General features: G+C 56.8%; 3 protein-coding genes across 5 annotated transcripts; all 3 read right to left on the bottom strand.

Annotated features, from left to right (window-relative positions):
* Window positions 1-12,072: 12,072 nt before the first annotated feature.
* TAS1R2 (taste 1 receptor member 2) lies at window positions 12,073-24,647 on the bottom strand. The gene is made up of 6 exons (XM_044926251.2): window positions 24,170-24,647; window positions 22,477-22,777; window positions 20,242-21,009; window positions 18,839-19,048; window positions 14,259-14,382; window positions 12,073-13,504 (listed from the first exon to the last, which is right to left on the bottom strand). The coding sequence occupies exons 1-6, from the start codon at window positions 24,349-24,351 to the stop codon at window positions 12,576-12,578; spliced, it is 2,514 nt and encodes an 837-aa protein (XP_044782186.2). The 5' UTR covers window positions 24,352-24,647; the 3' UTR covers window positions 12,073-12,575.
* A 10,557-nt stretch (window positions 24,648-35,204) lies between these two features.
* Window positions 35,205-69,473, bottom strand: ALDH4A1 (aldehyde dehydrogenase 4 family member A1). Of its 2 annotated transcripts, XM_025278847.3 has the most exons (16): window positions 69,203-69,473; window positions 55,147-55,240; window positions 54,403-54,495; window positions 50,182-50,229; window positions 49,294-49,449; window positions 46,878-47,027; window positions 46,716-46,790; window positions 45,443-45,630; window positions 44,436-44,483; window positions 42,713-42,786; window positions 40,246-40,442; window positions 40,063-40,110; window positions 39,017-39,169; window positions 38,223-38,344; window positions 37,581-37,699; window positions 35,205-36,669 (listed from the first exon to the last, which is right to left on the bottom strand). In XM_025278847.3, the coding sequence occupies exons 1-16, from the start codon at window positions 69,262-69,264 to the stop codon at window positions 36,557-36,559; spliced, it is 1,740 nt and encodes a 579-aa protein (XP_025134632.2). In that variant the 5' UTR covers window positions 69,265-69,473; the 3' UTR covers window positions 35,205-36,556. The 2 variants fall into 2 exon arrangements, with proteins under 2 accessions (XP_025134632.2, XP_006068179.3); XM_006068117.4 differs by lacking the exon at window positions 44,436-44,483 and having other exon boundaries at window positions 69,203-69,463.
* Window positions 69,474-70,922: 1,449 nt separating this feature from the next.
* On the bottom strand, window positions 70,923-121,541 carry IFFO2 (intermediate filament family orphan 2). Of its 2 annotated transcripts, XM_025278848.3 has the most exons (9): window positions 120,534-121,538; window positions 85,836-85,896; window positions 84,462-84,557; window positions 83,143-83,283; window positions 81,768-81,907; window positions 77,479-77,599; window positions 77,273-77,365; window positions 76,320-76,450; window positions 70,923-75,040 (listed from the first exon to the last, which is right to left on the bottom strand). In XM_025278848.3, the coding sequence occupies exons 1-9, from the start codon at window positions 121,202-121,204 to the stop codon at window positions 74,935-74,937; spliced, it is 1,560 nt and encodes a 519-aa protein (XP_025134633.2). In that variant the 5' UTR covers window positions 121,205-121,538; the 3' UTR covers window positions 70,923-74,934. The 2 variants fall into 2 exon arrangements, with proteins under 2 accessions (XP_025134633.2, XP_044794132.2); XM_044938197.2 differs by lacking the exon at window positions 83,143-83,283 and having other exon boundaries at window positions 120,534-121,541.
* Window positions 121,542-122,334: the final 793 nt, after the last annotated feature.

The raw sequence follows: 122,334 nt of genomic DNA, 5'->3' as shown, positions 1-122,334 counted from the left end.
TGACCCCACAAGGGCCTCTGAAGAGGGGATGGTTCTCTACACTTGTCCTGCACCATACCTGAAGAGGCCTGCCTTGACATTCCTCGAGATTCCCACAGCTTCCAGTCATTGCCTGCAAGCTCCCCACTGGAAGTGGGTGTGACCTTAGGCAAGACAGCTCTCTTTAGCTAGGAGCCATGTCTAGGGAGGACTGAGGACTATTGGCAAGACTGAAGGGGGATCTGGGTGATGCCTTACATGTCCACCACAGATGCCACTAAATTCCACATTCCCACCCTCCCTTGTAGCAAGGTGTGGCCAGATGGCTAAATTCTGGCCAACATCATGTAAGAGAAAATTACGTTTGCCCCCTTCAGGTTGTTCCTGAAAAGGAGTGAGCATATAATTGTCTTCCCACTTACCTTTTCACTGCTGGGTTGCAGATGTGATGATGGGAGCTGGAGCAGCCACATTGGGCCCTGCGTTGGAGCCGCATGTCGAGTGTGGCAGAGTAGCCCACTACTTCTCAACTGCACGCCCCCAGATTGTTACGTGGCAGAGGAACAGCTTCTGCCGTGTGTAAGCATCTGGGTGTCTCTGTTGTTGCCTGCTCTCGTTGACTGTAGCTGAGGAGCCATCACTTACGTCACTATCCTGACGACAGTGTGACCACTGTGTTCATCACCAGCAACACCAAGTGCGGCTCCAGCTTCAGCCCCGGCGCCGCTGCCCACTGTGTTCAGCTTCACTGTGTTCAGTGCGGCTCCAGCTTCGGCCCCGGCGCTGCTGCCCACTGGCTCTAAGACCCTGGACAAGTCACTACCCCTTCCTGAAAATACGTAGTTTCCTCTTCAGAAAATACGTAGTTTGTAATAGATAATCTTGTGTACGTTGCAAGGGTGTCATAAGGATGAAACGTATGCTGTATGTGGCAGGAGCCACGTGTGTTAATACGGAAGGCTTGCCCGCGTCCACATCTCCCCACCAGCTCTGAATCTAGAGCTGACTCCTCGGGGGCAACTATTGTTTGTACTGCACAGCATCAGTACCAAGGTCACCACAATGTTATCCCTACCCTAGGCGCCCCACTCCAGTGCTCTTGCCTGGAAAATCCCATGGACGGGGGAGCCTGGTGGGCTGCAGTCCATGGGGTCACGAAGAGTCGGGCACGACTGAGCGACTTCACGTTCACTTTTCACTTTCATGCATTGGAGAAGGAAATGGCAATGCACTCCAGTGTTCTTGCCTGGAGAATCCCAGGGACGGGGGAGCCTGGTGGGCTGCCATTTGTGGGGTTGAACAGAGTCGGACACGACTGAAGTGACTTAGCAGCAGTAGCAGCAACCACCAGAAGCACCACTTCCGCTTTTATTTTACAGTCAGAAGACCAGGATTCGAATACCAACTCCATCTATTACCAGATGAATGACTCAAGACTCCCCTGAGCCTCAATCCTCCCATCTGTAAAACGGGAATAATAACAACCCCCGTGTAGAGACTATGAGAGTGAAACAGGAAGATGAGTGTAAACGCTACACACAGCACCTGGGTCACAGGTGACACTCGGAAACAGCGCCTGTTGTCACTGTCCTGGCTGCTGCTTCCTCCATCAAACACCTCCAGCTCACCAACACAAGAAAGCCACGAAGCAGATCCTCCCTGGGTCTGGAAATGTGCTGGGTGGGATGGGCGACCCCTCCCCTTGTGGGGGTTCATGATTCGTGTTCAAGGAAACGGCCCTGGCACTACAGCGGGCAACAGCTCCAGGGCTGGCGGCAGGGACCAGGCAGAACTCGCACAGTCCAGAGTCCACAGGTGCGCAAGGCTGCCCGCCCTGAGACTGCAGGTCACAGGCAGAGGAGCTCCTGAGTGCACAGGCGCATTTCAGAGATCCCCTCCCAAAGGGAGGTCTTGCAGGTCTCTGGTCAAGACAGTCCGGGTAATGGTTCAAAGCAAAATCGTGGGCGTGAACCTTCCACCAGGCCTCACCCTCGCTGACGGCTCAGCTCTGCACTAAGGCATCACGTGTGACCAGGCCCCACTGATCCTCTGCAGACCTGGGGGCTTCCCTGGCAGTCAAGTGGCTGAGACTCCGAGCTCCCAATGCAGAGGACCTGAGTTCGATCCCTGATCCGGGAACTAGATCCTGTGTGTTCCAACTAGGGTTCACATGCTGCAACTAAAATCCCGCACACCACAACTTCAAAAAATCAAAAATCCCATGAGCCACAGGGAAGACCCCATGTGCCACAACTGAGACCCAGTGTAGTCAAATAAATAAATATTTTTAAAAAAATCAATCCTCTTCAGGAAGTACAGGTCTATACTTCCACCCAGGTGCTAGGAAGCCTCCTGGGCAAAACTACCTTCTCAGTTCACTTCACTCGCTCAGTTGTGTCCGACTCTTTGTGACCCCATGAATCGCAGCACGCAAGGCCTCCCTGTCCATCACCAACTCCCGGAGTTCACTCAAACTCACGTCCATCGAGTCGGTGATGCCATCCAGCCATCTCATCCTCTGTCGTCCCCTTCTCCTCCTGCCCCCAGTCCCTACCAGCATCAGAATCTTTTCCAATGAGTCAACTCTTCGCATGAGGTGGCCAAAGTACTGGAGTTTCAGCTGTAGCACCATTCCTTCCAAAGAAATCCCAGGGCTGATTTTCAGAATGGACTGGTTGGATCTCCTTGCAGTCCAAGGGACTCTCAAGAGTCTTCTCCAACACCACAGTTCAAAAGCATCAATTCTTCATCGCTCAGCTTTCTTCATAGTCCAACTCTCCCATCCATACATGACCACTGGAAAAACCATAGCCTTGACTAGACGGACCTTTGCTGGCAAAGTAATGTCTTTGCTTTTCAATATGCTATCTAGGTTGGTCATAATTTTTCTTCGAAGGAGTAAGCGTTTTTTAATTTCATGGCTACAGTCACCATCTTGAGTGATTTTGGAGCCCCAAAAAATAAAGTCTGACACTGTTTCCACTGTTTCTCCATCTATTTCCCATGAAGTGATGGAACCAGATGCCACGATCTTCGTTTTCTGAATGTTGAGCTTTAAGCCAACTTTTTCACTCTCCTCTTTCACTTTCATCAAGAGATGCTTTAGTTCCTCCTCACTTTCTGCCATAAGGGTGGTGTCATCTGCATATCTGAGGCTATTGATATTTCTCCTGGCAATCTTGATTCCAGCTTGTGCTTCTTCCAGCCCAGCGTTTCCCATGATGTACTCTGCATGTAAGTTAAATAAGCAGGGTGACAATATACAGCCTTGACATACTCCTTTCCCGATTTGGAACCAGTCTGTTGTTCCATGTCCAGTTCTAACTGTTGCCTCCTGACCTGCATATAGGTTTTTCAAGAGGCAGGTCAGGTGGTCTGGCATTCCCATCTCTTGAAGAATTTTCCACAGTTTGTTGTGATCCACACAGTCAAAGGCTTTGGCATAGTCAATAAAGCAGAAATAGATGTTTTTCTGGAACTCTCTTGCTTTTTCCATGATCCAGCGGATGTTGGCAATTTGATCTCTGGTTCCTCTGTCTTTTCTAAAACCAGCTTGGACATCTGGAAGTTCATGGTTCACGTATTGCTGAAGCCTGGCTTGGAGAATTTTGAGCATTACTTTACTAGCATGTGAGATGAGTGCAATTGTGCAGTAGTTTGAGCATTCTTTGGCATTGACTTTCTTTGGGATTGGAATGAAAACTGACCTTTTCCAGTCCTGTGGCCACTGCTGAGTTTTCCAAATTTGCTGGCATATTGAGTGCAGCACTTTCACAGCATCATCTTTCACGATTTGGAATAGCTCCACTGGAATTCCATCCCCTCCACTAGCTTTGTTTGTAGTGATGCTTTCTAAGGCCCACTTGACTTCACATTCCAGGATGCCTGGCTGTAGGTGAGTGATCACATCATTGTGATTATCTGGGTCATGAAGATCTTTTTTGTACAGTTCTTCTGTGTATTCTTGCCATCTCTTCTTAATATCTTCTGCTTCTGTTAGGTCCATACCATTTCTGTCCTTTATCGAGCCCATCTTTGCATGAAATGTTCCCTTAGTATCTCTAATTTTCTTGAAGAGATCTCTAGTCTTTCCCATTCTGTTGTTTTCCTCTATTTCTTTGCACTGATCGCTGAGGAAGGCTTTCTTATCTCTTCTTGCTATTCTTTGGAACTCTGCATTCAGATGCCTATATCTTTCCTTTTCTCCTTTGCTTTTCGCTTCTCTTCTTTTCACAGCTATTTGTAAGGCCTCCCCAGACAGCCATTTTGCTTTTTTACATTTCTTTTCCACGGGGATGGTCTTGATCCCTGTCTCCTGTACAATGTCACAAACCTCCGTCCATAGTTCATCAGGCACTCTGTCTATCAGATCTAGTCCCTTAAATCTATTTCTCACTTCCACTGTATAATCATAAGGGATTTGATTTAGGTCATACCTGAATGGTCTAGTGGTTTTCCCTACTTTCTTCAATTTAAGTCTGAATTTGGCAATAAGGAGTTCATGATCTGAGCCACAGCCAGCTCCCGGTCTTGTTTTGGCTGACCGTATAGAGCTTCTCCATCTTTGGCTGCAAAGAATATAATCAATCTGATTTCTGGCACCTAATTCTACCAGGTGTGGTGTGCCACCCATCACCCTCAGCGCTCCTTTCAGACAAACAGTGACTTTCGCCTCTTATGAATTTATTCTGTGAGGTTTTCCCTACAGCAGGGTGGGTCAGGAGGGATCTGACAGATGATGAGGGTACTGAAAGGGGAAGGGAGCACGCTAATGACAGTTTGAAAAGCTCACCATTTTGCCACAATCTGAAAACAAACTGAGACAAGACATCTGGGTAATGACCAACCTAGACAGCATATTAAAAAGCAGAGACATTACTTTGCCAACAAAGGTCCGTCTAGTCAAGGCTATGGTTTTTCCAGTAGTAATGTATGGATGTGAGAGTTGGACTACAAAGAAAGCTAAATGCCGAAGAATTATGCTTATGAACTGTGGTGTTGGAGAAGACTCTTGAGAGCCCCTTGGACTGCAAGGAGATCCAACCAGTCCATCGTAAAAGAAATCAGTCCTGAATATTCATTGGAAGGACTGATGCTGAAGCTCCAAAGCTTTGGCAACCTGATGCGAAGAGCTGACTCATTTGAAAAGACCCTGAGGCTGGGAAAGATTGAAGGCAGGAGGAGAAGGGGACAACAGAGGATGAGATGGTTGGACAGCATCACCGACTCAATGGACATGAGTTTGAGCAAACTCTGGGAGTTGGTGATGGACAGGGAGGCCTGGCATGCTGCAGTCCCTGGGGTCGCAAAGAGTCAGACACGACTGAGCGACTGATCTGAACTCAGTGACAGTCTCCACCTCCACATCTCCTTGGCCCGTCCATTGACCATAACCATGACCATTATGTGGTCCATCAGTGTCAGGCCGGGTCATGTGACTTCCTCTGGCCAATGAAATGTGGCCACTGAAAACAGAGGCAGACTGTGCTTTCTGCCTCAGCTGCTCCCTCTGCCATGAGAGTTGCCTTTTTCAAAGCAGGCTTGCTCCTTCAGCCTGGATCCCGAAAATAAGATACCTGGAGAAGAGCTGAGACCAGCCTGCAGCTCCCTCATAATGCAAGAAGGAAAGAAATATTTGCTTTTGTAAATCATTTTGTAAATCTTTACAAAGCACTTTGTAAATGATTTGCAAATCATTTTGTAAATCTTGGCTTTTGTAAATCCAGGGAATGCTTGTCACGTAGCATAATCCAGCAAACGCTGACCGATACAACAGCTAGCCTTTCTACAGCAATTACCACGGGCCAGGCACCATCTGCGTACATAACCTGTGTTATCTCATTTGATGCCCACAGCAACCTCGATAAGATGGTTCCTATTATTGTGTTGGCCAAAAAGTTCATTCATGTGGCTTTTTCCATCATGTCTTACAGAAAACCCAAATGCATGTTTTGGCCAACCCAATGTATTAACCCTGTCTCACAGATGAGGGTGGTAAAGCTCTGACACATTGTCACATCCAGGTTCATAATGGGCAAAGCTGGGATCCAAATGGAATCCATCCACCTTGAATGACACAGGATGGTTTTTCTCCCATTTTACAGATGGTGAAGCTGAGGCTCTGAGGGGAGACCACACCTGCCCCAAGTCACACGACTGGAGCCAGTCCCTTTACATCATGGGGCCCACTGCAGCTCAGGCAGGGGGTGAGAACCGAGGTCTCCCCTCTTTGAGTCCGTAGCCTCCCACCGGGTGCCTTGCCAGGGCAGGACCACTGGCTCTCGGATACCCCCAGCCACAGTGGTGTGGGATGCCACCCTCCGCGAGCCCTTCCCTCCCTGTAAAGCCCACGCTTACGTTTCAGGAGCCCAGGCGCCTCTCCTGCGCACAGCGGCTGCAAATGGCGCATCTGCCCAGGCTCTTCAAAGCCTTTTGACACTTGCTAATATCCTGCCGCTTCTGTGCACTGCAGGTCTGGTTTGCATTAGCACCTCGGGCCCCGCGGTGGTCAACACAGGCCCTGGGCTCCATCCAAAAAGTGTCAGACTCTGCTGGGGCTCTTCTGACTACTTATCTGACGTGGAACATCGAATGGTTTGATCTGCCAATTAGGCACCCCCGGAGCTGCTAACTGGAAGCAGATGGGCCCATGTATTACCGTGTGGAAAACTCCGCACGCCTGTCTTCCTGGCAGAAGGGGCGTGTGGGGCCTGGCCCTCCTCTCCGGCCCACCCCACAGCCCTCGACAGCGGCAGGTTGTGTGGCCTCCTGGGGGAGTCCCGGGGTGTGTGTTGGGGGTGTGAGCTTCAGGGAGAGTCAGTCTCATCCCCCGCTCCCAGAGAACCGGAGAGAATCCGTTTCTGGTTACGTGTGGAGCCAAGGGGTGGCCCACCCCGGTGCTCTCAACCCCAGAACGTCACAAGCCTCTGCCAGTCCCCTCCAGTGCCCAGGAGAGCCGGGCACTGGGCTGGGCCCCGGGCCTGCCCAGAGCAAGCAGGGATATGAATGCCTTCTGGGGCCCCTTCTGACCCTTAGGTGGCCTGGACCCACCCACCCACAGCTTCCCCAGCCTGTGGCCTCCTGAACCAGAAGCCCCTCATTCCTCCAGGGCCAGGCTGGCCCCCCAAACCAGGAGCCCCTCATCCCCCCGGGCCAGGCCGGCCCCCAGGAACCCTGGATGGCCCCACGTCCCCGGCTGCCTCGGGCTCAGCCGCATCTACGCTCACCAGGACACACTCCTCGAGGGGCCTCCCCGACTCCTCTCTCAGAGCATGGGGCCCGCCCCCTCCCTGCAGAAGCCCTGCAAGCCCCTCTCTTCGGTCCAAGCTCAGGCGCCCTACACCCACTGGGCTCCGCCAGGCGTCTCGCTGGGAGCTCCACAGCACAGCGCGCGTCACCCTCCTGTGGCCCCAGGACCGGCCTCCCAGTCACAGGAGAGGACTGACCCGGGGGGCTCACTCGCCCAGAGCCACGCAGGGCAGGCTGCCTGCTCTGCCTCTCTCGGCCTGGTTCTCTGTCTGTCTCTGTCTCTCTACCCCCCGTCTCCCCTTCCTCCCTCCTGTCTTCTGTCTTCTCAGTCTCTCTCCTCTCTCCCTGCCCTCACCCCCTTCCCCCCTCACCCCACAGCTCACCTCCCACTCTCAAGCCCGGCTCATCTCCCCATCCCCATTTCAGGCCTGCCCACCCTCCAAGCCTGCCTCGCCTGGCCGGCTGCAGAGGAAACTTGGCCCCTGGAGATGAAATTGGACAGGTGAGCAGGGTCTGGACTTTGAGGGGTCTGATTGGCACACAAAGCGGGTGGAGCGTGAGTGTATAGGCACTGGGGAGTCACAGAAGGTTTCTCAGCTGGGAAAGCCCGTGACTGTGATTGGCTTAAGGAGACGTCACTCAGTTGGCCAGAGTGTGGATTTAAGGAAGGATTACCGGGGCCTCGGGCTTCCCTTGTAGCTCAATCAGTAAAGGATCTGCCTGCAGTGCAGGAGACCTGGCTTTGATCGCTGGGTTGGGAAGATCCCTGGAGAAGGAAATGGCAACCCACTCCAGTATCCTCGCCTGGAAAATCTCCTCCTGGGACAGAGGAGCCTGGTGGGCGGCAGTCCATGGGGTCACAAAGAGCTGGACACGACTGAGTGACTAACACTACAGGGGCCTTGGAGAGGGAAGTTGAAGAGGCCCTCACGGAGAGCGGCTCATGGGTCAGAAGGTCCTCACGGAGAGAGGCTCATGGGTCAGAAGGTCCTCACGGAGAGCAGCTCATGGGTCAGAAGGTCCTCACGGAGGGAGGGTCATGGGTCAGAAGGTCCTCACGGAGAGCGGCTCATGGGTCAGAAGGTCCTCACGGAGAGCGGCTCATGGGTCAGGAGGTCCTCACGGAGAGCGGCTCATGGGTCAGAAGGTCCTCACGGAGGGAGGGTCATGGGTCAGAAGGTCCTCACGGAGAGCGGCTCATGGGTCAGAAGGTCCTCACGGAGAGAGGCTCATGGGTCAGAAGGTCCTCACGGAGAGCGGCTCATGGGTCAGAAGGTCCTCACGGAGAGCGGCTCATGGGTCAGAAGGTCCTCACGGAGGGAGGGTCATGGGTCAGAAGGTCCTCACGGAGAGCGGCTCATGGGTCAGAAGGTCCTCACGGAGAGCGGCTCATGGGTCAGAAGGTCCTCACGGAGAGCGGCTCATGGGTCAGAAGGTCCTCACGGAGAGAGGCTCATGGGTCAGAAGGTCCTCACGGAGAGCGGCTCATGGGTCAGAAGGTCCTCACGGAGGGAGGGTCATGGGTCAGAAGGTCCTCACGGAGAGCGGCTCATGGGTCAGAAGGTCCTCACGGAGAGCGGCTCATGGGTCAGATGGTCCTCACGGAGAGCGGCTCATGGGTCAGAAGGTCCTCACGGAGAGCGGCTCATGGGTCAGAAGGTCCTCACGGAGAGCGGCTCATGGGTCAGAAGGTCCTCACGGAGAGCGGCTCATGGGTCAGAAGGTCCTCACGGAGAGAGGCTCATGGGTCAGAAGGTCCTCACGGAGGGAGGGTCATGGGTCAGAAGGTCCTCACGGAGGGAGGCTCATGGGTCAGAAGGTCCTCACGGAGGGAGGGTCATGGGTCAGAAGGTCCTCACGGAGAGCGGCTCATGGGTCAGAAGGTCCTCACGGAGGGAGGCTCATGGGTCAGAGAGTAAGGAGGGGACCCAAGGAGAGGTCTGCTCAGGGGTCACAAGCAGGTCCTACGAGCAATCGGGAACCTTTGTCTATTTATCTGTTTCTCTTCATTCATTCATTCATTCTTGGCTGTGACGGGTCTTCGCTGCCGCGTGCGGGCTCTCTCTGGTTGCAGCAAGCAGGGACTCCTCTCCTTTGAGGTGTGTGTGCTTCTCACAGTGGGGGCTTCTCTAGTTGGCGAGCACAGGCTCTAGGGTACTTGGGCTTCAGCGGTCACAGTGCATGGACTTAGCTACCCTGTGGCATGTGAGATCTTCCCGGACCAGGGATTGAACCCATGTTCACAGCATCGGCAGGCAGATTCTTAACCACTGGACCACCAGGGAAGTTCCAGTTAAGAAATTTTAGACCAAAAAAAGAAAAAGAGACAATCCAGGGAGGACACAAGAGCTGTACCCCCTCAATTACTCCTTGAACCCAAACCCTAGCTCCCACACTTACGAGTTGGTGACCCTGAGCAATTTAAAACTCAACATCTCTGAGCTTCAGTTTCCTCTTCAGGAGGGTAAGGATGCTTTGGGTTACAAGGGGCAGAAACCCAACTCAGACCATCTTGAACGATAATGGACTTAAATGGACGCGTGAAATGGGAGATCTCAGATGCAGGGCTGCCTGTAGGCAAGATCCACCATCTCAACAGATTTCAAGGACCCAGTTTTTGCCTCCTTCCACTTGGCCTCTAAGGCTGACTTGCCTTGCAGTCCTGCAATTCCCCCGGCTCCTGGGTCGACAGCCTTGCTCGCTCCTAAAGAAAGACTCTGTCCCAGCAAATGTCCTGAGGGTCATTCTCATTGGACCAACCCAGGTCATGCATCCACCCCAGAGCCAATCCCTGCAGCCAAGGGAAGGGTGTGTGTGGATCAGTTGGCCTGAGTCACCCGCTCCGTCCTTCCTCCAGAGCCAGGACACAGAGTCAGCTTCCCTAGAACCACACAGAGCTCCCTTGGGAGTCCAGGGGCTGCCAGGGAGGGAGGGGGGGAGGGATGCTGGGAGGTATCCGAGGTGGCCAGCAAGGGTCACTGGTACCCATCAGGCAGGGTCATCATGGGGATTAGAGATAACACGTATGAAGCACATAATGCCCAGCAGGTGCTCCTTCAGAGGCCATTCTTTTTGCTATTATATATGAAAGACCTTCATGAGAAAAAGGAATGAGTCTAATGTGTGGTCCCAAAGGATAAAACTAGCAACCATTGATGTTTTGAAATCCCAGAGAGCTGGGTTTTCATTCACTCTAAGAAGAATTTTCTAACAACTAGCATTGTCCTCAATGGGCCTCCCATCACTGGAGGGGAACAAGCAGGGATTAAGATCTCAGCTTGGGGTAGCTACAGAAGGAGGTGAGCAGCAGATGCCTCTGAGGTTGGGGTGATTCCAGGATTCTCTCTCTAATGGTGGTCTAGAAGGCAGAACCAGGAAAAATGAGGTCATTATCTCTTAGAAGAAGTGTTTAAACCAAAGCGTCAGAAGCTTGCGAGAAAAGAGAATTAAGAGCTTAAAACTCCCTGAGCCCCTGACAAGCTGGTCCCCAGGGCAAGGAGGCCAAGACTTAGACACATCCAGGAACAGACCGTGCAGAGCCGCTCCCTGGAAGCTCAGGGCCCTAAGTGGGCTCAACCGAGATGCTGGGCTCCCACTGGAGGCGAATGGAGGGGACAGAGAAGGGATGGTCGCGCTGATGGTCCGTCCCTGGGCCTTCTCCCCACAGTCTCCAGCCCTCAAGCTGAGCCCCAGGAATGTGGGGAGAGAAGGCCAGTCACAGAGGTGAGGTGCAGCCCCAGGCAGCCTGAGGACAGGGGAAGCCAGCCCATGCAGGGGACACAGCAGTGGCCAGCGGGGAAGACGAGGTCAGGGTCCCCCACACCTAGCCCCTTCTGTGCCTGGTCCTGACAACCATCCACCTGTTCCCTTCACCCATCCTTCACTCTGCAGCCAGCCCGCCTCCCCCCCGATTCCTCCCCACCCCAACTCAAACTTTCTGCCTTCCCAAGCTTCTCTGTCCTTCAAGGCTCTTTTCAAATGTCAGCTTCCCCCAAGGTCTTCCCCGGTCACTACATTCACAAGCCATCTCCCTAAACTCTGAAGCCCCCACCCTCCAGCACACCAATGTGCCCCCCGACCCCAGCCTACATGATAAGGTTCCCCTCCACCAGCGTTCCAGGCAGGGCACCCTGGGTCTCACTGCACAGAAGGTCACGTTCCAGGGGTGAGCTGTGTGGGGTTGGGGACATTTCATAGTCTCTTTGAGTCTCCTTTTTTCCCATCTGGGACCCATCCCAACCCACGGATCAAACTCCAGTCTCTACATCCCCGCACTGGTAGTTGGGTTCTTTACCACTCGTGCCCCCTGGGAAGCCCGTACACCATGGGCACCAGGGTATAAAAAGGGAACACAACTTTATTTTGTCCCTGACGGTTCTGGCGATGTGGATTTGTAATGGTTGGCATTTACTGTGTACCTAATATATGCATTAGGGCTTCCCAGGTGGCTTAGTGGTTAAGAATCTGCCTGCCAATGCAGAAGCTGCAGGAGATGCAGGTTCAATCTCTGGGTCGGGAAGATCCCCTGGAGGAGGGCATGGCAACCTACTCCAGTATTCTTGCCTGGAGAACCCCCATGGACAGAGGGGCCTGGTGGGCTAGCGACCATGGGGTCGCAAAGAGTCAAACGAGACTGAAGCGACTTGGCACACACGCACACACCCACAGTAGCAACGCTAGGACTGAAACCAAGATCTCTGATTCCACGTCTCTGTTCTCAGGGGACCTCTGGAAAACAAGGAGGAAACTCGTTTGTTTCACCCAAGTAAGGTTTATTCACAAGCATTTATGTGCTCAGCTGTACTCAGAGATAACAGAAAGGCTGGGCACTCAAGCTCCGGGAGAATCTGGGGGATGAGACTCAGACACACGGACAGTGAGTGAGCGAGGCCGGGTGGCACTTTCTGAGCTCCCATCCGCCCCTCGCTAACCCCAGCCCAGCCCACCAGCAGGCATCCCTTCCCCAGGGGTCAGCAGCCGGAACCTGCAGGAGCCCACCGTGACCACCAGATGGCGCTGCAGGCTGCCAAGCTGGACTCCGTCCTTGGAAGCCAGTAGGTCACCTTGGGTGGTTTTCTAGAAGGGAGTACAGCACCTGGCAGGCTAAACAGCTCGAGGGAAAGCAACAAAGGGCAAATGTACCTAGGCATCCATCACTGGGTGGGCAAAGATGGCCAGGACGCACAGAAGCCTGGAGGGACAGCCCATCAGAGACCAGGCCCGGGCGGTAACAGGCGAGGGTGGCTCCCCTGCCACCACCTGGCTCCATCTGGAGTTGAGCGAGCAAGCCCCCTGGCCTCCGCTTCCCGACGCTGAGCCCCACGTCCCAGAGAGCAGATAGTGGAGCCCTAGTCCTTCCGCATGGTGTAGCCCTGAATCACACTGTTGAAGTAAGCCGGCGTGTTGCGCTCCGGGTAGAAGAGAATCATGTAACACTTGGGGCCGAAGTAGCCCAGGCTAATGCCCAGGAGGTTCAGCACGGTGACCAGGAGGTCTAGGATGGTGACCAGCACACCGTTGTAGACGGCCATGAAGGTGCAGAGGAAGACGGAGGAGGAGAAGTAGAAGGTCATGCAGAAGGTGATGAACTTGGCCTCGTTGTAGTTGGTGGGCAGTTCCTTGCCCGTGTAGGCGAAGCCGAAGCCCAGCACGGACAGGAGCAGGTCCAGGCTGGTGTTGACCAGCAGCCCCCGGCGGTAGTTGGGGTTGCAGGACAAGATCATGATCCTGGGGTCATCGGGGTCCACGCGAGTGGTGGGCATGGTGGTCGTGGCCAGGATGCTGCTGGCCACGATGACCAACTTGAGCATCACGACGCATGCCACGAAGACATAGGGCCCGTGGTAGCGGCCCCAGAAGCTGTAGGCGCGCGGGAGGCGCCGGGCCATCTTGAAGACGCAGACGATCTGGAAGGAGCGCACAGTGATGCAGGAGATGCAGATGGTGAAGCACAGCGTGAAGAAGGCCTGGCGGAAGATGCAGGACGACACCGTGGGCGGCCCCACGTACACGGGCACCGCCATGTACGCCATCAGCAGCGGCGCCAGCATCAGGAAGCACATGGGCCCGCCTGCCGAGCGGACCACGGGCGTCCGAACGTGCCTCCAGAAGATGATCACGATGGCCAGGGTGCTGAGGAAGCCCAGGGCGGCCAGCATAACCACGACGATGGTGGGGGACTCGTCCCATTCGAGGAAGGCCAGCTGCCGCTTGAAGCAGGAGGTGTCTCCCCTGTGGGACCACTCGGAGCTTGGGCAGGGCTGGCAGTCAAATTCATCTGCAAGAGCCCAGGGCAGCTCCTGTCAGCTAAACACGCCTTCTCAGCGTCCACCTTCTCCAGGGCTGCACCAGGCCTGGTCCCCATCGGAGGGAGACAGAGCTATGGGCCACCAATGCTCACTGAGTCCCTGACACCCCCTGGCTCATCAACCCCTCACAGCAACCCCATTTCACAGATGAGGAAACTGAAGGTCAGCCAGTTAAAGTCACAAAGCCAAGAGAGTTACAGAGGCAAGATTTGAACCAAGGTCTCCTTGACTCACTCAGTTAGTAAAGAATCTGCCTGCAGTGCAGGAGACCCCAGTTCAATTTCTGGGTCAGGAAGATCTGCTGAAGAAGCGATAGGCTACCCACTCCAGTATTCTTGGGCTTCCCTGTTGGCTCAGCTGGTAAAGAATCCGCCTGCAATGCAGGAGACCCGGGTTCAATCCCTGGGTTGGGAAGATCCCCTGGAGAAGGGACAGGCTACCCACTCCAGTATTCTGGCCTGGAGAGTTCCATGGACTGTACAGTCCATGAGGTCGCAAGGAGTCGGACACGACTGAGCGACTCTCACTGACTCCTTGACTCAGCCTAACAACTGTAATTCTTTCTTTCCAAGATCTCATCCTCTGGTGGGAAATACACAGTCCTCAGTCTTGGACACCTGTGTCCCCGGGGAGACTGCCAAGACTGCAAAGGGGAAAGGCCTGAGGGAGACCCCCTCAGGGCAGGACAGGTGCAGGGCCCGTTTGTGGGCCCTGGAGTCATACCTACGGTTTGGTTGAGGAAGGTGCCCGGGAGGCAGTCAATACACTCGAAGCAGCAAGGGTGCAGGCCCACCGGCTTTTTCTTCTGCCCAGGTTGGCAGCTTCTGGAGCACATAGACACAGGGATCTGGGGGGAGGAGGGCAGAAGACCCTGAGTCCTCCTTCCCGCTCTCTGGGGGACCCTCCTCTCCCATCTCATCCCCAGAAGGATGCTCCCAGGAGGGAAACTGGCCCTGTTGGGGAGGGGCAGGTGTCAGGACTGCCGCTGGAACTGGACCGTTATAGAGACGCTCTTAGCTTTGCCCAGCAAAGACCTAATCTACCTTCTTCAGGACACAGCACTCAGCTGCTGAGATGGAGACCTTCTGAGGTTGCTGAGTGAACAGTGTGTGACTCTGGAGCTCCTAGAAGTCCTCTTATTTCTGGGGGGGTCGGGGGGAGGTGGAGAACTTGCCTGAGGAAGGATCTGGGAGATGGAGAGAATGAGACCCTGGATCCAGCCTTGCCTGAAGCCTCACGGTCAACCCTGGAGTCTTCCATGATGCAAGGCAATAAGTTAACTTTTTATTTATATCACTTTCTGTCACTTGCCACCAGGAGTCCTACTTAATGCAGCTTTATGGAGGGGCAGGGTTGTCTGGAGAACAAGAGCCAGCAGGCAGTGGCCACATCTATAGGTTTTACTGCTGTATTCCTTAGAACAGAGGAGGCTGCCAATGACTGTTCGTTAAGTGAATGAATTACAAGTAGAGGAAACAGTAAGAGCAAGGGGGTGGACAAGGGGCAGGGGTTGGCATTTTCGGAAAGAGGGCGTGTCTAAGCCTGGCTGAAGCCAGGATGCTCTGGGAGAGGGTGGGGAGAGTGGGAGGTTGGACTAAGACACTAAAAAGGTAGGGTCAAGGGGCCTCAGCCATGCACGCTTCTTGAGTGGGGAGTGGCCTAATTAGATTCGGGTTGTATAAAAATTATCCTGGCTGCACGGCGCTGGAGCGGCAAGCAGCCAAGAGGAGCTACCCCATGTCCAAGGTCAGTTGCATTGGCTGCGCTTTGCTGGAGCAGCCGTGAAGAGATACCCCACGCCCAAGGTAAGAGAAACTCCAGTAAGTAGGCGCTGAGAGAGGGCATCAGAGCGGCAGACAGACTGAAACCACAATCACAGAAAACTAGCCAATCTGATCACATGGACCACAGCCTTGTCTAACTCAATGAAACTCAGCCAGGCCATGTGGGGCCACCCAAGATGGACAGGTCATGGTGGAGAGGTCAGACAGAATGTGGTCCACTGGAGAAGGGAATGGCAAACCACTTCAGTATTCTTGCCTTGAGAACCGCATGAACAGTATGAAAAGGCAAAATGATAGGATACTGAAAGAGGAACTCCCCAGGTCAGTAGGTGCCCAATATGCTACTGCAGATCAGTGGAGAAATAACTCCAGAAAGAATTAAGGGATGGAGCCAAAGCAAAAAGAATACCCAGTTGTGGATGTGACTGGTGATAGAAGCAAGGTCTGATGCTGTAAAGAGCAATATTGCATAGGAACCTGGAATGTTAGGTCCATGAATCAAGGCAAATTGGAAGTGGTCAAACAGGAGATAACAAGAGTAAATGTCAACACGCTAGGAATCAGTGAACTAAAATGGACTGGAATGGGTGAATTTAACTCAGATGACCATTATATCTACTACTGTGGGCAGGAGCCCTTAGAAGAAATGGAGTACCCATCTTAGACTACAAAAGAGTCCAAAATGCAGTACTTGGATGCAACCTCAAAAATGACAGAATGATCTCTGTTCGTTTCCAAGGCAAACCATTCAATATCACAGTAATCCAAGTCTATGCCCCAACCAGTAACACTGAAGAAGTTGAAGCTGAATGGTTCTATGAAGACCTACAAGACCTTTTAGAACTAACACCCAAAAAAGATGTCTTTTTCATTATAGGGGACTGGAATGCAAAAGTAGGAAGTCAAGAAATACCTGGAGTAACAGGCAATGGCCTTGGAGTACAGAATGAAGCAGGACAAAGGCTAATAGAGTTTTGCCAAGAGAATGCACTGGTCATAGCAAACACCCTCGTCCAACATCACAAGAGAAGACTCTGCACATGGACATCACCAGATGGCCAACACTGAAATCAGATTGATTATATTCTTTGCAGCCAAAGATGGAGAAGCTCTATACAGTCAGCAAAAACAAGACCAGGAGCTGACTGTGGCTCAGATCATGAACTCCTTATTGCCAAATTCAGACTTAAATTGAAGAAAGTAGGGAAAACCACTAGACCATTCAGGTATGACCTAAATCAGGTCCCTTATGATTATACAGTGGAAGTGAGAAATAGATTTAAGGGACTAGATCTGATAGACAGAGTGCCTGATGAACTATGGACGGAGGTTTGTGACATTGTACAGGAGACAGGGAGCAAGACCATCCCCAAGAAAAAGAAATGCATAAAAGCAAAATGGCTGTCTGAGGAGGCCTTACAAATAGCTGTGAAAAGAAGTGAAGCAAAAAGCAAAGGAGAAAAGGAAAGATATAGGCATCTGAATGCAGAGTTCCAAAGAATAGCAAGAAGAGATAAGAAACAGTTTTCAGTGCAAAGAAATAGAGGAAAATAATAGAATAGGAAAGACTGGAGATCTCTTCAGGAAAATTAGAGATACCAAGGGAACATTTCATGCAAAGATGGGCAGAAGAAAAGACAGAAATTGTATGGACCTGACAGAAGCAGAAGATATTAAGAAGAGGTGGCAAGAATACACAGAAGAACTGTACAGAAAAGATCATGATCCAGATAATCATGATGGTGTGATCACTGACCTAGAGCCAGACATCCTGGAATGTGAAGTCAAGTGGGCCTTAGGAAGCATCACTACAAACAAAGCTAGTGGAGGTGATTGAATTCCAACTGAGCTATTTCAAATCCTAAACGATGATGCTGTGAAAGTGCTGCACTCAATATGTTAGCAAATTTGGAAAACTCAGCAGTGGCCACAGGACTGGAAAAGGTCAGTTTTCATTCCAATCCCGAAGAAAGGCAATGCCAAAGAATGCGGAAACTACCGCACAATTGCAGTCATCTAACATGCTAGCAAAGTAATGCTCAAAATTCTCCAAGCTAGGCTTCAACAGTACGTGAACCGTGAACTTCCAGATGTTCAAGCTGGTTTTAGAAAAGGCAGAGGAACCAGAGATCAAATTGCCAACATCCACTGGATCATTGAAAAAGCAAGAAAGTTCCAGAAAAACATCTATTTCTACTTTGTTGACTATGCCAAAGCCTTTGACTGTGTGGATCACAATAAACTGTGGAAAATTCTTCAACAGATGGGAATACTAGACAACCTGACCTGCCTCTTGAGAAATCTGTATGCAGGTCTGGAAGCAACAGTTAGAACTGGACATGGAACAACAGACTGGTTCCAAATAGGAAAAGGAGTACGTCAAGGCTGTACACTGTCACCCTGCTTATTTAACTTCTATGCAGAGTACATCATGAGAAACGCTGGACTGGAAGAAGCACAAGCTGGAATCAAGATTGCCAGGAGAAATATCGATCACCTCAGATATGCAGATGACATCACTCTTATGGCAGAAAGTGAAGAAGAACTAAAGCATCTCTTGATGAAAGTGAAAGAGGAGAGTGAAAAAGTTGGCTTAAAGCTCAACATTCAGAAACCTAAGGTCATGGCATCTGGTCCCATCACCTCATGGCAAATAGATGGGGAAACAGTGGCTGACTTTATTTTGGGGGGCTCCAAAATCACTGCAGATAGTGATTGCAGCCATGAAATTAAAAGACGCTTACTCATTGGAAGGAAATTTATGACCAACCTAGACAGTATATTAAAAAGCAGAGACATTACTTTGCCAACAAAGGTCCATCTAGTCAAAGCAATGGTTTTTCCAGTAGTTGTGGATGTGAGAGTTGGACTATAAAAAAAGCTGAGTGCCGAAGAACTGATGTTTTTGAACTGTGGTGTCGGAGAAGACTCTTGAGAGTCCCTTGGACTGCAAGGAGATCCAACCAGTCCATCCTAAAGGAGATCAGTCCTGGGTGTTCATTGGAAGGACTGATGTTGAAGCTGAAACTCCAATACTTTGGCCACCTGATGCGAAGAGCTGACTCATTTGAAAAGACCCTGATGCTGGGAAAGACTGAGGGCAGGAGGAGAAGGGGACGGCAGAGGATGAGATGTTTGGATGGCATCACTGACGCAATTGACGTGAGTTTGAGTGAACTCCGGGAGTTGGTGATGGACAAGGAGGCCTGGCGTGCTGCAGTCCATGGGGTCACAAAGAGTCGGGCACGACTGAGCGACTAAGCAACAACAGCATCTATTTTCCGGGATTAGCATGAGAGTTGAAGTCTTCAATCCACGCATGTCCTGAGCCCCTTGGCCCTGAGGAGCCAGAAAGCCCTGAACGTGGGCAGTTCTCTCTCAGGGGAAGAAGGCCAGGACCCCAGACGATACACCCACTCATAGAGACGCCCCCACTTATCAATAATGAACCCAGGTCAAAGGGCCCTCCCACCCCAGCTCCAGCCCTGGGGCCCCGCCCCCAGGCCCCCTGAGGCTGACCGTGTTGTTGGGGGTGTTCCAGGAGATGTCATGGATGTGCTTCAGCTGCCGCTTGGATGGCTGGTAGGAGGCGACGCTCCGAAAAGGGTTCTGGCTCAGGTCCCATTGCCACTGGATGATCTCCAGGTGCAGGGACAGGTCCCCTTGCTCGTTGAAGAAGATCTGGTGGCCCAGGAGGGTGAAGTTGACCTTCCTGATCTCCAGAAGCAGCTAGAGGGGCCCGAGGGAAGGCAAGTGGAGCTGGCATCAGAGGTCAGGCCAGACCCCGGAAAAAGTCTACCAGCCCGTGGGCCTTGAATTCTATATCTATAAAACGGGGCTGATAAAACTGCAAAAATGTGGCAGTCTGGAGGCAGTGGCTGAGAGATCTGACTTTAGAGCCAGATACACCTGGGTTTTCGCAGCCCATCTACCTCCTGCTGTGAGGCCTTGGACCTGTCAGTTAACCTCTATAAACCCCCAGATTCCTCTTCAGCAAAGCGGGAGTCAAAAAAAGCCTAATCTTCTGGGCTCTGAAGCAATCAGTGAGTGAATCTCCACTAGAGGCTCAGAACAGTGCCTAGAAAATAGTCGGCACTCACCTCCTAGGAGACGCCAATATGATTCCTTTTCCCTGGAAGTCATTTTGGCCATCCCTCTGTGACCCAATACCTGGGGTTCAGAGTCCATTGCCTCTTCCACCTGCCTGGATCTTCCCTGCCCCCCTGGGTCCTGCCTGCGACCCCACACTTTGGAGCTAACTCTCGTTAGGAGAGGATAAAGATGGGGGTGGGAGGTGGCTGAGCAACAGAATGGGCAGAGCTTCCAAACTGTGAGAAAGCCAGTGAACTGTTTAAGCAGAGATGTCTGACAGTGGGCAGAAAGTGTACATCTCTGGTCTGTATCTCCTCTAGGTCCTCAGTGAACCCTTCTCTGCTTTCCGAAGGCGCATGGCAGAATGTGCCTATGCACATGCGTAAACCAGGAACGCACAGCTTTCAATTTCAGGTCTGAATCAAGGCGAGGTAGAACTGGAACAAGAAGATCAATAAACCTGAGAGCTAATCGGACGCTACAAGCCCAGCCTCAGCGCCTTCACCCTGGCGAGGCTGTGTGGGGAACTGGGGCTCCCGCTGCCTGCGGAGATTCCTGCTAGAGAATGTCACCCAACTCTTGGTCCCAGGACAGATTCTCGTGGATGGGGATGATTAATTTTTAACAAAGGTATTCTGTTTTGTCACCACGAAGGACTCCTATGTGCCCGGAGGCAGGGCGTGCGCCCTGGTCTCTTCCACTCACTTGCCCAGAACCTCACCAGAAGGTGAGGCCGGAGCTGAGCGCTGAGCGCTGGGCGGTCTCCATGACAACCACGGACTCTGCGCCTGCTCCTTGAGGCCCTTGGTACCCCGCGGGCCGGACCTCACCTGCCAAGGGTAGACCACATCCCTGCGGCAGCCGCTCTGGTTGCAGCCCAGGAGACTGTGCAGCGCATGCGCCACGGCATAGACGGAGGAGTACACGCTGTAGACCACGCGCTCGCCGGAGAGCGTGAGGATGCTGTTGAAGGACTCGGTGGTGTTCAGACAGGTGTCGCACTCCTGGTTGCAGTTGGCACTGCTCCTGTTGAGCGCGGGCCGGCCCACCTGGGAGCGGCGCACGCGGAACTCGCTGAAGCCCGGGATGGGCACGCTTTGGGTGGTGATGCCCAGGAAGGTGCCGGCGCGCTGCAGCTCGGTGAGGTTGTGCAGCACCGGGTCGATGGCCCAGGACTCGGAGGCGATCCACACGGCGCCCGTTAAGTTCTGGCGCAGCACCTCGCGGAAGAAGTTGTGCAGGGCCAGCTCTGGCGAAAACACCACCACGACGCGCGCCGTGCTCTGCTGCAGCTTGCCCACAATGGCCTCCAGACGCTCCTGGTCCTGCGGCGTCATGGTCTGGTTGGGCTGCGGCGTGGGCAGCGTCTCCTGGAAGGCGATGCAGATGTCACCGTGCGCCAGGCGCTGGCTGAGCAGGTGGCTGTTCTCGCGGCCGTAGTCGTCACCGCTGGCCAGCACGACGATCCAATTCCAGCGGAAGTGCAGCAGCATCTGCACCATGGCCTCCGTCTGGTGATCCGCGCCCGGCACGGTGCGTAGCACCGCGGGGAACCTGCCCTTGTTGCCCAGCTCGTCGTTGATGGCGCTGTACGTGATCTGCAGAGCGGAGGGTCCTCGGGCATTAGCAGAGGGTGGGGCTGGGGGTCGGGGATGGGGGAGGATGGGGATGCGGGGTGGCGGGAAGCTCACCGGCATGGTTCCCTTCCTCCTTCACCTCCCTTAAGCCTCCATCCAGGTTCCCCCTCCCCCGCTTCACCTGCCCCCCCCACCCCCGCCCCTGCAACGTGGCCCACCTCCCTTAACTTTGACTTGACTTTCCCTGACGTCGCTGGTGGCTCAGATAGTAAAGCGTCTGCCTACAGTGCGGGAGACCCGGGTATCCCTGGGTCGGGAAGATCCCCTGGAGAAGGAAATGCAACCCACTCCAGTACTGTTGCCCGGAGAATCCCATGGGATGGAGGAGCCTGGTAGGCTACATACAGTCCATGGTTTGCAAAGAGCCGGACTCGACTGAGCGACTTCACTTTCCTTTTCCTTTTTCCCTTTGCTCCACTGCTCACTTCCTATCACCCTGTATCACATCCTGATTTGCACGGGTCCCTCCGTCTGTCCCCCCAGAAGGTCAGCTCTATGAGGACAGACTTCTGTGCCTCCACAGCTCATCACCAACACCTGCAATGGTGCCTGGCTCGGCACATGCTCAGTACACACTCATTACATGAATGAAAGAGTGAGTTCAGCCCTGACTGGATGCTTCAGGTAAGACTGTCAGCATTTATTGAGCACCTACAATGAGTCAGAACCTTGGTGCTTGATGTCATAAAAACAACAGTAACAATTACAGTATTTGTAACTGCCCACTGTCGGCCGAGTCCTGTGCTAGCGGCTCTTTAACGAGCAGATATTTTATGCCATTTACGCCTTTCTGATCATGATGAGGAAACTAGAATAGCAGCAGTAGTTGTGGCCACCAACTCCGCTCCTCTTGCTTGGAAAAGCTCATGGACAGAGGAGCCTGGCAAGCTACAGTCCATGGGATCACAAAGAGTCGGACACGACTGAGCGACTAACACACACACACACAGTAATTCTACAGCACTTTTGTGAGGACCTGCCATGAGCAGACTCCATGCTAGGAAGCTATGCAGAGTGGTACAGGACGCTTTCTGAGCTTTCATTCTCATGCAAGATGCTTTACATAACAAGGGCAACATTACTGACTACCTACTGTGTGCTAGAAATTCTTAGCTAGGGTGAATGCTTTAATCTGCAGACAGTCCAAAGATAGGACTCTTATCTCTCCACTTTAGAGATGCAGAAACTGAGGCTTGGGAGAGTTGAGAGATTGGCTCGAGGTCTCACAACGGCCAAGATTCAGAGGCAAGGTGCACACCAGGTCTGTCTGCCTCCAGAGCCTGAACTCTCAACCAACAGGCTGGCTGCCTGCCAGGGCTGGGGTGGATGTCCTGACCTTGCTTCCGCTCCCCCAGGCATCCCCTGTAGGTACTGGTCAGGGTGGTAAGCCCTCTGGACAAGCCCTCCTCTGCAGCCCCAGGGCCTCACCTGTGGAAGGAGGAAGAGGGAGAGGAAGTTGGCCACAGTCTTGGTGGACTCGGAGTTGTCGGGACCTATGATGGCCACCACGCGGGGCACATAGTGGCTGTAGTCCTCCTGGATGGGCAGGAAGTAGTCATCCTGTGACAGGAAGTAGAGCACGGGCTGGACGTTGTTGGACATGTAGCAGGAGTCCACCATCTCATAGCCCAGCAGCACGTCGGGCAGCAGGCTGCTGTCGTTGTTGATCTCCTCTACCGCGAAGCGCATGGCCTGCATGAGGTTGTAGCCCAGCACCTTCATCTCGTACCTGGAGGGGCCGCCGTGGGCAGGGTGGGCAACAGGTCCAGGGTGGGAAGGGGGGGGGGGTGGGTGAGCCAGCCTGTCCCTCCTGCCTGCAGTAGGAAAACCAAGGCATCGCCCAAGAGGGAACCACTCCAAAGGGTGCTGGCGTCGTTATATCATTTTCACCACCCCACAGCTCTGGGATCACCATCGTCCCTGTGACCACCTCTGACACCAGGACCTCTGTGGCCTCAGTCACTTACCACTTCTACCAGCACCAACATCCCTATGGCCTATACCATCACTCGATCAACGTCCATCGATGTGACCATCATCCTACCATGGCCTCCACCATCACCATCACCACCATGACCATCATCACCTGCTATTTCTATCGTGGATATCATCACCATTGCCATCATGGGCACCCCATGTCCGAAACCATCATTATCAATACCACTATCATCAGCACCACCACCACCATCACCACCATCACCATCACCACCACCTCCATCATCACCATCATGATCACCACCAGGACCACCACCACCACCATGACAACCATCACCATCGTCACTACCACAACCACCTCTACAATCACCATCACCACCACCACCACCACCATCACCACCACCACCATGACCACCATCACCACCATGACAACCATCACCATCGTCACTACCACAACCACCTCTACAATCACCATCACCACCACCACCACCATCACCACCACCACCATCACCACCACCACCACCACCACCACCACCATCACCACCACCACCACCACCATCACCACCACCACCAACACCATCATCACCATCATGATCACCACCAGGACCACCACCACCACCATCACCACCACCACCACCATCACCACCACCACCATCACCACCACCACCACCATCACCACCACCACCACCATCACCACCACCACCAACACCATCACCACCACCACCATCACCACCATCACCATCGTCACTACCACCACCACCTCTACAATCACCATCACCACCACCATCACCACCACCATCACCATCATCACCATCACCATGATCACCATCACCACCACCATCACCATCACCATCATCACCATCACCACCACCATCACCACCATCATGATCACCACCAGGACCACCACCACCACCATCACCACCACCACCATCACCACCACCACCATCACCAACACCATCATCACCATCATCATCACCACCAGGACCACCACCAACACCATCATCACCATCAGGACCACCACCACCACCATCACCACCACCAACAACACCATGACTACCACCATCACCACGTCTACAATCACCATCAGCACCTCCTCCTCCATTACCACCACCACCACCACCACATCACCACCGCCCACCATCACCACCCTGCCACCACCACTTCCAGCCTTATGCTAGAGACTCACTCCTTGCACTTGGGCACCTTCAGGTAGTTGAGGTGGACAATGCCCTTCACATTGGCATGGAGGGTGAAGAGGCCACCTAGGAGGTAATCACCAGGCAGGAAGAACTCTGAATTCTCCGCTGGCTCAGCCAGGGCTTGCAGCAGGAAGAGCAGGGAGCAGGCTGCCCTGCCCTGGGGTCCCATGGCTGGGAAATGGAGGTCTCAGAGGTGGCTCTGCCTCCTGGAGAGCTGACAGCCTGACCCAGGGGATTTGCACAGACATTTACATACTGCTCCTGTTGCTGTCCACGGGGCAGGAAAGCACCTGGGACAGGTAGAGAGGTTAGTGGGCTCAGGGGAAAGAGGAGGCTGGGATTAGGATGAGCCTTCTGTCACTTGGATGAGATCACATCTTCCTAATGTTTCAAACATTTGGGAGTGAAGGACATTCAGTTCAGTTCAGTCTCTCAGTCATGTCTGACTCTCTGCGACCCCATGGACTGCAGCACGCCAGGCCTCCCTGTCCATCACCAACTCCCAGAGTCTACCCAAACTCATGTCCATTGAGTCGGTGATGCCATCCAACCATCTCATCCTCTGTCATCCCCTTCCCCTCCCCGCTTCAATCTTTCCCAGCATCAGGGTCTTTTCTAATGAGTCAGCCCTTCGCATTGGGTGGCCAAAGTATTGGAGTTTCAGCTTGAGCATCAGTCCTTCCAATGAATATTCAAGACTGATTTCCTTTAGGATTGACTGGTCTGATCTTGCAGTGCAAGGGACTCTGAAGAGTCTTCTCCAACACCACAGTTCCAAAGCTGTGAAGGACATAGATGCTCCCATTAGGAGACAGAGTAGGGGGACAAATGGAGCCCACACTTGAGCCTGACCCAGCTGGGGCTGGCACGTGGTCCTGTATCCCACACCTGACCCATAGTAGTTGTTCTAAAACAGCAGCCCCAGTGCTAAGAGTCAGGCATCACCCTGAGAGCTTGTCATCCACCATCTCATTCACTGCTCACAATAACTGGAACTGTTGCCAACCCCATTTCACAGATGAGGAGACTGAGGCAGAGAAGCTAAGAAACTCACTGTCAATTGTACAACCAAGAGAGCTGGGGCTCACAGCCTCAAGGCCTGGCTCTTAACCTCCATGCCATGTTACATTGAAAGGGCCTTGCTTTAAATATATATATATATTCATTTATTTGGTTGCGTTGGGTCTTGGTTGCAGCAGGCGGGACCGTCACTGAGCCATGTGGGAGCTTTGGATCTTTCCTTGCAGGGCCAGACTCTCTGGTTGCGGTGCGGGGGCCCAGTTGTGGCACTCCAGCTTAGGGGCTCTGTGGCATGTGGGATCTGAGATCCGCAACTAGGAATCAAACCCACGTCCCCTGCACTGCAAGGTGGATTCTTAACCACTGACCACCAGGGAAGTCCTAAGGGCCTGGCTTTTGATAAAAGCAGCACAACAGCAGGCAAGAGATTGGGAGGTTGGGGGCAGGGGCCGAGGGGCGGGCCTCTGTCAGCCCGATAGTCCATCAGTCAGCTCTGCAGAGGGACCCTGCCGGGTGTCCCGTCGATCCAGCACCCAGGGGCAGGCGTTGTGGCAGAAAGGAAAGTTAAAAATTCCTAACGTTGATGGTGACTCCCCCCAAGGAATAAGATGGAGGGAGATGGCTCCAGCAAACCAGGAACCTGCTTGGATCAGCGATCCTTGTCCACAGAGTGCTGTTTTGGTCCTTTCTGGTCCCAACAATGCACACGTTCCTTAAGGGCCTGCTCTATAATGGCCAGATGGGACGGGTCTGTCACAGGCCCGAGCCCTGCTCCTGGGCCCCAGGGTCGTGGGGGGAGGAGGCTCTAAGGGACACAGAGGGGACCGGAGACCCAGCACTGTCCCCCTGCGCACCCTGCCGAGTCCTGCCGCTCCTTCCACAGTCCGCTGGAGCCTCGCCTCCTCCTAGAGGCCTTGCGTGGCCCCAGTTCACAGACACTGCTTCCGCTCTGCCCTGCAGTGCCCCTCCCGTCTGGACCAGCGCTGGGCCCCCGGGAGCAGACCTATGTCCTTGACCGGCTCCTGCTGAAGCATGCGTCTGCACTCCGGGAACCTCGAGGTAACCTGACTCCAGCCGGCCTGGACGGGACATCTGCTCTGTGTGCTGTGCGACTGTGGGCAGGTTACTCAACCTCTCTGAGTCTCTTTTTGCTACCGAAACAGGCCTGATAACTCCAGCCTCATGAGATCAGTGTGGGAATCAGGTAAAACGGCGTATGTGACCTGCAGGGCGCACAGCAAACCCTGGGGAAAGGTGAACTGGCCAGAAGTGCGAGATTGTCCTTTCTTGTGATGCAGTGAGCGGCCACTGAGCCCAGCTGAAAGAGCCCGAAGCGTCCCGAAGTTACCCTGAAGGAAGCTGGCTGTGCCTGTAGCGATTCCAGAGGGACCACCCCCTCCTGCGCCTCCGAACACCCCTGGGCTAGAGTCAACCACAGACACTGGAAGCAAAAGGAACAGGCCCCCTGGTGCTGTGGAAAGACGCGGGATTTGCTGTGTGACTCAGGGGGCTGTCCGTCACCCTCTCCGGTAAACCAGTGGGCGGAGGGGGAGACCTGACCCACAGGATGAAAGGAAGAGTCTGGAGGCGTGGGCTCTGGGCCTGGCGCTGCCCTCCTTCTGGCCTCAGTGTCCTCGTCTGTACAATGGGGAGGCCCTCTGTGGAGAGCCCACACCCACCCTGCGTGTCAGCAGTCAAAGCCCAGCACTCACGCACCTGTGTCCTGCTGGCTCTCTCCAGGCCCCTCCCCTTTTGCCTCATCCCAAACTCACACCCTCACCACCTCCTGTCCGGACCTCTCCGTCTGCCTCACCCTGACACTTTCAGCCCCTGCAGGACAGCTCTGAGTCTCTCCTTCCTCGGCTCCAGCACCCCCGGGACTCCGTCCTGCTGCAGGACCACGGCTGAGCCCCTGGCCTTGGCGTCCAGGGCCTCCCCAGCCTGGCCCCACCTCAGCTGCTCTTCTCCCTGCTCGACTCTGTTCCACGCACCTCAAACCACACTGGCCTCCTTGGAATAGGGTCCGTGGTGGCCTTCTAGGAGCCGCCGAGACCATGGCCCCTTGCCCTGCCAGACTCTTGGGAGATCAGGAGGATTATGACTAAATAGCACCCTTCCCGGGGTGTGTATGCCAGGCATGGTGCCAAGCACTTTATAGGTTCGGTATCATTTAGTTTGTGCAACTACCCAGCCAAGCAGTCATTTTACTCCCATTTTTTAAATGAGGAAACTGAGGCTGAACAGTTAAGCACTTGCCAAAAATCACACATCTAATAAGTGGTGATGCTAGAATGTATTTGCTGTGCTGCACAACTTGTGGGAGCTTAGTTCCCCGACCGGGGACTCAGCCCAGATCCACAGCAGCGAAAGCGCAGCGTCCTAACCACCGGCCACTAGAAACCAGTCCCAGGCTGCCAAGCCTCCAGCTCTCTTGCTCTCTGGTTTTTGTGTGCTCTGCCCACAGGAGCTGTCACCGCCATGCCCCCCATGAGGCTGGGGGGAGCCGGTGCCAACCTCCCCCAGTGCAGGTCCCACCTCAAGGCCAAGGTGTTGGGAAGGACCACTTCCAGGCACATCAAGTGTGTGCATCAGTTTGAAGAGGGGAAGTAAGCGTGCTGGTTGCTGGGTGGCCCTGGAATGTTCTGGAGTCTCCCAACCACGTCAGGGTATTTAGCAAAGCTTGGGGGTAAGGGGATGGTAGGGTGCGAGAGTATCAAGTCAGCTGGAGCCCTCCAGACGTGGGGTCGTGGCGGACAAGAGTGGCTGAGAAAGCCGTTCGTCCAGAGGTCGCTAGCTGAGCCCCCATGTGGCAGGGCCGGGTAGGGTACAAGGGCCATCGTTGGGACACACAGAGGACATGACTCGTGTCTGCAGGCAGAAGTCAGGCCCCTTGCGAGGGCAGCACTCATTGGTAGGTGCCAGGGGTACCAGGGCCACCCACAGCATGGCATATGGTGTCAGAGCTAAGAGGGCCTGCAGAGCTCCAAAACCTACCCATTATACAGATGCAGAAACTGAGGCCTGGAGCGGGCCAGTTGCCAAAGGGCCAGAAAAGCAAGTTGATTTCCCCTGGACTCCAATCAAGTCAAAACCATGTCAGAACAGCTCTGCAATGCCTTACACTGTGCCGGCCACCAAGATGGGGTCAGGAGAAGGGGCGGTGCGGGCCGGCCAAGCACTCCGTGAGGGCAGCAGCCAGGGAGCCTGGGAGGAGGATGGCAAAAATGAACCCAGGTTATTTCTGTGGTGAACACGTTTGGAGGGCTCACCCCACTCCGGGGACAGTGTGGGCACCCACCACGCTGCCATTCTGTTTCATTCTCACCACTGTTCGAGGTGCTGCTATGAGCTCTCCAGTTTTCAGAGGAGGAATTTGAGGTTTGGAGAGGGACAGTGACTGATTCAAAGCCACATGGCAACCATGCGGATTGGAGGAATCCAGGACCCTGACAGGGGCTCCCGGGAGGAAAGAGCAATGGGGTCCCCTTGCTTAGTGCGGGCTGTCAGTCTGCACGGACGATCCTCTCTGAAGAGTGAAACCTGCAGAAGGAGCTCCGGACGGAGAGTCAGAAGTCCTGGCTTCCAGGTTAGCTCTGCCCCCATCGGAAGGCTACCCTTGGACCAGTGGCTTCCACTCTCTGGACCTCAGCCTCCCCATCTGTAAAATGGACTCAGTGTTTCTTACAATTTCAGAGGCAAGGATCCTTTTGAGATCCTGACAGAGTCCTGGACACTAATGCATATACCCACAAATGCAGCTGTGCACCCAGCTCCAGAATGTCACGTGGCTCAGGCCGTGATTCATGAGATGCCCTGGGCTAGATGATCTCCAAGGTCCCCTCTGATCTTGATGTCACCTAAGAGGGGCGAGTGGGTGACGCTTGGGCACTGGCTGTCCCAAGGACAAATGCCAGGGGAACCCTGAGGCTGTGGCTCTCCTTCAGGACTGCACACACCGCCCATGCACACCGCATGGTGACCCAGGCGACCCTCATGGGCCAGTCCAGGGCCTGAGTTCCCCATGCTCACACCTGTGTGGGCGCTGGTTGCCAAAGTGATGGAGAACCGTGACCGACTTATGCAAAGTCCATGGGGCAGGGGCCGGCCGTGGAAATGGGGGCCCAGAGAGGATGCCCATTTGCCTTGCATCTGCTTCCCAGGATGCTTGCGGAAAGGAACAGTCCGTGCTCGCTCTGGGCTGGAGGGGGCTTCCCTGAACCTCCCTCCTCCCCCATGATGGGGGTTGGAGAGGGGCTAGAGCATGGGGGACCCATGAGGGGCCTGACCCCAGGGGCCTGGGGGCCGCACCAGCTGCTCTCCCCGACCCCACCCTTGCGTACCCTCTGCTGGCTTCCCTGCCCACCTCCCCTCCCTTTCCCTCTGTCTCTCTCCTATCAGTTCTACCTCCTCCAGGACCCAGTGGGGCAGCTGGAAGCCTGGCTCCAGTTCAGCTGCCCAGGCAGGGGTTGGCAGGCAGGGATTCCCCAAGGAGCCCCTGAGCATCTGCTTGGTTCAGAGACACTCTGGAACAGGGCACAGGGGGGCCTCAGAGCTGGTTCTCAAAGCAGCCAGCCTCACCAGTCAACCTCCGAGAGTTCAGATGTCGAAGGTGGAGTGGGCAGGATGACCCCTAGAAGCTGGGCACCAAGGAGTCAGCGAAGGCCTGAGGAGGAACTCTGCTTGGTGAGGACACCTTCTCGAGTACAGAGATCCACTCAAGCCCCCTTTCCGAACTTTGCTGGGTGACCTCAAGCAGGCTCAGGCTCATCCAGAAAACGATCTGAAGATCCCAAATGACCACAAGCCCAATGACAGCCAGAAAGGTGATCATCACTAAAGGGAGTGTGAAGGGCTGGGGTGGGGAAGAGAGCTGGTCTTGCTCCGTGGGGCTCCGGAGCGCCCAGCCTGTGGCAGCGGACAGTAACCACCCAGCAGGCTCTGACTCCACTCAGCTTCCTGTGAAATGGGCACAGCCGCCCTCCACGGAGGGTGATTAAGTGAGATGAATACGTGAAGGCCCTGCTTGATAAATGATAGTGCATATTACACCGCAGTGTCCATGGCCGTGGTCCTAGCATGGAGCCGGCGCTCTAGACATTCTCGATTCTAGGCCCGAGGGGGCCTGGCATGGCCGTGGTCCTAGCATGGAGCCGGCGTTCTAGACATTCTCGATTCTAGGCCCGAGGGGGCCTGGGGTCTGTGACTCTGTAGGACTCTCCGTGCTGAGACTCAGATCTGACCGACCTGGGCTCCAGTCCTGGCTCTGCCACGTACTGGCAGTGTAACCTCTTCCGGGCATTAATCTCCTCACGACTCTCCTTCTGACGACGTCTGCCCGGGTGCACGTGAACCCCAGCAGAACATCAGCTCCCTCGCTTCACCCCAGCCTCTGTGCCCCAACGCTTGTGAGGCTGAGGGGCGCCTGCCGGCCACCTGGGGCCTGGAGAGAGGGCGTGGCAGAGCTCCGGGAGAGAATGCTGAGGTGCCCCGGGCACCTGAGGGTCATGTGGCATCTGCTCCACCACCCAGGGCGGCCGTCATCAACCTCGGAGAAGGGGCACAAGGCTGGCTGCCTGTCTCTGGAGCCACTGTCTGCCATGCCTCCTCCCACCCGCTGGCTGGATGGCTCCTGCCCAGAAGCCACTGGATTCCTGTGAGAGGCCAGGACAAGCAGGTGCTGGTATAGCCAGTGGGAACAAGTTCTGCTCTAGCCTCTGCCCCTGACCCTTACTGAGCAGGTCTCCCTGAGCCTCAGTTTCCTCATCTGTGAAATGGGGCCAAAATAACACCTCCTCCCTCCCAGGCTGGTGTGGTCCAAGGTAATTAGCAGGAGAACCGGCCCATGGGATAAGGAAGCCCAGCTTCAACTCCTTTCTGACTGCAGGCACCCAGGCCGATGGTGTTGAAAGAGTGAGTAAGGGTACGTTCTCCTTCACTGAGCATCTCACCCTGGGCAGGTCATGGGGCCTGGTGTGCACACACGATCAGTCACTTCAGGCTTGTCTGACTCTGCAACCCCATGGACTGTAGCCCCCCAGGCTCCTCTGTCCATGGAATTCTCCAGGCAAGAACACTGGAGCAGGTTGCCATGCCCGCCTCCAGGGGATCTTCCTGACCCAGGGGTTGAACACTCATCTCCTGTGTTTTCTGCATTGCAGGCAGATTCTTTACCTGCTGAGCCATCGGGGAAGGCCATGGGACCTGGCAGTTGGTTCTAAAACTTGTCATTTGATCCTCAGCTCCTGGAGAAGCATCAGATCTGCGGTTGGAGGGGCCACGGCACAGGCAGGGGGGCTGAGGTGGGTGTTCGCACTGTGCTCGGTGGCCAGGCAGGCAGAGGTGGGGACAGAAATGCAGACGGCCGCCTCCTCCGGGTGTGTTAGCTAACTCACCCATCCGTTCCTCAGTCCCCCCATCTGCAAAACAGGCCCAATGGAGCACACCTTCGGGGTCCCAGTGAGGATCTGAGGGTCTGACATCCAGAGCACAACGCCTGCGTTCACTGATGGCAGCTCTCACTATTTCCTGTGCTGCCTCTAGACAGAGACCATACAGGAACCGTGATGATGGGTGCGAGGGCGGCTGAACTGATAAAAATGAAGACGTGGCTCTGTGGAGAGGGTGGGTCTGCAGCCTGCTGCTTCCCCCAGAGCCCCCCTCCCCGCAGGAGCTTCAGGTCTGCCCGTCAACTGGGGCACAGGTGGCCCCTAATTTCCTTAGCGTGCACGCCCCACTGGCAGCCCGTGGGCAGTGGTGTTGGGGACATCCGGCCTCAGTCAAATGGTTCACGCTCCAGCCCAGACCTGCGGCTGGGCTCCGGCCGCAGCAGGGAAATGAAGAGGCTCCTTGGGCCACTGTGGACACGGGGACTTAACTGTGGTGAGCATGCAAAGAGGCCTCGGGCACGTGGGTGGGCACGGGGCCCCAAGCCTGGGAGACAAGGAGGGTAGAGAAAATGGAGTGAGCAACGAGCCACCTCCTGCCCTCATCCGGTGGAGTCAGAGGCACTGGGCTGGGAGGAGACAGGACAAAACATCCTTACAGGCACAGCTGGGAGTCAGGGAGGGTGATGGGGGATGGGTGTGGCGTCCATAGCCGGGTTCACACTCAGCCCTTGACCAACCCGCTGTGTGACCTCATTCAACGCGAGTGCCACGGGCCTTCCATAAAATGTCGTTAACAGTTCCCTGGTGAGGTCAACGTCAACGTCAAGGCTCTACTGAGGCTAGAGGGGGAAGCACGTGGCCAGCGGTCAGCCAGCTGTCTCAGTGCGCCTGTGAATAAGTCACTCCATTCATTCAGAAACGATAACAGGGTCACAGTATCCCTTTCTACAAAATACAGTTGCCTCCTTTCCCTGAGCTCCCACTATGTCCCTGACTGAAGTCTCCCCACTCTCTCCTGACCCATCCCCCACTCTCCTGACCCATCCCCCACTCTCCTGACCCCATCCCCCACTCTCCTGAATCCATCCCCCACTCTCTCCTGACCCATCCCCCACTCTCCTGACCCCATCCCCCACTCTCCTGAATCCATCCCCCACTCTATCCCTGACTGCATCCCCCACTCTATCCCTGACTCCATCCCTACTCTCCCTGAACCGATCCCCCCCTCTCTCCTGACCCCATCCCCCACTCTCTCCTGACCCATCCCCCACTCTCCTGACCCCATCCCCCCACTCCTGACCCCATCCCCCACTCTCTCCTGACCCATCCCCCACTCTCTCCTGACCCCATCCCCCACTCTCTCCTGACCCCATCCCCCACTCTCTCCTGACCCCATCCTCCACTCTCTCCTGACTCCATCCCCCAACTCTCTCCCTGACCCCATCCCCCACTCTCCTGACTCCATCCCCCACTCTCCTGACTCCATCCCCCACTCTATCCCTGACTGCATCCCCCACTCTATCCCTGACTCCATCCCCCCTCTCCCAGACCCTATCCCCCCACTCTATCCCTGACTCCATCCCTACTCTCCCTGACCCGATCCACCCCCACCCCCTCCCCCCGTCTCTCCCTGACTCCATCCCCCACGCTGTCCTGACTCCACTCCCTGCCACCTCTCTCTCTGAGCCCAGTCCCCCCACTCTCTCCCTGACTCCATCCCCCCATTCTCTCTCTGATCCAGCTCCCCTGGCACACATCAGTAGCAGCCCTGAGTGAGCCAGGGTGGGGGCTTTGCCCAGGATAGAGTCCCTTCCCCTCCCTCCAGGTCTAAGATCCTCACCTTGGACAGGGGTGGGAGACGTCTATGAGGTTCAGGAACACCTCCTTTTACACTATCTAGGGGTGAAGACAGGCCAGGATGCACGTGTCCTCCCCTACAAGTCAGCTGGCTCAGGTGGAGTTTGGACCTGTGGATTCTGGGCTTAACCTAACTGGCCATGGTCGCACCGTCACATCACCTGGCCAGCAGGCAGATTCTTTCTCTACATGCTGAGCCATCCGGGAAGCCCATGGGACCTGGCAGTTGGTTCTAAAACTTGTCATTTGATCCTCAGCTCCTGCAGAAGCGTCAGACCTGAGGTTGGAGAGGCCATGGCACAGGTAGGGGGGTCGAGGTGGGACGTTAGCACTGTGCTCGGGGCGTCTGCAGCCTTGTGTGGACATCTGGGTGGAGGAGAGAGGGTGGGTTTTGGAATCAGACAGAGCTGGGTTTCCAGCCTGGCAATGCCACATCTTGCCAAGTCCCTTCACTTTTCTGCACCTGTGTCCTCATCTGCAAAATGGGGGCAAGGCAACACTTCTTTATAAGATGGCTGTGCATGAAAGAAAATAGATGCAAAGTCTCCGGCACGTGTATGAGTCAGGGTTCTGAAGAAAAGCAGAACCTCTAGGAAGGCGCTAGAGACAGACACGGAGAAAGCTTTATCATAAGGAACGAGCCCATACGATCATGGAGGCGGGAGGCCAGAAATGCAGGGAGTAGCAGCTGAGTCCAAGGCAGCCACTGGCAGAGTTCCTTCCTGCTCAGGGGAACATATGCACGGGGGGGTCAGTCTTTGTTCTCTTCAGGCCTTCAACTAATTGGATACGGCCCACTCACGTTACGGACAGTAATCTGCTTTCCTCAAAGCCCACAGATTTAAATGTTGTATGTGCATGCTAAGTCGCTTCAGTCATGTCTGACTGTGTGACCCCATGGACTGTAGCCTGCCAGGCTCTTCTGTCCATGGGATTCTCCAGGCAAGAATACTGGAGTGGGTTACCATGCTCTCCTCCAGGGGATCTTCCTGACCCAGGGATAGAACCCATGCCTCTTATGTCTCCTGCTGCTGCTAAGTCACTTCAGTCATGTCTGACTCTGTGCGACCCCATAGACGGCAGCCCACCAGGCTCCCCCGTCCCTGGGATTCTCCAGGCAAGAACACTGGAGTGGGTTGCCATTTCCTTCTCCAATGCAGGAAAGTGAAAAGTGAAAGTGAAGTTGCTCAGTCGTGCCCGACTCTTCGTGACCCCATGGACTGCAGCCCACCAGGCTCCTCCGTCCGTGGGGTTTTCCAGGCACGAGCACTGGAGTGGGGTGCCATCGCCTTCTCTGATGTCTCCTGCTAATCTCATCCAAAAAACACCTCCATGGAAACATCCAGAATAATGTTTCTGGATAATAATGTTCCTGGGCATCATAACCCGGCCAAGCTGACGCACGAACTTAACTATCACAGCACTTAATGGCGGTTGTTACCACAATGGGTAAACAGGTTAACATTGCTGAATCATTAATTCCATATCTGGCATTGCTCTGAGCACTTACGTGAATTAACTCATTGAATTCTCAAGACTGTGTGTGTGTGTGTGTGTGTGTGTGTGTGTGTGTGTGTGTGTGTGTGTATACCCAGGCCCTCGGGCTCCAGAGTTCCCGCCACCCTGCCATCAGGGTCACCCTTCCTTCCATCACATCACGGGCACTGTGCCCCTGACACCCGGTGACATGTTGGCAATCTCACCGGACTTAGAAGGTGACCAGCCCCCACCACTCCCACCAGAAAAACCACCAGTTTGGTTAAGTAACAGGCATTTTATTAGGTGGCGTCAGGGCAAATCCCGCGGCCGCCTCACAGTGCAGAACTAGCAGAACCAGGACTGCCTCCGGCCTGCCCGCCGCCCATCCTGGCCCCCGTGAGAAACAAGCCTGTTGGCAACAGGCCCAGCCCTGACCACGGGCCACGGCGTGACCGCGCACTGGGGGAACGGCCACTCCAGCCCCACGGGGGCCCCACGCCAGCCGTGCCTGGAGGGCCCCCTAAAAACTCTCCCCGGAGTCACCTCTTACCTGACCACCCAGAACCCACCCAGGATGCATCTGAGTGTCCCCTGATCAGCTGCATTGAGGAACAGGCCTCCGAGGGGCCAGTCCACACACAGAGGCACGAACATGCCAAGGGGGAACGATTCTACAGGTGAGCCTCAGCCAGGCCAGATGGGGACCCAAGGTGAGGTCTTGGGGCGCTGGGGAAGGTAGGGGCAACACCTACCTGGGCCAGTGGGCACTGAGCTCTTGCAGGAAGCCCCAGGCCAAAGGAGGCTCTCGAGGCAGAACCCAAGAGCTAAGGAAGCGGTAGGAAGGGCCCCCAAGGTCTGCCAACCTCACAGGCCCGACAGGAAGGACCAGCACCTTGGCAGGTGGACTGCAGAAGCCCCCTAGCCCCACCGCCTGGAGACCGCCAGGAATCTGAGGGCCTCCGGGGAGCTCAGGCACTTGGGAGCAAGGCACATGGGTCTAAGGCGTTTGGTTGGGCACAGGTACCTGCTGGCACAGGTGGGTACCTGCTGGCACAGGTGCGTCTGGGCAAAGAGCTAGTGAGCAGCACGAACCAAGCAGGGCAAGGCTAGCTGGTGCCCCCACGACCTGTGACCACAGTGTGGCAGCCTGCAGGCCACTCTGGTCACCCCTAACTCCGGAGACCCAGAGAAGCCAGGGGCCTCGGTGGGTGCGGCGTGCCAGGGCGCCCAGAGCTGCCTCCTCCTCCTGCAGATCCACAAGCTTCTCCACTGCCATGCCCCAGGCCCCTGAGACCCTGGACACAGCAGAGAGGAGCAAGAAGGGGACTGATGGAGAACCAGTTAGGCGCCAAGGTCACACTCACCAGGCGGAATTTCTAGGACACTCTTTGGGGGCAGGGGTGGCAGCCCTACACCTCCCCACAGCATGATCTCAACCCAGAGCCCACACCTGACTCTAAGGGGTGGTAGAGGCCAGGACGCAGGCCGATGCGGGCCAGGGGGCAGGACTCGGGCCTAGAAAGAGGTCGCCCCGTGGGGGCAGGGTGGAAGCACGGGGCGTGGTCAGTGCACTGAGGTCAGTCGTCTGGACGGACGGACGGACGGACGGACAGCGGAGCCGCCGAGCGGGGCTCACTGCATGTACGGGTAGCGCCAGTCCCCCAGAGGCCCGTGCGTCTCCTTGATGACCTGGGGCGACGTCCACCGCAGGACATAGTGGGGGCCGCCTGGCTTGTCGTTGGTCCCTGTGGAAAGACAGCTCTGTTTGTCCCCCAAAAGGTACAGCAGCTCTGGGGAGAAGGGAGAAGGGGCGGGGAGGAGCAGACGGAATGAACGGGCAGCAGACAGCTAAGCCAACCCTGACATGGTGGCCAGGGCTCCACGAGCGCCTCTGGGCAGCCGGCGGTCGGGGGGCGGGGGGCAGGCGCCAGCGAGCGGACAGGACGCCCAGGCTCCCTGTGTCCCTGCGCCCCACCTGCACGGCGTGTCCGAGAGGCAGGAAAGCACAGTGGAGGGCTCTGGACAGGGAGCGGGGAGGCCCAGGTTCTGGCCCCGGCTCTGCCACTGGGCACCGCGACCTCTGGCAAGTCCCTGCCCCTCACCAAGCCTCAGTTTCCCCATTTGTAGACAGGAGGGGGTTGGACTGCAATGGCCTGGAAGACGGTAAGTCGTGTTTGGTTGCTAAGTCATGTCCGACTCTTTCTGACCCCATGGACTAGGAGCCAGGCTCCTCTGTCTATGGGATTTCCCAGGCAAGAACACTGGAACGAGTTGCTGTTTCCGCCTCCAGGGGATCTTCCTGGCCCAGGGATCAAACCCACGTCTCCTGCACTGGCAGGTGGATTCTTTACCACTGAGCCACCTGGGAAACCAAGATGTGGATGCTGGGACCCAAATCCTGACTCCACCACTTCTTAGCCATGTGCCCTTGGGCCACTCACCTCACCTCCCTGGGCCTCAGTTTTCCCCTCTGTGAAATGGGAAGAGCACAGGCAGCACAACAGGGGGCTGTTGGGAGGACTCTGAGTTCACACAGGGCCTGGCCCTCCATGCTCAGCCACCGGTGCTCCTCCTGTGCCTCTTAACATCCTCGAGATGAAGCAGCAAGGGTCTCCCCCAGGACCTCACCCCCTGCTAGAAAGGAGGACCCGCTCACCCGAGGCTCGGGCGCCCCCAAAGGGCTGCTGGCCCACCACCGAGCCGGTGGACTTGTCGTTGATGTAGAAGTTGCCCGCAGCGTTCCTCAGCAGCTCTGTGGCCTCCCGCAGAACGTCCCTACAAGGCAGGGCGGCGCTAAGAGGGTAGTTGCCAGCGCTGGGCCCCTGCCCTCGGCAGCTCAGGAACCCCCCAAGCCCCAGCCTGCCCCCTCAGGTTCCAACCCCGCCTTCCCCTCTTAGAGGCAGACGCAGGGAGGCGACCAGTGCCACGGAGAAAAGACGGGGCGAAGCCTCAGGCCCAGCGTCACGGCGCCCAGGGGGGTCCTGCCTCCACCAGACGAGGGCAGCACCTGGGCCCAAGCCCTGCCTTCTGCCCTGAGCCCCGCCAGACCGGGCGGCGGGCCACAGGCGCTGACTGCCCGGCCGCAGCCCTAGAGGCCTGGCTTCAGCAGCCAACAGGGCGGCCCCAGCACCAACGCTTTACCAAGGAGCCTGCGGCCTCTGTCTACCTGCCGGCCTGGGCGGAGTGAGGGGCATGGAGAGCAGCAAGGGCACGTTACTGCTGGGATCCGCGTCCGGGGTGGGCTGTCTCCGGGACGGGAGAACGTCAGGACTGGCGCCGAGGGGCCGCGGCCACTCACTTATCCTGGGCGAACACTGCCCCCGTGAGGCCGTAGCTGGTGGTGCTGTCGACCAGCCGCAGCGTCTCCTTGTATTCCTCGTCCGGGTAGACGTACACGGCCAGCACGGGACCGAAGATCTCCTGGAGAGAAGCCCCAGGGTCAGGCCCCGCCTGGACCTGTGCCCGAGGCCTCCGCCGCCTCCCCCCACCCACCCCGCCCCTGATCCCCTTCTCAGCCCAGCAGCCTGGGCCAGGCCTTGCCTCCTGCAGGGTTCTCTCCAGGACGGCTCCTACCCTGCCCACCCCACCCAGCCTGGCAGAAGATCCAGAGACCCTAACCCTCTGTCCTCCCTGCCAGCCAGACCCACCCCCAGAGCCAAGAGTCCAGGCCCTTGGGAGGGGGACACTTCTGGCAACAGGCGGCCAGGGGACTGCCCCGTGACGTCACCCGGGGGCTGGGGACACTGTCATCCTGAGCAACTGCCTAACTTCTCAGAAGCTCAGTTTCTCATCTGTAAAACGGGAACGATACACCAAACTTCATCCCCATCAATTTCTTGGCCCACACTGGCGACTCTCCAGATGCTAGAGGCTGAGGGAGCTGTAGGGGCCTCCGGGGCAGCAGGCAGTCGGTGCTGTGACCTCAGCCCGGCCAGCAGCGTCAGGGATCTGGGGTCAGGAGGCCTGAGCCCAGGGCCTGGCTCTGCTCTCCCCGGGGGTGAGGCAGGCCCCTGGCAGGGCCGCGCTGCGCTCAGCTGTGAGACGGGACGACGCCCGGAGACGCTGCCCTCCCAGCCCCTCCTGCCCCGTCACCTCCTTCATGATGGGGTCCTGGGGGTCCTTGGTCTCGACGATGCACGGCTCCACAAAGTAGCCCACAGAGTCGTCACACTGGCCCCCCGCCAGGATGGTGAGGCTGGGCGAGGAGCGGGCGTGCTCCAGCCACTTCCGGATGCGGCCGAAGGACTGCGGGATCGGGGCGGGGGGTGTCAAGGGCCGGCTGGAGGCCGCTCCCAGCAGGAGCCCCCAACACATCGGCCCCAGATTCTGAAGGGGGTGAAGGTGGGGTGCGGGGGTGGCTGCGAGCAAACAGGGCCTGGCTAAGCAGGGCAGAAACAGGACTTGACGTGCAGACTCGTGTGTATGTGTGTGTTAGAACACGTACAGAAAGAAAAAGAAAGAGTCTGACTCTCTACGACCCCATGGACTGCAGTCCACCCAGCTCCTCCATCCATGGGATTTTCCAGGCAAGAGTATGGGAGTGGGTTGCCATTTCCTTCTCCAGGGGCTCTTCCCGACCCAGGGATTGAACTCTGGTCTCCCACATTGTAGGCAGATGCTTTACCGTCTGAGCCACCAGGGAAGTCCAAGAACATGTATACTTACATATAAACATCATGCAAACATACATATATATCAATGTGTCTTTAGGTTTAGGTATGTAGGCACACATACGCCTGCATTATATGTTTCTGCAATGCAGACCCACACATGTGCCTATTGCCAGATTTGTCTATGTATGGAGACGTGTGTGTGTGTAGCTGTGTGTGTGTTTACACGGGTGGACCTACGTGCATGACCCCACACAGAGGTCTACATGAATGTGTTCACGGCTGTGTGTGTACCTGTGTTCAAGGGTGTGCGTGCAGGTGTGCGGGCGAACACGGGCACTTTAAGGGGGTCTGGAGGCAGGGTGTGCAGGAGGCGAGCTCCTCTCTGGGTAGGGATGCTTCTATTCCTTCCAGGGCTGGCGGGGGCGGCAGGGGCTGTGTGCAAGGCTCTCAGGCTACCCTGCTCGAAGCAGATCTGGGTCACTCTTCCCACCCCCCACCCAGCACAGGCCTGGCACCCCCCTGTACCTTGGCATCAATCACGGCAGAGAAGAAGGTCCCAAAATCCTCTGCAGGCTGGAGGCAAGGGAGACACGGATGGAGAGGAGGTGGCCGCCGGCGTGAGACAAGAGGAGTGCCCCGCCTCGCACACCGCGCCGGCCAATCCCATCAGCCCCCCACTGGGCCGCGGCAGGAGGCTGAGCCACTCACGTTGCCCACTTTGATCCCACCGAGCTCCTCCAGCAGCCGCCCTTTGATCTGCGGCCACAGCGAGCGGGGCGCATAGAGGCGGGAGCATGCCGAGCACTTCTGGCCGCCGTACTCGAAGGCCGAGCGCAGGGTCCCACTCACCACGCTGTCCACGTCGGCCGAGCGGTGCACGAAGTGGAAGTTCTTGCCCCCGCACTCTAGGGGGCGGGAAGGGAGGGGGCGTGCGTGGGGCAGTGGGCCCTGGGGCCGGCCCCGGGGCCCAACACGCTGCCTGCTCCTGCGCACAGGGGCCGGCGAGCAGCCCCCGGGACGGGCGGAGGAGGCCGTGAGAAGCCATACGCCCTGGACACTGACCAGCCAGGCCTGTCCTCCCACCCTACAGACGGGAAGACAGAGGCCCAGGCACGGGTGAAGGGCACCAGGGGGCGTCAGGACCAGCTTTCCCATTTCACAGACGAGAAAGCTGAGCCTGGGGATGGGAATGCTGCCCAACACAGATAAGGCAGAGGAAGGGCCAGAACCCAGGGCTCCCGGCAGTGGGCACAGCTTCCTTTGAGCCTTCCCTGACCCCCAGCCGGGTCCACGGCCAGGGCTGGCTCCTCTCCCCTCCCCGTGGCGGGGACACCCCTCCCTGGTCCCCTTGGTGTGAGACAGCCCAGGGAATCACGCCACCATCCGGGCCTTACTACTTTCTTCATTCAGTTAAACATCAGCCAACAGCAGCTGGTGTTGCAAAGCACGCACTACCCACCAGACTCAGTTCAAAGCACTCTGCGCCCCTTTCACTGAAGCCTCGCGGCAACCTCCCGTCATCATCCCATTTTAAAGATAAGAAAACTGAGGCACGGAGAGACTAAGTCGCGTACTCAAGGTTGGGAAGTGGTGGAGTAAACAGCTGTCTTTCTCCCTCAGGGAGATGGTGGGATGGAGACTGAACTGAAAACCACGCACAGCTGACCCAAGGGACTCACTGTTTCCTGGCTTACGAAGGTTGGACGGGGGTGTGCTGAGAGGAGAGATGCTACAGCTGGTCCTGAGCAGAGTCACCTGCCCTGACACCCCTAACAAAGCCCCACCAGCTTAAGAGGCAAACGATTACATACAGGATGGATAAGCAGCAAGGTCCCTAGCACAGGGAAGTATACTCAATATCCTGTAACAAGTTATGATGGAAAAGAACACGACAAAGAATATACAGATGCATAACTGAATCATTCTGCTGTATAGCTGAAATTAACCCAATACTGTAAATCAGCCCAATTTGTAAATACCGCAGCCTAAAACTGTAAATCAACCATACTTCACTAAAAATTCTTTTAAAAGCTCCCACCAGCTCAGGAGTGGGTCCCACTTCACTTCCAGGAGCAAGAAAGCTAGACCGGCAGCCCCAGCTCTGCCCTTACTGCACTGTGACCCACTGGGGCCCCTGTCAAAACAGGGTTCTGTGCCCCAAAGAGCTTCAGAGACACTACACACCAACCCTGGCTCTTGCACATTAGCGAGTTAAAGGCTCTGAGAAGTCCTGCAGGTAAGGAATCCGTTTTGCTTTAAACACAGTGCACGTCAAATGTCCTTGGCCACAAAACTGTGGGAAAATTATTACTTCAACAAGACCCATCCCTGCCGAGCTCTCAGCCCCTTCTCCTGCCCCACCCCACTCCCTTTCCCAGCTACACTGGCCGCGTTTCTTCACACACAAGCTCATTCCCACCTCGTGGTCTCTCCACTAACCGTTTCCTTGGCCTAGATCTGGGTGATGCAACCTGATGCAACATGGGAGTCATGAGCCCCGTGCGGCCATTTAAATTCAAACTGATTAAAACTGAATGTAACTTTCACTTCCTCAGTCACACAAGTCCCGTTTCCAGAGCGCTGCGGCCACACGCGGTGAGCGGCTACCCTACAGGACCGCACGGTGAAGCCCATGTCCATTGTTGCAGGAAGGTCCACTGGACGGCGGTCCAGCGTCCGCACCCGTGACGGTCTGCTCTCCGGACCTCGGCGAGGCTCGTTTGTCTTCACTGTTCAGGTTTCCGCTCAAATGCTCCCTCCTTGAAGAGGCTCCCCACCATGGAGTCACAGTCGCCTGCCACACCCGGCCTCCGGGCGGCCCTGCCTGTCACCTCTTTGCTCTCCTTTAATGAGCCACTGCCCTTCTCACCCCACGACGACGTCATTTATCCAGCTGTTTACTGCCGCCTCCCACGGCTGGAACAGAAGCTGGTGACGGCTGGGTCTCTGTCTCTCATCACCCTTGCATCCCCACCTCCAAAAAGCACCTCTGCACAAACAGCAATTTCCTTGCTGCATGAGGAATGGATGAGAAATGCACACTCTGAGCCAGAAGTTCTCTGAACAACCCCCGGGCCTGCCAGGGCAGGGGCTCCAGGCTGGAGTGCTCCGCCCCTGCAGAGCCCCCCAGCTCCTCCTCTCCCACGACGGCCGCGGCTGGGGAGGGGGCCCTTACCTCCGGCCAGGCGGGGGAAGGTTCGGAACCGGTCCAGGTTCTGGGCCACCTGCTTCCACAGGTGTTTGAAGGTGCTGAAATCAGAGGACAGAGTGGGGATCAGGGCACCGGGCTCAGGCACCTGAGCAGGTGAGGGGCCTGCTCCCCGCCCGCCCGACCAGAGGGCGGGGTACAGGGTCAGCAGCCCGCTGGAGGCTGGCAGGGGTGGCGGCGGCAGTGGCGGAGGTAACAGCTGGCCATGGGCTGCGTGCAGGGCCTGCGAGGAGGCAGCAAGGGGAAGCTTGGCAGCAAGGCCGTGCAGAGAGGGGCCACGCCCCCAGGCCAGGGGGCTCCTGTCCCGACCCGGGCGCACACAGCCGTGTGATCTTATGCCCAACTCTTCACCTCTCTGGGCCTCAAGCTCATGCCACATCTGGATCAGGCAAGAACAATCTCACTTGGCGGGGCCGTTCGGGGACAGCTCTGATGTGAGTCAAGTGCTGAGGACGGTGCCGGGCATACCGCGGGTGCCTGATGGGGCACACACACCACCGGGGTCTGCGAGGAGCACCTCGAGCTCACACCCGGGCCCGGGGACCGGGGAGCGTCCTGGGAGAGGCGGCTCAGGCCCCCGCCTCCTCCCGGGGCTCCGAGTGTGACCAACCTCAGCACCACAAAACAATAAAAATGCTAATCACCAGGGAGCTGGCGACACAGTAGCTGATACTAATTTATGACTTTCCCACCTTGGAGCCCGCTGCTCACCAGAGCATGGCAAATGGGGGCCAGGCCCGCTCCGCCCGCTAATAGGCAGGGACCCGTGGGGCCCGTGGCTGGCGGAGAGGGCCTTTTGGAAAACCGCCCTCCTCAGCAATTCTAACGCGGCCGTCGCCACCTGGCAAACCTTGGACCGGGCGGGTGGGACCCTGAGGTCAGCAGAGAGGGCGAGAAGCCACCGCGGCGAACCCAGGACACCTGGGAGGCCCAGAGCAGAGGCCCCGACCTCTCCGCCCGCACGACCCGCGGGGACCTCAAACTCAAGGTGACCAGCTTCTGGTCCATCCCCTTCCTGAGGCTCCCGGGTGCCCAGCCGTCTGGGGAGCCCACCTTGGTGAACAGTGCCCCCTCCAGCCTCGAGCCTGGATGTTCCCACTGACCCCCCGACCCCACAGACAGGCGATCGAGTCTCCCTGCCACCTCCTCAGCCCATCTCTTCCGGCTCCCACCTCTCTACCCGGGTTCAGGCGTCCGCTCTCCCTCTCCAGATCCTCCTAACCTGTCTCCAGCTCCCAGCCGTGAGAGACGTGTGCTCAGGGCAGCCAGAGCCATCATCTAGGTCAGAGGCTGCACATGCAGGCCCCAGAGGGGCTGAGGTTGTCCAGGCATGCGGAGACGCAGGGCCTGTCGGGATGGCGGGGAACCAGAGACCACCCACCCGTCTCCAGCCAGTGGTGCCACAAGGAAATGCAGGCCCCGGGGGACCGGGTTCGTAAGTGAAGCCCCATTTGGATTTTCACATGAAAGTGTCCCGGTGGTACACGGCTGTCCATCGCTATTAGGAGTCAAAGAACACAGGGCCACTGGCCAGGTCCAACTGGAGAGCGACCACTATACTTGCTTAAGTCTGATTGATTAAGCCACTCCCTCTAAAGAATCTGCTTGCAATGTGGGAGACCTGGGTTCCATCCCTGGGTCAGGAAGATCCCCTGGAGAGGGAAATGGCAACCCACCCCAGCATTCTTGCCTGGAGAGTTCCATGGACAAGGAGCCTGGTGGGCCACAGTCCAAGGGGCTGCAAAGAGGCAGACACGACTGAGCGACTGACACTGCCGCTCTCACTGTCCTGCAGGTAACCTTCCATGGCTGCTACCATCTTCAGGATCAAGTCCAAACACCTTCACGGGTCCCACAGTCAGAAGTCTAATCCCTCAAGAGGCATTTCCCTGACGGTCCGTGGTCGAAACTCCACACTCCCAACGCAGGGGGCCCGGGCTCGATCCCTGGCCGGGAGACTAGATCCCACCTGCCTCAACTAAGACCCATTGCAGTCACAACAAACAAAAACAAGCCCCAGAGGCAGGACCTGACCCTCCCATGTTCACTGCCCAGCTTTGGCATCAGCAGAGCCCAGCAAGCACAGGGGTCAGTGAACATCAGCTGAGTGCACGAAAACACGGCTGTGACCAAGCCACGTGCCCCCACTCTCTGACCCTCAGCCCCAAGCTGCCCACTCCAGCCTCATGGGACTGCATCCACCTCCCAGAGCACAAGAGCATCAGCCTTGCGCCTCTGCACATGCGTTCTCCCGCCTAGACTGCTCTCCTCCACCTCTGCCTGGCCCACTCCTCTGCTTAGACGCCACCTTCTCCAAGAAGCCTTCCTGATTTCTCCTCCAATTCATTCCAAGCTCCCCTTTGTCCTTTCTAGGGACAGAGGTGGCATCAAAATCCGTATTGCCAAATGCCTGTAGGCTGCTTCTGGCCTGTTGGCCTGTAACCCTCTTTCCTGTCCACTAACTAGTCTGACCCTCACAAGGACTCTGCAGGGTAGGAATCAGCACATATGGAGGCTCAGAGAAGTGAGGGGCTCACCCACGGGCCGCTGAGCGAGGAAGCGGGAGGCTCAGAGAGGTGAGGGGCTCACCCAAGGGCCGCTGAGCGAGGAAGCGGGACACAGTCAGCGCCTGCCCCTGAGTTCCCAGCCCCGGTTCTCAGAGGTTGGGCGGCGTGGGGAGCCGTCCTCGGGACTTACGGCACACTGCCTGTGAAGTTGATGCCGCACAGGTGCTCTGAGCTGGTGACAGTGTCCCCGAAGGTGGGCCCATCGGCTGGCACAAACTGGATGATGTTGGGGGGCAGCCCGGCCTCCCTGAGGATGCGGTAGACGGCATAGCTGGCCAGCATGGCAGTGTCGCTGGGCTTCCACAGGACCACGTTGCCCTGCCCGGGAGGCACAGTGATAACTCACAAGGCCGAGGGCGGCCAGCAGCCCCGACCCCCACCCTACCCCAAGGTACAGCCACCCCTCAGCTGCAGCCACCAGGTAGGTCCCAGTGCAGGCCAGGATGTCCCCAACCCAGCCCCAATCCCCCAGGTGCCGGGCACTGGGCCCTCAAAGTCCTTGCGAATGAGCTGATGCCCTGCCCTGTCTGCTCCCACACTCTGGCCGAGGCTCCCTTCCTCTAGACGTTTGTGCCAACTGGTTCTGCCAGCACCCTTCGGGCAGGTCTGTTCTGGGTGTTTCCAAGTTGCCGGGCGCCCACGGGGTAAGGTTGGGACAGCACGCACAGGCCTCTGTCTGCACGTGTTCTGGAGGAGGGCACGTGGACGCTAGGTGTGTGCACGTCTGTCTGAGCACAGACGCACGAAGACAGGCCCGTGCACGAGCACCTCCCAGATCACCCGGCCACCCCAACCACTCAGCCCTCCTCCTGCTGCTCCCTGGGTGACCCAGGCCCCTCAAGGTGGTGAGAGAGCTCCCCCACCAACTCACGGGGCTCACAGCCCATCCTGAGCACGGCAGTGGAGCCCTCTGGCTTCAAGACCACTGAGACAAACCAAGCCCAAACCTGCACCAGTTTCATCGTCTATTAGCCATGCAACCCTGACGAGTAAGTCACCAGGCACAGAGCGAGCATTCAGAGGTAATTATCGTTAGCAGCCCCTGCGTAACACTAACCCTGCACTGGGCCAGACCTGCCTGCTGTTAAGACGAGTCATAACACAGTCTCGCTTGCTCTTCCCAACCCTGTAACGTAAGCTTTTCTGTTATTTCTATCTTGCAGATGACGAAACGGCCTCAGAGGAGAGCAGGGGCTGGCCTGGGGCCACCCAGGGAGAGTGGGGCAATGGGGACCCAGATCAGCCTCTGACCCTAGAAGCCTCTCCACACGGCCAGCTGCCTCCACATTTTGTGCCTCTCCCCACAAGAGTGGGGCCCCAGGGCTTCGATGTGGCCTCCTGACTGTTGAGGGGGAAGCGATGACTTGGTCCTGCCACCTCCCAGTCCGCTGTCCACATCTCACCATCAAGGCCGGAGCCCCTGCCAGGTTGCCACCGATCGCAGTGAAGTTGAAGGGGGAGATGGCCGCCACAAAGCCCTGGGGAAGAAGAGGCGGTGAGGCCAGGCCCAGGGCTTCCGGCGGCTCCCCGCCCACGCCACCGGAGGTACCGCCCGGGGGTGGTACCTCCAGCCCCCGGTACAGCATGCTGTTGGTGCTGGGCGGCACGCTGAGGGGCTGCTCGCCTTCCAGCTCCACGGCGAACTTGGCATTGAAGCGGAAGAAGTCGATGAGTTCAGCCGCAGCATCGATCTCCGCCTGGATCACCGTCTTCCCCTGCCAGGCGGGAGGGCCTCAGGGTCAGCAGTGGAGGACCTGCCTCCCGAGAGCCCCCTCCCGACCCTGGACCCTGTGCCCGCAGTCACATGATGCGCACGAGTGTTTGGGAGAAAGAACCAGGGGACCTGAGGACTGCAAACAGCCGTGGGGAAAGGCCTCTGGGCGGCCGGAGTCGGGCTCTCCGGGATCTGGCAGCCCCTCGCTGCACATGCGGTCGCTGGTGGCTGCTTGTCCTGCCCGGGACGCCCCGCCGGGGAAGGGAAACTGCTCCTGTCCGCCTCTCTGCGCCTGCCCACTTCCCGCGCGGCCACCGTACTTCCTACGAGCTGCCGAGTCTTAGGTCAAATAAAGAGGCCTCTTCCTTTGGTCCTGGAGTGTGTGTGCCTCCTCCTGCCCAGGCATGGCTCACCTGGGACCCTCTGGAGACCCAACGTCCACCCCGGGGGCTCGGCTCTATCGGGAGACACTGGGCTGGTGGTGGGGGTGTCGTAGCAGCTCTGTGCAGCAGAGGGCGCTCTCGCTACAGGCTGGCGACCGGGCAGGGCTGTGGGCGCAGCCTGAGCCGTGGGCGGAGCCAAGATCCTTACTGTGAAATGAACCCTCTCCCTCGGCTCCTTCCCCGCACTCTGTGCTGAGTGCTACCTGCCAGCCCAATAAGCACTCACTCCAAAAGGGCTTATCAGGAGCTTCCGTGACTCCACACAGACACAGAGCAAGATCCAAAAAGAAAGACAGAAAACACTAACATATGATTGCTAAGCCCAAAAAGCTTGTAAAGGCGCAGCAAACACATACGAGGTCACCCCAGTGCGGCCTGAGCTGTAACCAAGGAAGGAGCAGCGTGTCGGGAGGGGCACAAAGGTGGGACCAGTCCTTGTGGACTGGGGAGCTCCTAGAAGTCTCACAGAGGAGGTAAAGAGTTCACAAAGTAGGGGATTATTCCTTGGTGGCTCAGTGGTAAAGAATCCGCCTGCCAATGCAGGAGACACGGGTTCGCGCCCTGGTCCCGGAAGATCCCACATGCCTCGGAGCAACTAAGCCCATGAGCCACGATGACTGAGCCTGTGCTCTGGAGCCCGGGCGCCCCAACTACTGAGCCCATGGCCCCGAGCCTGTGCAGAACAAGAGAAGCCACTGCAATGGAAGCCTGCGTCCCACAACTACAGAGTAGCCCCTGATTGCTGCAACTGGAGAAAAAGCCCCCGCAGCAATAAAGACCCAGCACAGCCAACTTAAAAAAAAAGTTCACAGGGCAGAGAAGACAGGGAGCATTCTAGCCAAGGCACCTGGGCCAGAGACTGGGGTCGGGATGTCTGTGGTGTCCAGGAGCCTGGCTAGGTCCAGACTGGTGATGTCGTGGGCGGGATGGTCTGGCAGGAAAGGGCACAGCAGCTAGCCAGCTGGACACAGGTGGGGATGGAAGGGCCGTGGGGGCCGGGCTCAGGACTTGGGACATGACTCGCAGCCAGACAGCGAGAGCTCGGTGGTTCATATGCCTGGAGTGACCTGTGGGGGGTGTCACAGACACCGCTATGAGGCCTGCAGGGGCCTGACAGAGCCTGGAGGGCCATGTGGGGCCACTGTCAGTCCAGGCAAAGCACGAGGGCCTGGCCCAGGGCAGGGACAGATGGACGCGAGGGGCTGTTTACAGAGGAGGGCATGCAAGCGTAGTCCAGGTCACCTGGCCTATAATATATATGGGTCTGTCAAGGCTATGGTTTTACCAGTGGTCATGTATGGATGTGAGAGCTGGACCATAAAGAAAGCTGAGCGCCGAAGAATTGATGCCTTTGAACTGTGGTGTTGGAGAAGACTCTTGAGAGTCCCTTGGACTGCAAGGAGATTCCAACCAGTCCATCCTAAAGGAGATCAGTCCTGGGTGTTCATTGGAAGGACTGATGCTGAAGCTGAAACTCCAATACTCTGAACACCTGATGTGAAGAACTGACTCACTGGAAAAGACCCTGATGCTGGGAAAGATTGAAGGCAGGAGAAGGGGACGACAGAGGATGAGATGGTTGGATGGCATCACTGACTCAATGGACATGAGTTCTGAGCAAGCTCCAGGAGTTGGTGATGGACAGGGAGGCCTGGCGTGCTGCAGTCCATGGGGTCGCAAAGAGTTGGACACAACTGAGCAACTGAACTAAACTGAACTGTCCTCTCTCCTAGGCCTGGTGGGCCCTGGTGACCCATGCAGCGATGTCTGCCGAACTGGACGAGGTGCGACCCCCACACCCCCACAGCCCCGCGGGTGCCTCACCTGCCCCACCATGGTCTTGGCCAGGACCTCGGCCCTGCGCGGCCCGCTCAGCAGGTCGGCTGCCTTCAGGAAGACTTGCGCCCGGTCCGCCACAGGCTTCAGGTCCCACTCCTTCCTGGCAGCCAAGGCGGCCCCAATGGCTCTGTGGAGCAGGGCCTGATGAAGAGGGAGAGGTTGGGGGCTACCTCCCACAGCAGCAAGGGAGCAAGAGGAGCGATCCGGAGAGATCACTATCCAGCCAGGGAGGACCCCCGCCTCCCTCCCCCCGACAGTGGCAGACGCTGGGTCCCACAGCCAGCCGGGCCACCCCAGGCTCGGAGCCTGCCCCCCTCCAGTCAGGAGGAGCCCGAGGCGCCTACCAGTGGGTCCCCATGCCACGGACTCGCTCCATTTCCCCTCGTGGCCTCCCCCAGCTCCTGGAGCCCGGTACTTCCAAACCCGCTGTTCGGGGCCTGCAGCCCATGAGGTCAGGACCTGACCTTGTCCTTGTCGGGCCAGAACTGCAGCCAGAGACAGACCCCTGCTGGCACCCCAGCTGCCAGCTGCCCTCGTTGGCACGTGACGCCAGTGCCTAGACCCCGTGCCCTCTCGCTGGCCTTCCCTGATGCCAGGTCTCTGCCCCTTTCTCTCCGCGATGCCTCCCGTTTCCCGGGCTCAGCCTTCCACAATCCCCTCCCCCAATCAGGGCATGCCCCAGCCCTGGCCCAGGCAGCTCTCATTAAGCCCACGTGAGCCCTGGCACACCTGGCCTGGCCAAAGACACCTGCCCAGGGACACCCTCAGTGCCAGCACGCCCACCCCGACCATGGCCCAAGAGGGAAGCCGTAACTGACCTCCACCCCCATGGCAGCAGAGGCCGACTCACCAGGCAGGCCGCCAGGGACTCACCTGGTCTGCATAGCAAAACTTGGCCACCTTGTGTCCATGGTTGAAGGGCTGCAAGAATAGAGCAGGGTGAGACTGCTGTTCACGAAGGAGGAGCCCTCCCTGGGCGGGTGGGGACGGAGCCGGGCTCAGAGCTTGCTGCCAGGCCAGAGTCCTCCACACACTCGCTCTCCCCGCTCCAATCCCCAGGAGGTCTTCTCCAGTTGCGTGGGGGCAAATGAGGAGCTCATCGATTTGGGCAGATCACCCCCTACACACACACCCCTCGGATGCCCACTGAGCCTTGTGTGGAATCCTCAGGGCTTTGTTCCAAGTGTTCCCGTGGCATCCTACACAAGACCTTCCCTGGCCTCCCTGGACACCCAGCTGCTGCAGACTCCTCATCATAGCCCCCTACTCACCTTCCCATCCCAGCTCCCTGGCTGCCCATGGGCACCTGGCCCTCCAAACATCTCTGTCTGAACTCACTTCTGCCAAGCCCACACTCTTAACCCCTCCGCCAGCCTAAAATCAGGAAGCATTCTAATGAGCCATAGGCTTTTTCTCACCCTCCTTCACCCTCTCCAATGGTTCGTTCCCCAGGCCCTTGGAAGAGGCTCTGAACCACAGCCAACAAGAATCGCACCGAATGCTCCGGCCCCACCAGCTTCCTCCCTGCTCTGCAGCGCCCCCAGCCTCCTCCCTGCTCTGCAGCGCCCCCAGCCTCCTCCCTGCTCTGCAGCGCCCCCAGCCTCCTCCCTGCTCTGCAGCGCCCCCGCCTCCTCCTGACTCTGCAGCGCCCCCAGCCTCCTCCTGACTCTGCAGCGCCCCCAGCCTCCTCCTGACTCTGCAGCGCCCCCAGCCTCCTCCCTGCTCTGCAGCGCCCCCAGCCTCCTCCCTGCTCTGCAGCGCCCCCAGCCTCCTCCCTGCTCTGCAGCGCCCCCAGCCTCCTCCCTGCTCTGCAGCGCCCAGAGCCTCCTCCTGACTCTGCACCTGTGACCCCTCGGCTGGCAGTGAGTGCCCAGCCCATCTCATCCCCGCGGTTCAACTCAGATGCCACCTCAGAGGCCCGTGGACCACCCCACCGTAAGTGGCCTTCACATCCCCAGCCCTCACCTGCTCTTTTCACAGCTCCTCTCACATCTGGAATCTCTCGTTTGTCTCTCTGCTGACACGTACCCAACCTCACTCTGCCCAAGGTCGGCTCCGTGAGGGCAGAGCCATCTACTGTGTTCATCTGTGTCCCGGCACCCAGCCCCCCTGGGTGTGGGGCCGAGGGCGCTTGGATGGATGAATGGGTTTTATTATCATGATTTATAAGTACCTCCTGACTCTTTGTGACCCCATGGACTGTAGCCCACCAGGCTCCTCTGTCCATGCAGTTCTCCACACAAGAATCCTGGAGTGGACAGCCGTTCTCTTCCCCAGGGGATCTTCCTGACCTAGGGATCGAATCTGGGTCTCTTGCCCTGCAGGCAGATTCTTTACCTAATCTGAGCCATCAGGGAAGCCCCATAAGTACCCCCCCTAGAAAGAGCTAAACTCACCCTTTTAGAAATTGTCTTCCAACTTTAAACAGGTTTCTCGCTAATAATGCCAAGGAATAAATCGCTTCATTTACATGCCGTGGCACTTACTTTGCAAATGGTCGCACCGCACAAAGCTGGAAACCCCATGTACATCCCTAACATCAGAACGCAGACACACGTGCACGCATACAAACACATTCCACTTTTGTGCGTAGCCAAGCTGCCTGTTTGCTTTAAGCCTTTCTGGGCTAAAACTGTCCCTGCCGTGACAAGGGATAAAAAAGAATGGAATGGAGCCTCTGCCTGCAGTTGAAGTCGACCTAGGGGTTCACCCTTAGGTGAATGCAAACCTCCATTCAGCCGTGAATCCTGGGCAAGATCCCAGCTGCCACCAGGGAATGTCACTCTCGCCCTTGAACAGACGGACAGCTGGGGGCACAAGTGTGGATGCTATTTCTTAACCATCAAGCCCAGGGAGTCATCAGGGAGAGCAGGCTGTCTATCGCGGCCCCATTTCTAGCAAAATCCCCGCTGAGAGGAAGGCTGAAGGAAGGTGCCAGAGGGATATGCAGACGCGCTCCGGCTCTGGCCGGGGCTCCGAGAGGCCTGCACGGCCCAGAGAGGAGAGAGGGCTGAGCGGAAAGGGCTGGGGGCGGTGGGGACCGGGGCACTGGCGGCCGGACCCGCACAGGGGCTCACAGCGGGGCTGCTTGTGTGGCCACACCTTCCTTCTCCCAGCAGAAGCTGGATGTTTGGATTTATACATGAAATGGCCCCGTCTTTAGGTTTCGGAAATGAAGCTCCCAGTGGCCGACTTGCAGCCGGAGCTCCAGATGGACAGCCCAGCCCAGCAGTGGACGTGGGGCCTGCAGGGTGACCTGTGGGCATCCTCGGGCAATGGGCTTTGATATCGTGTCCAGACGCCAGTGGGCGAGAAGCAGCCCCACGGGACATCTGTGTGAGATGAGGATGCTCGTGGGGATGCTGCTCGTCACATCACTGCGTCCTTCTGACTCTCCGGGCCCAGCCCCAGGAACGGCTGCGTTCCTCCAACTACACAGGTGGGATGTATCTCAGGAACATTCTGGCTAGGGTCAGTGATGCGGTCTCCTCTCCCCTGTGAACCAGGAGGCCTAAAAGTAAGTTTGTGGCCATCTCCAGCAGGGCCCAAGGCCTCAGAATTTTGTGGCCAGCAGGTCAGAGCAAGAAGACTATCTTGCTGCCGTATGTTAATTAGCACTCTGCTTCTAAAGCCCCTTTAGAAACAGTCAGGGTGTGAATGAATTCACACGAATCAAAACCAAGGGGTTCCGATGGCAGCCCACTGGAGCAGACTCGGTGCCCCACTGCAGGGGCACGGGCTCGCTCCCTGGTCGGGGAGTAAGATCTCCCACTGTAGGGGCACGGGCTCGCTCCCTGGTCGGGAGTAAGATCTCCCACTGCAGGGGCACGGGCTCGGTCCCTGGTCGGGAGTAAGATCTCCCACTGCAGGGGCACGGGCTCGGTCCCTGGTCGGGAGTAAGATCTCCCACTGCAGGGGCACGGGCTCGGTCCCTGGTCGGGGAGTAAGACCCCGCATGCTGTACAGGCACGGCCAAAAGCTCTAATAAAAAGTGAGTCAAATCAAGAGAATATGCTTCTGGGGAACCTGGATCCCTCATCCCTGTTCCATGTCTAACTGTGCCACCCCAGGGGGGTCACTGATGCCTCTGAGCCTTTCCCGACCTGTAAAATGGGCGGCTAACCTCCTGCTCTTCCAGCCTCCACGGGGAGTGGCAGGGACTGCAGGAGAAGTTTGCGCACAGGGGAGAGGACCTCACAGCTGTGTCTGTGGATGGAGCCTGGACTCCACCAGGAGGGCTTCTAGGAGGACGCGACACTTGCCACGCCGAGGGAGCTCACCTCTGCTGAGCTCATGGTCAGCTAGACCACTGGTTCCGAAAACAGAGCAGGGCTTTGGTGACTGCCTTTCTTTGGAAGAATATCTTCTTTTTTATTCAAGTTTACTGTTTCAGGTGTATAGCAAAGTGATTCAGTTAAACACACATATATATATAACTGAATATATATATACATTTTCAGATGATTTTCCATTACAGTTTATTACAAGATGCTGAATACTGTTCCGTGTGATACAGTGAATCCTTGTTGCTTACCTGTTGTATATAGAGTAGCGTGTGCCTGTTGTGCAAAGAGCAGCGTGTCTGTTGTGTACAGACAAGCGTGTGCCTGTTGTGTATAGAGTGTGTTGTGTAGAGAGCAGCGTGTCTGTTGTGTGTAGAGCAGTGTGTCTGTCATGTAGAGGTGGCGTGTGGCTGTTGTCTATACGTGTTGTGTGTAGAGCAGTGTGTGTCTGTTGTGTGTAGAGCAGTGTGTGTGCTGTGTATAGAGCAGCACGTGTCTGTGAGGGGCAGGATCTGCTTTGATTCTGATTGTGTCCTTGCTTCCTGCTCTCTAGGTGGTTAGGGGGTCAGCTTTGTAAAGCGAAGGTGAAGCTGGGGGCACTTGCTTTTTCTAACCTCCCCGTGGCAGGTGTGATGCCGGCACCTTTTATGAGCGTCCCCCAAGGTTGCCTTTGGAAGTTTTCCACTGGTCCTTGGAATTCAAAAGCCCGCGGTGGCCTCGAAGCCCCTTTGGAGGCAGAGCCCCCGAGGACCGTGTTTACGTGCCCTGGGATTCCGGGGAGCGGCCGACCCCGCAGGCCCGCTGGACTTACCGACGCCTGGTACCGCACGTCCGAGGTCCAGACCTCCTCGTCCCCCACCACGCATGGGATGGCCTCCGTCCGGCCCTTCAGCTCCTTCAGGGCCTGGGGAGAGGACAAGAGGCCATGCGAGCCCTTCCTTCCCTCCTGCTGCCCACCAAAACCCCGAGGCAAGGTCTGTAAAGTGGCCCCGGAGAGAAGGGAGGGGGGTCCGGGGGCAGAGACACATCCTCCCGATCGTCCCCGCCCCGTTATCTCCTGGCCTGCAACAAGCCAAGGCCGGTGTTGCCAGCTTGTCCCATTAGAGAGGAGATTTTAAAAACTGGGTCTGAAATTTACGTGAAATCTCACAATTTTAAAACCCTGGCAGTTAATGGGAGAAACTCTTTTGGCTGCGCCGTGTGGCTGGTGGGATCCTACCTAACCAGGGACGGAACCCACACCTTCAGCAGTGAAAGCACATCCTAACCACAGTCCAGGGGATTCCCCGGAGGATGTTTTCAAGCACAAACTATCTGCAGACTCATGACCCCTGACCTGGGACCCCCAAAGAGGCCCAGGTGGCCACCCTGCCGCTCCCAGGTACCCCCGTCCCCAGCGCACCGCTCTGCCGATTCCCGGGTGCTCCCAGGGCTGGGGGCAGGGGCACGAGGGCGTGGGTGGCTGCGGGCGCAGACAGGTCTCGTGGGAGCTGCTGAAGGCTGTCTCCACCAGGCCCTCCAGGCACTACTGGGAGCCCCTCACTGTCCCCATTACCTTCCGCAGCGCATCTCGCTCAGGACTGCCCTGCGTGAACGCCAGCACGGGCTCATTGGCCACCTGGAGGGAGGAGACGTACTTCCGACACAGCCTGTAGGGGAACAGAGGCATGCAGGTCAGCAGCACCAGCCCCGGCACCCCATCACCTTCAGGGGGACCTGGGCTGCCCAGAACCTTGAAATGCAAACCCATTATAGAACTGGGGGATGAGAACCGGCCTTGGAGTCCAAAACCAAAGTTCAAGCCCAGGTCCTGCTACTGTGAGTCCTCAGACACCTGACCTGCCTCCTCCGAGCCTATGTCTCCATCTCCTAAATGAGAACAGCCACAGAGACTCATATGGTTGCTTGAAGTTGGAATTCACAGGTGCAGAACCATGCCTCGGTGTTTTTCACATAGAGCAGGCTTAGTCTCCACTTCCCCACAAGGTGGACTTTCTCCCCAACAGACCCAAGTTACTCCTTTCTCTAAGTAGCAAAGTCAGCACATCCCATGCTCAGTCTCATCCGGATGGGAACCAGCTGAGAGCTCCTTGGCACAAAGACATGAGCTCCAGGTAGGCAAGAACGCCCAAGGGGAGGGCCATGAACTCGGAGGGGTGCCCTGAGCTCGGCTCGCAGCCACAGGGGGGGCTGCTGCGGGCGTTCAGGGTCTGATTCCTGGGGGCTGAATGCCAAGGACCCCTTGTTCTGGGGACCCTATTCACTCTTGACCCCATGACCTCACTGACCAGTGACCACCAGTGGTACCGTACCTAACGTGTTTGGGGGCCCCAGGGTGGGTCGGCCACCCCCTTCATGGACTGGGACGGGGGCTAGGGGAGGGCTGAAGAGGGAGCCGGGTTAGCAGACGGAAGCTGCCGCATGTGCGTGCTCAGTCATCCAGTCGTGTCCGACTCTCTGTGACCCCGTGGACCGCAGCACACCAGCCTTCTCTAGCCATGGAGTTTTCCAGACAAGAATACTGGAGTGGGGTGCCATTTCCTCCTCCAGGGGATCTTCCCCACCCAGGGGTCGACCTAGCATCTCCTGCAGAGGCAGGTGGATTCTCTACCACTGAGCCACCAGGTAAGTCCAAGCTATTACCTATAGAATGGATAAACAAGGTCTTAATATGCAGCACGGGAAACTATATTTAGTAATCTCTGGTAAATCATAATGGAAGAGAATATTTAAAAATGTGTATATATAATCTTATATTGGTGAAAATGGTATATAAAAATACCATTTTATATAACATACTTAGATGAAAAAAAATATATAAAATACATATACAAAACATTATACAAAATAACACACACTTAAATGAAAAAACTTGTTAATAAATGCAGCCTTAAAATTTTCCAAAAAGAGTCCGTCATTCCAGCGCTGGAGGAACCTCAGCAGTAGGCCTTCCCCTCCAGGCCTCAGTTTCCCCAGCTGTAAACGAGGACAAGAGTGATGACAAAGGCCCTCGAGGACACACAGGGAGCATCAGCTTTGATAAAACCATGGTGGCACCGGAAGGGCCTCACCGGCAGCCTGTGACAGAAATACGGTGATTTAGGTCCTAAATGGAAAAGGACTTGTTCAAGGCCAAGATCAAGAGAAACCTAGATCCAAGTCCAGAAAAACCCAGCTCTGTCTCCCTCTGGTCAACACCCCATGGGCAGAGCCTGGGAGGAACACGCCTGCAGGTGGACCAGTCGGTTCCCGGTCACGCACACCGCAGGGACCGCAGGCCTCTGGGGGTGGGGTGTGAGGGGGAGCCCGTTTCAGGACTGGGGTGACGGCAGCTGATTTGGGGAGGGATAAGGACGCGGGGGCTGGCTCTGGTCAGCAAGTGCGGCAATTCCATGGTGGGGTAAGAGGTAGCAGCTCCTCCCTGGGCAAGCAGGCGCTGCCTGGTATAGGGGGTGGGGGGCACAGAGACCTCTGCTGGGCAGTCTGAAGCAGCCTGGCCCGCCCACCTCATCACAGCTCCTGGGGAGGGCGTCTGAGGCTGAGGGCTTACGCACGAGAGAACCAAACAGTCTGGCCGTGAATGTCAGGCACTTTTTTTCCTTTCTCACTGCGAAGGGCTCTGGGCTCAGACACCCAGCCTGGAGGCCTAAAGGAAGGACATCACACGCAGGTTGTGCTGACCCCACCAGGCTGCGAGGCAGCTTGCTCATCTGGAGGGACAGCAGTGACCGAGACAGCGACCCTCTGACTGCACGCAGCCGGCCTCCAGTGTGGGACCCGGGCAAGAAGGGAACACTTGGGCTTCCCTGGTGGTCCAGTGGCTAAGACTCTAAGCTCCCATGGCAGAGGGCGCGGCTTCAGTCCGGGGTTGGGGAACCAAGACTCCACGTGCCGCCTCGGGGTGCAGCCAAAGTAATAATAAAAATTAAAAAAAAAGAAGAAACACAACTGAAAAAGTGAAAGCGTCAGTCGCTCAGTCGTGTCTGACTCTTTGTGACCCCGTGGACTGTAGCCCGCCAGGCTCCTCTGTCCATGGGATTCTCCAGGCAGGAACACTGGAGGGGGTCGCCATGCCCTTCTCCAGGGGATCTTCTAGATCCGGGGATTAAACCCAGGTCTCCTGTGTTGTGGGCAGATTCTTTACAGTCTGAGCCACCAGGGAAGCCCGAGACTGAAAGGACTAAGGAGGGAGGAGGGCCGGGCTACTTCAGCTGGGGTGGTCAGGGAGGGCCTCACGGAGGAGGTGACCTCTGCCGGCGACCTGGAGGAGGTCTGAGAAGAGCTGGGAAGAGTGTTCCAGGCAGGGGGAAGAGCAAAGGCCCAGAGCAGGAAGGACAAGTCAGGAAGAGCAGGAGGGGGCCTGTGCAGTGGAGGTTGGGGGGGGGGGGAGGGGGGGCAAGTCTCCTAGGACCCCCCCCACCCCACCCATGAGCCCTGGGGCTTTCTCCTCCCTCTCCTCCCCGTGAGCCCCAGCTGCACCCACCACACCCAAGGAAGCCTGCATTCCTCAGGCCCCACCCTGCCCCAACACAGGAAGAAACGCAACCCGGGGCCAGCTGGGCCTGTGGTGAGCTGTGCAGCCTGGTGCCCACGTCCTCGGTGTCACAGGGGGACCTCCATCTCCTGGGGTCGCCCTACAGATCTGAAGAGAGACCGGCGCAGAGCTTCAGGTCTGCTCAACGAAGGAAAATCCACTGCTGTGGTGGGGAAGACTGCAGAGGCCGGAAAATTCCAGCAGCCACAGGCCTCAACATCCTGGCAGGAAAGAGGAGGGCAGTGTCTTCCCCCTTCCCCACCCTCCACCATCTGGAAGGTTCCAGATGCCTCTCTCTGGGCCTTAGTAGCAGCACGTGTGTGTTAGTCGCTCAGCTGTGTCTGACTCTTTGTGACCCCGTGGACTGTAGCCCGCCAGGCTCCTCTGTCCATGGGATTTTCCAGGCAAGAATACTGGAGTGGGTAGCCGTTCCCTTCTCCAGGGGATCGTCCTGACCCAGGGATTGAACCCAGGTCTTCTGAATTGCAGGCAGATTCTTTACTGCCACCGGGCACTCAGTAGTAGCAGTGAAAGTGAAAGTCACTCAGCCAGCTCTTTGAGACCCCACAGAATATACAGTCCATGGGATTCTCCAGGCCAGAATACTGGAGTGGGCAGCCTTTCCCTTCTCCAGGGAATCTTCCCGACCCAGGAATGGAACTGGGGTCTCCTGCACTGCAGGCGGATTCTTTACCAGCTGAGCCACCGGGCATTCAGCAGTAGCCATGAACCACTGCAAAGCAGTGACTCAGCCACCACCTTGTCCCCCTCAAGCCAGGAGAGCGCCGCCGCACGCTGGACCGGGCGCCAGGAGGTGGGCCGCCCGAGCCCTCTCTGGAGCCCAGGGCCTGGCGGGTGCGAAAAGCACAGGCTCCACCGGAAGCAGACGTCCTGGACGAACCCCCACATCTGCTGGAGACCTCACTACGTCCCCACACTACACTGTAAAAACGCCACAGGCCTCTGTTTCCTCATCCGAAGAATGGGGGACCCATGTTCCCTGCAGGGTCACTGTGAGGATGACAAGCCTTGCTCACTCGTCTTGCTCTTAGGTTTTCCTAAGAGACTGCAAAGGTCTTCCAGAATGCTTACTCCACCAGGCCAGGCTTTCTAAGGCAAACTGGTTCCCAGACACTCCCAAGGAGTCCAGGGGCTCAGCACACACTGCTGGAATAAATGTAGCCCTGGGTCCCACCGGGGGCTACCAGCGTGGGTCCCTCCCCGCTCTCCCACCCCAGGCCACATCAGAAGCGGGGCAAGTCTTCCCCAGGGCAGAGGGCCACTGTGACCTCAGGATCACATGCCCACGTGGCTGGCTGTCTGTTTGCAAAGTGTCCAGGCCCTGGCCCCACTGTCCACTGGACTGTCCATCCGTCTGAATGTAACGGAGGGACCAGACACTAGTTCAAAGATCAGCCTCAGAGCCTGAGTCAACTAAGAGCCAAAAATAATCTAGGAATGCCTGACAAGCCTTTTTTTTTTCCCCTTGGCTCACGGGCCCTTAGGGATAACACGAGCACCCTTCCACTGGCTCAGGGGAAGGCAGAATGAAGCACTTGTAGGAGCTGGGGCTTTCATGAGGATCTGCAAGGCCCTTCCAGGCAAGACTGTGTTCCTCACTTACTCACTCATTCATGCAGTCAGCATACACCTTTCCCACAAGACAAGAATGCAGAGATAGCTCAGATGAGGTCAAAGGTCTCACCCACCCACGTGTTCATCACCCCTGGCAGGTGCCTGGCTCTGGGATGCAAAGGCGAGTCCATCTCGACCTTCTTAGAGCAGCTCTCAGCCCTCCTGCTTCAGGAAAGAAACATAAGGCAGAGTCGGGATTTGACTCAGTTTCCCCTAACCACCTGGGGTGCCGCTTCTCACCTGGTGACTTCACCGCCTGAGTCTGAGACCCCAGCTACCCTGACCCACCCTCTGCATGGGATGACTCACCCATCCTTTTAGGAGCTGAGCTAAAAAGGCTGCAAGACCAAAACATCTCCTGCAGCGGGGAATGCTGAGCTCTGAAGTGTACAAAGGGGAAAACTGACGGGAAGCGGAGGCGCCTGGGCTCCCAGGCCACCCCCAGGCCTTCACCCAGGCCCCCCGAGGCCTCCACCCTGGTCACCCCAGGCCTCCACCCTGGTCCAAGGCACCATGGGCTTCCGCCTGCACGGCTGCAATAGCCACTCCGGCTCCACTGACTCCAAGCTCCTCTCGAAACCACTGGAACAAACAGCCTGTGGCCCGCCCAGGGCAGGCGCTCACAAGGTGAAAACGGCTGTGGAGGCCAAGGTCGCTCCGTGTGCCCGACTCTCTCCGACCCCAGGGACTACACAGCCCGGAGCATTCTCCAGGAAAGGATACTGGACTGGGTAGCCTTTCCCTTGTCCAAGGGATCTTCCCAACCCAGGGATCAAACCCAGGTCTCCTGCACTGCAGGCGGATTCTTTACCAGCTGAGCCACCACAGAAGCCCAACCAGCCCCTGTCCCACCCAGGGCAGGAGCTGAAAAGGTAGCAGCTACCAGTTTCCATAGTTTTAACATGAAAATCAGAGAAGGCAATGGCACCCCACTACTGGAAAATCCCATGGGTGGAGAAGCCTGGAAGGCTGCAGTCCATGGGGTCGCTGAGGGTCGGACACGACTGAGCGACTTCACTTTCACTCTCCACTTTCATGCATTGGAGAAGGAAATGGCAACCCACTCCAGTGTTCTTGCCTGGAGAATCCTAGGGATGGGGGAGCCTGGTGGGCTGCCGTCTATGGGGTCACACAGAGTCGGACACGACTGAAGCGACTTAGCAGCAGCAGCAACAGGAAAACGTTATCAACACAGAGAGATAAAGGGTAAGTAAGTGCTCAGCTCAAAACTACCCAGTGGCTTCTTGTTTCTTCTGCAATAAAGAATCAGAATCCCCACTGAGGCCTCCAGGCTCGTTTCCCACCCCCCCCCCCCCTCCACCTCCCACCCTGTCAGCAGCAATCCTGACATTCTGGCCTTTCCGCCCCTTCCCTCACCCCCTCTGCAGGGGATGCTAGCCTTGCCCAACCTGGATGGGGCCCCTATCAGATCACCTCACAGACGACACCCCTCATCACACAGCTCGGACTGTCTGTGTTCCCACACTGCAGAGAGCATCCAAGGAACACCCTGAAAACAACACACAGCTGGACACCAGGCCCCCAGGACCGGACTCCTGGAGGCAGGTCCCCAGGAGCTGGAGTGGGGGCAGCCAAGGCCAAGCAGAGGACTAGAAAGGAATTCGCCCTTCCTTCCTTCAGCTTCTGGGCTTTTCAGCTGTTATCTGAGACCTGATAAGACCAATCCTCCTAATCACTGAGATAAGGGGCTGGGGGTGGAGGAAAGCTGAGAGAAAGTGCAGAGCCGCACCTGAAGCTCAGGATAAGCTGCCCTGGAAAACTTCAAGGAACTTTTCTGAAGCATTTATGGCATGCCTCGTGTGGTGCTAAGTGATTACCCTACAGATATGTTACCCTGCAAACTACTACTACATCCATTTGATGGACAGGGTTGGGGGAGGAAGCTGAGGTTCGGAGAGTAACGGCTCGTGGTCACAGCTCACGGAGTGACAGCGTGAAGCCTGAGCCCAGGTCTCCTCACTCGGGAGACGCGCTCTGGCAAAAGCGCCTGGAGGGCTTCCCTGGTGGCTCAGTGGTAAAGAACCCTCCGCCTGCAATGCAGGTTTGATTCCTGGGTTGGGAAGATCACCCACTCCAGTATTCTTGGGTTTCTCTGGTGGTTCAGATGGTAAAGAATCTGCCTGCAATGCGGGAGACCTGGGTTTGATCCCTGGGTTGGGAAGATCCCCTGGAGGAGGGCATGGCAACCCACTTCATTATTCTGGCCTGGAGAATCCCATGGACTGAGGAGCCTGGCGGGCTGCAGTCCACGGTGTCACAAAAGAGTCGGACAGGACTGAGCGAGTAAACGACGACAACAAGATGGTGTAATTCAGAGACCCTCAGCCAGCTGATGGGACGGGTTCCTCCTCTCTTCTCCCTTCAGCAAAGAGGCCGCCCCGAGGTGGGGAGTGACCTAAGGTGCCTACCAGCCCTGCCATCTCAGCCCAGGACTTTCAGCCATAGCGATGCCCGCTGGTAGGTGAGGAGATCGAAATAATGCTTGAAGAAGCAACACAAGTTTTCTCGGTGCCGGCCACTCTGGTTTTTCGGCTGTGCCATGCAGCATGTAGGATCTTAGTTCCCCTACCAGGAAAGTCCCAGTGCTGGCCACTCTTCAAAGTGGGTTTAGCACACAAATTCATTTACTCTCTAGGACAATTTTCAAGGTAGCTACTATTAATCTTTCTTTTCTACATGAGGACAAGAGGCAGCACAGAGAGGTCAAGGAACCCGCCAAGGGCCACACAGCAGCTAACAGGTGGAGCCAGGACCCACCCCGGGCTGTCGCTGGGCCATTCCAACAGCAACTGTTGAGCACCGGCTGTGTGCCGAGCCAGCTGCAGGGCACCAGAAGCCGGGGCCCCCCAGGTCTGAGTGCCGGTGCTGACTGCGGCCTGAGTGGGGATCTTCACGAGTTTAGAAGCGAGTGTTCCGATCACTGGAGGTTCTACTTATTCCTTTACACAATTTATTCACAGAAAACACACTGGGTCCCAGGCCCCCCGCAAGCCATCTGTCACTTCATCTCTAATCCTCGGGCTTTGCTTGGCTGTTCAGTTGCTAAGTCACATCCAACTCTTTGCGACCCCACGGGCTGCAGCACGCCAGACTTCCCTGTCCTTCACTGTCTTCCGGAGTTTGCTCAAACTCATGTCCTTTGAGCCTGGTGCAACATGGCTGTGAACAGGATCACTCCCGTTTCACAGGCAGAGCACTGGGCCAAAGGACAGCAGGGCCACAAAGCGCTGAGTGAGCGCAGGTTCACCGGAGGAGGACGCTCAGGCAGGAGGCACCGACCTGGGCACTGCTTGAGAAACGAAAGGGCAGAGTGTGGCCAGGGAACGGTGGGACGTACCAGGCTCCTGGCCAGCACAGCATCAGGCGGCTGGGACAAGCTGTAGGTGGTTTTGAAGTTAGGAAGACTAGGCAGGCAGAGAGGCTGATTGGCAGCCAAAGGCACCAGGATTCCTGCAGGCGAACTCCAGCCCACGAGCCCCCTAACGTCGGAGGGCCAGGCTGGAGTCACCCCTGGACCCCGGCACCCAGTGAGGTCTGATACGAGAGTATATAAGGGACAAGTATTGCCAGGAGCCACCGTGAGGAACTCCGCCTATGGCAAAGGTCATGAGGAAGGAGGCTCGGCATTCGCAAAGGCGGGATCGAGCCTCAGGAGTCCCCCTGGAAATTCTCAAGCATCTACCCCCAAAACCAGAGTCTGCCTACATTCTGCTTTGTGCTCTCACCTACACCTCTGACTTTACGGGGGGCTGTCCCCCACCACCTCTCTCTGAAAAAGAGTTAAATTACAGCTCCAGTTAATACAGTTCCTGGGCGTGACAAGAGTGTTTTAGTTCACAACCGAGAGGCATGAGATGTTCTAAACTGTCTGAATACAGATTCCTTTGAGCAGTTAAAAGATTCATTAGAAATTGTATTGGTGAAGGGTTTTTCACTTGTTGGCCCAATGTTTGCTGCTAAGTCTCCATATCCCTTACCTGCTGTGTCCCTGGCAGTGTATTGATTAATATAATTGGTGTATAGGAATGTAAGTAGTACCTTTAATGTTTGTAACCTTGGACCCTTGAGTTAATTCTTTTTCTTTTTATAGCCCACCACACCTTTGCCCTATAGGAATGCAACTTTATCTAATGCTTTTGGAGGGTGGCACCTGACTAATCACCTTTAGAGAAAAATAAGTTTCTGAAGAAAGGGTCTTAAAATGTCAACAGGCCTCCGGGCCAGAAGATGATGTAAATCACCTAAATTTTTGCATATGATAAGTTTGCAGGAAGAAAGCCTGGCTTACTGCATGACTCTACCCCTTCTCCCATTATCCTCTATGCATAACATAAGGTATAAAAACTACTTTGGAAAATAAAGTGTGGGCCTTGTTCACCAAAACTTGGTCTCCCCATGTCGTTCTTTCTCTCACCTTCTGGCTGAATTATTCAGCCTCTTTTCTCCACTGAATTTCCTCACTGAGCTATCTTTATTTAACCACTCTTTATATCCTTAATTAACATTTAATTAAGCAATTGTTTCCTGATCCTCGCTGACGCCGTCCCTGCTTCGAATTCCCTGGATCCACCTTATTCTAAGTTTCCTAGGTGCCCAGTTTAATTCTTTTATTTATCAAATGTATATACAAGTATAAATATGTATCTTGGCTCTTTCCAAAGAGAATTTGCAAAGACTTCCCTAGTGGTCCAGTGGTTAAGAACTTGCCTTCTAATTCAGCAGACGTGGGTTCCATCCCTGGTCAGGGAACTAAGATCCCACATGGCAGAGGGCAACCAAGCCTGAGTCCCACAACTAGAAAAAGCCAGAGTCCCACAACGAAGACCCAGCACAGCCAAAACCAGAAACAAAAGATTTAGAAAAAAAAAAAACAAACAAAGATTTTGCAGAGGACGCCCAAGACAAAGTTAATGAAAGAGAGAAAGGCAGAGAGAAAGGCAGTCAGTTGGGAGCGCTGGTGTTCACTAGCTTAAGACCTTGGACAAGTTTTCCTTAACTGCCACAGGCCTCAGCTGTTTAGTCTGTGAGATGGGGACAGTAACATGTACATCATGGGGCTTCCCTGGTGGCTCAGTCAGTAAAGAACCTGCCTGCCAATTCGGGAGACCTGGGTTCAATCCCTGGGTTGGGAAAATCCCCTGGTGGGGGGCATTGCAACCCACTCCAGTATTCTTGCCTGGAGCATCCCCACAGGCAGAGGAGCCTGGCGGGCTACAGTCCATGGGGCCACAAAGAGTTGGACACGACTGAGTGACAACGCCTAACACCTACATCACAGGTTGCTGAGGAGCTAAATGAAACCATCCGCATAAAAGGTAAATGGTAGCCCTGAGTGACCATCGCTGGCCCATCCGTAAAGGCCAGCTGTTCATTGTGATCGTCTCCCAGACTGGTTGTGATAAGTTTCTGTTGACAAGGAAGGAATCACATGATCATTCTTTCATTCACCAAATGTTTGCTGAGGGCTGACCAGGTGCCAGTCACAGTTCTAGGGCCTGGGGACATATAATAAGAGAGGCAAGCTACAAAAAAGCATCTGCAGAGGAGCCCATTTTTATGTTGTTTTTCTAAAGCGTATGTATTCCTGGGCCACGAAAGGCTAGTCGTCCAAGTAACAGCGTGGTCGCCTCTGTGTGGCGAGCTGCCAGATTACCTTCATCACCTTTTCTTGCTTTGTCTGTACTTTGTACAGTGGACTCATACTAATTAAATACAAAGAAAATCCACAGTCAAGAGTGTGTTTAGGGACTTCCCTGGTGGTCCAGTGGTTAAGAATCTGCCTTGCAATCTAGGGGTCAAAGGTTCAATGCCTGGTCAGGGAACTAAGACCCCACATGCCACAGAGCAACTAAGCCAGCACACGGCACCTAGAGAGCCCATGAGCTGCGGTGGAAGACCCCGCGCAACACAACTGAGACCCGACACAGCCCAATAAATAAATATTGTAAAATAATGAGAATAACTGACCAACACTTCAAAAGTCCCTTGGACAGCAAGGAGATCAAACCAGTCCATCCTAAAGGAAATCAGTCCTGAATATTCATTGGAAGGACTGATGCTGAAGCTGAAGCTCCAGTACTTTGGCTGCCTGATCCGATGAGCTGACACATTGGTAAAGACCCTGACACCAGGAAAGATTGAAGGCAGGAGGAGAAGGTGGCGACAGAGGACAAGACGGTTGGATGGCATCACCGACTCAATGCACGTGAGAGTCTGATGTCCAGGAGATAGCAAAGGACAGGGAAGCCTGGCATGCTGCAGTCCACGGGGTTGCAAAGAGTTGGACATGACTAGGTGACCGAACAAATCACTTTAAAAAAAAAAAAAAGTATGTTTAAAACTTTTGACATTCCACGCACTCCAGGCAAAAAAGGAAACACTACAGAACATCACCCATCCCAGGTTCCCAAGAGATGGTTTTTGTCAGCACTAGAATTTCATGTATAGGACACTGAGAGTTATCACTAAAAATGTTCTAAAACTGCTTCTCCATAAATGCAGACCCGGCATGCCACAGGTATATGCTAAGAAAGAAAGAAAGTGAAGTCGCTCAGTCGTGTCCAACTCTTTGCCACCCCATGGACTGCAGCCTACCAGGCTCCTCTGTCCATGGGATTTTCCAGGCAACAGTCCTGGAGTGGATTATCATTTCCTTTCTGTCAAATAATTAAACAAGTGGCCAAACACCAAAACTATTCTAGAACCGTGGTTCTCAACCAGGAGCGACTGTGCCCCTCAGGTGACACTTGGCGATGCCTAGAGACTTTTCTTGTTGTCATGACTGGGGGGTGCTATAGCATCTAGGGAGTAGACGCCAGGGATTTTGCTAAACATTCTACAATACACAGGCAGCCCCCACAACAAAGGATTATCAGACTCAAACGTTAATACTGCTGAGGTTGGGAAACCCTGTCTTGGAGCATCAAGCCAGCTGCTATATCCAAAGAGGTAACCTGAGCCAGCAGATCTGGTTGCAAAATGCTTTTTCTCCACTCAGGAGGCATGAGCCTGGAGTCAGACAGAGGGTAATTTTATTGCTGTTGTTTAGTCGCTAAGTCATGTCCAACTCTTTGCGACCCCCATGGACTGTAAGCCCACCAGTCTCTTCCGTCTCTGGGATTTCCGGGGCAAGAACACTAGAGTGGGTTGCCATTTCCTCCTCCAGGGGATCTTCCCCACCCAGGGATGGAACCTGCATCTCCTGTTTCAGCCGGCAGATTCTTTAACCGCTCAGCCACTAGGGCAGCCCTTAGTCTCAACATTTTCAACAGGCAGATAAGTTTCCCATCAGTAAAAACGGTAATAATACAGGGCTTATCTGCACAGGGCCAGGCCTATGGTACTTGATTGCTTGATAACTACTGCTGTTATGAGCTTTCTGTCCAACCCGCCCACCCCGCCCCAGCCCCCACCTCCCCCAAAATAAAGGTGTTTTTATACCAGACATTAGAGGGATTTTGGGGTTTTTTTTTTTATGTCTAAGGCTTTCTTCCATTAAACTGAAAACTCTTGGGAGGCTCCCATCCTGGGTGCCCCTCCCTACAGCGTTTAGCACACCACAGAGATACTCAGTAAACACGTGGACCTATGTGGCTTCCATCAGCGTCTGAGAGGGGTGGTCTCAGAATGCAGGGAAAGGCCTGCAGATGAGGCCACGCTGAGAATGCAGTGAGCAGGGCCCCCAACCTCAGTTTGGAAAAACAGTCCTCGTCCTTGTCCTCTTCCCTATTCCCCCAGCCACCACCACGCAGCACACACAGCTGCGTTGAAACGCATCTGCACCCAGGGCACCCCGTCCCGTTCCTCGGGACACTGATTAACTCGGGACGGGCACAGCTGAGCAGGGGAGATGTAACTGATCGGTCCTAGGGGTTACGCAAACAAAACCCAAACTGGGGCCAGAGCTGCCCAGCTCTGAGAGGGAGGTGGACACACATGGGTCCATAGGAGCGCAGCTCACCCAACTGTGAGCCCCTCTGGGGCAGGATCTGTGTCCGACCCGCCTCCTCCACCAAGCCCAGGGGGTACAGAAGAGGGCTCTGAGGACATGTGTCACTGAGAGAGCGAAGGTCCAGGAATCCCACTCCACACTGCAGGGGTCTGCAAATCTGGGTTAGCAGGGCAGCTCCACTCGGACCACTACACCTCAGTTTCTTCGTCTGAATTTTGGAATAACAGCTATGCACCGGTGAAGTTTAAAAACGGGTGATAATGACGATCATGATTAATAGCAACAGGCACTGCCTCCATGCCAGGCACTCTTCAAAGCACTTCATGTGTTGTAACTTACAAATCGTCACAATAAGGCACGTAGGCCAAGTGTGCAACACAGGTTTGGCATGTTACACAAACTCCACAAATATTATTCCATCTATCAGAAGAAAGGAGTCCATTTTTCTGACCAACTGCTGCTGCTGCTGCTGCTAAGTCTCTTCGGTCGTGTCGGACTCTATGCGACCCCATAGCCAGCAGCCCACCAGGCTGTCCCTGGGATTCTCCAGGCAAAAATACTGGAGTGGGTTACCATTTCCTTCTCCAATGCATGAAAATGAAAAGTGAAAGTGAAGTCGCTCAGTCGCGTCGGACTCCTAGCGACCCCATGGACGGCAGCCTACAAGGCTCCTCCGTCCACAGGATTTTCCAGGCAAGAGTACCGGAGTGGGTTGCCATTGCCTTCTCCGACCAACACTTAACTTGAAAAAAGGGGAAGGAGAAAAGAGAGAGTTGAAAAAAGGGGAAAGAGAAAAGAGAGAAACAGAAATGCCAGTCCAGAGGAGAGAGGGAACCCCAGGGAGGGTCCTGAATGTGAAACCAAGGGTGGGGAGGAGAGAAACGAAATGTGCTTTAAAAAAAAAAAAAAGAGGTGCCCTCAGAGGAGGAGGCTGTACTCTGGCGGCGGGCAAATGTCTTTATCCATCCGGAGAAAGACGAGGTGATCAAGTGGCTCCTTTCTCAGCGTGGGGGAGCCAAGAGGGCACCGAACCACTCCACCCCACCCGCCGGTGGGCAGGACCCCTTAGCTAAAAGACCTTTGGGAAATGGACACATCGCAGGAGGTGGGTGTCGGGTGGCATCAGAGGAAGCGACCCCCGGCGGAGAGAAGCCTCTGGGAAACCCGGAGGGGGTCTGGCCCGGAGGGAGCCCGGTTCAGGGGCAGGGGTGGAGCCCGGTTTGGGGGTCCGGCCCGGAGGGAGCCCGGTTCGGGGGTCCGGCGCGGAGGGAGCCCAGTTCGGGCACGAGGGTCGAGCCCGGTGCGGGGGCGGGGGTGGAACCCAGTTTGGGGGTCCGGCCCGGAGGGAGCCCAGTTCGGGGGCGGGGGTGGAGCCCGGTTCGGGGGCGGGGGCGGGGACGGGGGGCGCCCAGAGACTCCCGGGGCCCCGGGGCCAGCAGGCGCCCCTTGGCCTGCCCGGCGCTCACTCACCCGGCCGCCCTCCCCCGGCGGGCCAGTAGGGCGCGGCAGAGCGCGGCCGAACGCAGCAGCATCCCGGGATCCCCGCGCGGCCGCTCGCTGGACCGTCCCGGCTTGGAGCCTCCAGAGGGCACCGCCTCGCCTGGAGCGCACCACCTCGGCGTGCTGGGGTGGGGGGGACTGCCGCCTCGGCCGCCCTCCAAGTCGGGTCCGGCCTAAACGCCTCTGTTTGCCTCCTGCTAGTAGAAGAATTCTACCCCGAGGGCCTGACGAAGGACACTATCATGTGACGCAAGGCAAAGCAGCCCAAGAGCGAAACCCCGAAGCGTACGCGTTTCCCCCTTTCTTCCTGTATGGTATGACCCGGTCGCCCTCCGTCGGGGGCCGGGGGCAGGAGGGCGTGAGCTCCATCCACCAATCAGAGTGAGCCATGAGAGCTCCCAGACCAATCAGAGGGGCGGTCAAGTTGCAACCTGCTTAGGCCGGGATTAGAGGGGCAGAAACAGCCAATGAGAGAGCGGGGATGGGGCACGTGTGAGGCGGGGCGGAAGGACCGGGGTCTACGGGTCAGGTGTCGCTGGAGGCCCTACCCGGAGGCTCTCGCTGCCCTTGCCGGGGGGCTGCCAGACTCTTCCACCCTGCAGAGGGCCTCGTCGTGGCCGGCCCCCTGCCTCACCTCGGGGGCTGCAGCCTGGCTTTAGCCTCCTGGTAGGGATGCAGCCGCCCTCCACTCCCGACCTGGAGCGGAGCCACCCAGCTTCCTAAGTCATAGCGCTTGGACAAATCGGTCTACTTCCTTGCAGATTACGATCAATGTAAGATAAAACCCGAGCCAGTCTGCGCTCGGACTTCCCTTCAAAAGCTCTGGACGCGGAATCCGTTTTATTCCTCTGCTTTAGTTTGGCGCCCCGGGCCAAAATTTGAATTTTCTCTCCGGGAAGCTGTTTGCACGAACACATGAACCTTATTAACAACTCAGATTCTGAAGTTCTGAGGATGGAATCTTAGGGGCCCGTTCTATTCCTGAGGTACTGTTAACAACTTTCCCAACGCTCTCTTCTAATGTATCTGTATTTTCTCCAGCGGTGTGTACCGAGAACCTGCTTAGGAGTCCGGGTTCCGATGCTGATCGTGGTTTCTCCCTGTGACGTTGACGAAATATGTAACTTTCCTGGGCCTCAATTCTGTGTCTGTAAAGTGGGGGTAATAATACCCACCTTAGAACTTCCTCATTATTTCATCATTACTCCTCTTTATCTGGGAGGCCACACTCTTTAAGGCACTTTGGAGAATTTAAACAAAAGAGTGGGGAGTGGGAAAGCAAACTTCAGTCCTCCTCTGGTTGGGAGATTGGTTCCCAGAGCCCCTGCAGATACCAAAATCCACGGATACCAGTCACTTACATAAGATGGCACAAGACAGTTAGCCTGCTCCATCGGAGAATGCAGAATTTGCAGATTCAGAGGGCAATATGATTAATAGGCCCTCAGTTCCAAACCAGCTATGCTTGTTCTCCAGTCTGTGATCTCTCTGGCTCTCTTACCCTTCTATGGAATCTGTATAATTCCTGCTTTAACTACGTCCAAAGATTTTATTGTGAGATGTAAAGTGATGTAAAATTTCCCTATTTGATCACTAATCGGCCAATGACTTTTAGTATTTATGTGGCCCGTGTCCTCTTTGCCCCTCCCCCATCACTTTATCCTTAATTAAAAAAAAAAAAAGGCATCAATTCTAAGACATTTCACTTTATTTAAAAGAAGCCAATATACAGGATATAAAGGGCATGATATTTACAATACAGTAAACAGGTTGGTTTCCGGTAGGGTCAGTAGTCTTTCAGTGAGTATAAACCCCCCTTCCCCTTGACGCTAAACCCAGCTGGCAGACAAAGAGCAACAGTGGGGTGGGATGGGACTGCAGGACAGAAAGTCTGCCCGGATGGGGCTAAAAATAAGGTAGATGTGAAAATGTCCACGAAGGAGTCTATGGGCGGAGGTTGCCTTTTCCTCGTTGCTTTGATGTCTTGGCAGGAGGAATGGTGAGGGGTTTGCCCGAGACTAAGACACAGCCCACCCCAAGCCTGGAAGTCTTCCACTCATTTCTCAGCTCTCTCCCAAATACAGCTGACTTGGCAATGGATCTTGGCAGACCAGAGTCGGAGCAACTAATCAGAGCCCACCCTCTGAAGCAGACCTTGTCCCCCACCCAGCACCCCCTTTCCCTCCCACCACCCTACTCCGTTCTGAATTCCCCGCTGCCCACCCACTACCACAAATGCCCATCCCCTGGCCTTCCAATGACCAAGGAGGAGCTGGGGGATCAAGGGACAGAGAAATGGGGTGAGGGGTGACCTTTGCGCTGCTGAAGCCACCCATGGGTATGGATGAGCAGGTGGTGAGGATGAGGAGAAAAGGTGAGGGGTACTGATTATATTAAATCCAGCAGCAACATGCATCTTGTCCACAGAAAAATGCTGGGCTACCATAACTGCCTACCCTAGATTTTAAAAAAACCTTTCCTTTCATAAAAATAGATGAGAGTCTCTTGCTTTATAAATAGATTACATTTAGCTTAAGTTATACCTTATATGACCCCCTGCCCCACACCCTCTCCCCCATCCCAAGCCAAAGTGGTTTGATTCGCCAGGTCATCTGAGCTCCATCCACGGAGCTAAGTCCATGATGGACAGGCCAGTCAGAGACCTCTAGACATATTGCCACAAGAAAACAAAATGTGTTGACTTGTCAATCATTTTTTTCCCTGTTCAGAAGCTCAGAAGTGTGTGTATGTGTGTGTGTGTTCCACAATCAGGGAGCCCAAAGGAAGCTACTCTCCCTGCCCCTCCCCAATCCTCTCTTTTTATAAAACCCCCCAAAATAGGAGAGCAAAAGAGGGCAGCACAGGAGAACCCATCTGAGAACAATTCTGAAATACCAATGTCAATATGACACTGGGCTAAGAAATAGAAAACCAAAATAAAGTATTTACATCTTTACAAAGGAAGGGCCAGTTGGTCCCAACTGGCCCTGGTGCTGCCCCAGCGAGCGTTGGGGTCTTTCTTGGCAAGCTGTGAGCCCATGGCAAAGGGGGCAAGCGGGGCCCACTGGCAACTAACTCAAAAAAGAACTTGGTGGGGAGGGAGGCAGCCAGGCCAAAGCCCAGGACCACACCCGCGAGGCAGGTCACTAACACTCTTGCTGTCCCCCCATCCACCAGCCCCAAATCCTTGCTCCCCAGGGAGAGCAGCTATTGAAAACCAGCAGGACGGATCTTTCTGGCCAGCATCTGACCCTGGCTCCTGCCACTTCCATACTTCCTAGATAAATTCAGAGTACCCTAGTCCCCAAAGACAAATATCCTATGTATACAAGGGGGGAAGGAAAAATAACACCACTGGACAGCGGGCACTGCAGTAACCGTAGTTACCCCCTACATACTCCTGTTGCTGCCTTACTGTCGTAACTCAACTGTCACCCTCCCACCACCCTGAGGCAGGCTTCCATTCTGCCCACCTGCCCACAGCACTCCTCAATGCCTCCCTCACCCTGGGCAGAGGAGGCCCGGGGGCAGGGGGGCCGGTTTCCCACCCTCCCAGAAACGGAAAATCTTTTCAGCAGCTGAGGTCCAAGCCCAACTGGCTCTGATAACCTTTGGTTAAAATAAAAATAAAACAACAATAACAATAACGACAATAATAATCTGTTTGAACCCTGTAACCTTTAGAACAAGGGTCAGTGAGAAGGAGAGGAAGTGGGTGATCTCTCCTCCGAAACCTCGTCCCTTCACGTACCTAACGAGGGACTATCTGGCTAAGAGATGCTGGGAGTGGAAGACGTTCAGCCAGACTTTGACAGGGAACCAGCAGGAGGTTCCCCCACGAAAACAAAACAAAGCAAAAAAAAAAAAAAGAAAAAAACTCACAATAAAGGCCACCAAGTTCTCATAAATAAAAATTACACACCATCACTAACATTCTCCTCTCTCTCCATATATATATATATATATATATATTTATATAGTATGAATATTATATACAATGGTTTTAAGACTGCAAAACAGGTGGGGAAACGGAAGAGAGAGGAGGCCCTTACAGGTCACTGGTCCTCTGGGGAGGAAAGACGGGAGTCCTGATCTCAGAGCCCCTCCTCTGCCTGCAGACACAGGCCGTGGGGTAGTAAGGAGCTCTGGTCCTTGGGCACATTTTGCTCCTCTGACCTCCAGGGGGAGCTCCTGAGCCAACAAAACCAAAAATCCCCAATCATACAAGGGGATTGGTAGTAGTGAGTAGCGGGTCCAAAAAGATACTAAAAAAAAAAAAAGTAAAGCCTGCTCTGCGGGCTCCCAGCTGAGATTTGAGGGTGGCCTCCACACAATGCCTTCTGACTCAGGTCCACTCAAGTCTGGAGAGATACTGGCTCAGATTAACTCTCCAACGGATCAATCAAGCAGTGAATTACAGCAGAGGTGAGCGTGTCCATGAGCGTGGCTCTCAGGCGAGCTCCCGCTCCGGCCACTTCCTCTCTGCCAGCAGTCCCTGCTGCCTCCCTCCGCTTCCCTTTCCAGTGCCCACCAGTGGCCAAACAGTGGGCAGCTGGGGCACAGTGGAGAACCAAGATGCTGGCAGGCAGTACTGACCCAGCTCCCTAGAGGAGGCAGTGGCTACCAGGCCTGGCCCCCTCCAGACTTTGTCACAGAGAAATTTCAGATCTATATCCCCTTATGGTTGGCTGGGGAAAAAAAAAAAAAAAACATCAGGGCAATAAAAGACATTCCCCACCCCCACCCCCCCACCCACCTCCCCAGCCCACAGAAGTCCCAAGAAAGCAAGCAGTCAGGTGGCTGAGGTCCTTGGGACCCCCACCTCACTACCAACCTTGACCAAACCCCCTCCCAAGTCAGTGCTCACCCTCAGAGGCTGTGAGAGAGAGAGAGATCACCCTAGCTTCCGCCTCCTTCCCAGCTCCAGGGGAAAACCAAGGAGCTAGAGGGCCCGCCTCCCACAATGGTATAAGGCAAGCTGCTTTTTTTTGTTTTTTGTTTTTTTTGCATAGTAGTTTAAACACAGTGAGGCTCCACCTTCCCCCACAGTGCCTTCTCCCTCTGCTTTGCCACTCGATCCAAAAAGAAAAGAAAAATTTGTCCTTCCCTCCCTCCTTCTAGCCTTCTCCCCACTTCAGTAAATGACGTGCCCTCGGGAAGTCCCCACCCAGGCCTGGAAAGGTGAAGGCAGACAGCGCCTTCCTGGGGGGGAGGTGGACCATCCCAAGTTCAACTCCAGCAGGGGCGGGAAGGCAGAGCTCATGGCCAATCAGAGGAGCAGGTGGGAGGGTAGAAAAAGGCATTGACCACACCCGGGGAGGCCCCCCGGCCCTCATTTAGAGTTTTGTATAAAAACACCTGCTAGGAATAATTCTTTGGAGCTCAAAGTGGCTCAGCTGAAGGGAAAAGGCACAGTTAGCACTGCATCATCGGACAGAAGTCGCATTTGTAACGTGGAGAACGATAGAAATCGACAGCACCATTCCTCGGGTGGGTGGAGGGGGCACTGGGTGGTGGTGGGCAGAGAAAGGAAGGAAGGAAGCAGCGGTCCCTGGGGGCCTCCAGAGAAGGGAGGGCGCAGGAAGTCTGCGTGGTCAGGGCTGGGAGCCCCACTTCCTGGCCCCGTGGGGAGAGGCGTGCAGAGGCCCCATCGCCAAGACCACCAGGCACGGGCTGGGGGGGTGGGGGGCGTGCCTCAGTCATCAGCTGACCATGGGCTCCACGTCCGCCTCCCGCTCAAAGTCGTCCTGGATCTCGTCTGTACTTCCTGAGTCGCTGCTGGCCACGGAGCTTGGGGATGGTGAATTCCTGGAAGGGCACAACAGAACAGGAGACCTCAGAGGGCAGCCTGGGGCAGACAGCAGGAAGGATGGAGCAGCCCCTCCCGGAAAACCCAGCCTCCACGGGGGATCCTCGCCGAGACCCACCTTCTCTGCTTCCCTTAGAATCTTCGAAGTTCAGGGCTTAAACAAGGCTCTCGAGACCTCGTGCGATGCCCTGGTACTGAGCACTCCATGGGAGCAGGAACCATGGGTCCAGCTCAGCTTCTACACTCCCATCATCTGGGCAATGAACTCAGAGCCCAAAGGGAGGCCACAGAGAAGAGCGGTTAACAGCGCTGGGTTCGGATTCTCAGCTTATCACTGCTGAGCTGGGGGACCTAGTGTAAGCTCTTTACCCTGCCTACACGCACACTCCTCTATCCAAACAACGGAAACACCAGAAGTGGGCTCTGGGAATCAGCGAGCTGAAGGTAACATGCAAAGCCCCCCTCACACACACAAAGCTTCCCCCTGCTTCTCCGTCTCTTACGGCCCAAACAGGGTGCAAGAACACAGTCATAATGAGAGAAACGATTGTAATTAACATATTTGTGCTTCAGGCCAAGCACTGTATTTGCCATTTTATCACTAACATGTCTGTCTCCCCTGAAAGGGGCTCCCCAGGTGGTTCCGTGGCAAAGAAGCCACCTGCCAATGCCAGAGATGAGGGTTTGATCCCTGGGTCAGGCAGATCCCCTAGAGAAGGAAATGGCAACCCACTCCAGGATTCTTGCCGGGAAAATTCCAGGGACAGGGGAGCCTGGTGGGCTGCAGTCCATGGGGTCACAGAGAGTCGGACACGACAGCAACGGCCCACACGCGCACACACTCCCCCGAAAAGCTGCTCCCTAAGGGCAGGAGCTGTCCTGCTGGCTAGGAAAGAGGCCTGATGCGTGCTGGTCTCCTGGGGACAGACTCATGTGCCCGTGGGTTAGAAGATGGGAAAGGAAGGAAAATTGCTTCCTCGGGACCATCGGGACCATGTAAGCCCCGCCCACCTCCCCCACCCACCAGCTCAGCAGGAAGTGGGGATACAGTTCATCGCTGTATCCCCAGGGCCTTGCACAGAGCAAGCCTTCTCAAAGTAGCCTTCCACAGTCCCACAACAACAGGAACAGTGGTTGTGCGAGTCACGTGAGAGTAGATGTGTAAGGCACACAGTAGGTGGCTAACGGTCATTGGATGCACAGACAGATGGGCTGGCAGATGGAATCTCCAGGACACCAGCCCTGCGTCAGCAGGGAAGATGAACGCGGGGCGGGTACCTGTCTGCGGAGCCTTTGATGAGCCGGCGGCAGGTCTCCATCTGCACGTCCAGGCCCCGCTTCATGCTGCACATCTCCATGTACTCGTGCAGGTGGCGGTTCATGTCGCTCTTGGCCGTGGCCAGCTCCAGCTGAGAAGAGCCAACAGGGGAGAGAGGGCAGGCCCCGTCACCCTCACAGCAAGCCTCGCGGCGACCTCACACCCTCGGCGCCGGTGGCACTGGGGCCATCGCAGGGCACCACACCCTCCGCTGGGGTAGCCCTAGCAACTCTGGCCTTGGCACTCCTTCATGCGGACTGCGTTAGAAAAGGGTGCTCACGTTTCTGACCCTTCTCCTCAACCAAGGGCTCCATCCCTCAGGGAGGAGCCGGGCTTCCCTTTCTCCCGCCTGACAATGACTGACTCTCACAGACAGGTGTGCCAGGCACACACACAGGCTCTGGAGCAGGGAGAACCAGGCTTGCAGGCCACTTCCTGGCTGGGGGGTCTCAGGCAAGTCACTTGGTCTCTTTGACCTCATCCCCTCCTCTGTAAAATGGGCACACAGTACCCACTGCACAGGGTGGGGGCACCCAGGTCCCCGTCGGGCACACACACAGGGTATGAGAATGCCGACGAAGGTGTATTTTTAAAGGGCTCAGGGCCCAGTGTCACTTGATATCATTCAAATGTCAGTTCCCATTATTTTGAGATCACCATGTCAGTCAAATAACTTAAGAAAAAACCTCTCTGGGGCAGACAGGTATCATCACCCCCATTTTACAGATTAGGAAACTGAGGCCCTACCCAAGAGAGGGGTGACCTGCCCAGCACCAGGCCAGGAGAATCAGTGGGTCTCCTGACTCCCAATCCTGGTGCCTGCATTGCTACCCCAGCCCCTGTTCACACGGGCACTTAATCACTGGGGGCCTCAGGGGCACGACTCGGGGACATGAACAAGTGGACGCCTCACCTCAATCTGGCCGATCGTCTCCTGGTACTCCTTGTCTCTCGTCTTGAAGAAGGATTCGGTCTCGTGGATCAGGTTGCCCAGGTTTTCGTCTTGCTGGAGAAACGGAACAGAGCGGACAGCTTAAGCGGGTGGTGGGGGCTGCCAGGGAAGACTGAGGGATGGGGGAGCCCGGGAGCGAGGCGCCCGGGGCCCGCCTGCCGGCTCACCTCGGCCTGCAGGTCGAGGCCCGGGTTGCAGTTGGTGAAGTCCTCCCAGAGCAGCAGCGTGTCCTCATTCTCCTCCCACGTCAGGCTGTCACAGTCGTCGTCGAAGTCAAAGGTCTCCCGCCTGCAGGGGGCACGGGCAGGCGCGAGTGAGCAGGCAGGCTCCAGGCGCCCGGGCAGCGGGGCAGCACGGGGCACGCGAGGGGCCTGCTAGGTGGCTGTCCCAAAACACGAGAGCAGTAGCCAGAGGGGACACGCGCCTTCTCCACGGAGCGCAGCTCTTCAAACGCAGAATGCATTTATGTATTATGGATACAAGTTAAAATGCATATTCCTAACAATGCCAGTCTTTCATTAATGAAGACTAAAGGTAGCATCTTGTGAATGGTTTCCATTCATTTAACAACTCATTTCTGGAGCCCCTACTATACCTGAGAGGATTCATATAATCTTCTCTGCAACTTAGAAAGGTGGGTATTATTATTCCCATTTTAAAGATGAGGAAACTGCAGCTCAGAAAGAATAAACTAGGGCTGAAAGCCAGATCTTTCTGTTTTCTATGGCTTTTTCCTCTCCATCAAAACACAACCACAGGACCGATGACTAGGCATATATTAAAGTGTGATTCATTCCATCCTCACAACAGTCCTAAGAGGTCAGTGTGATTGTTAGTCCCATTTCACAGGTAAGGAAATTGAGGCTCAGAGGGATTAGGTGGAAACTTCTAGAATAACACATGCTGGAAATCGGATTTGAATGCAAATGCTGTGATTTCTGGGCTTCCCTATTCACTAGAACTGGCAATAGGGTGATGGACCATGCAGGTGTATCTGGGACCGAGGGAGTTCTGCAGATGTACTGATTACCCCAACTGCAGGGGACTATAAAAAAAAAATCATTCAGCCCAATACACCCATTATTCAGATGGGAAGGCTGAGGTCTGCAGGAGTAAGTCACTTGACCCAGTGAATCAGCTGGAGAGGCAGACGTGGGTTCCAAGTCCTGATTCCCATCCCAGGGCTCTCCCCGCTGCCCACACTCACTCCTTCAACAACTTTCTGGATCCTATACTGCACCGCTCCCAACCTTGGGCAGGGCCCAAGAACCTCAGGAAAAGCGCTGTCCAGAGCGCACCCTTGAGCCCAGCTCCCCACCAAAAAGCAGTTCCTGCGGGAGCCTGTAGGTGGCTCCCGGCGTCCGGCGACCAGAGCTGGGACCGGGCTGCCCTGGGAGGCGCTGCCCGCCCCTTGGCCAGACAGCTCCGGGCAGGCCCCTGGGTCAAGGGTCGACCCATCACCGCATCGCATACTGGACTGCTGATTTCACTTCCTTTCCGGCGGCTGGGACCAGAGGACAACCCCGGCTGAGTAATGGAGAAGGAGAAAGGACAGGAAGCTGGACAAGAGGAAGGACTCAGAAGAGGCGCCTCCATCCCCCCAGATGCGGGGGGCGGGACGAGGAAGAGGCATGGCCATGGTGCAGAGAAAGGAGCAGATTCCTCCCCTTCTCCTGGATCTGAAGCCCAAGCAATTGATTTTGACTGAAACAAAACAGCCCTGACTCGGGCGCAGCTATTCAAAGACTTCAGAGGAACTGGCCGGTGGCAGCTTCTGGCTGGGTCTCAGCCCAGAGCCAGCGGAGAGGTCGGTGGGAGGGGGCCAGGGCCCCGCCCAGGTTGCGGTGTGATGGCTTTGGCGAGAACTGCCAGGGTGGAGGGGTGATCAGAGAATTTTGTTTTGCTTTAACTTAGGCAGCTTGACCACCAGATCAATCTAACTGATGCGTTTAATACTAAACCCAGTTCAGACCTGTCAACACTCAGGTGCCCGTTTTTGCAGCATGGCGTGGACCCAGGAGCACAGCCTTTTAGCTCACTCCACTTACTCCCCCACCCGGCCCACCCGCTTTCTGGGCAGGCTGTGGATTCCTGGTGACCTGATGAAAACCTGGGAAACAATTTCTTCAAAACAGCCCTTTAATTCAACTGAATGAGCCCAGCCAGGGTCTCTGGGGCCTAAACCCAGCTGGACACCTAAGAATGCCCACAGCAACCTTCGGAAAACCGAGACCTGCCCAAGGGTTCTCTCCCGAAGCCCCTCTCCTCAGCGAAAGACAAGAATGTGCGAAGGGAGGGGTTGCGTGTCTGCACGCTAAGCAGCTTCAGTCGTGTCCGACTCCTCTGTCCATGGGACTCTCCAGGCAAGAACACTGGAGTGGGTTGCCATGCCTTTCTCCAGGGGAGCTTCCTGACCCAGGGATCGAACCCACGTCTCTTACGTCTCCTGCATTGGCAGGCGGGTTCTTGACCACTCGCGCCACCTGGGAAGCCCATGAGAAGGGGTAGGGGTCAGGGGGTGTTGAAAGATGAATCAAGAGCCTAGGAGTCTCCTTGTTACCCTCAAACCAGCAACTCCTGCTCTCCGCAAACACAGTGCCGTCCCAGTTTCGTTTCAAGGGAACAGGAACCACAGGGAAGTGTCACGCAAACCCATCCCGTCCGGGTCCAACTCCTGTCTTCCTGCCGAGTCACCAGGGTGGGGATGGCATGGCAGGAGAGACAGAAAGAGGACACAGACAGCACTGGACTGAGATCCAGGCTCTGTCCCGACCCGCCTGCCCTCTCTGAGCTGTTTCCTTATCTGTGATGAAGGGCTGGGCGGAGTGAGCATTGGACTCTACTACCCTGGGCCAGCCCCAAGCATGGCAGGAAGGGTCTGGAGAGGCCCGGGCCCCTGGCTTTTAAAACGAGTATGATGGCAGGGGCGTCGGCGACGGGAGAGGCCCTCCTGCAGGGGCGCCGCGAGGGTGGCGACGGTGCATCTGAGTCAAGCACTCAAATCCAGCCCTGCTGTTGGGACACCCAGGACTCCTGGGGAGGAGGCCAGGAAGCATGCTCGGCTGTGAGGCTCAGAGACCAGGGGGTCAGGGGAGAAGGAAGTGGGAGGGAAGATGGAGCCCTGGGCCAGGGCTCAGGGGACCAACGGCAGGGGACTCTGGGGAGAGGGCCGGCAAGGGCAGGCCCATGGGGCGGGGGAAGTAGACTCAGAGACGCAGCCCCAGCCTGCCGTCTGACCACGGGCCTGAGCTGAATCAGCCCATGCCTGCAGCCGCTCCCCTCCCCACCCCGCACAGGACACCACGTGGATGCGAGCCAGAGGAGGGTCAGGACTGCAAGTGTGGCATGGACTCACCAGGGCTGCAATGGGTCCCTGCCCCAGACAGCCGTGCCCAGCTAGTTCCCAGCAAACCAGCTGTCTGCAGAGGCCAGAGCGGGCTGCCCAGGTGCTGGTACTCATTGTTCTTTAGTCACTAAGTCATATCCGGCTCTTTTGTGACCCCATGGACTGCAGCCCGTCCAGCTCCTCTGTCCATGGGATTTCCCAGGCAAGAATACTAGAGTGGGCTGCCATTTCCTTCTCCAGAGGATCGTCCCCACCCAGGGATGGAACGCGCGTCTCCCGCACTGGCAGGCAGGTCCGCGAGCCACCAGGCAAGCCCAGGTGGGTAGCATGCGAGTTTCCCGTCGCGGCGAATTTAAGCTGTTAGTGTACCCCTGCTGAACCTGGAGTGGGCAGACATCAGCTCTCACGAGCTGGTACTAACCGGCTCCAGCCCACCACTGACCACACGAGAGCCCAGACTCTGCCACTAACCCAGGCCGCCGCTTAACCCAAGGGAAAAAAACATTTTTTTTTACTTTGTATGGTGATAAATGTTAGGCTTACTGTGGTGAGCATTTCACAATATATACAAATACTGAATCACAAGGTTGCATATCTGAAGCTAAAATAAACTTACAATGTCAGTTATATCGCAATTTAAGAAAGAAAAAAAAAAACTGTCCACAAATATGACCACTATTTGGCTTCCCCAGTGGCTCAGCAGTAAAAAATCTGCCTGCCAAGCAGCAGACGTGGGTTCAACCCCTGGGTTGGGAAGATCCCCTGGAGAGGGCAATGGCAACCCACTGCAGTTATTCTTGCCTGAAAAATCCCATGGACAGAGGAGCCTGGTGGGCTACAGTCTATGGGGTCGCAAAGAGTCAGACGCAGCTTAGCGACTAAACAACAGAAATGAGCACTATTACCAGTTTGGCCTTTTCTGAAAATGTGAAACTCCCCAAATACTAAATGTTGAAAATGAATCCAGATTCTCTCAGAACACCACGCTGGCCAACAAAACATGTGGAGGCTACTTGTCAGCCAGCCCAGGGCACCGGTTTGCGCCCCTTGCCCTCGCAATCTGGGGAGACAGAGAGGAGCCCCAGGTGCTAGGGCAGCCAGGATACTCACAGCTGGTTAAACATGCGCTTCATCTCGTCTGTGATGTTCATGGAGCCGACCTCGTCATCTGAGAACCGGTTCACCTCCCCATCCTGCTCGGAGATGTCGTCGTCGGAAGCCACCTTACGCTCTTTCTTTTTGGGGACCACCTGACCCGGGAAGAGAAAGATCAACGTCACTGGGCAGCCCTGCGGGAATTGGGGGCGGGGTGGACTGGGAAGGGAGGCGGCGTCCCAAGGGACGGATGGAGTGCAGCTGGGGCGGCCACTGCCAGGAAGGATGCAGGTCCTCTAAGAAGCAGGTGGCGTTAGCAGGAAGCGTGAGGTGGGGAGGCATGCAGGACGGAGGAACAGACGGCCTGGCCCCTTCCCTGCCCTGGGAGGCCTGGAGATTCGGCCGGCCGGACGTCTCAGAGCTCCCCGGAGAGACAGAGAAGCCCTTACACAGGTCAGATGGCTCCATGCTTCCCAGAGCCCTCCTGCTCCCATGCAAAGGTGACAGGTAGGCAGCCCCGGGTTCAACGAGCTTCCTTCACTCCAAGCAGACAAGACGCGACAAACCAGAGGGGCAGCAAGAAGGCACCCAGGGGAGCCCAGACCTCACCCATCACATCCAGAGTCACACACTTAAAGCCAACGACACGCTGTTCTGCCCTGGGCTCAAGCAAAAGCCAAACCACAACCCAAACTCAAGAAGCAGCCTTTGGAGAATGACAGACGCCCTTCGGGCAGCTGGACCGGACCCCAAGCCCTCCCTGGAGGACACCCCAAGCCCTCCCTGGAGGACACTCGCCAGTGCTAACCCATCGCCTTCACTCTGGACACAGACGCTCGCTGGGCGTAGGGAAGTGGGGGACTGAATGAGTCTCAATGTGGGAATGAAAAAAGAGTCAACGGGTCAACAGTTGCCCTTCTGAATTCTGAGGCTTGAGGGCTAGGGCTCCCACAGTCTGGCCAGGGCTCCACGACCATGGCCCTGGTCCCCGGCTCCTGCTCCCAGGAGAGACAGGAGGCAGGGCAAGGGGCCCAAGGTGGACAGACAGACTGAGCCCTGGAGGGTCCAGAGACCTGAGTCCTCGTCCCAGCTCTGCGGCCACGTTCTTCCAGGAGCCCATCACGTCGCCCCCCCACCCCCGCGGTGAGTGGTGTCCTCAGACGTAGGATGAAACAAGCGGTCAGCCTCAATGATGGAGTCATACATGCCTATGAGCCTATGCAGTCCCTGATTCTACACTTCCCTGGGAGGCCGGAGCGTTGGGCAAAGGCTACCTGGGGGTGGGTTGGGGAGGCGGGGAGGGACGTGGGCGGGGTGTGAGGGCCCGGGGCAGGGTGGCCGGGGCGGGTGGTGGGCAGTGCCGGCTGGTGAGTGGGGCGGCCCTCGTCACCTGGAAGATCTTGGACACGTCTTCCGAGTTCCGCTGCTGTGCGACATCGCACAGCTTGGCCGTGATATCGATCCGGCGGCAGATGTCCATGTCCACCTTCATGGCCTTTTCTTGGATCTTTGTGTCCAGGTCTGTCATGGGCTGCAGGGAGGACAGCAGGGGGTTACATGAGCTGGGGGGGGGCCCCAAGCAAGGGGTCGGTGGGAGGCACCCCCAGGCTCCGGCTGGATGGAGGGGTGGGGAGACCCCCCAGGTGCTGGGCAGGAGGTCTCCGCAGTCTGAGGTGGGTCCTGCAGCCTTTGCTGGGCGTGAAGGGTCAGGCCAGTGGCTCGGGTTCGGGGCAAGGGGTGGGGGGACGTGGGCGCCGTGGGGACCAAGGAAGACTGCGTTTGCCAGTCTCCCTAAGGGCCAGAAGGCACCCTCTCAGCAGACACGGCATCAGGGTTGGTTTTGTCCGAACAAGGGAAAAAGAAAGACGCATCCCAGCGCTGAAAGGCCGCCCTGCTCTCGCGGCAGGTCTGTCCCACCTCTCCCCAACAAAGATTCCTCCTAGGCTGACGGCGGGGGCTACCTTGGATGGGTGGGGGTCCCCCAGACCCCGGTAAGGGGAGCCTGCTGCCCTCTTCCAGCCACCCCAGCCTCACACCGCCCAGGGCCAGAAGCCACGGCCGGCGGAGGCACACGTCCTGGGCTCTGTCTCCCTCCTGCAGTCTTTCTCTACATACTGCCCGCGGCCCGAAGGTGGCAGGAAACCAGGTCCCCAGCAGGAAGGAGGCCCTTGCTGCTCTGCCAACAGCTGCCCCCCGCCCACAGTGACTCAGAGGAGCTCCGACTGTCCCAAGGACGCGCACACCGGCCAGTCCCGACTCAACAGAGCAACCTCAGGGAGGCCGCTGGCTCGGGTGGCCTTTTGGGCTGGCGCAGACCAGACCCGGGGTCCCCTTCAGCCTGCCATCGGCATCCCCCACTCCCAGACACAGAGGCCCCTGGCTGCCCACCCCCCCCCACCCGCCCCCACGCTGGTGAGCCGGCGGAGTCCGAGCGAACGCACACAGGCCGTCAGAGGAGCCCGGGGCGGGCGGATGGGTTAAGCAGCTGATTAATGCATCTCTACTCAGACCACGGGAAGCGGAGGGTGGGGTGGGGAGGGGGGCCTGATCTCTGATGCATCCGTCATCCTCACAGGTCAAACACAGCCAGCCAGGACTCTAACTAGAAGCCGAGCTCTGGAGCCTCGGAGTGAATGAAGCATTCTGCATGATGGGTGGGGGAGTGGGGGGGTTCATGACGCCTGGGGGGTGGCAGCCGGAGGCACTTACGTCACTCATGAGTCCCTTAAACACCACCAGCTCGGCCTTGAGACGCTCAATCTTCTCGTTCATCTCCTCCTGGATGGCTTCCGCCTCCTGCGCTGCCTACAAGGGACGGAGACCGGGGAGGGGTCAGGGGGGGCTGGGCGGGCTCCCTGATGCGGGGCGGAGAGGCCAGACACCGGCTTTAGAGCCCCAGATGGATGCCTGACATCCAACCATGCCGGGTGCCTCTGTGCCCCAGGGGAGGGGAGCCAAGACCTTGACCCAGCCTGGCTCCCCGCTCAGCCCTCACTTCACCCCTCGGCCTAAAACAATTCTTTCCTGAGAACTGTAAATTGGATGGAAAAATCCATGGCAGATGTTGAGAGAAAAAGTAGATATAAAAGCGATTCCAGTAGGTCAAAATAGCAGGTCAATGTACATCACAGTGCCAATATGTGACCATCTCCGATCTCCAGAATGGCAACATCACGCATGTCAACCTCACTGAGTGTGCACACCCGGGGCTGTACACATACACAGAAACGCCTGGAAGGTCACGCACCAACTCAGCAACAGTGGGGCAGGGAGAACCGGAGGCTAAGTTCTGTTTTCTTCTCTGTGCTTCTCTGAACTTTCCAAGTGTTGGCCCGTGAACATGTTACGTTTGTAAAGTAAAAAGACCTTTTCTCACAAAAGAAAGCAGGGCTGGGGGGAGGGAACCTTCATGCTTTTCCTTCTACACATTATTTTAACCATTTCTTGACGTTGATGTCTTTTAATGTCTCCTTGACATTATTTTAATCCCTAACTTCCTGAGAAGATCAATGCTTATTTTCTTTCTTTTTTCTTTGGTTATTTATTTATGTAGATGATCAATGCTTTAACTATCAGAAGGCGATTTTTTTCAGTGTTAAAAAGAGTCACCCATGGCTTCTCACGGGGTTGCCACTCTTGTGTCCATTTGGCAGAGAGGAAAACAAAGCTGAGAAGGTCAAGTCTGCTGCCCAGGGTACACCGTCAGCCCATGTGAAGCAGGGCCCAGAACACAGAGCCACCAAGCCAGAAAAGCCAGAGGCCGTCCTCACACCTGCCGCGGAGCGCCACTGGGGCTGGGAGCCCACCTGGCGACAAGCCCCCCAGCCCTTTCCGAGGCACTTGGCCCCAAGTCCAGTCCTGCGTGGCTGAGACAGCAACAGGGCTCTTGTGCCCAGGCTTTTCTGCAACTGTGTGCCAGGGGTGCCTTCCCAGCCCCAAAGCAGGGGCGATGGGAGAGGCTCCTGGCTCCACAGAGGAGAGGCTGAGCTGACACAGCCCAGAGGCTGTGCTGGGAACCGGCCCCCAGCCCCGCCCCTCGACCGCGTGGCTCGCCCCCAGCCTCTCCCGGTTGGGACCTCTTACCTCCTGCAGCGTGTCCACCATGGTCTGCAGGTTCACGCGCTTGGCGAGCTCCTCCTCCCACCTGCAACAGCCAAGAGGGAGAGGCGGTCAGAGGGTGGCCTCCCCCGGGCAGCCCACCCCCAGGCACAGTGCCAGCACCCACCCTGGATGGCCCCGCGCTGGCTGAGGAAGGTGCAGCAGGGGCTCCAGCCCTGCCTGTGTCCCGGAGCTCCCAGGCAGGGGGCGGTGGGTGGATGCACGATGCCAGGGGAGGAGAGCCAGGCTCCGGGGCGTGAGCACAGCCCTGCGGGAGACGTGGCAGGAGGGGCCCCCGCCCCGCCCCTGCTCGCACACAGTGGAAGGTGCTGCCCAAATGCCGCTGCCCCTTCCGTTCCCGTGAGACGCGGTCCTGAGGCTGTTCTCAGGTGCCGGGCTACACCCAACACTGCTTTCAGGCTCTCCTTTGCACCCACAAGAAACAAACTTTTTTCATGCCAACCATTGCAATCTCAGAGTCAATCTGTCCTGCCACCTACCCTAACCAACAAAGACATCTCCCACGTAGCTGTTATCATCCCTTTCTTACAGATGAGGAAACTGAGGCTCAGAGAGGTTACATATCTTGCCCAAAGACACACAGCTAGTTAGGGGATGGGGTTGGACTTCAAACCCAGGTCTGTTTTATTACATTAAAACAAAAAAGAGATATAAGTCTCACTTATTTAATGCCTGGGCTTCACTGCCGGCTCAGATGGTAAAGAATTGGCCTGCAAAGCGGGAGACCTGGGTTCGATCCCTGGGTGGGGAAGATCCTCTGGAGGAGGGCATGGCAACCCACTCCAGTATTTGTGCCTGGAGAATCCCCATGGACAGAAGAGCCTGGTGGGCTACAGTCCATGGGGTCGGACACAAGCACATTTCATGCCTAAGTGAGGGTGAGGGCAGGCAGGGCCAGAACTCAGACTCGCTGGGGGCTCCAGATCGGGTGCTGGTGACCCTGCTGGGCTCCCCGTGGACCGTGGACCCCGGGGAGCCCTGACCCCCTCCCCACCTGCTGCCCCAGAGAGGCGGGCCCTTCTCCAACTGCAGGACAAACAGACCGGGGCTTCTCTCTTTCTTCACCCTGGGGCTCCCTCCCTACATAGCCTCAGAACAGGCAGGTCTGAAGCCTTGAGGATGCTGTCGGGGCCAGCTAAAAATAGGCCAGAGGGGAGGGATGGCTGAAGAGCGGGTTACGTCACTGGCTTTTGGAAACAAGAGAAAACAGATACTGTTTGCACACACAGAGGAAAATTCCTCCCCTTTCCCACACGAGACACAGACGGCCCCGGGCAGGGCTCCCAGAGGACACACACACTCCCCACCTCCCTTTGGTCTTCACCAGCCCCCGCAGTGGTGGCCGGGCCTCAATCGGCAGTGGATGGCAGAGTTCAGAATCCCGTGGGCAGCGGGGCTGGGTGGGCGTCCTGGTGTGGATGAGAGATACAGAGGGACCCAAGGAGGGGCAGGGAGAGAGTCTAAGAGTCTGACCCGGGCAGGATTGTCTCATGGAACAGTCCCGTGGTACAAACGGAGACACCAAGGCCCTGTGTGTGAAAGGAGCCTGCCCAAGGTTACCCAGCATGTCGTGGGCGGGGCCATGAGTCCAGGGAACAGCAGGGGAACAGGAACCCCAGGTGGGGAGAAGCTCAAGGCTGCCCCCGGCTCGCCCAGCCGCACAGGGTGTCCAGGGCTGCCCTCGAGCGAGGCCGAGGCCCAGAATACAGGGCCCGAGCTGAATCATCCCTCCTGGCCACGCTGCCCCGAGGGGGGCAGGGGACTGGCTTCCAAAGCTGCTGAGCAGAGCGGGGCCAAGGGAGGGCGCTGACCACAGCCTGGCCCCCAGGGCCAGCCTCGCTACTGCGTTCCTGCAGCAACAGAAAGATAAGGGGGGTGGCGAGGGATGGGATGTGGGCACCCGGGGGCATCTCACCCCCACATACACACCAGCTTCTCAGAGGAGCCTCTGGGATGAGGCCAGCCCCCTCTCACTTTTCCTTTTCCTGGAAGCAACCTTCTCGTGAGGAAGGTGGGGCAGCGGGTCAACAGACCCATTGAACAGACAGGAAAAGTGAGACCCAGCAAAGGAGAGCAATTTGTCTCAGGTCAATGCAGAGCGAAGACACAAGCCACGTCTTTGGATCCTCAGACACAGGAGTCGAAGTAGCAGCAGCCACTGATTGGCGAGCACCACTCGAGTCCCCTGCACTGGGCTCAGTGCCCTGGACACATCTCATTGCCTTGCATCTGACCTCTTAACCCTCTCCTGTAAAGACATTTTCCCCAAACCCATTTTGCAGATGAGAGAGCTGAGGTTCAGAGAGGTGTGACCTGTCTAAGGCCACAGACAACCAGTCAGCAGGGATGGGACTCCAGCCAAGCTCACGCTCTCACTGGGACGAGCGTGGGCGTCACCCGGGGACCGCGCTCACGTGCAGAGTCGGCTCAGCAGGTCTGGGGCGGGGCTCGTTTCTCACGCGCTCCCCAGCAGAAGGCGCTTTGGGGGCCCCCTCACCTCGCTAAGCTGCAGCCCAGGTGAGCCTGCACAAGCGATGTCCAGAGCTGGATGGGTGCACGGCCCGTGCGCCTGCCCCCAGGAGACCCAGGAAGGACCCCTGCGTGCGGACAGCAGCTGGCTTGACAGACCGAGCCTGCTGCCCGCGCTGACCTCCCCCCCGGCCCGCGGCGGGAAAGCTTGGCTCTGCCCGCTTCCACGTTGACAGTGCAGAAACGCTTTGCCCTTCAGCTGCTCCGGCCGACTGGAGTGAGAGGATGGGTGAGCGATGCTTCTTGAGGAGCCCCAGATGCCCTGCATTCACGGCAACTCAGCCAAGGGGGAGGGAGCGCCAAGCTGAGCCAGAAACTGGTCAACCAAGCTGTGGGCTCCAGGACATTCCAACACCTGCTTCCCAGGCCCGTCCCCTCCCCTGCCCTGGATCTGCTCACAGGAGCTCGGTTTCAGCAGGAGGGGAGTTTCAGGCATCAGGACCAACATAAGCAAAGACAGGCCCGCAGGAAGCCAGGGACAAACCAGCTGCCACCAGGAGGGGACACACGTACGGTGGGCCGGGGGCTGCTGAGGGACCGCCTCCCCATGGGAAAGGTGGGAAAAGGAAGGCCCAGCGCACCCAGGCAACGCTAGCCAAGGCAGGGCAGCCCGAATCATTTGGATCCACCTCTGCCTTCCCTGACCCACCAGCTCATAAAACTTCCAAACTCTTTTTTCTCTTGAAAGGAGTGGAGAAAGGGACATGTAATTGGTGACTTTCGGGGTGGTGAACACCATGCTGGGCCTTCATACACATAAAAGATAAACTATCACTTAATCCTGCCCTAAGGGTGGTCTCCCTTTTACAGGCAGAGGAGACAGAATCAGAGGTAACCCGATTCCCTTTTCCCACCCGCCACTTCAGCCTCCTGAAATCTATCCATTCTCCCAGGCCTGTCTCACATGTCATCTCTCCTCCAAACCGAGGCAGCCACTCCCCTGGCTTTCCCTCCTTGAGCCCAGGCTTGACCTGGCAGGCCACAGGATGCCATCGTCCCCAGGGCCGCTTAGCAGCGGTGTCTCATCCACGGAGCCAGCCCACGATGCCAGGGACAGCAGCAGACCACCCTCCGTCTCCTCCACGCCGAGGCGTGCTCAGGCCCAGGTCTGGCTCACGCTCCCACCAGCCCACAGGGACCCTCTCTGGCCCCCAGCATCCTCCGGCTCTCTCCCCACCTGCAGACGCCCTCCAGCCACGGCTCTCACAGCGGTCTAGGCTGTGGATGCTCACGAAGCAGGCAGGATGGATGACGGCGGTGCTGATGCTGGCGTGACCGGGCGGCCCCCACGGACGGGGCGCTGACGGTGTGCCCGGCACCACCCGCAGAGCCTGCCTTCAGCTTCACAGGAACCTCTAGGCCGGGTTAGATCATCTCCACGGGACTGATGAAAACACTGCAGTCCACAAGCATGAGGCACCTCCCCCAGAATCACACGGTGGGCCGCGGGGCTGGGGAGGGGGAGGGTGCTACTCTACAGAAACAAGAGACTCAGAATTTCCAGAAACAAAGGCTGAAAGGGCCCAGAGTCCACCTAGAGCACACCTCTGAGTACACAGATAAGCAAAGTGAGGTATAGGGGCGCCCAGGGCGTAGACAGCGGGGCGGGCGCCCTCCCCTGCCCCGGCTGAAGGGCTTCAGTCTGAACCCTGGCATCTGCTTCCACCGCTCGGAGCCTCAGTCTCTCCATCTATAAAGGAGATGGAGTGTGAGCCCAGCACCCCCCGGGGACGCTCAAGAAGAGCCATTCTGCCCCTACACTCCGGGCCCAGACCGGGGAGCCCACAGGGGTAGACATGCGTGCAGACAGCACGGCCACCTCCTCCAACACCCACCTCCAGAAGTCTCGGGCACCCTGCGCCTGGCTTGTCGGGGCCCAGAGCCGGGGAGAACCCGGTTCTAGGTGGGGAAGCAGGTACAGAGGGGCGCTGCAGGGGTCAGGTCTAAAGCGGGGGTCTGGCCCCTCCCCAGCAGTTCATGATGACTACTTCTATGCTCCCTGCACTAACCCCAGCCTCACTTGTAAGGAGTCAGACAGTTGTTGAATGGATTTGCTGAATGAATGGATGGATGACCCAGGTGGCAAGCGCCCTCCCCAGCTGGGGCCCCTTGGACGGCGTCCTCAGTCTGAGCCCCAGCCTGGGGGTCTCGCCACTCAGCTCCGACCGTCCACTTGGCTCCAGAGCCTCCCCCGGGAGAGGCCGCGCGCTGCGGGGCGGGCTGGCAAGGCCAGAAGCGGGCCAGGAGAAGGAGAAAGCATGTCTGTCCCGCTCTCCACAGCTCCAGGCCGGGGCAGGAGAGCAGGGAGGTCAGGGCGGCGGGTGAGGGGAAGAGATGCCTTCCCGGCGTCCACACGGGCTCAGCCGCTGTCTTAGCAGAAGGAGCGGAGGCAGCCGCCCCCCCAGCCCCCCAGCCCTGGCCAGACGTGGTCGCCTGCATTCCTGCGGAGGCACCGCTGGACCACGTGATGGACGGGAAGTCTGGGCAGGCTGCTGGGGGGAGGGGAGGCACTGAGGGGCCAGCCCCCCACCCCCACCCCCAGCCAACAACAGGGCCAGGGTATCCCTGCCCCCACGAGCTCGGGGTGACAGACTCGCAGGAAAGGGGCCACAAAGCCCGGCTTCGGAGGGGCGGAAGGCTGCGCTGAAGTCACTGGCAGAGGGACTGACTCATAGCTGCTTCACTTCCTGTGGGTCACAGAAAGAGGCTCTGGGGCTCCAGCTCTGGAGAAAAGCGGGTACAGCCCCGCAAAACCATTGCAGTCCCGGGGACAGCCCGGAGGGCCTCTGGGGAGAAAGTCCTGGGGACCCCAGGGCCAGGGGCAGTGGGAGACCAGGTTAGCATGATGTCCCTGCTGCTGGCTGGCTGTGTGACTCTGGGTAAGTCAGCCATCCTCTCTGGGCGGGAAGCGCAGCCCCTGTGAGGCTGTGAGAACACACGGGGTCCAGTGGTGGGGGTGTAGACGCCCAGCCCCTCCCCTGGCACAGACAGCACACCGCAGACACTCCGAGGCTCAGTTCCGGCTGCGGGACCCCACGGCTCCAGCGGCCAGGCCTCGGGGGCTGGGAGGTGCCGCAGGAATGGTCCACACCTTGCCAGGGAGGGCGAGCCACCGGCACGCCCAAGCCAGCTCACTCAGGTGATGGGAAGCAAACTCAGGTGAGGCTGCGCCAGAGCCATGGGTGGAAAACTTCATTCGGGGCCAAGCATGGGCCCTGCCTCCGGTGGTGGGCAGGTGGGCAGAGGACAGTTTGCACCCGGGGCCCAGGGAGCTCACCCCATATAATGTGACTCTGGCCGGGGGCCTGCTGGAGCCCTGCTGCCCACCTGCCCGCCTGCCTGTGGGCCTCTATGCTGCCCAACCACCCACAGACGCAGAGAGGTGCCGCTGGCCTACCCATGCGGGCGTGCCTTGCCCCAGCCTCACGGCAGAGCCGGGGCCCCGGGTGCCAGCTCCTTGTCTAGACTAACGTCTGAGCTGGAGGACCAGGCAGACCAGGGCGACCCTTCCTCAAATGCAGTTTCGCAGAAGCCAGAAGGCTACAGATCAGAGCGGGCACTCGGCAGGCCCCTACCCGCTGACTTCTGCTGAGCCCCCTAGAGAGCTGGAAATTCACAGACGGGTCAACTGCCCTCTTCCACGCTGCCCTCCTTGTCCAAGACCACAAACAGTTCATGGCAGAGGCAGAGAAAGAAACACAGATGAGCAAGAGCGTGGCGGGAGTGGGTGGGCAGCCCAGCAGGGACGCGCGTGGGCCTCCGTGGCCCCTGACTCCCCGCTCTCGTCGGTACACGGCACCTTCTCTCTCCAGTCATCGGGGGGGCCGGGCCCCCAGCCTGTGCATGGACAGACCCCCGGCCCCCCGAGCCCCACTCGCATGGGTACCTCCCAGCCCTGCCTCCCCCGCTCACCATCTCCTTCCCCGTGGACTCCGGTGCTCCCGTCCGCACCCAGCCCCTGATCCGGGCAAAAAGGACGCCTCCCAGACGTGCCCATCAGAAGCCCAGCTGCCCAGCTGCACTCTGCTGCTCAGAGGGAAACACAAATTAAATGCCAACTGATTGTCTCCGCGGAGGAGGTATTAATTTAATGTGAACACTTAACCAGGGCAGCCGATTCCATTACAGCTGGTGGTAATGGCCCAGGCAGGCAGGAGCACAATCTGGGAGCTGGTGATAGGTTGGGTGGAGCAGCCACGTTATCAAGTGTGCGCCTCTTCCCAGCAAGCGGGCACCACACACACACGCACACGCGTACACTCTCTCTCAACCTGAAACAGCAGCTGCTTCCAGGGCTTCCCAAAAGAGTGGTCTGTGCAAGGCTACTCAGGGTGGGTGGGGATCTCAGGTCTGCTGGGGAGCACCCTGTGGAGGAGAGGGTTCTGGGCTAGAAGGGACGGGAGACCCTGGCTCAAGTCCAGCTCTGTCGCTAATTCACTGCACCAACCCAGCAAGCCCTTCCTCCGCCGGAGCCTCTGAGTCCTGCTAGATAAAACCTGCACACCCTGGCTGTGGCCCTTCCTCGGAGCCGGAAAGAGGAGACAGCCTCAGGGACATCACTGCCGCCCAGAGTCACCCACGGTGATGGCATCGAGCCACTCACTGGCCCCTGCCCTCAGCACCCGTGGCCAGCAAGCCAGGACTGGGGTGGCAGCACGTGTTTCTAGAGCTGATTTTTACTGGAGAACAGCTGCCTCGCGATGTCGTGTTGGTGTCTCCTGCACAGCAGAGATCAGCTATCTGTACACACAGGTGCCCCCTCGGGCCTCCATCCCATTCAGGTCGCCACAGTGTGTTAAGCAGAGCTCCCTGCGCTACACGGTACCTTCTCCTTAGTTATCTGTCTCATTCACAGCGTCAGCAGCGTATGGGCTTCCCTGGTGGCTCGGGGATAAAGAACCCGGGAGACCCAGGCTCAGTCCCTGGGCTGGGAAGATCCCCTGGAGGAGGAAGTGGCAGCCCACTCCAGGATTCTTGTCTGGAGAATCCCACAGGCAGAGGAGCCTGGAGGGCTGCAGTCCACGGGGTCACAAAAGAGCCGGACACGACTGAGCACCAGCACACGCACACATCGATCCTTCTCCAGTTCCTCCCACTCCCTTTTCCCCTTTGGTATCCACATATTTGTTCTACATGCATCTATTTCTGCTTTGCAAATAAGATCATTTATCCATGTTTCTAGAGTCCACACATAGGCGCCAATACACAATATTTGTTCCTCTTCCTGTGCATTGGTTCAGCCTTTGTCCACTCATTCATTCCATGCTCGGTTCTGGAGTGCGTGCCATGAGCTGCTCAGGCCTGACAGAATCAAAGATGACGTGAGCCTCCACCAGGCCCTCTGAGCGGGACAGCAAACCGAGAAGGCCGCCCACCCAGCAGCGTCCCCAGAGCGCCCGCTGGTCCCTGGCCAGAAAGCTCAGTTTCCTCCTCTGTGAAAAGGCGGCAGCAGCCCTACCTTGCAGGCTTCACGGATGTTAAAAGCACTCAAGGGAAGGTACACAGGCGCCCTTCTGGACGAGGGCCATTCTCACCGCTGGCGTGGCCCAGCCTGGCCCTGTCTGGGAGAGGCAGCGACAGGTGGGTGTGCGAGGCCCAGACCACCCAAGCAGGGACACGTCTTCACCCTGCCCCGACCCTCTGTGGATCTAGAAGCAACTGAGAGGGGCTGGCAAGTGAATTTTCCCAGCCAGGCGGTGAAAGCAAGCCCGGCCAATGGACGGCAGGGCTGAGCTGCGTGGAGTCATTTCCACTCTCCCTGCCTGTTCCGGTGACCACGGCTACCCTCCACCGGGCAGCTGGCAGGCCTCCGGGGCACTCCGCGGGTAGTCACCAGGCCTTGAGAGAGGCGGGGAGGAAGAGACTGGCGAGTCTGTCACTGGACCGCAGCCCCCAGGCCCGCACCCCCTCGGGCAACGAGGCAGCCAGCGTCAGCGCAAGCTACCCGGTACCAGGTCCTTTCTCTCTCTTTAAAAAAAAAATTATTTGGTCGCACCAGGTCTTGGGTGCAGCATGCAGGATCTTTACTTGCAGCACGTGAACTCTGAGCTGCAGCATGTGAGATCTAGTTCCCCGACCAGGGATCGAGCCCAGGCCCCTGCACTGGGAACGTGGAGTCTTAGCCACTGGACTCCCAGGAAAGTCCCAGTATATCGGCCCCGTCTCTGCCCAGGCTTACTGTGTGATCTCGGGCAAGTCCCTTCTCCTCCTCTAGCCTCACTTTCCCGTTCTTGATGCAATGGTGTCAGACTGGGTAAGGCCAAAGGGCTCCCCTAGTCAGGCCAAGAAACAACTTCCACAGTGCCTGGACAGACACCCCATGCCATCAGGAAAGCCATCTGATGAACCACAGAGAGTCAAAGCCAGCCAGGACATCAGCCTTTGGGTTCAAACCAGTGTGTCTGGTGGAGAGGGGGGCAGGGGTTCTGCAGTCAGAGGTCCTGGGGTCAAACCCCAGCTATATACACACCTTGCCCCTCTGTGACCTGCCAGAGACTGCCAACCCTCTCTGAGCTTTGCTAAGACCACCCACCTCGCAGAGCTGTTTGCAACTAGTCAATGGACCCGGGATGACAGGTGCAGTCCGCGGCTTCACCCTCGTGACCTCCCAGCTGCCGGTGGTCAGAGCGACTGGGAGCGTGGGCCCAGGCCACACTGCAAGTGACGGGGCCGGGCCTGGACCCAGGACTGGCTGACCCCACAGCCCCTATGCGCCTAGTCATCACGTGGACACGATGGGGAGAATGAGTCAGACACCGCCGTCACCTGGCTGGGGACGGGGGCACGTGGCGGGGCGGGGGGCGGCCGAGGGAACGGAGCCAGATGCTGACACGGCGGCTTCCACGGCCGGCAAAACCCAGCCAGCGACCTGCTTCTGCCCTCCTCGCCCCTCGACATGCCCCAGGAAGGAATGGGTACTGCTCAGGCTTAGAGGTCTGTCCTGACGAGGACCACCATGGCAGCAGGCAAGGCTAAGGCAGGAGGGGTCCCCTGGTCTTGTGGGGTCACCCTGGCAGGCACTGAATATCATTCTCCCAGGTCCAGACGCCCCTGCTCATGTGCCCCCATGTCCATCCCACGCTCCAACTGTTTACACCAGCCTTCCATTCCAGTTACCCAGCATACATATCTACCAGGTGGCCAGCGTCACTCCCACTTTGGTGCCGTTTATTGAAAGCCCCTTTGGAGACCCAGCAGCTCTGTGGATGCCAGTCATCCAGAGCTGACGGTTGGGGGGCAGTGCCCTCCTTCCAGTGCCTCTGTCTACAAACCACACCCAAGTGGCACTGACCCCCTCTCCCCAGGCAAGCAGGCCACTACGAGAAGTGGCTCAGTGACCACCTCCTGGGGAGAAGGAATCTGCTTCCCAGAGCAGGCCCCCGTCAAGTTTCTGGGACACCACTTCCAACCTCTTCCAGGCTTGCAACACCTTCATCACCTCCTCCAGGAAGCCCTTCAGGACTTCCCCAGAAGGAGTCACTTCACCCACCTAAGCGTCTCCAGCCCTAGCACGTGCATTCCTCACAACATCTGGGGTACTGTAAGTGTTCACTTCTCTGCCTCTCTCATCAGACTCTGCTCTCCTGGAGAAAGGGAGGACTTGCTTTCATTGTAAAATGCTTATTTCCTGCTAGACTATTCACTTACTCTCACCCTGGCTCTGTGAGGCAGGCATTACCCTTCCCACTTTACAGGTGAGTAAACCGAGGCCCAGGGGAACCGCCTTGCTCCAGGCCAGGCCCAGGTCCACCCGACTCCCACGTCTGAGCAGCCTGGCAGTGGTAAGAATGTTCCACTGGTTCTGTAAACCCCACTCCCTACCGTGTCTCCCCAGCACACTGCTCGGGAAACACCCCCAAATGACCCTGCCAGGGTCAGCACTGGCGTGCAGCCCTGGGTCACGGCCATTGACTTGGAAGCCGGCCGCTTAGTCTGTTGACTCACTTCCTGGGCCCCCGGGTGGAGAAAGGCCCTAGGGTTCCCCCTCCACCGGCCAAGATGGACCTGCCCACAGCCTGCTGCCCATCCCGCCCCCAGAGCCGGCTGGAGCAAAGCCCCGAACCTGCCGTGCGCCTGGTTCCCGTCTCAGGGCAGGGGCTAGCGGGAGCACCTGCCTTGGGGAGCTGGTATATTAAATGAGTCAGCATCCACCACGCGCTCAGCCCAGAGCTTGGCTCCCAGTAAACGAGCCCTCAGCTCAATGGATAGGCACTGACGAGCTGCAGAATGCGGGCTCTACGCTGTCTCTGCTGCCGTGAAGAACGGCTGGCTCACCCCAGGGTGGCAGGTCTGCGGGGTGGGGGTGGCCAGGGCCCCAGGCACCAGGCAGGACCCCCAGGCACCAAACCAGACTCCCCGCTCCAACGCCCGGTGACACGTGGGACTGTCAAACAAGCCTCTGGGGGCTTGCCTCATCTCAGAAGGACGTCTCACTGCCCTCGTGCCCAAGCTAGTGCCACACCCTGGGGCTGGCACGAGTCAGGCGCCGAGGACACCCTGGCGAGTGGGTGTGGGTGCTTCTGTGAAGCCCAGAGCAGCAGCCTCAGCGTCTGCTGCAGCCCAACCCCTCCGGCTGTTGCTTTAGATTCCATCTCCTTTTCCCCACGACAGATTCAACAAACATTTCCCAAGTGCCCACTTAGGAGCACAGGAATGAATTAACAGGACTCTCCTCCCCCTGCAAGAGGAGCGATGAGTCTCGAGGCTCCCCCCAAGTGGGACCTCAGCCCTGCTCCCCAGTCGTGGGTCCTCAGTCCCCCCAACCCATCAAGGGCCAGAAGATCAGGGCACTGCTGCCTCATGCCCTGAGAGTGGGGACGGAAGAGGGTGCACACCCTGGGCTCTTGGAGAGGCACCTTCGCTCTGCCCGTGAGTGAAGGGGCCCCGTCAGGGCGGCCCCTGCCCACTGGAACCCAGGGCGGGAGGGAGGAAGGCACGGCTCCACCAGCACACGGGAACACCGGTGGTCTCCAGAGACAGGCTTGCGGCTGGGGACGGGGTGGGGGAGACCTGTCCCTGTCCCCTTCTGTACCTTTTTCTTTAATGATAGTAAATACTCAGAAAATTTACCATCCTGACCATTTTTTACATTTTCTTTCTTTCTTTAGGCTGCTCTGGGTCTCTGTTGCGGCGTGGGCTCTTCTCTAGCAGCAGAGAGTGGGGACGACTCTCCAGCTGTGGTGCTCAGCCTGGTCGCCGCGGTGGCTTCTCTTGCTGTGGAGCACGGGCTTACCTGCTTTGAAGCAGGTGGGGTCTTCCTGGACTAGGGATCAAACCCGCATCTCCAGTATTGGCAGGCAGATTCTTTACTGCTGAGCCACCAGGGAAGCCCCCATCTCAACCACTGTTAAGTGAACAGGTGAGTGGCATCCAGCACATTCCCACTGCTGTGTAGCCCTCCCCCCCGCCCCTCTCCAGAACTCTTCATCTTGCAAAACCAAAACTCTGCCCCCATTAAACGATAACTCCCTGGTCCCCCTCCCCCAGCCCCTGGCAACCACAATTCTACTTCCTGTCTCCAGGAATCTGACTGCCCTTAGGTCCGTCACATTAGTGGAATCATACAGTATTTGTCTTATCGAGACTGGCTTATTGCACTTAGGATAATGTTCTCAAGGTTCATCTCTGTTGTAGCATGGGTCTGAATTTCTTCTCTTGTATCTTTCAATCATGTAATGCATCAACTAGTCAAGAAAATCAAAGTCATTAAGACAAAAATACCCGCTTATTTTCCCTTTGTTTTAAACTGCCCGTGTATTTTACAATGATTACACAAGAAACAGAAAAAAAAAACAAACAGGTAAGCCAACAAACAAACAAAGGAAAACCAAGAACCGTGTGCTTTTCCTACTTAACACACAGCAAGCACCCTTCCCAGCAGGTAATACAGTGGGTGACCGTGTATCTCCTGGGTCCTGCATCTTGGTACACACAGATTTGCGTATTTGTCCAGTTATCTCCATGGAGTGGGTTGCTGGGTCAAGGCTTCCAGTGTAGAAAAGACTTCTCTGCCCCTCAAAAGTGCTGGGTGTGACAAGGCTGTTCTCTCACGGGGCTCAGCAGCTGCCCATGGAGCCAAGGAAAAAGCTGGGTCCTCACCCCAGCTCAGCAGCAAGACTGTTGTGTGCCTCAGTTTCCCGATTAGTCAAAGAGTCCAAGGGTTGCCTCTCCGTTGGATGGAGGAAGACCCCATCGTAGATACTGTCCTTCTTCACCCTCACGGGGTGGTACTCTGCCTTCGCCAAGGAGCCAGGGCCGGGCGATCAGGCTTGCATGAGAAACAGGCCCCATCGCCTCTCTTCCGAAAGGGCAGACGTGCCAACCTTGCGTGTGATGAGCCCCGGAGCAAGCGGCCGCGTGCTAGGGTGGGGAAGACATGCCCCCGGTGCCTCCAGCCCCAGGCGTGCCATGCCGCATCACACCTCGAAGCCTTTGCCCGTGCCCGTCTACTCGGCCCGGAAGCCTCCCTCTACACGCCCGCTTCGTCATTTGCCAACTTCAGGACTCAGCTTGTATACCCCCTCCTCCAGAAAGCCTTCCTTGGCTCCTTGGTCAGGATCAAGTGCCCCTCGTCTGTGTTCCAGAGACCCTGGTCACTCACTACTGAGGCTGTCTCCACCTGTTGGTTTCCCCTACTTAACTCAGCCCTTGTAAGATGAGACTCTGGCTCCCAGCTGCAACCCCAGAGTGCAGCATGGAGCCTGGCACACAGTAGGCACCAGATACATGTTCGCTGGGTAAGGGGCCCCTGGAAAGGTCGCCTCCAGGGCCTTCCCTAAGAGGCCCACTCTCGGGTCGGTGCAGCTCCTGCTCGGTGGGGCCCTGGACACGACCGCCCTGCCCAGCCTGCACCCCCAGCCTCAGCTTCCCCGCGTGACTCTGCAGTCCCCATCAGCTCTCCTGCTCTCCTCCAGCGGTCCTGCTCCCTCGCCGGGACGCTGGGCCCACCCCTCCTGGGGCAGACAGCCGGCAGGTTAGTGCTCACAGCTCTCCAACCCTAGCACTTGGCCTCTCTGCCTGGGCCTGGCAGAGCGGACCCCCACCCACCCCCCACCACTAGGGTCAGCAGCTCTCGGCCTCAGGGACTCCATCTCTTGTCCAAGTCCAGGAGCCAGGAGGGGATCCAGGCACCCAGACCAAGAAGCGGGAGGCCCCAGGGGTCTGTGACCCGGGAGGCCAGGGGAGCCCCACCCGAGGACGTGTTTATAGCTTGGAGGAAAAGCAGCAACTCCCAAGGCTATTTTGGAAACCTAATGTGCACTTTGGGTCTCTGTGTTTATGTCGACTGCCCGTGCCGCCCTGCAGGTAAATGCATGGCCCTGCGGGCCTGCAGCTCAGTCGCCCCGCCAGGCTCGCGTCACTACTCACTCCACGCTGAGCACACTCCGGCCAGCGAGCGGCGGGCAGCCAAGAGGAGCCCAGGGGCAGCAGTTGGCACACACCCCATTCTGGGTTCAAACCAAGGCCCTGCAGCCTTGAGCAAGTTGCCTCTCCGGGCCTCAGTGTTCTCTTCTGTGAAATGGGAAGGGATGACCCCCTCTTGGATTAAATGAGGACTGGCAAGCATAAACAGCCTCCAGGTGTAACAATTAAAAAACACAAAAAGCGCAGAACACGGGTCCCCAGCACCTCAGAATGGGAACATACAGAAGCCCAGGCCTTTGCACACGAGGAGCCCGGAGCTCAGAGGAGTGAAGCGGCGTGCCAAGGTCACACAGCCAGGGGTGCCGGGGGTGCCGGGGGTGCTGGAACTCAGAACCCGCGCTTCCTGCCAAGCCCCTGCTGAGGGGAGCACAGCCCCAAGCAATCCCCGGGGACGGAGGAAGGAAGAGCGACAAGGACCCAGGGAACCGGACACAGGCCCACGCGAGGCTGGTGCCACAGTGGGCGGAGCGTGGCCCACCGCCTGGGCCTCCCTGCGGGGCGGTGTGCTTGTCATGGCTGCCGGGGAGGCTGCAGGCACCAGCGGGACAGGCAATGAGACCCGGTTCCCCGCGCCGAACGGGATTAGTGACCACACACCGCTCAGGGGACGGACTCCTGGCTTAATGCCAGCCGCCAGCCACCTTGCAGCCTGACATTCAACTTTTTTTTTTTAAATTTTACTGTACTGCTCAGCATGAGGGATCTCAGCTCCCCGGACAGAGACTGAACCCCCTGCAGGAGGAGCATGGAGTCTTCACCACTGGACCACCAGGGAAGTGCCCCTGACATTCAACTTGATGTGAACCAGTGGGCAGGACACTGGGGCTCCCCCAACACACACACACACACACACACACACACACACACACAGCATTCCTCCCACCCATCCACAAGGCTGGGGTATGCCTCTCAGAGGAGAGAGGTCAAAAAGAGCAGAGAAGCTTCTGTGACAGTAACACCCCAGCAGAGCACCTTATAGGAGCTCCTAGCCTCCTCATCCCCATTCTGCCGATGGGGACACTGAGGCTCGGAGAGGTAAGGTGACTTGTCCAGGTCTCATAATCGTTAATAATTAACAATATGAAGAGTTAGGATGTGACGTGCACTATCAAGTCATTTAATCCTCACAGGAGCCTTATGAGGTAGATGCTACTAAGTATGGCCATTTTACAGATGAGGAAACTGAGGCACCGGAAGTGAAGCCACGTGTGCAAGGCCACAGAGCTCAGAAGTGGTCCAGGCAGTCTGGCTCCAGAGCCCAAACTCATACCCACCAGACGCACCTGCCTCTGCCCTCTGCACAGAGCCGCAGATGCTGCGGGAGAACACGGGTCTCTCTGATCCCAGGGTCCAGCTGCCCTTCTCTGGGCCACGTGGCCTCATGACAAGAAGAAGGTCAGGGAGTGGGACCTCAGTCTCCCAGGGGTCAGTGAGTGAGTGTGAGTGCTTGGTCATGGCCGACTCTTTGCTACCCCACGGACTGTGGCCCACCAGGCTCCTCTGTCCATGGAATTCTCCATGCAAGAATACTGGAGTAGGTTGTCATGCCTTCCTCCAGGGGATCTTCCCGACCCAGGGATTGAACCCGCATCTCTTGTGTTTCCTTCATTGACAGGTGGATCCTTTACCACTAGTGGGAAGCCCCCCTCAGGGGTCAGAACAGATCCCAAATGGCATCCCCTCCAAACTGTAAGAGCAAAGCACAGAGACCCCCACCCTGGGCCCCGCTGGGTCCTGACAGAGTGGCCCCTGAAGTGAGGGTCTCCTAGACCTGACCCAGCCCCCAGGACTCTCAGATGGGCAGGGCTAAAGAGCCTCCAGTCCCCCAAGCTGCCCAAATCCTGCCCAGTGCCCAGCCCAGGGGGGAGGCAGAGGGTCACCAATCCCAGCCCTGCCAAGGTACCAGCAGAGATTCCCTTCTCAACTCAAACCCATCTGGGGCTTCTGTTCCCCCCAGACTTGGTCCTCCAGCCACACGGCACCTGGACTCAACAAGAAGCCAAGAAGGAGGTGGTCCAAGGCTGAGGGATGAGGAGCAGGAGCCTGGGGGTGGGGGTGGCAGGAGAGACCCCTCACACAGCTCCACTGCTGCCCCTTATCTCAAACCCTGATGTCAACAGACAGACTCAGCCACACCCCAGCGGGTGGCCTGGTAGAAGTGACTCTGCTTCTCAGAGCCTCAGTCCCTCATCCATAAAATGGGGGAACAACAGTACCTGCCCCACTGGGCTGTGAATATACAAGATCACGAACACCGAGCAGCTCACGTTACTTCTCACTTTAGCGAGTAGACCTCAATTCCAGCTGCTGGGGCTGGGGTGGGGCCAGGGGGTTGTTGTTTCAGGGTCCAGGGTTCTGGGCTTGACTGAGATGCACCATTCTGCCCTCAGAGGCTTCATTCTCTGGGTCCTTCTCCCCAGTGCCGGGGCTGGGGCGCTTGGTATCCAAGTAGCCAGCACGTGCAGGCCCTTTACCCACTGGATGAATCAATGAGCTTGTGGGCTAGCAGCAAGCAGGCCTGGGTGTATGTCCCACTCTGCCTTCATCCCAGATGGTCCCGGGACCCATTCACTCAAGGAAGCTCTGACCACCCCTGGGTGCTCAGGCTCTCCCTCTGCCAGCCACCCCCTCCAGGCAGCCTGCCAGGGGTGGGCCCTTTCCCAACCTGCTGGCCTCCCAGGGACAGACGGCTGGTCCACGCCCACCCCAGCAGGCCCACAAAGGCAGCAGGCAGCCTCCTCCTGGTGACTTGGCCTTGGGACAGATGGATCTTGGTGTGACGTCTGCCAAGCCAGCTGGCCTGGCTGCTTTAAGGGGCCAGGACACCAGCTGGGAGTCCTGCCCCAGCAGGCAGGGCTCTTAACCCCTTCCTGCCCCTGCCATGAGACTCGGCGTCCCCCTGACCCCTTCACTGTCCATAACGGTCAGGCCTCCTGCCCTCCACCCTTGGAGGTGAGGGGCCTCCCAGGGAGAGGCTCGCTAAACGGGAGTCAGAGAGGCTGTGGAGTGAAAGGGAGCCGCAGGGCAGACGGGAGTGGAGGAGGTCCCACGGCTCTGCTCTGAGGCAGGCCCGGCCCGCCAGGAGTCTGCAAATCCAGAGGGCAGGCAGGAGGCTGCTGGATCCTGGCTGGGGAGCCCCATGGAGCCAGCTGCCTTGCTTCCAGGATGCCCATCCAGGCAGAGACTGCCAGGTCCAAAGGCCGTCAGCTACCTTTATCCGGCGCAAAAACCCACTCCCCAACCCAATCGCCCAGAAAGAGCACTGGCCTGTGAAGGAGGAGACCCGACCCCAGCGTCTGAGCGAAGGCGAAGGAGGAGACCCGACCCCAGCGTCTGAGCGAAGGCGAAGGAGGAGACCCGACCCCAGCGTCTGAGCGAAGGCGAAGGAGGAGACCCGACCCCAGCGTCTGACCGAAGGCGACAGACACACTGCTCAGCCTCTCTGGGTCTCGGTCTCCCCATCAGGAAAGCTAGGCCTGGGAGATCCCTGGGCTCCAGGGCCACTTTCCGTCAGAGGGTGCGATGACTCCAGGAGAAGGAATGTGCTTCCTCCCCTCCCCACCCCCAGGAACTCGTGGAATCCTAGAGGGACCAGTCAAATCCTTTCTCCACCAAGAGCATGTCCCAACCACGACTGGAGCGCGGGCATGAGTCAAGAGGACTTCAGACAGGAAGAAAGGAAGCTTCTGGGATCCAGAAGGAGACTGATGAGGCCTGCAGAAGGCGGGGAGGGTCTTCACCAGGCAGTGCCCCACCCAACCCCCTACTGGACAGAAGGCTAAACAAAGGGAAATGCAGCACGCGGGATCCAGGCCAGAGACCAGGAAGGGTTTCCCAACAGAAGAGGCTACAGAAGAATTACAGAGGATTACAGAAGATGCCTCGAGGGGAAAGCTCTGGAATGTCCTTCCCAGGCAGTAAAATCTCTAATGGGATTTGCAGAGGTCCTACCCTCAAGGCCAGAGAGGAACAGATGACCGCAAGAGACCCTCTGCAGACAGCAAGCCAGTCTCCACAGCAAAGCAGGGCCTCAGAGTCTCTGCACTTGGGTGTCCAGCCAATCTGATGTCCCAAATGGACAATGGAGTCATCTCAGGGCACAGCACAGCCAGGTTCAGCTGTGGCCTGGGGCCTGCATGCCAGTCCAACCAGCATCTCAAGACAGAAGCTGCAGAGGACTTGAGAAAAGCCCAAGAACACATCAAAACAACCAAGGAGGGAAGGACAGGGCCAGAGGACTGCCAGCCAGGAGTGGAGCTTCCTGTCAGCCCAGCAGAGATGCAAGAACATGGGACTGGGTTCCAAAGACGTGGCCTGAGTCCCAAGTCTGCCACTAATGCTGGGTATAACCTTCAGCAAGTGACTACCCCTCTGAAAAGTGCGTGTTGGGGGAGAAATCAAGCATCTCTAAGGACTCTTGCAGCTCTGATTTAACAGTCATTTGGTGAACTCCCTAGGGATAGGAGTCTGTCATCATCCCCAGGAGCCAAGCATAGGGCCAAGCACAAGCACTCTAAAAATGGTGGATGGATGGATGAAGGGATGGATAATAGAGAGGAGGGTGGATGGATGGAGGGAAGAAGGGATGTATGGATGAATACAGGGATGTATGGATGGATGGATGAATAGAGAAACAGATGATGGATAGATGGAGGGATAAATGGATGGATAGATGGATGGATGGGTAAATGGATGGATGGATGGATGAATAAATAGAGAGACAGATGATAGATGGATGAATGGATAAATGGATGATGGATGGATGGATGGGTAAATGGATGGACGGATGGAAGGGTGGATGGATGGATGGATGGATGGATAAATGGATGGTGGATGGATGGGTGGGTAAATGGATGGTTGGATGGAAGGGTGGATGGATTGATAGATGGATGAATAGATGATGGATGGATGGATGGATGGATAAATGGATGATGGATGGATGGATGGGTAAATGGATGGATGGATGGATGAATAAATAGACAGATGATGAATAAATAGATGGATGGATGAATAAATAGATGATAGATGGATGGATAAATGGATGATGGATGGATGGGTAAATGGATGGATAGATGGATAAATAGATGATGGATGGATGGATGGGTAAACGGATGGTGGATGGATGAATAAATAGATGATAGATAAATAGATGGATGGATGGATGAATAAATAGACAGATGATGGATAAATAGATGGATGGATGGGTGAATAAATAGACAGATGATGGATGGATGGATAAATGGATGATGGATGGATGGATGGGTAAATGGATGAATAGATGGATAAATAGATGATAGGTGGATGGATGGGTAAATGGATGATGGATGGATAGATGGATGGGTAAATGGATAGATGGATAGATGAATAAATAGATGATGGATAAATAGATGGATGGATGAATAAATAGACATGATGGATGGATGGATAAATGGATGATGGATGGATGGATGGGTAAATGGATGGATAGATGGATAAATAGATGATGGGTGGATAGATGGGTAAATGGATGGATGGATGGGTAAATGGATGGATGGATGGATGGATGGATAGATGGATGAATAAATAGATGATGGATGGATGGATGGGTAAATGGATGATGGATGGATGGATGGATGGAAGGGTGGATGGATGGATGAATAGAGAAGTGATGGATAGATGGATAAATGGATGGATGGAAGGGCAGATGGAAGGGTGGATGAATGGATGATTAAGTGGAGGAGTTTCTGAAAAAGAAGAGCAGAAGGTCTTCAGCATCTGCTGGAACGATTCCTTACTCTTGCCCTCAAGGCCTCCCTGGCACCACCTTCCCAGGATACAGACCTCCCAGCATCCAACCCCCCTTCTCTAATTTGTACACAGAGGTGCACACACCTACGCACACATACTTAAATATGCAACAGGCTCCAAGAACTGTGACCCAACTCTGAATCCTGAGAATGGAGGCTCTGGTTCCCAAAAGCCGTCAGACCTATCTGCTCCAGTCTCCCCCCGGAGCGCCTCCACCTCCTGAAGCACCGTCCCAAAGCTGGGTCTGGAATGAGGCTGGACAGTGGTGGAAGCCCAGTGACAATCCTCTAAGACCCAAGTTCACACGCCAGCTCTGCCCCTTTTCCGGCCACGGCAAGTGACAAGTCGCTTCACCTGTGGAGACTCGGTTTCCCCATCTGCACAGTGGGCATACCACATCCACCCTTCAAGAGTCTTGTGAGGTTTAAGAATCTTGTGCAGTAAAAAAAAAATGGCTGTGAAGTCTTAAACTGTATCAGCCACACGGGATGCTCTCGGGGAACCATGAGGGGAATATTACGGGGTTCCAAGATCCTGGCTTCCTTCTGGGAGGAGGTGAGGGCGACCCGAGCCTCCCAGGGCTTCTCTGCTTGGGCCCTGTGATCCCTTCCACCTTGCTTCCCACCTTGGGGGCAGGTGATAGCCAGGACTTAAGCCCAGCAGAAGCTACAAAGCAGCCTTTGTCTCGGAGACGAAACCCTAAACCGGCTGCCTTGGCGTCAACCGTGGGCAACCGGTGCCAGGACAGCCTTCAGCGTCACCCCTCTGCCGAGGTCTGGGAGTGAGGGCTTCACCCACAAGCCCCGGCAGAGACAGCCTGTGGGCTCACAAGAACCTGGAAGCCACCTGCCCGTGGCTGTAAGAAGGAACAGCTGCCCCAGTGACCCCCGAGGTGCAAGACAGGACTTGACCCCCGTCCCCTGTATCTGAGGCCAAGGGCCGGGGCCAGGAACATGTACCCATTCCTCAGCCTGGGAGACTGAGTCAGGGCTGAGACCAGAAGAGTCCACCAGGTTCAGGTTCGAATTCCAGCTCTGCCCCGCCACATGACGAGACCTCAGGACAGGGCTGAGACCTCCTGAGGCCGCCTCCGCATCAAGCTGCTGGGACTTGGGAGGCAGGGACAGAGAGAGACTCCCCGTTCAAGACCACCCTCCAACAAGGCCCCTGGGAGCCTCAGGGTCCAGGGGACACAGCGCGCTGGCCGCAGCCTTGGGGGCCAGGTCTTGCCCTACAGTGACCCTCTGCCGACAGCCTGCTGGGGAGGACGGGGGATGTGACCTCCTCTTGGCCGGTCAAGAGGGTGGCTGGGCTGGGGAAGGGAAGTGCTCTGAACACAAAGGCCACTCTGCAGCCGGAAGCGGAAGCGGGAGGGCCGAGTCTCTGCTCACTGTGTGGGGCCTGGGGGCTGGGGAGGCAGGGCCGGGCTGAGACAGGCACAGAGCAATAGCAGCTCAGGCCTGCACCACACTTGGCCCTCGGTGTGCCCGTCTCACTGAAGCCTCATTGCAACCATGAGCCAAGGCGTCAGCCCCGTTTTACAGATGAGAAAACTGAGGCCTGGGGTGGTGATGCGAAACCCAGGGAGTCCCACTCCAGGGTCAGAGCTCCCACCCAAGTGAACGCCCTGATGGCAGGCAGACAGTATAACCAAGGAAGAGGGAACAAATCGTTTCTTTTTAAAGCCCCATGTATCAACCCTGAGTATTCATTGGAAGGACTGATGCTGAAGCTGAAGCTCCAATACTTTGGTCGCCTGATAGGAAGAGCCGAGTCACTGGAAAAGACCCTGATGCTGGGAAAGATTGAAGGTGGGAGGAGAAGGGGACGACAGAGGATGAGATGGTTGGATGCCACCACTGAGCAAACTCCAGGAGACCGTGAAGGACAGGGAAGCCTGGTATGCTGCAGTCCATGGGGTCACAAGGAGTCAGACATGACTTAACGACTGAAGGACGACGACGACAATGGATGTATTATGCCTTAAGGCCCAGAAAGGAACAACCTATAAATTAGGGGTCCCCTGAACTCAGCCTCAGGTTAATCCTGGCTTGTCTGTAGCCTGGTGAGCGTCAGCCTGTCTCCCAACATGAAAGAGTCCTAATGTTGTAAACGTCAGTATTTTATTTAAAGGCAAGTGTAAAACCAGTTGCAATGTAATATTAAGATTTTCCATAGCTAATTGTATAAACGTCCAAACACACTACTTGCCAGGGCACAGCCCCAGACTGCGGACTCGAGAAACACGGTCTTTGTGGGGACTGGGGGTCAGCCTTTCTAGTTCACCCAGCTCCTCACTATGGGCAAAGTCCTCAGACCTCCAACTCCAGGGCTCACCCCAGAGAAGATGGGATGGGAATGGCCCTCACTGGGCCAGGCTCGTCAATAGTGCTGTGGGTCTCGCCGTCCCGTTTTATACCAGAGGAAACCGAGGCACAGAGAAATGCACAGCTGAGCACACAGCTGGCAGACAGGGTCGGCCAGTCAGCCAACATCCCAAGACGCAAACGTCAGGCCGAGTTTAGGGAGGTGCGTCCTGTGACAAGGAGACGAACCCAAGACGATCTCCGACATCTCCTGTGCAGCTCTGCAGCACTGGGGACCCAGCTGTCTGGCCAAGAGGCAGGGTTCACTCGGTCCCTGTGGGCGCCACCTCGACAGGCCCCAAGACCTCTTCACTCTAGGCTCTCTGACCTCTGGGAGTTTTCCAAGCCCCTCCTTAAAGGACCAGCAGCCTCCGGAAGGATCCCTTAGCTCAAGGGTTTCAAAGGAACCCTGTTTAGGGGACTGGGCCCTAGCCCCTACTGTGCTATGTGACCTCAGGAGAGCTGCTCTCCTTCTCCGGGCCTCAGTTTTCTCTAACCTGCAGGGTTAGAGGGCCGTGCCGTCCCGGGGGCCTCAGCTTCCCCAGCCGCCATCAAGGTCCAGGCCTAGGATTCGACGCGGTAAAATCTGTAAAATGGCCGTGGGTATTTAAGTGGGAGTAGAAAGCGATGGCACCGCACTCCAGTACTCTTGCCTGGAAAATCCCATGGACGGAGGAGCCTGGGAGGCTGCAGTCCATGGGGTCACTAAGAGTCGGACACGATTGAGCGACTTCACTTTCCCTTTTCACTTTCATGCATTGGAGAAGGAAATGGCAACCCACTCCAGTGTTCTTGCCTGGAGAATCCCAGGGACAGGGGAGCCTGGTGGGCTGCCGTCTATGTGGTCGCACAGAGTCGGACACGACTGAAGCGACTTAACAGCAGTAGCAGCAGCAGCAGAGAGCAAAAGATACAACACTGAGGGATGAACTCGCAGGTCTTCTTCAAAAGACAGCAGGCACATCTAGGTATCTGGGATGACAGGAGAACGATGTCTCCTGGAAGCAGGGGAGGGACTAGATGATCTCAGAGAAAGCCTCAAACCCTCTGGGCCCACCAGGAGGTCAGAGGAAGGTGTGCAGGCGGGCAGTCAGCTGGGAGAGTGATGGTGAACCGCCTAGTCCCCGCAGCCCCGAACCGCATCTAGAACCGCGTCGAATCCTAGGTCTGGACCTTGATGGCGTCTGGGGAAGCTGAGGCCCCCGGGACGGCACGGCCCTCTAACCCTGCAGGTTCCTCTCTCACCAACCTCCTCTGCCCCCACCACGATGTCAAGACCCTAGCCCCATAGTGCAAGGGGTGTGGGGTAAGCAGAGATGGGGTCCTGACCCCAGGGTGCTCCACGTCCACAGGGAAGAGACACAGGCTCCCGGCCCCACGCTCACAGACACACGGGGTCATGGAGCCTCACAGGAGGCAAAGAGCCCCCACCCAGGCCTGGCATCGGGCAGGGGTGAGAGACCAAAACAAGGAAGAAGAGAGAGGGAGAGAGGATGAGAGACAGCAAAACTGAACAAAGGGAGCCCAGAAGGCCCCAAGCAGGGAGGGAGGGGCAGAAGGGGGAAGGAAAGAGCAGGCAGGCCTGGCGGTGTCTCGACTCCGGCGGCCGCCCGGGAGCCACCAGTCCAGCCCTTTCAGCTCCTGGCCTCTGCACAAACTGCTCTCTCCACCTGCAGCACCCTGTGCCCCCTCTCTTCCACTCTTACTCGACCTTCCGAACATAACTCAGCTGCTGTCTCCTCCAGGAAGCCTTCCTTGACTGGCCTTAAGCTGGCTCAGCTGCCTTCCAGAATCACTGGGTTTCAGGCACTACAGAGTCCCACCAGGGTCCTCTCCGGTCCAGCATTCTGACTTTGCAACGGGCTTTCCCCAAATCGATTCCGGTCTCAGTCTCCCCCGCTTCCCCGGATGGCCTTCTACCCATTACTACAGCTGGCCAGGGCAAGTCGGGGGGGTACCCACGGGTCCTGGGAAGATGTCCTGACCCTGCCCAGAGAGGAGCCTGTCTGCCGGGGAATTTCACAAGGTCCACTTAGACCAGCAGCTCTTCCCCTCCCCCCAGACAGCCAACAGGCGGCAGTGAGCCAGGAAGCTTCTTAAATAACCCAAGTAATAAAAGTGGCCAATTAAGAGGGTGGAAGGCAGTGTCTCCACTGCGGGGGTGTCTCTCCATTGAGCTGCAGACGCGCAGGGGGCTGTGTGCAGGAGCACATTCCGAAGTCGGAGCACGGAGGCCGGAGAGCGCTGAGCAAGCATCTCGGAGCCAGCTCAGAGCCAGCCCCTGCCCGGCGCGGCCCAGGCCAGGGCCCCAGCAGCCCCCGCCCCTCCCCACGGAGCCCGCGGCCTCGCTGAGCGTCGTCACGACAGCTGCCCGGCCTCAGCGCTGTCCTCCCCTTTCTCTCGCCGCTCATGCAACAGGGCTGGTGGTCCTCAGGCCGCAGATAAGAAATCAAGGTCTCCCTCAAGGTCACGGGGCTGATAAGCGGTGGAAACACTCTTGGACTCCTCTCTCCCTGACCTCCAAGTCACGCACAAAGGCTCTGCTCTGAGCTGTTTCTTTTCAAAGGTTTTGTCCAGCACCCCATCCCAGCTTGACTTGTGACCAAGGGAAGATGTGCTATTAAGGCAAGGTGGGGACAAGACCTTTCCTGGAACTTCAGGCGGCCCCTGGTTGCCCGGGAAGCTGGAGAAGAAGCATGTGTGTGGGTTTGGGCCCAGGGCCTCTGAGCGTGGTCATCACACGCGCGTGGTCATCACCCGCGCGTGGTCATCACCGGCGCGTGGTCATCACCCGCGCGTGGTCATCACCCGCGCGTGGTCATCACAGGCGCGGCACGCGACAATTTGTAAAATGCTGCCCCAGGCATCACTTGGTTTAATCTGCCAAACAGCCTCATGAAGCCAGCTTTATTACCCCCATTTCACAGCAGGGAAAACTGAGGCTCAGAGCAAGAAAACTGCCTGCAATTGATATGCCCCTTCCTGGGTACCACAAAGCGTAAGAGGTTGGGTCTGGAGCCTGACTTCCTGGGTTTGAATCTTGGCTTGCTGCTTCCTGTCTTGGCCCTCAAGGTCTCAGTTTTGGCATCTCTAAAATGGGCCACTGATAGTATGCAACTCATAGGGCTATTGTGAGGTTCCACGAATTAAACTGCTTTGAATAGCACCTGGCAGAATGTAAATGGTATAGAAACATTTTTTAGCTAATTAATTACTGTTTACTGTGCCCGTAGTCTGCACAGGCACTATTTGGGCAGGGATTGTCACGTGGTATTGTCCCATTTGCCTGGTTCCCCAGACCCTGGGCTGCTGAGGGCAGGGGCTGTGCATGCTTCTCCCTAGTGCCCAGCACGGGGCCTGGCACAAGCTGGGTGCCCAGCCACTGTCCAGAGAACACAACTCCAGCTTCTCGGACACCCATACCCAGCAGTCTCATCTTCCCCACCAAGAGACACAGGATGACTGTAACAAGTTCCCCATTCCCTGGCGAAGTTCACAGCACCCACCAAAAGCAGAAGTCAGACCTGAGCCCAGGGCGCAGGCCGGCTTCCCTCCAGCCACCGGAATGCCCGCTGCCCTCTCCTGCTTATCATCAGGCAGGGAGGGCCCCTGACCACTGCCCGGGGGGCCCTCGGTGCTGGGCATGACAAAGGAGCATTAACTTGGAGTGTGAGCCCCAGATCCTGCCCTGGCTCGGCAAGTGAATTTTCCTTTCTGGTCTAAATCAGACCACATGGAAAGTGCTCGGCAGGTAATGATTCGTGTTCCCTGTTCACTCTCCCTCCCTCCTTCCCCACCCACTTGGATATGCCAGCTAGGAACTCTCCCCTACCCAGAGCTCGGTCCTCAGCGAGCAGCGGGGCTGGACCGCCCTCCAAAGCCACCTGGAAAGCTCATCTGCTTGCCCCTGGCACTGATTCATCGGCTTCACAAGAAAATAATTACTTTAAAGTCACAGCAGGAAGTCCTCCTGCGTGGCAGCCACCTCCTATTCTGCCACCCGCCTCAGCAACACTGTGAGGCGGGGAGACCCACCCCTCAGCCTGCCTCCCGCCTGCCTCCCACCCTTTGCCAGCTTCACGCACCTTCAGCATCTTCCCAGGGAGGAGCCTGAACCTGGGGTCTGGAGACCCAGGCTGCCCTCCTTTGAGATCTGGAGCAGATGTCTTCACCCTTCTGAACCTCTCATCCGTAAAATGAACAGTAATCAATTCCCACTTCTTGGGATGGCTCTAATAAATAAATCTCACTTATTTAAAGATTTCCTCACAAGGCCTAGCACATAGTAGGTATCAATGATGGCAATTAACCCATTATGATTTATTTTAAACCTTTTGGCCAATGTTTCCACATCCCACTGTTTCAACTGATTTTTATATCAACCCTGGGAAGCAGAACTCATAAGAAACTTCATCCCCATTTTACAGAGCAATTCATCAAGGTACAAGAGATTAAACAGCATGCACAGAATCCAGGTCACTCTAGGAAAGTTACAGAGACACCAGTCTTTCCATGGTCCCCACTGCCAGGTGGGCAACGGGAAGCTTAGCCCACAGCACAGGCAAACCAGGGCCATGACCAGGGTGCCCCCTGGGCCCCTGGGCAGCTCTAGCTGCCCCCTGCCACACCCTGGGGGGCTCAGCCAGGCCACAGCCCCCGGAGGGAACCCGCGGCATTTGCCAGGCTTAAGTACCGAATGACAACTATTCTTGTACCAGGAACTAGGGTAGAAACCACATCCTGCCCAGGGAGCCAAGCAGGGTGCCCACTGGGGGTGGGAGGGCACTGCCCTGGCAGGCATCAGCAACCTTCACCAGCCTTGTTTCTGGCCTAGCATCTTCTAAGCACCTCACGGCCAGTCATGCCCAGAGGCTGCACCACCCCCAGATGCTGCCAGCAAGGTCAGGGGCCACCCTCTCCCCAGGGCCCAGCCTGGTTCTTGACTTCTGCCCACCTCACAAAGCCGGCACTATCCAGCCCTTAGGGTGCCCACCCTTCCGCCCTGTGAAATCTGGCCATGTAACTCTTAGAACTTCACGGTCTACAACGTGCTGTAGCCATGTGAGCCCATGGCCTGTCCTTCGGTGTCGGGACACAGATTTCAGCAACCCCCTTTTCCAGATGAGAAAACTGAGACTCAGGGAGACAAAGGGAAAGCCATCTGTATATCCTGTGCTGGGGGCCTAGCGTTTGGCATCAGTAGATGGGTTTTCATTCAAACTTGTTGAAATGATGTGTCAGGACCAGAGTCCTGGTCTCCCGACTCCAGATCCAGACCTTTCGCTCGACAAGCCGCAGGTCGGCCAGATGTAGAGTCCACGTGTGTCGGTCACCCATGGCCACGCAGGCCCACTGGGGCCTGCCAGCATGCAGCAGCCAGGCACACAGAGCCTCCCTCACTGCACAAGTACTTGCTCAGCATGCACGCCGGCCAGACCCTGGCTTGGCTCTGTGTGTACAAGATGAAGAGGGCAGACCCAGAGCCGGCCCCCGCAGAGCTTACAGTCGGAGGAAGGGGCAGACACGTCCCAGGCAGCTACGTACAGGGTGGAGGGTGCTGTGCCAGGGGAGGCAGTGGGCGCTCAGGAATGCCCGACGGAAGGTCAGGGGAGAGCCCAGGGAACAACAGGGCTGCCTCCCTCCCTGCCGTGCGCCTGCAGCCATCTGTGACCTGGGAAATAACCCGAGCGTCCGGCCGCAGCACATCGATAGGATCAAAAGCCAGGACTCCGCAGGCAACGTCCACAGCCTCCGCTATCACTGACTCATGGCACGGTTCAGATGAATTCCCCTGGAAGTCCACGCATCTCCTGGCGGCACAGGACGTGTGCAAGCTCTGCGTCTACCCTTCTGTGTCCTTCAAATCCTGACACGTGTGCAGATGCGGGCATGGGCTTGGAGAGAGAGCCTGACGGCGCATGTGTACATGAGCGTGCGCGCACGCGTGTGTGTGTGTGTGTGTGTGTGTGTGTGTGTGGCTCCGCATCCGGTGGCCAAGGAAAAAGCCCCGCCTCGAATTCCTGGGAGAAGGAATCTTTAGTGTCAGCTGTCTCCCTGCTTCCTGCTTCCTTTACTTTTCTGGGACCTCATTCCCTTCCTTCTAGCGTAAGGCTCTGAAAATCCCTCCCAAATTTGTCCCTAGAGAGCCTGCCAGACAAACCAAGAGATGCTGGAAGACGAAGGAGCTAAATGGAGTGGGGTTTGTGTGTTTCTTTTAAAGGAGGCTGGGAGAAAGGGCAGGGGGTGACCGGAGATTTCCGGAGACACAAATCAACCACTAAGAGTAGGAAGAACAGCCTCCTTAGATGCTGGACAAAGAAGCAGCCCTTTCTCCCTCCGCCCCCAGCACCATCTCCGGCGCCTTACAGGGGACAGAGAGCGACGACGTGTCCTGAAATGGATGTGCCCAGCGTCCAGTGCCGTGCCGAGAAACCCTTGTAGAATGAAAGGAACAGATATAGCGGGGGTGGGAGGCGGGGGTGCTCTGGGATGGGGGATGTTCCGGGAGCCTGCCTCGTGTGCTTGCCCCAGGCGCTGACTTACCCCCTTCTGACCTCTAGGGGAGTTAGTCTCCCTCTTTCACAGATAGCAGTGGGCCAGTCAGCTCAGAGAGGCCACGCAACTGCCCACAGTCACGCAGAGACTGGGAGAGCTGGGATTCGATCCATGCTTCCTCCAGCCAAAGCTGCCCCCTCCCCCACCAGGACAATCAGAAATAAAGAAGCTGTATCTTCAGCGGCTTCAGAAACAATGGAAGTGCGGGGAAAGAAGCCCTCTGAGCAGCTTTCTGGGGAAGTCTTGTGGCTTTGGGGCACTCGGGGGCCAACACCCTCCTGCCCGGGGCATGATGGCAAAAAGACAAGGGACAGTCCAGTGGGCAGCCCCCCAGCCCCTTTCTGGAGCTCTGCATTCGGGCTGACAGCCCAGCCCCTTCCGGCTCAAGATCAGAAATAGCTGCTACAAAAGTCCCTCCCATCCCCAAAAGTAGCTTTTTAAAAAATGCTTAAAGGCAGACACATAAAAAGGTGGAGAGCGTTCTGCCAAGTCCCGACAGAAGGCAAATGGTGCAGGCATCGCCTCGGGGCAGGAAACAAAACTTTCCATGACAGACGGATGTTCTGCCCATCTTTGTGGGTCAGCTCCCTCTGGGCCTCAGTTTCCCTGTCTCTAAAGTGAAAGTATTCTGCTGAATCAGCAATTTCTTTCTTTTCCGCTAAACTGTAAAATGCTTGGTTTCCAAACGACTCTCCCTCAGAATATCAATTTGAGAGCCACGAAAATGGAGCTGCTGTGGTTGATGGGGGTGAAATCCTAGGTGGTCTGCCCCCAGCTGTTCCCCAAATCACCTCACAGCACCCTACTCCAGATCCCAGGGCTCCAAAGAGCCCACCTGAAAACCACCAGGCTGAAGGATCACCATGGTCCTCCAGGACCTCAAACAGAGCTCCAGTGAAAACAAACCGAGACCTCCAGGCAGACTGGAGTCGGAGCACAGACACTCAGCAACATGCAAGGGCTGGGAACAAAACCAGCCCGGTCCAAACCATGCTGGGCCTGGGGCCGGAGAGGGGGCAGCCGGGGACAGAGAAAGGCCCCCCTGCCCTCCCAGGAGGCAGACAGAGCAGCCCTGACTTGGACCCTCCAAGTCACAGACAGAAACGCAGAGCGAGCTGGGAGGGAGGGCCTAAGGAAGCCTGTTGGGTATAGAAGACCTTCGGCTCAGAAAGAGCAGCGCCTGGCCCGAGGTTACACAGTGCCTCATGGCAGGGTCGGGTCTGGAGACTCCAGGTGCTGGAGTCTGGGTCCCTAGGATGCCCATTCTGAAAACATTCCGCCTGTCTAAAGTTCAGCTACATTCGGCAGGAATCTCCCAGGGAAAGGCCCCCAGCCTGCAAGCTCATAACAGGATATTTCGGTGACACTGTGTGGCGACAGGGTGCTGATGTTTGTTTTGGTTTCCAAATCAACGCTTGACAACCTTGTCAGCTATGGTTTCAGTGACCACACTTCCCGCATGGTAAAGAGCTCGGAGCTGATTGGCCCAAGGGGAAATCAAAGCAGGAGTGAACAGGGTGAGCCCAGGCGTCCCAGGCCAGGGGCTCTGGTTTGGGTAAGCGTTTCCAAAACATGGATCCTATACCAATGATGCACATGAGATGATGTGCGGTGGTACACAGAAGGTGACTTTTTAAACTTACATTTTATTGCCTATGTGAGTGGGTAAACAAAATGTGGTCTACCCACATGGAGGAATATTATTCAGCATTACAAAGGGATGTACTGCTGGTATAAGCTACAGCGTGGACGAATCTCACAAACATCATCTGAGTGAAAGAAGCCAGGCAGAAGCGACAACATGCTGCTGGACCCCGTTTATATGACAAGTCTACAGAGACAGGAAGCAGGTCCGTGGTTGCCTGGGCTGGAGGAGAAGTGCGGATTCACTGCAGAAGTACAAGAAAGATCTTTTGGAGATGATGCGAGTGTTCTAAAACTGGTTGTGCTGATTGTTGCACAGCTCAATGGATTGACTAAAAATCATTGAACTGTATGTGTAAAACGGGAGAATTTTGCGATATGCAAATTATACCTCAATAAAGCTGGCTGAGATGGCTGGATGGCATCACTGACTCAATGGACGTGAGTCTGAGTGAACTCCGGGAGCTGGTGATGGACAGGGAGGCCTGGCGTGCTGCGATTCATGGGGTCGCAAAGAGTTGAACACAACTGAGCGACTGAACTGAACTGAACGCTGGCTGAAAATTTAACGTTCAAAAAACTAAGATCACAGCATCTCTGGTCCCATTATTTCATGGCAAATAGACAGGGAAAATGCGGAAGCAATGGCAGATTTTATTTTCCTAGAGTCCAAAATCACTGCAGACGGTGACTGCAGTCATGAAGTTAAAAGACACTTGCTCCTTGGAAGAAAAGCTATGACAAACCTAGACAGCATATTAAAAAGCAGAGACATCACTTTGCTGACAAAGGTCCATCTAGTCAAAGCTATGGTTTTTCCAGTAGTCATGTATGGATATGAGAGTTGGACCATAAAGAAGGCCTGAGCACTGAAGAATTGATGCTTTTGAACTGTGGTGCTGGAGAAGACTCTTGCGGGTCCCTTGGAGAGCAAGATCAAACTAGTCAACCCTAAAAGAAATCAATTCTGAATATTCATTAGAAGGACTGAGACTGAAGCTGGAGCGCCAATATTTTGGCCACCCGGTGGGAAAAGCCAACTCATTGGAAAAGACCCTGATTCTGTGAAAGACTGAAGGGGCAAAAGGAGAAAGGGAGGACAGAGGATGAGATGGTTGGATGGCATCACCGACTCAATGGACATGAATCTGAGCAAATGCCAGGAGATAGTGAAGGCCAGGGAAGCCTGGCGTGCTGCAGTCCATGGGGTCGCAGAGTCAGAAACGACTTAGCAACTGAACAGCAACAACAAAGCTGTTTAAAACATTTTACAAAAATAATAATATAGATGGTGATATGTGACTATGGCCACGGTTCATGGAGGTAGAACCCCAAAAGTTCCCAGCTTGGAAAACACTGAGCTACACAACCAAGGTTGTCCTTTGGAGAGGCAGAAGAGCATCTCCAAGGCAGCGAGTTCCTCCAGGTGGACAGGGGAAACTCTGGAAACTTTCCTTCCCCAGGACAGGCTCTTTCTTTTGGTCACCTCTTGGGACCCCATGCTAGATATCCTGGAAGGATCTGAAGCCTTCAGTGGCCAAGAGCCCAGGTAAACACCCTGGTCTCATTCTCTTATGAGCATAAGATTAGAAGCGGCCTAGGAGTTCAAACTCAGATTTACATATTGCCAAGGCTGGGAAGACTCTTTGAGATCATCTAGTCCAGTGCTTCTTACGCTTTTCAAAAAGGTTGATCATACGCCTGCCCTCTTCCCAAAAGAAAATCCTATGAGAAACCCAAATAAAGAAACAAATAAATACAGAATATTATTTGTATGAATCTGTATTGTAGGCTCAGTGAGAAAACAGTCACCAGTCCTTGAGGTTGACGAGCCCATTTTGGTCTGTTAACACTTAGAACTAGGATTATGGTTGACAGGTCCACCTTCAGTTTAATTCTATCTCTGGTTTGGGCCACAGAGTATCAGGAAAATCCTGACTCACACAGATTAGTAGCTACAAACGGGACCAGCTTTTAGCAGTTTGCTTTCTGATCTCAGAATATTCTTCCGACGAAGAGAAGGCGGGGGTGGCTCTAACTTGACTCTGAACCAACAAATCAACGTTAAGTCGACTTCCAAGAGTTAACAGTGAGAACTCAAAAGTGAGTGAGCATATTTTCATGACCATTTGACATTTTTTTAAACATCAGTTTTTACTTAACATTCAAGGAATGCCTATGGCATCTCTGAGGCAGCCTGGAGCTTCAGGGGCACTTCTAGCCCACCCTCTTCTCTCCTTTACAGACAGGGCAACTGAGGCTCGCTCAGAGGAGGAGGCAGACGTGCTTTGGCAAAAATCCCACTTGAGCCCTGAATCAACTTCAGAAAAGATGCATCTCCCCAATTCACCAAAAAAAAAAAAAAAAAAATTGGGGGAAGAGAAGGTGCACACGCCCCCTACAAGGGCGGGAAGAGAGACACACTCACCCTCCACCTGTCTCAGCAGCGCCCATGCCATTCCAGGGCAGCACCAGAAGCTGACATCACACCCCACACCCTGGGTGCAACTTGAACTGGGCATTGCTCAATGCCCATCCATCTCCCTCTAGGACTGGGCACAGTGTTTCCATCTCCTTAGTAGCCAGGTCCAAAAAGTGCGCGCACACACACACACACAATAAAACAAACACCCCGCAAGCCAGGGGCATGACGACACCATCAGCAGTGGCAGACCAAAGGGCCCTCCCAGTTTCACCAGCAAGAGCAAGAGCCTGTTTCCCTGCCCCACCCCAACAAAGCTGCCCACACAGGGCAGAGGGGTGGCCTCCCCATGGCGAGGCACCAGGCCATTCTCGAGTCCTGCAGAGAGACAACCAGCCCAGGAGAGTAGCTTGTCTCCCCCTGGGGTCCAAAACATTTCTCCAGGAAGCCAGGCTCTGCATGGGAGACCAGAGACTGGACAAAACTGCCCCCTCACAGCTTGACAAAGAGTCTCTCATCTTTAATAATGTCAATCTGATTACTTCACACCTTCCAAAGAGCATCACCGGCCTACTCGCCCCTTGTACAGCTGTGGGTGGATTTTATCATTCCCATTTCTCTGATGAGTAAACAGGCTTCCGAGTAGTTCAGTGACCACTCAGTTCAGCCAGAGGTTCTCACTGGCAGGTTCTGGAGGTGGCACTTGAATCCTGCCCAGTGGCCAGCCCATCCAGGTGAGACGAAAAGGGAGGAGACCCATGGCCAGCTGTCTGTGCTCTCGTGAGCACTAGGACACAGGAGCGGAAGGAAAGATGCTTCTCAGGGCATCCTCCAAGCCCTGGGGGTCAGAGCCACAGTTCCCAACGCAGAGATGCCCATGCCTGGGACAGCAAAGGGCCCTGCTCCCTTCCTGAGATGCTACAGACAAACCCCTCTCCTCTTATCAGTAGGCCGATTAGGTAAAACTGACAGCCAGGTTGCGGGTAGGAGAAAATGTCAGTTTCCCAGCTGGGAATCCAGGCTGGGCAGAAATGTGCTAGCCAGTTCAGCAGGCAGTCTGCGCCGCACTCCAGCCAGATCTGGTGGTCTGGGTCCATTCACTGTCCAGACTTCCAGCCTAAGGTTATCTTTGCTTGTGTAGATAACTCAGTCTTTAGGGCTGAGTTTGTTGGGGGTCCAAAAAAACCATGAAAATTTGGGGTAGGGAGAAGAGAGGTGAAGAGAGGTGTTTCTAAAACTCGTGGCCAGTCTGATGTAGGTCTGGTTATCCAGTCCAGCCAACCGGACGTGACAGAGCTGGAGCAAGACAGCGGACCCTGGCCTCAGTGGACAGACCCAAGCATTCTGAAACACTTGACTTTTTTTTAATTCAAGGAAAAACAGAAAGTTAGTGGATTACTTAAGAGTTGTTTCTTTTCACCCATTGACAGAGGGGAGCCCACTTTCTACATCCTTGGGGAAAACACCTAAGTTGAAAGACAGACTGGCCAGGAGTATCTCACATCCCAGCTTCACCACCTATTAGCCAAGACCCCTTAGGCAAGTCACTAGCATCCGTGCCTCGGTTTTCTCATCAACAAAGCTAGGATAAGAATGTCCCATACTTTGTGTTGCCATGAGGATTAGGTGACATCACATAAAACACCTACGGTCATTATGTCACCTAGAAAACAAAGTGCCTGGTCCAGTGACGGAGCGGAGGTGTCCCCCACGGTAGTCAGCGCCAGTCCCCATCCTCGGAACTAGAAAACCGAGTTTTCCAAGTCTGCAAACACAGCTTCCAGCCCCACCTGCTAGGACCAGCTGGCCGCCCACCCCCTACCCCGGCCCCTCCGGAACGCACACATTCAGGGGCCGCCAGACCCCCAACCCCCAACCAGGGACGCCCAACCCCCCACCAGGGAGTGCAGGGGGGCAGGGCGGGGTCCCACTCACCTCCGCTTGTACTCGTCGCGCTCGCGCTTCACCTTGGAGAGCACGTTGTAGAGCGCGCGGATCTCGGGCGTGATGGTGTCGATCTGCACGCCCACGCCGTCGGGATGCACCCACGACACTCCGGGGCCCTGCACGGTCTCCACGCCGCCGCCGCCCGTGCGCCGCACCTGCGTGTAGCTCCAGATGGTCCCGGGCAGGCGGCCGTAGTACTGCGGGTGCGAGCCGCCACCGGGAGGCAGGCCACCCAGGGCCGCGGCGTGGTTGGCGTTGGCGCCGGCCGCCGCGCCGCTGCCCGGCCCGCCGCCGGGAGCGGGGGGCCTCAGTAGATCCGGCCCGGTCTGCACGGCCTGCTCGCGGGAGAAGGTCTTGTAGCGCAGCCGCCGATCGCGCTCGCTCTGCTGCTGCTCCAGCTGCTTCTCCAGCAGCCGGTTGCGCCGCTCCAGTTCGTGCACCTTGGCCAGGAAGCAGCGGAAGCGCACGTTGAGCCCCTTGAGTAGGTGGATGTTGGAGCCCAGGTCGTCCCGCAGCGCCGCCGTCACCGGCGACGGCCCGGGCCCGGCCCCGCCGCCGCCGCCGCCCCCGGCGGGGCAGCCCCCAGGCCCGCCGCCGCCGCCACCCGGCGGGCAGCCGAAGGCCAAGGCCATCTCCCCAAACAGCAGCGAGTTCACCATGCGCCGGCCGCGCGGCTCAGGGCCCAGGGCCCGCGGCTCTAGGTGCGGCTCCAGCTCCGGGCAGGGCTCCCGGCGCGGCCGGGCCAGGGCGGGCGCGGGATCCAGCGCGGCCGGCCGGGCGGTTCCAGATGCGCGCCAGACGCGGCCTCCGAGATGTCGGCGAGCCGGGCCGCTCCCGGGTGTGGGCGCCTCGGCAAGGGAAGGGACTCGGGCAGCAGTGGAGGCCGCGGCGGCTCGCAAGGGGCGGCGAGGGTCCAAGTCCCGGCGCCGGGGGCTGTCGGAGACACTGTGGAAGCGCCGCGGCAGCCGCGCTCAGAGGACTCTCCGCGGGCACTGCCCCTCTGCGGCGGGCCCCGCCCACTGCAGACCTAGGCTCCGCCCCCGTCCGCGCCCCGCCCACCGCGCCTTCCTCTGCGGCGCTCCCGGAGCCGGAGGCCCCGCCCCAGGCCCCGCCCAGCCCACCACTGCAGGGCTCACGGAGCTGGACGCCCCGCCCACCCTGGTCTCGTCCCGCCCACCGCGCCTTCCACTGCGGCGCTCCGAGAACCGGAGGCCCCGCCCAGCTCCGGACTGGACCCCTCCCTCCCCTGCGCCGGGTCTTGTGGCCCGGCCCGGCTCCGATCTTTCGCCCGGGGACACGGCCCGCAGAACTGCACCAGGCTGGCGGTCAGGTGGGATCGCCGCAGAGCCAGCCCGGCCTCTTAAAGGGACCAGCGGCCTCGGCAGCGCTCGCTTCCCCCGCCAGAGAGTCTCCTCCCCCGCGGTCTTTGCCAAGGAGGCTACCCTTTTCTTCCAGCCACCCTAGCTCCCGCGGTCCCCGATTCCCGCGGAGTGAGGGGGACCTCGGTCCAGAAGGGCTGGGAACCAGAGCATCCAAAGGTGCATTCGCACCCACCCCCAGTCCAGCGTGGCGCGGCCTCGATCGACCTTCCCCGGATGAGGCGGCGCTTGCACCGGCACGTCGTCCACGCAGTGGACCCAGGAGGGCTCCTCCACCGCTTACCCCAGCCACTCGTTCCGAGATCGGCCTGGGCTATGCCGAGCCGGCTGGTCCTCGGGCCCAAAGACGCACCGCGCAGAGGCTGGGACCTGCGTAGGGAAACTGAGCTGAGATCCTCCGGCATGTGACA

This window comes from Bubalus bubalis, chromosome 2, assembly GCF_019923935.1.
Source record: "Bubalus bubalis isolate 160015118507 breed Murrah chromosome 2, NDDB_SH_1, whole genome shotgun sequence".
NCBI lineage: Eukaryota > Metazoa > Chordata > Mammalia > Artiodactyla > Bovidae > Bubalus > Bubalus bubalis.
Note: the sequence above shows the minus strand (reverse complement) of the source record. Positions and strands in the feature narration are given on the sequence as shown.

Coding starts and splice junctions, on each gene's coding strand:
- TAS1R2 (XM_044926251.2), bottom strand. CDS start 24,351: ATGGGACCCCAGGGCAGGGCAGCCTGCTCCCTGCTCTTCCTGCTGCAA. Junction 22,778..24,169: donor AAGGTGCCCAAGTGCAAGGA/GTGAGTCTCTAG, acceptor CGGCCCCTCCAG/GTACGAGATGAAGGTGCTGG. Junction 13,505..14,258: donor CTTCCTCAACCAAACCGTAG/GTATGACTCCAG, acceptor GGGCTCTTGCAG/ATGAATTTGACTGCCAGCCC.
- ALDH4A1 (XM_025278847.3), bottom strand. CDS start 69,264: ATGCTGCTGCGTTCGGCCGCGCTCTGCCGCGCCCTACTGGCCCGCCGG. Junction 47,028..49,293: donor CCAAGACCATGGTGGGGCAG/GTGAGGCACCCG, acceptor CCCGCCTGGCAG/GGGAAGACGGTGATCCAGGC. Junction 42,787..44,435: donor TTGTCCATGGAACTCTCCAG/GCAAGAATGCTG, acceptor CTCTGATTTCAG/CACCTTCAAACACCTGTGGA.
- IFFO2 (XM_025278848.3), bottom strand. CDS start 121,204: ATGGTGAACTCGCTGCTGTTTGGGGAGATGGCCTTGGCCTTCGGCTGC. Junction 84,558..85,835: donor TGGTGGACACGCTGCAGGAG/GTAAGAGGTCCC, acceptor CGTCCCTTGTAG/GCAGCGCAGGAGGCGGAAGC. Junction 77,366..77,478: donor GCCTCGACCTGCAGGCCGAG/GTGAGCCGGCAG, acceptor CCGTTTCTCCAG/CAAGACGAAAACCTGGGCAA.